The sequence below is a fragment of the Jaculus jaculus genome, chromosome 15 (genome assembly GCF_020740685.1).
Source record: "Jaculus jaculus isolate mJacJac1 chromosome 15, mJacJac1.mat.Y.cur, whole genome shotgun sequence".
Lineage (NCBI taxonomy): Eukaryota > Metazoa > Chordata > Mammalia > Rodentia > Dipodidae > Jaculus > Jaculus jaculus.
The window spans coordinates 16,636,956-16,781,134 of record NC_059116.1 but is presented as its reverse complement, the minus strand read 5'-3'; the positions used below and the strand labels follow the sequence as shown (position 1 = coordinate 16,781,134).

General features: G+C 43.0%; 2 protein-coding genes across 5 annotated transcripts; one reads left to right on the top strand and one right to left on the bottom strand.

The window, feature by feature from the left end:
• Window positions 1–46,928: 46,928 nt before the first annotated feature.
• Window positions 46,929–51,965, bottom strand: Timm21 (translocase of inner mitochondrial membrane 21). Of its 2 annotated transcripts, none has more exons than XM_045135073.1 (7): window positions 51,864–51,965; window positions 51,374–51,725; window positions 49,955–50,017; window positions 49,764–49,861; window positions 47,641–47,714; window positions 47,447–47,552; window positions 46,929–47,341 (listed from the first exon to the last, which is right to left on the bottom strand). In XM_045135073.1, exons 1-7 carry the CDS (start codon window positions 51,927–51,929, stop codon window positions 47,237–47,239), a joined length of 864 nt encoding a protein of 287 aa, XP_044991008.1. In that variant the 5' UTR covers window positions 51,930–51,965; the 3' UTR covers window positions 46,929–47,236. The 2 variants fall into 2 exon arrangements, with proteins under 2 accessions (XP_044991008.1, XP_004654873.1); XM_004654816.2 differs by having other exon boundaries at window positions 51,825–51,900.
• Window positions 51,966–52,912: 947 nt separating this feature from the next.
• Fbxo15 (F-box protein 15) lies at window positions 52,913–104,611 on the top strand. Of its 3 annotated transcripts, XM_045135172.1 has the most exons (10): window positions 52,913–52,982; window positions 58,200–58,310; window positions 62,342–62,446; window positions 64,419–64,661; window positions 65,627–65,836; window positions 69,023–69,149; window positions 70,392–70,474; window positions 71,564–71,706; window positions 97,920–98,044; window positions 104,235–104,611. In XM_045135172.1, the coding sequence occupies exons 3-10, from the start codon at window positions 62,343–62,345 to the stop codon at window positions 104,502–104,504; spliced, it is 1,305 nt and encodes a 434-aa protein (XP_044991107.1). In that variant the 5' UTR covers window positions 52,913–52,982; window positions 58,200–58,310; window position 62,342; the 3' UTR covers window positions 104,505–104,611. The 3 variants fall into 3 exon arrangements, with proteins under 3 accessions (XP_044991107.1, XP_004654697.2, XP_044991108.1); XM_004654640.2 differs by lacking the exons at window positions 52,913–52,982; window positions 58,200–58,310 and adding an exon at window positions 58,609–58,626; XM_045135173.1 differs by lacking the exons at window positions 52,913–52,982; window positions 58,200–58,310 and adding an exon at window positions 60,695–60,779.
• The last annotated feature ends 39,568 nt before the right edge of the window (window positions 104,612–144,179 follow it).

Below are 144,179 nucleotides of genomic sequence, written 5' to 3'. Positions count from 1 at the left end.
GGCTATGGAGCTGAGGCCCCAGCCTGCAGTAAGAGAGGCTCCAGACTTACCAAGTCTTCCAGGAATCTGCTTCCAACTGAGGGTTGTTTTCTCCAAGGCTCTATCTGCTGTCGTGTGGCATCTTCTCCCCTTATTCATACAGCTTGGCCCATCAACTACATTTACCATTTTAAGTGTCACTGAGGCAAATAGAAAAGGGGTAATGAGACAGAAATTGGCTGGGCAGCTGAAAATAGCAACAGCTCCCCTCTCCCAAAAGTGAGCAGTTTTCTTTTTCATCTCTTTTTAATTTTTTAAATTTATCTACTTATTTGGGAGAGAGAGAGAAAGAGAGTTGGGCACGCCAGGGCCTCCAGCTACTGCAAACAAATTCCAGATGCATGTGCCACCTTGTGCATCTGGCTTTACGTGGGCATTGGGGAATTGAACCTGGGTCCTTAGGTTTTGCAGGCAAGCACCTTAACTGCTAAGCCATTGCTCCAGCCCCAGTTTTATTTAGCTAGAAGCAGCAAATGTCCTTGAGCATGTAAGTCTGTTTCTTCCTTATCTCTCTCTCTCTGTCTCTCTCTCTCTCTCTTTTTTTTTTTCCTAAAGGTGTCCTCCTTCCCTAGATATCTGACATGAGGATGTGAGTAAGATTACTAAGTGCCTGAAAACATGGCATGGAATCTCTTTTTCTATTTCCTGATTTCTGCTTTCCTAAAGGTTTCTTTCCCTGGAAACTTGATAGGAAGATGTGAATAGATTGCCAAGAACCTGGACACCTGGCATAGAAACTGAATTGACCAGTGTGGTAACTTGAATAGATGGCCCTCAATATATTCAGTGTTATTACTTTGTAGTTTGGATCTACAGCCACTGGTTGGAGAAGGTGTCATTGGGCAGATCTTAAGGTCTGGTGGTGGGTTTGAAATTCCAATCTAAAGATATGCAATGTGTCTAGTTCCAGCTGGAGTTCCTGAATTGTGCTGTGTGGCTTTTGGCTTTTTTGGCTTGTAGCTTCTCTCTCTCTCTCTCTCTCTCTCTCTCTCTCTCTCTCTCTCTCTCTCTCTCTCTGCTTGGGCCTGTGAAAAGTGGGGCCAGCTTCTTCTGCCATTATAGAACTTTCCCTGGATCTGTAAGCTTCAATAAATGTCACTTCCTCTTTTAACTCTTCCTGGTCTGGAAGTTCATCTCAGGGAATCTGAAGCTGTCTGCTACAACCAGCCTAGTTCTCATCCAGTAAATTCCCATCAGAGACCCCAAGCAGAGTCAGATGGATGGTTTTCCTATTTCTCGGGACCCTGCTTTATGGCAGGAGCTCTGCCTTCTTTCCATATCCTAAGCTCTATATTAAAATCTTTCTAGACTTCCGGTCAAGATGGTGTCCATCTAACCACGCTGCACCTCCCGGGGGAGGAAAGATGGACACAGAATCAGAGGAGAGAATTAGCCCATCACAACTCAACAGGGCCCCAGCTGAAACCAAGAGTAACTGGGGAAATGAGCAAGAGTTTTGCTTTCTTGGTGAACCTGGTACCAGCACAAGGGTGAAGGAGATAGACACAGAGAACACTCAACTCCTACCAAACCAGAAATCCAGAGACACAGAGGCTCCCAAGACCTCATCACTGAAGCAGACCTAAAACGAACCCAACATGAATCAGGGAAATTTGTGGAAGAGGGGGCAGAAAGATTATTAGAGCCATATGCTGGATCATTATGCACAGAGACATTGCCCCTTCCCTATAACTGATGGCTACCCCCACAATGCATGACCCACATTCCCCAATAAGGAGGGTCCTTGCAGTGGAGAGGGGTGGACAGGGAGGAGGCTAACAATGGTACCAACATGACTGTATACACACTGTGTACATAACTAATAAAAAAATCTTTCTAAACTGTGCCTTCTATGTTCTGTGGATTTCATTCATCATATTCACAAGACAAGAACCTGGAGGCCACTGATGCAATGGAAGTTTTGTGTGAGTGTGGCTGTTAGGTAGCCTAACTCCTGAGTTAAATCCTTTAAAAAAAAAAAAACTTTATTTATTTATTTATTTATTTGAGGGGGGGCAGAGAGAGGGAGAGAGAGAATGGGCACACTCCAGGGCCTCCAGCCACTGCAAAGGAACTCCAGACGCATGCGCTCTCTATTGTATCTGGCTTACATGGATCCTGGGGAATCAAACAGGTCTTTTGGCTTTGCAGACAAACGCCTTAATGGCTAAGTCACTTCTCCAGCCCTCCTGGGTTAAATCTTATCCAAGAGCCAAAAAAGTCTATCACTCACAAAGACACCCCACATCCTGTCTTATCCCCTTGTGACTTTTGTATATTGAATATCTTAACCACAGACTGTCACCCATCTATCCATCCAGCGTGTTGAGAAATTTCCACATCACTTTTTATAGAGAGCCCTGGGTGTCACGACAATCAAGACGTTGGTCTTCCCGAGCACATGGGGTGTGTTCAGATATGACCAGGACCTGGCAACTCTGATTCGGTTTGAGATACAAGCTCAAAGGGACATTAGATCATGGTTCCTAAAGCTATGTGAGTGCCATAGGAGGAGAGCTTTGGGATGAGTAGGTTAGACAGCCAGGAACAAGGGCCCATTAGAGTTAAGGAAGAGAGCGTGGGAGGAGCTGAGCAGGTGACCACAGGCTGGTAGCATTAGGAGGGTACTACACAGGAGCTGCAGAGACTGACAACGGCGTCAACCCACCACATGCTGACAAGACCCTGAGTGGCATCTGGAGACTGGAAAAAAAAAAAAAAAAGTATTGTCAAGTCCTTGCAGGATACAGTGTTGATCAGAGCCCAGCACTCACAGAAGGTGTCCCATGTATGATCTCATCTACTTGAAATGCACAGAGAAAGGGAAATCTACCATTGTCTGCATTTCAAAATTACACAAGGGAGACTTGAGGGATTCTCAATGCACAAGTCCCATCAAAGCAGGCCCCAGGGATAAGGTCCGGCTGTGGAGTCTGCACATGTTCCCTGTGCACGCGGAGTGAGGTCAGGCATGTTCACATGCAACCACTCGTCATGCTCAACAGGGGCAGTCTCCAGGCACGGAAGGATTGGGAAGTGGGTTCTAGGATCCAGAAGAGCAGAAATTGCCACTTCATGGACTTTGGCTGGGCTCCAGAGAAGAGCGATGGACAGGTAGTGATGACTGCTCATTGCATTCTCATTTTAAAGTTAGGATACATGATGCAAATGCTCTTTAGTGCTAAAGACAGAGCTGACTGACAGCCAGGATTCCTCAGGAACAGAAGGGGGTAACCGGGACTTGTCCTTCAGATGAAGAATGTCATCGCTTCTGGAGGAGCCCGGGAGCAAGGTATCCCCAATGTTGGGGGTTGGAGAGAAGAGGAAAAGGGAAGTTAAAGGTGTTCTCCATTCTCTTCTGTTCCTGGAAACACCCCTAGGGAAGGTGAGGTGGCAAGAAAGGAGAGGCTTTGAGAGTGGCTGTGAAGAGTGGATAGCCACGCATGCCTTTAATCCCAGCACTCAGGAGGCAGAGGTAGGAGGGTCACCGGGAGTTCGAGGCCACCCTGAGACTACATAGTGAATTCCAGGTCAGTCTGGGCTAGAGTGAGACCCCACCTCAAACAAAACAAAACAAAGCAAAAGTGTGGAACGTAGAGGTGGCTAGATTATGGAAGGATGCAATACCACAAGGCCAAGTGACTACACCATCGTTAAGTGGGGTATGTTTATCACCGAAGCTTGGGCAGCATTTATCCAGTGTGTACTCAGATATCTGTGTGAGGGCCATGGGCCTCCTTGGCAGGGAGTTATGTCCTTTTGTGTTGCAGGGCTTCCTCCTTGGGGTCATTCCGTGCTCCCTGGGGCTTACTGAGCTAGGCTCACTGCCGCTGCGTGCCTCAGCACTAGCTGCATGCATGGGTGTCCCTGCCACTGAATCTTCGTAGCAACCTAATTGATCTTAAAGAGACTTGCTACTCTCCTTCTCAGTTGCATGACGTCTCTGGAAATAGTCCCACTCTTTACTCTTAAATAAGGTAGAATTAGCTTGTGCTAAACGAACATCTCACCTCCCTACAAGTATGGGAAGCTAAAATTGCCCGTTCTGTCAGAACCAGTGAGGCAGAAGAGATGCTTGCTGGTGTTCATGGGAAAGGGACTCTGCTTCCCTCTTCCTCCTGTGTTGTTCAAAGATTGCTGCCCCCTCCTACTGGAATGCAAGGTAAGAAAGTGTATGTTTGGACATCCATTACAGCAGCATGAGGCATAGGCCCTTCTCAGATGGAGCTCGTGGAGATTAGAGCTGAACTTGCCATGGAGGGTGGAAAATGTGAAAATCTGCATCCTTGGAGATCCTGGCAGAGTGTCAGATCATGTTTCTCTTGAAGGTTCTCTGTAGTGTGATGTTTATTATTATTATTGGTGGTGGTAGCAGCAGCAGCAGCATGCGTGAAGGCATGCATGCATGTATGTGTGTCTAGGCGTGTGCTTGCCATGGCGTAGGTATGTGGTGGTCAGAAGATAACTTTCGAGTTGGTGCTCACCTCTCCACCTCACTGAGGCAGGCCTTCTCTGCTGTTCTTTTCTGTGCTCTAGAAAGCCTTCTGGGGAATTCTCCCGTCTCCACCTCCCACCTTGCCATCAGTATTGATGTGTGTTGGGATTACAGAAGTCTGCCAAGGCTTCCAGCTTTTTACATAGGATCTGGGGCTTGAACTCAGGTATTCCAGCTTCTGTGACAAACACTTTATTTACCAACTCATATCGCCAGCCTTTAAATTTTTTTTTGTTTATTTTTTAATTTATTTATTTGAGAGTGACAGGCAGAGAGAGAAAGAGGGATAGAGAGAGGGAATGGACGCACCAGGGCCTCCAGCTGCTGCAAATGAACTCCAGACACGTGTGCCCCCTTGTGCATCTGGCTAACGTGGGTCCTGGGGAATGGAGCCTCGAACTGGGGTCCTTAGCCTTCTCAGGCAAGCGCTTAACCGCTAAGCCATCTCTCCAGCCCTCCCCAGCCTTTTTAATAGGTTGGAAGTATAAAATTTTTTTGCTGATATAGAGCAAATGCTGACCCCATGAGGCTTTCTTTCAGCTCTACCTCAGAGTCGAAGCCCATACATTCCCTTATTATCTAAGTCAGCTTTAGGCGGGGGGGGGGGGGTCTTATTCACTCACAACTGGAAGACTTCTATCTAATACCAGGTAGACCTTGGATTGTTTTTTGCTTGCAGAAAGGAGAGCCCACCACTAAACATCAGGGCCTGGTTGCTCAGAGCCTGTCCCTGCTGCTGTCTCTGTCACAGAGCTCCTTTGCTGCAGATACAAGGAGCGGTACAGAGGGGTGCAGAGGTTTGCTGCGTGCTGTCCACTGCTGGCCCCCATGCTGATGCACTGGACATGGGGTAGCAACATCCAGCTGTGCCTAATGGAGGGCATTAATGCTTTCTGTGAGAGGTGACAGGGGCTTTACTGGTGGTGTGTATCGAGGAGACCCTTCTTGTAAGCATCAGCATGTCCTGAAACAAATGCCTGTGCATATGTTTGTTAGAGAATGGGTAGAAGGCTCTTGGACTACAAGCAGACATGTGAGTTTTCTAAACTGAGTTAGTGTGTGGGGTTGGCTGGGGAGACTTGGCAGTGGTGAAACTGATCATTGCCAGTTTTGTGGGCCGCAGGACATTAGAGCACAAAAATAAGAACTTACGTGTTTTTTTTTTTTTCTGCTCATGCTATGCAACTGGGCTTTTTTTTTTTAAACTAACTGTATTGCAGGCTAATTCAAAGTCATAATTAAGTGGTTTAAACACATGCTTTATCCAGAAGAAATGTTAGTGCTGAGAGAAAGCATGCCAGGGTTTGCATAGAAATGACCACGTAATTTTTCAGTTTATTAACTGTGCTTCCTGAAAGCCACCCATGTGCCACTGCATGGTGGCCCAAGTTCCTGGACAGCTGGAACCCAGGCCCTTGGCCTGCATGGTCATCTGGAGGGGAGCTGGTTTATGATTAATAATAATGGATGAAATCCTGGCTCTTCTCCATCTGACAAAGGTCAGCAGAGGCTGCTTGAGCCTCTTGTTTTCCCAGTTACCAAAGGATTCCTTTAGCAGGATGCTGTGGTGAACATGAACTCTTTACAGCGTCTTTGAGACATAGGTCAACTAGGTTTGTTAGTTAAACATTGCCATTCTGTCTGTCCTACCAACTTAATCTCTTGGGTTCCATGCTGAGCCAAGGCAGATAAAGGACAGCTGAACCTGACCATCTGCTGTGTTAAGTAATGACTTTCACTGCAAGAGTTAAAGTTCAAGTGCCAATCAATTGTGGGATGTGGGGCTTTACTAATGAATCTGATTCCAAGCACATCTTAGTATTGGAGTTTTTTGAGGTGGAAACTGGATTCCCTGGAATTGTGACAGAGTGATATTCACACGAGGAAACTAATTCTCCTTGTAACTTCTTTGCCTTAAGGCTAAAAGCCGGTGAGCACGTTGCCTGGCACTGTGTAACAAACTTGTGATGCATGTGAGGACGTGAGAAAAGAAAGGTGATCTGCTCAGTGCTTTGTAACCTCAGTTACAGCCAAAGGATTTCATCACACACAAGATTTATAATGTCGTTTTACATATGTTTCCATTTAAATATGACTTCCTGTGACACATACCCTCAGTGTACAGAAGATGGTGGAGGAAAGTGCATTTTAATTCTTCAACACAAACTCAAGACAGGGCTTTAGGCAAACAACAGAACATTCTACCCACTACCTTACTGTAGCAGTCAGCCTCAACATTGCTGAGATGAACCTCCAGACCAGACACAGTTTATGGGAGGAAGAAGGGATTCATTGAAGTTTATAGATACAGGGGAAGTTCCATAATGGCAGAAGCAGCTGGGACCCCTTTCACAGGCCCACGTTGACAGAAAAGCCACCGCCTAAAGCAAGTGAGTGCACTCTAGCAACTCCAGGGCTAGCTTAAGCACTTTGCATATCTTTAGATTTGAACTTTGGGTTTGCCCCAATGGTACCTCTTGCAGCCAAATGGCTGGAGATCCACATTACAAGTTTTAACAAACTCTTGAATCAACTGGGGGACATAATTTAAATTACCGCATTTTGCCCCTGGCCCCCAACAGATTTATAACCATCTTGTGTTTAGTTCGAATGTAAAGGTCCCTACAGTCTTTACCAACTAAAGATAGTTTTAAAGTCCCAAATCTCATCTGAGATTTAAGACAGTCTTTTAGCTGTGAGTTTGTAAAAATCAAAACAAGTAATATATTTTTAACATATAAAGGCACAGTGTAGACATTTTTAACTGTTATAAGGCATAGCAAGGACAGACTGGAACAATGTAAACTTAATGATCATCAAGCAAACATCAAACATATATAGTTTAAGTCTAATAGCATAACCAGTGACTGACAGTCTCTGGATTTTTTAAATTGTTTTCCTTCCAGCTGGGCTGAATAGCCAGGGAAACTTTTATCCCTAGTCAACAGAGCTACGTGGTAGTTCTTGTATAGTTCTGGTACATGTAAACAGCCTTGGGTCTCTGCTGTAAACCACAGTCTTATTTTTCAAAGGCTTTACTAGCCTATCTCTTGTTTATATGTTGTATTTAAGCAGTGGCTCCTAGAACAATGTGTATTTTATAGTATACTTCATGTATTTTTTATGTGTTTGAAATCAATGTCAGGTGTGTAGGACACAATCATAGTTTTAATTTAGGGACAAAATAAATTGTGAAAAACAGGGTTTTTTTAAAGATCTTTTTATTAAAAAATTGTATTTTTTACCATTTTTTTTTCTTTCAAGGAAGGGTTTCACACTAGTCCAGATAGACCTGGAATTCACTAGTCTCAGGGTGGCCTCAAGCTCACCATGACACAGGGTGGCTTTGAACTTGTACACCTTTCAACTGGAATTCCAGGTCCAACCCCAGTGATTGTTCTTTTATCCAAGTGGCTGGAGATCCAAATTGCAAGCTTTAATAAACTCCTGAATCAACTGGGGAACATGCATTCAAAGTACCACACTTACCCTGTGAAAATTGAAAATCTAGTACCCAGGCATGGTGACACACATCTTTAATCCTGGCACTCAGGAGGCAGAGGTAGGAGGATTGCCTTGACTGTGCTGGTTTGAATAGATGGCCCCCAATATATTCAATTTTTCTTATTTGTTTGTAGTTTGCATCTGCAGCCACCTGGCTGGAGGCAATGTCACTGGGTAGATATTAAGGTGTGGTGGTAGGTTTCAGATTTCAATCTAAAGATATGCAAAGTGTGCCTAGCAGGAATTCCTGAAGTGTGCTATGCTGTGTGGCTTTAGGCTTTTGCCTCTCTCTCTGTCTGCTTGGGCCTGTGAAGGCAGGCCAGCTTCTTCTGCCATTATGGAACATTCTGTGGATCTGTAAGCTTCAATAAATATTCCTTCCTCCATCACTGTGCCTGTTCTGGAAGTTCATCTCAGTGAACCTGAAGCTGTCTGCTACAGCCACCTTGAGACTAAATAATGAATTCCAAATCAGCATGTGGTAGAGAAAAACTCTACGTCAAAAAAAAAAAAAATTGAAAATCTGAAGGCTGATGACCCCGTAGAAAGGTGGGCATGAGTGTGACAGACTCCAGGAAATCTTGTAAGTGTAACTGCTCTATTACTGTGCATGACTGTGCAACATTCCAGAGTGAAGACCTTGAGCGTTGGTTGCTAATGTTTTAAAAATCTGAGCCAGTGCGCCTGCCCGTGCCCAGCCAGAGCTTTACAGCTGAAGGAGACCCAGTGGGGCAGTGGGCTTGGACATGAATGCGAATCTGAAACTTCGGACATGGTGGCAGCTGCTTTGCTTCTGTTTTCCAATCCCTGCATAAGTTTCTTTTGTAGAAAACCTGAGTGCAGAAGTAGACCTAGACAGAAATTCTGCAGAACTGGTTCCAGCTTAGCTATGTTGAGATGACAGAAAATCCGCATGGAGAGAAGGCTGTGGAGTAACAGAACAACACAAAACAAAACGCAGATGAAGGACATATAGGGAGTTCCCTTCTAAATGCTACAGCGCTTTGCAGGAAAGTGGGACTGGGGGGAACAAGGGTGCTGCCTCAGGTCTCCTGAAATGTGAAGGGGGCTGGGAAAGGTGGAATTTGGACAGAAATGGCATAGTGTGGGCACTGGAGGCTGGCAGAGAGGATCTCACCATGGCTACGCTGGGACAGTGGGAGGACTGGCGAGACCAGAGAGCAGGGCTAGAGATAGAGCTACCAAGGCTCCAGTACGAGACCCTTGTTGCCATGGAAATTTCTGGGAAGCAGGGTGTGGTGGTTTGATACAGGTGTTCCCCATAAACTTAGGTATTCTGAATGCTAAGTTCCCAGCTGATGAAGATTTGGGAATTGAATCCTTCTGGAGGCAGTATATTGTTGGGAGTGGGCTTATGGGTATTACAGCCAGTGTCCCCTTGCCAATGTTCGGCGCACACTCCTGGAGCTGTTGTCCAACTTATGTGAGCCAGTGGGTGATGTCCACTCTATGCTCATGCCACTGTTTTCGCCTGCCATCATGAAGCTTCCCCTTGAGTCTGTAAGCCAAAATAAACCCTTTTTTCCCACAAAAAAAAAAAAAAAAATCTGAGCCAGGCGTGGTGGTGCACGCCTTTAATCCCAGTACTCGGGAGTCAGAGGTAGGAGGATCACTGTGAGTTCAAGGCCACCCTGATACTCCATAGTTAATTCCAGATCAGCCTGGGCCAGAGTGAGACCCTACCTCAGAAGAAAAAACAACTCATCTACTTCAGGGAGACTCTCCTGCCAACATCGTCAGTGAATCTCTAAGTCCAGTGGTACTGAGTGTAAGGGAGCCTTGTCAGGTCATTGTGGGAGAGGAGGCAATGTGGGGTTAAAGATATGTGAGGGCTGCCGGGCGTGGTGGCGCACGCCTTTAATCCCAGCACTCGGGAGGCAGAGGTAGGAGGATCGCCATGAGTTCAAGTCCACCCTGAGACTACATAGTGAATTCCAGCTCAGCCTGAGCTAGAGTGAGACCCTACCTCGTAAAATGAAAAAAACAACAGAAGAAAGATATGTGAGGGTTATGCAGGTCAAAGGAGAGGATTTGGTCATGACTGTTTTTCTTGCTTTCTTATCAGTGTGGTGGTTACTTATTTGCTTCTGATTCTTTCATTACCATTTAGACCTTTGATATAGAGGTCGGTCCCATATCACTGAGAACTCAAGTTCAGTCTGGTACAACTTTCTGGGCTGGAGACTAGCCTATGAAGCAGTGGCTCAGAATTCAGAATACCTGAACCACCCTGCAAGCTTTACATGTGGACAGCCAGATCAATGTACAAACGGGCAATGGTGGCATGTCTGTTCTAGGGGAAACCGACTGCTGTCTGAGTGGACTTGAGGCCCTCTCCACAGGAGGGAATTTGTGCCTGGTACTCAAAACCTAATCAAAAGCTGGGCATGGTGGCACATGGTTTTAATCCTAGCACTCAGGAGGCAGAGGTAGGAGAATGAGTTTGAGGCCACCCCGAGACTACATAGTGAATTCCAGGTCAGCCTGGACCAGAGTGAGACCCTACCTAGAAAAACCAAAAAACAAGTCTATGGCTTGACTCATGGAACATTGCAGGAGAGGGGCAGAAAGATTATAAGACCAGAGTGGGTGAGATTCGAAGGCCTGCTCCCCCTCCATGCTGCCCCACAGGAACTGACTGAGGTCTCCATGACCCCACAGTAAATACCATGACCTCACTGAGGAAGGGCCCCAGGGTCATGGGAGCAGGGACAAAGGGATAAAAGAGTACAACCTGTTATATATAAGATAAATAAAATAAAAAGTGAAAATAAAAAGTCTGTGGCTACTGTTGTCTGGATGAATGGTATTGGGCTCACCAAACTGCCCTCTAAATACTTCTGTTTATGCCTATATATTAATGCTACTCTCATTTTTGCTTAGAGAAGCTTCTCTTTTTAGATGACAATGACCACTGGAGTGACTCAAAACTCACCAAAGTATGGAGAAAAAGTGACAGTGGAGTATTCAAGACTAAGTGAGATATCTCAGTCACACCTTCCAAGGCTCAGGGACCATTGCAGAAAAGGTGGCAGAGGGGATCAAGAGATTGCTTAGTGGTTAAAGCGCTTGCCTGCAAAACCAAAGGACCCAGGTTTGACTCCCCAGGACCCATATAAGCTGGCCACACAAGGTGGCCCATGCATCTGGAGTTCATTTGCAGTGGCTAGAGGCCATGGTGTGCCCATTGCCTCTATCTTCCTCTTTATCTCTCTCTCTCAAATAAATGGATAAATACATAAAAATGTTTAAAAAAATTTTTAAAGTCAAGGTAACAGAAAGAATGTTAAGAGTCAAAGGAAGGGGAGGAACGCTTTGAAATACTGTGTTCCAGACACAAAGTGGCTGTGGCACTCATGACCTCACAGTGGCTGACGCTACAAGACCTACATAATAGGAGGAAAAGGTGACGACATCCAAATAGTAGAGAGACTATTTGGAAAGAAGGGATTCGGCGGAGGTGAGAATGGAGGATGACAGGAGAGGATTATGGTCATGTTATGTCGTCTATATGATTGGAGGCTGTCAATAAAACATTTTAAAAAATCTGTGCCACATGCTGTTCTCAGATGCATAGTCTCCTTGGTCTTCTTGCTCTTTTCTGCAGGTGTTTAGGGTAATGATTCTATGACGTAATGTGCTTGAGGCACACCGACAGCTTGAGACTGTCCCCTTGGAAACATCCACGGATGTGCACCTATGGGGCATGCACTGCCCTGGTCCCTCTTATGCACAGGAAGTATCACGCCATGGTGCCTGTACATGATTGCCATGTGACAGCAAAGACAGGCACAGGGAGATGTGGCTGCACACTGAAGAGACAACCCAAGAGCTCATGCCAATAGCTGGAATAGGAGGAGAACCACCCCTGCAGGATTCAGAGACAGCCAAGGCCTCTTGGCATCTTGATGTCAGACTACTGGTCCGAACTGAAAAGGATCTATCTGCATTGGTTTTTATTTATTTATTTATTTATTTATTTATTTATTTATTTATTCATTTATTTGAAAGTGACAGAGAGAGAAAGAGGCAGAGAGAGAGAGAGAGAGAGAGAGAGAGAGAGAATGGGCGTGCTGGGGCCTCCAGCCACTGCAAACGAACTCCAGATGCATGCGTCCCCTTGTGCATCTGGCTAATGTGGGTCCTGGGGAATTGAGCCTCGAACCAGGGTCCTTAGGCTTCATAGGCAAGCGCTTAACTGCTAAGCCATCTCTCCAGCCCTGCATTGGTTTTTTTTAACTTTTTTTGTTCATTTTTTTTATTTATTTGAGAGCAACAGACAGAGAAAGGCATTGACAGAGAGAGAGAGAGAGAGAGAGAGAATGGGCATGCCAGGGCCTCCAGCCACTTCAAGCTAACTCCCCCTTGTGCATCTTGCTAACATGGGTCCTGGGGAATCGAGATTTGAACTGGGATCTTTAGGCTTCACAAGCAAGCGCTTAACCCCTCAGCCATTTCTCCAGCCCTATTGCATTGTTTTTAAGCAGCCCAAGAAAATAACTCAAAGAAGAGTCTGGTATGTGTCCTATCTGGAACATCCAATCAGGACCTCTGAATGGCCACACCTCCTGAGTAATACTTAGGGCCTCTTTGGTATTGTTGTACCTGTGAGCCTTGACCTTATACTATATTTGGGCATTGAAAAAAAAGCACAGATTAAGGTTCGGCTGGGGAAATGGCTTGGCAGTCAAAAGTATTTGTTTGCAAAGCCTGCCAGCCATGGTTCAGTTCCCCAGTGCCCATGTAAATCCAGATGCACCAAGTAGCTCTTGTATCTGGAGTTCAATTGCAGTAGCATGAGGTCCTAGCACCCACACTCACTCACTCACTCACTCACTCACTTTCTGTCTCTACTCATAAAAAAATAAAAATAAAAATGGTTTTAAAAAATTAAGGTAAAGATGTAAATTAAACAAAAACAATCACCGAAAGACAAGTCATATTAAGGAGTATTTTTTTTCCTGAAAGACTTTAAAATGAACTGAGGATCTTTTTCCATAAGACTGAGGCATAGGTAGATTCTCTCTGGGGATGTGAACCTCCGCAGAGAGTGCAGGACATTATCCTAAGGGAATTCCGGCAGAGGCTTTTGCTGGAAGCCTGTGGAAACACTCTGCTGTCCCCTTCCACAGGTTTAGAAGAGAGGACTTGGGCCGGCCATGGTGGCACACACCTTTAATCTCAGCACTTGGGGAGTAGAGGTAAGAGGATTGCCATGAGTTCGAGGACACCCGGAGACTACCGAGTGAATTCCAGGTCAGTCTGGGCTAGATCAAGACCCTACCTCAAAAAAACAAAGGGAAAAAAGAAGGCAGAGAAGAAGAAGAAGAGAGGACTTGGGTATTCCTATGACAAATAGTGCCAGCTCCTTGATGCCCGGCCTGTGGGCTCCCTGGTGAGATAGCTTTCCTCTAGTTGACTCTGAGTCAAGACTTAAAGAGCTCTCTTCTTGGTTAGAAAGAGTCAGCATCGCCACTTTTCCTTCTGTCCTTTCCTTTGGATTTTTGTCACCTGCCAAACGGCACCTGGAACCGTGCCCTTCCTCTCACACTTTTCGCTGCCTCGCTACTAGGTTTGCCACTCACTGGGCCAGTGGGTACTTTTCCCTGAGCTAAATTCATTTGATCCAGACAGGATAAAATGAAGAGTTCGGGTAGATCCCCAAAGATCCACAAGTGGAAAGGGCATGGCACAATTTTCTACCTAGTGGCTTGCTGTCCAGACACCACAGAAAGAGGAGAACCAAGTAATCAGGGCTAAGGGTCGACTTTGAACCCTCTGTCCTGAGGGGCACCTCCGGGTCCCAGCGACTTCTTTTGTGTAGCCATGAACATGGGCCCTGTCTTGCAGTCAGACTTTGTCGCTGCGTCTGTATTGATTTCTTTCTCTTGGCCCGAACGCTAGTACTCTTTGTTCTGGAGAGAGAACATAGAATTCTGTTTAATAAAACTGGTTAAGATAAAATCGGTCCTAGGAAAGTTCATTTCTATGATAGAAATGCTCTGATGAGTTCATTCTTACCAGGAATTGTTCAAGCAAGGTCTGCTGGGAGGTCCTGCAGTCCAGCGCAGTTCAGCTTCCAGGCTTCTTTGTCTTTAGTAAGGTCCCTCCCAGAAGGAACTAGAATTCCTCAGGGAAAGGGCTGGTTTCTGAGCTAGAACAATACAGGTACAGCCTGAATGTCTACTATTATGTCCCAAAATCAGGTATGATAAAAAAACATCAAGCATATCAAAAGGACATGGGGACAGGGTACAGCCTGAGAGGCTCCCAATGCTTAGCACAATTCAAGTAACTACATAATGAAGTCCAATGAATATCAAAACAAGTCCGAACTTGACTTATGAACCACTGGAAAAATATGCTTACTTGCATCCATAATGATTATAAAAATATAAATGACCCTCCAAGACACAGGATCATTATAAAAGAGGTGGCAGAAAGCATGTAAGATCCAAAGAAAGGGGAGGAGAGCTTTGGAATACAATTACCACTGCATTCATGATCTCACAATGGCTGAGATTATCTGCACAAGACCTGTATAACGTGAGGGCAAAAAACAATAATGGCATAAAAATACAAGAGGGGCAGGGTGTGGTGGCCCACGCCTTTGATCCCGGCACTCAGAAGGCAGAGGTAGGAGGGTCACAGTGAGTTTGAGGCCAGCCTGAGACTGCATAGCACATTATAGGACAGCCTGGGCTAGAGCGAGATACTACCTCAAAAAACAAAACAACAAACAGACAGACAAATAAATAAACATAGGAAAGGGGCTAGTTGTAGAGAAGAGGCTCAGTTAAGGGGGGATAAGAAAGGGAGAATAAAGAAGGGTGTTGGGAGGAGGTTATAATCACGCTACATTGTTTATATGAATGGAGATTGTTAATAAAAATTAAGAAAACATACATGAAGAGAGATGGAGGGCTTTTGCTCATAGGGCTAGCAAATATGGAGGAATGCAGAAGTAGGAAAATTATGTACAACATAACCATGAGTACTGACACGGGGAAGAATAATTAGAGGACGCCAAGAGGAGAATTTTTTTTTCCCAGGGTAGGGTTTCACTCTAGCCCAGACCTGGAATTCACTATGTAGTCTCAGGATGGCCTTGAACTCATGGCGATTCTCCTACTTCTGCTTCCCGAGTGCTGGGATTAAAGGTGTGTGCCATCACACCCAGCAAGAGAGGAGATTTTTTAAAAAATATATTTTATTTATTTATGAGAGATAAAGAGAGAGAGAGAACAGGCACATCAGTGCCTCCAGCCACTGCAAATGAACTCCAGACACATGTGCCACCTTGTGCATCTAGCTTACATGGGTACTGGGGAATTGAACCTGGGTCCTTAGGCTTTGCAGGCAAGCACTTAACCACTAGGCAATCTCTCCAGCCCCAGGGAGGTTATTTTCTTTAATGAGAGCCACGCCTGGCCACAGTCTTCTAGGCTCTCCTGCTGGCTCACAGAAGAGGGAGCACTGCAGCTGTGCGGTTCAGAATAGCTTTGTTTGTGCTAAACTAAAACATCCCTGAGGAAGGACGCCGGGCCTTGAGTGCTTTCTAGGAACGTGCTCTGGGATGGATGTCCTGCACATGTGTCACGTACCAGCAGTATAGGTGGGCAGGAGGCACAGACGAACCCCAAACGAGGGCAGTTCTGCTTAGAACGGGAGCTGGAGAGTGATTCCTCAGAACTGCAGTCTCACTACAGATAAACCAAGGCTGTGGGGATGAATGTCACAGACTTCAGGAGACTGAAGGGAGGTGACAAGTGGATGCAGTGTCAGATCCTGGATGTGTCCTGCTCTGCAGAGGAGAAAAAGTGCTGTAAGGGACGTCAGTGGCGGGTGGTGCTGGGGAGATGGCTCAGCAGGTAGGAGCACTTGCTGTGCAAGCGCGTGAGCCCCAGTTCAATCTCGGCACCCACATAAGGAACAGGGCAGGGCCCTAACACTGGGAGGACAGGGAGGAGAGCCGGGGCTCCTCGCCTAGCCAGTCGAGCTAAAATGTAGTGAGCTTCCAGTCTGTGGAGAGACTCTCTCAGGGAACTGGGATGGAAGAGCAACAGAGGAGGACGCTCAGCATCCTCCTTCTGGCCTCTGCGCGTGTGCACGGGGAACACATTTGCATACACACTTAGTTCCCCTACACACACACACACACACAACACCGCATACAAAAATATCAGGGGGGCTGGGGAAATGGCTTAGTGGTTAAGGTGCTTGTCTGCAAAGCCTAAGGACCCTGGTTCAATTCCCCAGGACCCATGTAAGCCAGATGCACAAGGGGGGGGGGGGTTGCATGCATCTGGAGTTTGTTTGCAGTGGCTGGAGGCCTTGGTGTGCCCATTTTCTCTTTCCCTCTATCTGCCTCTTCCTTTCTCTGTCACTCACTCTCTCTGTCTCTCTCTCTCTCTCTCAAATAAATAAATAAATAAATTATTTTTTTTTAAAAAAATCAGTGGGACAAACAAAAAGACCAGAATATAGATAGAAGGTTGAGTAAATGTGCTATATTAAATAAAGTGAAGCTCATGGTTGGACTATAGTCATGTAAGAGGCTGTATGTTTTTAGGGAGCACATTTTAGTGGGGACAGTTATATGTAGCTCACTCTCAAACAGCTTAGAAGAATTACATATAAAGAAGTAGGAAAGGGCTGGGGAGATGGTTTAGTAGGTAAGGCACTTGCCTGTGAAGCCTAAGGACTCATGTTCAACTGTCCAGGTCCCATGTAAGCCAGATGCATAACGTGATCAAACACACAAGGTTGCAAACGTGCACAAGATGGTGCACACATATGGAGGTCTATTACAGTGGCTGGACACCCTGGCACACCAATTCTCTTCCCCCTCCTTGCTCTCTCTTTCTCTGATAAAATAATAATAATAACAAAATTAAAAAAGAAGAGGTCAGAAGATAGAAAGAAATGGGGTACCATGGAAGTTGCTGGTAATCTGGATAACGGGTAAAGGGGTCCTTTAGAGCAACTGAAGAGTTTTCTGTAAGTCTGAAATTATTTCCAAACAAAAAGTTTAAATGTCTCAAATAGCACCTATGTGGTATTCAGTTATTCTGGTTATTTGAGCCAGTAACCTAAATTTCATGTGCCCAAAAGGTACAGATTTGGATTGACATATTGGGTTTGTCTATTTCCGAGTTTCATGCCACCCCTATTGGAGGCCAACAAAATGACTAAATGTTTTCAATAGATTAGAAACATAGAACTTAGTTTAGAGATCATTCATGGATTTTTCTGTTGTTGTTTTTGAGGTAGGGTCTCACTTTACCCCAGGCTGACCTGGAACTCATTCTGTAGTCCCAGGCCAGCCTCTAATTTACAGCAATCCTCACACCTCTGCTTCCCGAGTGCTAGGATTAAAGGTGTGTGCCGTCATGCATGGCTTTTTCTTTTTTTACAAGTTAAAAAATTTTTTTAAATTTATTTTCAAGGAGAGAGAATGTGTGTATGTATATGCGTGTGTGTGTGTGTGTGGGGGTGCCAGTGCCCCTTGTCACTGCAAACAAATTCCAGATACTTTGTGGATTTGGCTTTACTTAGAGATTGGGGAATTAAACCTGGACTGTCAGGCTTTGCAAGTAAGTGCCTTTAACCACTGAGCCATCTCTTTAGCCTGTTGATATGTGCTTTCTAATGTGAAAATGGTGCCCTAACAAGGAGATTTCAGCTAGCTTTACCTTTTAGTCTATCAAAACCTTCCTCTATACAGTCAATAAAAGCTTATGCTGAAAAGCTTTTGTTTCTTAGTTAAACATTCCCACACATTACTGAAACTTTCCCAAGCCTTTTGCTCCCTATACAGTCTTATGTACACTTTTCCTATAAAAATAATGAGGAGGGGCTGGGGAGGTGTCTTAGCAGCTACAGTGCTTGCATGCGAAGCCTAAGGACCCCTGCAGGTTCCATTCCCTAGTTCCCAATGAGCCAGATGCACAAGGTGGCGCATGCGTCTTAGAGTTTGTTTGCAGTGGCTGGAGGCCCTGGTATGCCATTCTATCTGCCTCTCCCTCCCCTCTCCCTCTCAAATAAAATGTAAAAAATAAATAAATAAATAAAGCCGGGCGTGGTAGCGCACGCCTTTAATCCCAGCACTCGGGAGGCAGAGGTAGGAGGATCATTGTGAGTTCGAGGCACCCTGAGACTACATAGTGAATTCAAGTTCTTTTGGAGGGGGAGATGGGCATAACAGTATGGTATACACATTGGTGTATTCAGTTAAGCAGCAAAATAAGTAGCAGGCACTGGAATGTGTTGAGACTTTTGTTCATCATTGGAGATGTGGAGCTGGCAGTACCTGGGCCAGGGAGAGGGCAGAGGGCAGCTGCAGGAAGGAAAAGTGATCTGGTAGGATGCGAACTGTGGCAGACATTGCCTATAAACCAAGGAGGGCCAAGGATGAAAGCCCAATCCAAGATAAAATAATGTGCACTTGAGATGTGGTATTTAAAATACAGCATGCGGGCTGGAGAGATGGCTTAGCGGTTAAGCACTTGCCTGTGAAGCCTAAGGACCCCGGTTCAAGGCTCGGTTCCCCAGGTCCCACGTTAGCCAGATGCACAAGGGGGCGCACGCGCCTGGAGTTTGTTTGCAGAGGCTGGAAGCCCTGGCACGCCCATTCTCTCTCTCCCTCTATCTGTCTTTCTCTCTCTGTGTCTGTCGCTCTTAAATAAATAAATAAAAATAATAAAATACAGCATGTCTTTGTTGCAAAGACAAGCTAGACTTGACTAAAGGTAGACCTCTTCTCGGGCACATTTTCCATCGACGTCCCATCTGTGATAAGTTTATCTGCCATTTGAAGCCATCTTGCAACACCAGTTCGAACAGAGCAGTCATCTAACCTCAGGAGTCACTTTGGAAAGCAACGTTATGTTGCCTCACTTTAGACTCCTGGCTGTCAGCGCTAGCACGTCTCTTGTACTTGGCAGCCAGCATTTATTGAAACAGAAGGAACACTGGATTAGGAGCTAAGAGCTAGGTTTTGTATTTGGGGTTTGCCTGTGTGACCTCGGGACATGAGTCACATTCATTCTTTGGGTCTCAATTTAATCATCTGTAAACTAATGAGCCTTTTTTTTTTTTTTTTGAGCAAGTGCCAGTTTAAGAAAAATAAAGACTACAAGCTTTTCTTTAAAGAAATTGTAATTTTTTTTTTTTTTTTTGAGGTAGGGTCTCACTCTAGCTCAGGCTGACCTGGAATTCACCATGTAGTCTCAGGGTGGCCTCAAACTCACAGTGACCCTCCAACCTCTGCCTCCCGAGTGCTGGAATGAAAGGCGTGTGCCACCACGCCCTGCTGAAATTGTAACTTTTAGAGTCATGAATATTATATCTCCTTCTGAAATCTTGTGTTTTATCTGCTTCTGAACTCTGTATTTGTGATCTCTTTCTCTTCAAGTTATTGAGTTACACTTAGGTTATTGACTCATAGACAAGTTCATGTTCATAACTCCAACCTTATAAACTTGGTTTCTCCTGCTTGAACCTCAGATGGTATCTAGGGTCTAGTTTGTCATCTCATGGGACACTTGATATGTCTTGAAAATGCGTGTCCAGCGTTGAGAAAGAGGTATTTAAATCGGAGCTCTGTGTTGACCTTTCAAGAGCTCTTAGTAAAACTTTTGGTATGGAGGTGGTAGGTGAGACAGTGAAGGGGCGAGACTCCTGGGCCCCGTTTCAACTTTAAACAGAATGTCTATGCTCATGCCTGCTGTGTATGAAATGTGCTCAGCATGTGCACATCATGAGATTGGGGGTGATGAGCTCCTTACCTGGCATGAATTTTGCTTGTTTGGTTTTTCTGACGTATTTTCCTTTCATCTGGTCTAGTCACCTGTAATGGTTTATTTACGAGTCAAAGAGGTCATTTAAGCCATCAAAGTTTATTCAACATCATCAGATGCACGTCTGCCAGAGCCGATGTTTCTGAGCACCTCCTGCTTTCTGTTCGCTGCCTCTAGCCTTTTCAGCCCTGCTGCGTGGGAGGCTGCTGGCCCTTGGCAGTTCCCTCCATCAAATTTCTTTCCTTTCCCCTACTTTGCTCTGTGTCATTTGGTGGTAACTCAGGCTTCATTTCCTGAATTCATCAGGAAGATGATCTGGGGCTGGAGAGATGGCTCAGTGGTTAAGGCGCTTGTCTGCAAAGCCAAAGGACCTTGGTTCAATTCTCCAGGACTCACGTAAGCCAGATGCATGAGGGGCGCATGCGTTTGGAGTTCGTTCACAGTGGCTGGAGGGCCTGGCGCACCCATTCTCTCTCTCCCTCTCTCTGCCACTGTCTTTCAAATAAATAAATAAAAAATAAAGTCAAAATAAAAGATGACCTGGCCATCATCTGAAGAGGGAAAGCTATAGTTGTCTTTCTTCATGTTTGCTTTTGTGTCTCAGGAACAGCAACATCGTTGATCTCAGCATCTGTCTTCTAGGTTTGCTGTGGTCCCCACATCCACCAGGTGACCCTGAGCCCTAGGCAGCAGGAGCCAATCCCTCTCTTCTTTGTTTTGGGACAGCATATCTTTCTCTGCTGCTGATCTTTAGTTGTGATTTTGAATTTCATTTCTCTTCTCTTCACCTGTGTCTGATTCTTTCTGTTTTAAGTGCTGGAGTGATTTCTGTTTTTAAGTTAGCTCCTGAATAATAAAGTTCTTGGTTTTACTGGCTCTTTTGAGTTCTTGTCTTGGGACCCACAAAGAATGATGAGTACAGACATGGCAGGAAAGCAAGTTGAGCAAGATTTTAGTTTTAGAAAGCATAGCGGAAAGCTCCTAAGCTTGGATGGACCCTGAGTAGGTAACCTGCGTGGTCACTTGGATCAGGGGTTCTTATGTGCTTGGGGATGTCAACTAGGCATCAAATTGGGGTGCACTGGGTTGGTTACTTTGGATGTTTAAGGGCTGATTGATAAGTTGATGAAGTAGGAAAAGGAATGTGGGTTCCCACCAAAAGTTCCCTTTAACACAGAAAAAGAGCAAAAGTTCCAATAAGGTAGAAGGGCATTTATAAAAGGAGAATCAAGCAGTAGGAAAGGGACTGGGGAGATGGCTTAAAAGTTAAGGCCCTTGCTGGCAAAGCCAAAGGACCCAGGTTCAATTCTCTATTACCCTCGTAAAGCCACATGCACAATGTGGTGCATGCATCTGGAGTTTGCAGTGGCTGGAGGCTCTGATGTGACTACTCCCTCTCCCTCTTTCATAAATAAATAAAATATTTTTTAAAAAAAGAAGTAAAAACGGACAGAGGAGCTGGGCATGGTGGTACACACCTTTAATCTCAACACTTGGGAGGCCGAGGTAGGAGGATCGCCATGAGTTTGAGGACACTCTGAGACTACATAGTGAATTCCAGGTCAGCCTAGACTAGAGTGAGACTCTACCTCAAAAAAAAAAAAAAAAAAAAACCAAGGAAAGGAAAGAAAGAAAGGAAGAAGGAACAGAGATTGGTGGTTAGTTAACATCTTGGTAAATCAGGACTTTTTGAATTTTAGAATTTCAGTTCCTATACTCTGTTGTCGGGACATATCCTTAGTAATATACAATTTATTATAAAATCTCATGCCTGCCTCTCTCAGTGGCCAATGAAAGTATAAGGAAACCCTTCCAGAGGGAAGCACTTCCGGTTGTTCACTTTGCATGGGAAGGGAACTGCACAGAGCTTTGGGTTTCCTCTGCCTTAAGCTCTATAGTCTTCAGTGATTATGAAAGAAACAAAGCATCAAAGTGTAGATGACTAGCGGAATCAGAACATTTGCTGTAGATTACAGGCGGCTCCCAGAATGACACCAAAAAGGATATTTCTGTTCATGTGAGTGCACACCAAAGGAGGCTCTGAGCAGAGGAGCGGGCGGCACCGTAGGAAATAGGCAAATGGCCTCTTCTGTGAAGAGCAGCAATTTCTAAAAGCCACCACAGTGCCGCGGTGCTTGGTCTTTGGAATCCATGGCAACCAGGCAGGGCGGAGGAGGCTTGGACATCCTCCTTCTCAGGCCACATTTGGTGCTACCACAGCAAGGCCAGTGCTGAGTCCCTGGAAGAACGCTGATGCCCGGTGGTGGGGTTTGGAAAGTGCTGCCCGAATCCTGGTGGCAAGTACCCTGAATTGCACCCCTAAACTGATCCTGCAAAACCATTCCGAATTATTTTTTTTAATATTTTATTTATTTATTTATTTGCAAGCAGAGAGATACAGAGAAAGAGAGAAATTGAGTGTGGGTGCACCAGGGCTCTAGCCACTGCAAATGAACTCCAGATGCATGTGCCATTTTGTGCATCTGGCTTATATGGGTACTGGGGAACTGAACCCAGGTCATTAGGCTTTGCAGACAAGTGCCTTAACCACTGAGCAATCTTTCCAGCTACCATTCCAAATTATTTATGCTTCAATAAGATACCATTCATCACTGAATAGGCCCTTCAGCAGTACAGCTAACAAGAACCATCATGTCCCTTTGATGTTTAGCTGTCTTTATTTTTGTTTGTTCACTATGTGGTTAAGACACTGGAGATGAATTTAATGACCAATGAGTCAGATATTTATAATTGTGTCACCCTTTATGGAAGAGAAAAGAACTTTACTCAATGAACTTTCTGTGGTAAGTGATCAATAGAAAATCAAAAAAAGAGGTTTCTTCCATGTTGATTTATATCAACATACACATATACATATATACATATGTATACATGTGTGTGTGTGTCTATTTTAAATCTTATCTGTAGAAGCAACAAAAATGCATACATCTTGCTACACGCTGCCATCTGGAGAGGTGGATTTGTGCTCTGTCCTTGGAGTATTGTGGCATTTTGAACCTAGAGTGAGGTGAAGACTGGGAGGCTAAAAGAACAGCCCTGAACATGCCAAAGCCCCCGGAGTTTGGAAGTTCCATCTCAGCGCTCTCTAGATCTTTCATTCTATAAAGCAGTAGTGTTTCAAGGTTTGTTTACCAGTCATTTTGGCCTGTGAGGAACTCTGAGGTGGAGCATCTCCATGTTTGATCACCTGGAGGAAAAGTTGAAGTTGGACAAATTGTTAATCAATGTTCACACAAAGTATTTGAGAGGCTGGAGAGATTGCTTAGTGGCTAAGGCATTTGCCAGCAAAGGCAAAGGACCCAGGTTCAGTTCCCCAGTACCCATGTAAAGCCAGATGCACAAGGAGGCATGTGCATCAGGAGTGCGTTTGCAGTGGCTGGAGGCCCTGGAGCACCCATTCTCCCTCCACCCCTCTCTCTCTGACTCTCTTTCTCTCTTTTAAATAAATAAATAAACGAAAATATTAAAAAAAGAAGTATTTGAGCACAAGAGGAAGCAATGAACAGAGCCAGCACCAGGCCCTGGGCCCACAGTGAGGGTGGAGGTTGTCTCTGTTGACTGTTTGGACAGAGGCACAATGCTAGTTAGGATCTCTCTACCTGCTGAGCACCCTGTATCCTTGGGATCCACAGGTACACGAAATGTGGGGCTCCCAAAGTGTTCTATCTGTACTCTTCAGTAGCAGGACCACACCCAGACTACACCCACTAGGGAAAGCCGTTAAGGGAGAGGCTGTGTAGAGAATTCTGGAATCCACTCTCTGGTAGGGGAGCAAGCCTTGCTTCTTCCCTCAGGCCCCTGGGATTCTAGCCCCAGGGGTAGCACAGGGAGCTGTGCTAACTTGTCCCGACCTGGTAGAATCAGGCTAACCTATGACTCAGGAGTCAGGCCTCGCTCAAGGCTGGCTCTGGGGTCCCTGGCCCACGGCTCCTAGAGTTCCTGCTTGCGATGTAGGCATGTGTGCGTGCAGCTGTGTCCACCACAAGGAAGACATCAAGTGTCCTCTTCTCTTGTTCTTCTGCCTTCCCTGACATACAGTCTCTCACTAAACCTGGAGCTAGCTCCCCAACTTTCAGCCAGACTGCTTGATTAGGAAGCTCCAGCAATGCTCTGTCTCTGCCTCCCCCAGACATGTGTGACTATGCTTGGCTTTTAAAAAAAATACTTTATTTTTATTTATTTATTTGAGAGAGAGAGAGAGAAAGAGGCGAGAGAGAGAATGGCCACACCAGGGCCTCCAGCCATGGCAAACAAACTCCAGACACATGTGCCACCTTGTGTGCATCTGGCTTATATGGGTCCTGGAGAATCAAACCTAGGTCCTTTGGCTTTGCAGGCAAGCACCTTAACTGCTAAGCCATCTCTCCAGCCCTGTGTCTGGTTTTTTATGTGGGTGCTGGGGATTGAACTCAGATTCAAGAGTTTGTCCATGCTGAGCCATGTCCCTAGCCCTGGAATTTCGTTTCTTACTTTTACATACTAAATAAATTTTAGGATAACAACATGAAGGATGACCTAAATACAGTTGCTCTTTGAGAGAAAACAAACCACAGCCTCCCAGCAACCAACCCAAGCAAAATGCTACCCACCCCCGACACAACTTGAACCCCATTGCTATCTTTCTATAAAGGTCTGTGAGAAACTCTATTATATACTGTCTTCCACACTTGCCCACTCAAGTCATTGCTGAAGCTATTCTACTAGGTAGAGTTTTCTAGAAGAAATTTGCAATGCTCAGCCATGGCCAATGAAAGACAAAGTTCTTAGGTGTTTCCTAAGAGAGAGAGAGGGAGACATCAACTTACAGGCTACTTAAGTGTGGCAACTTTTAGTTACCTAAAAATTCAGCAGTGTTCTGAAAACCTCAAGTACATGGCTAATAATTACTTATTATTGAGATTTTATGTTCTTCTCAAGTTTTGACTAGAAGAATAAAAATATGTCAGTAAGCTCAACGTACAGCTCACTGCACTCATTTTTTTGTGTGTGAATGATATTTGTGTAAAAACTTGAAAGAATTCCAAACACCTTTCACAAACTTCCCCTCCCTTTGGCTTCACTTCCGTTCTTAATTTCTCATGTCATGTCATTATTTTATTACACCTCTAATTATTGAATGGCTAGGAATGATTATTAACTTAATTAAATGGTTTGAAAGTGTCCCAAACTGTCAATCACAATTCAAATATTAGATGCTATCCCAGATTACTCTAAATTAACTGCTGTGGGAAACTGAAGAAAAAGATTTACTGTAATTGGATTTCAAAACCTGAAATACATTGGGGTAGATGAAAACCATTACTGTTGCTGGATGTGTTCGTAAGAACTGACTATGCTCTGTATTTCATTGCCACTGGTGAGGAGGGTGCCAATTGTCTCAATTCTTTCTGGGGAAAACCCAAGGTTCTTAGAGGCTCAGTAAGTTGCCCAGTGACTCCTTCAGAGGGACACGGTCTTTCTCATCCCTAGATCGTCAGCACTTGTCCAGACACTGGGAATGGCCCAGGCATGCCAGCTATAGTCAGTCTAGGTCTTAAATGTTCCTCTAAGGCCCGTGAATTGAAAGCTTACTCTTCAGTTTCTTGAGAGGTGGTAGAAAGTGTAAGTGATTAAGTTCAGAGTTAGGCCTTGCAGTCACTGGTGGTATGCCCTCATTTTGTGTGTGTATGCATGTTCTTTTGTAGGAGATAGTGTGTGTGTGTGTGTGTGTGTGTGTGTGTGTGTGTGTGTAGGCTCAAGGACAACCCTGGGTATTGTTCCTCAGATACCATCAATATTTTTAAATATATTTTTATTTATTTGCAAGCAGAGAGAGACAGAGAGATGCACACAGAGGGAATGGGTGCGCCAGTGCCTACGGCTGCTGCAGTCAAAGTCCCAGATGCATGCGCCACTTTGTGCATCTGGCTCTACATAGATACTGAGGAATGAAACCCGGGTCATTAGGTTTTACAGGCAAGCACTTTAACCAATTGACCATCTCTCCAGCTCCACCTCATCCTTTTATTTTTTTTTTTGCTTTGTTTTGTTTCTGAGACAGTCTCTCATTGGCCTGAAACTCACCCCGTAGGCTAGACTGGCTGGCCAGCAAGCCCCGGTGATCCATCTATCCCTCCCCTTCTCAGTTGCTGGCGTTACAAATGCACACTATGTCCAGTTCCTTCTACGCGGACACTGGGGACTGAACTCAGGTCCGCAGGCAAGCGCTTCACAAGCTGAGCCATCTCCTCAACCCAAGGCAAGGGGCGGTGGGAGAGGCTTGGGCCCTTTCTTCTTCAGCTTTTGCTTTCGGGCCATGAGATGGCATGTTTTAAAAGCACGTCGGGGCTGGAGAGATGGCTTAGCGGTTAAGCGCTTGCCTGTGAAGCCTAAGGACCCCGGTTTGAGGCTCGGTTCCCCAGGTCCCACGTTAGCCAGATGCACAAGGGGGCGCACGCGTCTGGAGTTCGTTTGCAGAGGCTGGAAGCCCTGGCGCGCCCATTCTCTCTCTCTCCCTCTATCTGTCTTTCTCTCTGTGTCTGTCGCTCTCAAATAAATAAATAAAAATTTAAAAGCACGTCGTTGTGCAGATGGTACACCTTCCCTGCCGTGGTGTGCTGCTTTGCCACAGCTCAAAGCAAGAGAGCCATGGAGTGCCGCATACCATCTCTCCAGACCACCATGTGGCTGGGCCAGAGCCTCTGCTCTTCCTTTCTGGTCTCCCAAATTACTTGTCACTTACTTAGGAGAAGAATGGCGCCCCCTCCCAATGCCATGCGTGACTGTAACTGCATGGCTTTGGTGGAAGCGTTGGGTTTTCCCTTGACCCTACCGCCCAGACCACAGCTGGTTGGCATGGGCTGACATTTGCTAGGAATTAGAACGTTAGAACGGAAGAGGACCCAGACCCTGACCTCATAGGCTGTGGGGCCTTGTCTCTGGCTAACCACAAGATCTGGCTGTACTGAGAGAGGAAAGATCACGTGTAGAGAGATTTCTGGTGGTCTCAAGGTTGTTTCCAGCCATCCTTCAGTCCAGCTGCATCTGTGACCTTCCTACACTTGGCTTTCCCATCCCTTATTCGATCCGAGGGCTGTTAAGCTCAACTCAGTTGGACTTCAGACAGTTGAAGCTAAAAATGCCTGATAGATACAAGATCAATTTGTTAGGTACCGTGTCAGTCATTTGTTATTGAATTGCATCTAGACATGCACCTGCTGTGTTTGGTTGGAGAAGAACTAACGATCAGATGGCAAGAGTGCTTCCAAGGGAGGCAGCTGTGCTAGATTCCCGAGGACACAGCTTCTAGTGACTGACTATCACAACTGAGATACACAGGCGACTCTCCCTGAGCAGGTTCATACCCTGCACTGGCCAGTCTTGTCTTCTCTTGATGCTGTGCAGCTCCCCCGCACCCCTCTGCACACATTTCTTAGTGTGATAACATCCTTCTCTTCTTGGACACAGTTTAAAATATGTTAAAATATATCATTTTTACACCTATCAACAATTTAATGGCCATTAAAAAAGAACTAGCTGGGGCTGGAGAGGTGGCTTAGCAGTTAATTGCTTTCCTGTGAAGCCTAAGGACCCCAGTTCGAGGCTCGATTCCCCAGGACCCATGTTAGCCAGATGCACAAGTGGGTGCACGCGTCTGGAGGTCGTTTGCAGTGGCTGGAGGCCCTGGTGTGCCCATTCTCTCTCTGTCTTTGTCTCTCTCTCTCTCTGCCTCTTTCTCTCTCTGTCTGTCACTCTCAAATAAATAACTAAAAATAACAACAAAAAAATTGAAATGAGGGCTGGAGAGATGGCTTAGCGGTTAAGCGCTTGCCTGTGAAGCCTAAGGACTCCGGTTCGAGGCTCGGTTCCCCAGGTCCCACGTTAGCCAGATGCACAAGGGGGCGCATGCGTCTGGAGTTCGTTTGCAGAGGCTGGAGGTCCTGGCGCGCCCATTCTCTCTCTCTCCCTCTACCTGTCTTTCTCTCTGTGTCTGTCGCTCTCAAATAAAAAAAAAAAAATTGAAATGAGTTAGCTGCTTTCTATGAACATATAGGGAGATGTGGCTTACCTTTTCTTTTAGGTGGCTGACTTAGAAATATTCTCAGAATGTGTTGAATCTTCTCCCTGGTTTTTGGAACCATTCTACATTCCTCTCAGACTCTCCTATTCTAACTAGGTCATGTAAAAAAAAAAGCTCACATGGTGGTCTGGAGAGATGGTTTTAGCGGTTAAGGTGCTTGCCTGCAAAGCCAGAGGACCCAGGTTCATTCCCCAGGACACACATAAGCCAGATGCACATGGTGGCCCATGCATCTGAAGTTCGTTTGCAGTGCCTGGAGGCCCTGGTTTGCCCATTCTCTCTCCCTCTCTGCGTTTTTCTCTCTTTTAAATATATATATATATCTATCTCACATGGATCATCCATCACACACCATAACTGCCAGGATTGAATACCAGTTGTTGGGTAATAGTTTGCAGGAAAAAAAAATGAAGGATGATATGCCCATAACAAAGCACGGATTTCATAGGCTGAAAAAAAATCAGAAATTGATTCTTTCATGGTTCCGAACACTAGAAATCCAAAACAGCGATGTGTGGGCAGTTGGTTCTCTTTCAGGCGGGGAGAATCTGCCCTAGGGCTCCCCCTACCGTTCCCGGTGGTGGCTGCAGCCCTTGGTGCTCCCTTGGGAGTAGAGACCTCACTGTGCTCTCTACCTCCATCTGCCTTCACGCTGTGCGCACGCCTGTGTCTAAACATCCTCTCATAATAGCGCCAGTAATGTCAGATTAAGGCCCACGATAATGGCCTCATGGAAACCCGATTTCCTCTGTACAGACTCTTTAGAAATTAGGTTACGTTCCAAGATGCTGGGGATTAGGGTCTAACATGTGGAATTTAGGGACAGTCAGTGACACAGAGCAGCGACAGGAACAGGTTTCTTCAGATCACAGGGCTGTTCGGCTGCACCCTTGACAAAAGCACACGCTCCCATCTGTCAGCTCCACTTACAAGATTCTGAATGCATAACATCTTTTTGCTTGTAAATCAGCTTGACCAAGTTCAGTAGCCTTTTTACATTTCAGTTGACAGCAGGGTAATCAAAACCCTTGAATTGGGCTGGAGGGGTGGCTTAGTGGTTAAGATGTTTGCCTGAAAAGCCAAAGGACCCAGGTTTGATTCCCCAGGACCCATGTTAGCCAGCTGCACAAGGGGGAGCATTTTTCTGGAGTTCATTTGCAGTGGCTGGAGGCCCTGGTGTGCCCATTCTCTCCCACCCCCCTTTTCTCTGTCAAATAAATAAATAAAAGTAAACACATATTTTTAAACCCTTGAATTTATTTCTTCCAGTCCATGGGCAGAGGAAAGAAAAGGGGTGATACCTAACACTTAGTAAACACATACTTATGTAATAATTTAAGTCTTACAACCAGCTTGAGTAGGTTTCATTACTGTGTTAGTTTCCCATGGTCACATTAAAAAGGACTGCATGCTGCTTGGTTTCAACAAGAAATCAGTATTTTCTCACATTCTCGAGACCAAAAGTCTAAGGTCAAGCTATTGTAGGACTGCCTCTGCCTCTGGAAGATCTTTCTTTTAATTTTTAATTTATTTTTACTTATATATTATTAGAGACAGAGAGAGAGAGAGGGACAGAGAGAGAGAGAGAGAAAGCAGGTGCACCAGGGCCTCCAGCCACTGCAAACGAACTCCAGACGCATACACCACCACATGCAACTGGTTTACATGGGACTTAGAGAATCAAACCTGGGTCCTTAGGCTTTGCAGGCAAGTGCCTTAACCACTAAGCCATCTCTCTGCCTCTGGAAGGTCTAAAGGGGGACCCTTCCTTATCTCCTCCAGCCTCCAGGGGCAGCTAGACATTCTTTTCATTCCTTGGGTGATAGATTCATCACTCTAGTTTTTGCCTCTGTCTTCATTTAGCCAGCCATTAACCCATTTGTCTGTGTGTTCTGTTTTCTCTTAGGATATCAGCAATAGACTGAGGGCTCACGTGAATCCACTGGAGCCATCTGCACTTACTCATGCATTAAACTCATCTATGAAGATGCTATTTCCAAAGGCTATGCTCACAGACCACAAGAGTATTAGTAATTCTACTTGTTGCTATGAACCAAACACCTTCAGAAAAGCAGCTTAAGGAAGGAAGGATTTATTTTGGCTTACAGATCCAGAGGATATCCCTTTCAGGAGGATAGGGAAGGCATAGCAGCCAGAGCAGGTAGGGTCACATTGCATCTGTGGTCAGGAAGCAGAGGGCAAACAGGAAGTGGGGCCAGGCTATACAACTTCAAGGTCCATGGGCTGGAGAGATGGCTTAGCGGTTAAGGCACTTGTCTGCAAAGCCAGAGGACCCAGGTTCAAATCCCCAGGACCCACATTAGCCAGATGCACAATGGGGTGCTTGCATCTGGAGTTTGTTTGCAGTGGCTGGAGGCCCTGGTGCACCCATTCTTTCTCTCTCTCTCTGATTCTAATAAAAAAAAATGTTTAAAAATCCTTCAAGGTCCACTTCCAGTGATTCATTTCCTCCAACAAGCCTCCACCTCCTCAAAGCACCATAACCTTCCCAGACGCACTACGCATGAGCCTCTGGGGGCTGTTTCACACTCAAGCCACTACAACAGGTAACAGGCAACAATGACCAACATTTCATAGATGACCAAGCCAAAGTCCAGAGCAACACGGTCATCTGTCCGACGTTAGTTGACAAGAGGCAGAGTCAGTGTTCGAGCCTGCTCTGCACGGATCAGAACCAGTGCTGCTTCCACCCAGCTGTGCAATGCCCTGGGCTGTTGGTATCTCCAAGCCAACCCTGATCTGTGGGTCAACTTCTGCTCATGCACTTGCAATCAAAGTCCTGCTACGCCCAGTTTAGGTCCAGATCTACAGTTTTGTTCCAGGGAAAGATGTCCATGCATCTTCGGAAGGCTTGGATGGGAATGTCAGTTGGTGGGAGTAGCTTTGCTCACGGAGTGCTTCATGGGGGCTGATGTCAAGTACTCCATGACGTCAAACTGCATGGCAAAGGAGGAGGGGCATAAGACACAGAGTGCTTTCTGAAGTGGGAACAGCTGGGGGGGGCCTCACTGGCATTGCTGCTGTTACTTGACCAACTATTCCTAGTCATTGCAAAGGGACGCTATGTGTCATTGGGGCCACAGGGATAATGGTATTCTGTGTTTTCTCTGAAGCAACACTAATCCCAGCACTAGTTATTTCCCACTGAGGAAACTACCCAGAACTCCTCTGTGCACAGCTTGCCTTCCTAGTCTACACACTGCCGCACGACCTCTGTTCCTCATAGAATTAATTTATGTCCCCAACTCCAGAGGCCCATGAAATATTTTTTTTAAATTCAATTTTAATTTTCTCCCTGTTCATTAATATTTTACATCAGCACATGAAGTGATGGGTTTCGTTACGGTATTTTCACACATATGTCATCATACTTTGTTCTTCTCTGTCCCCACTCTGCCAACCTCCCTGGTCTCTTCTTTCCCCCTTATTGATCTTCTTCTTTCCTCCAGAAAGTCTTTCCTTCTTCTATGTCACATGTATTCTGTTGCCTCTACTTTACGATATCCTCCTTCCCTTTCTCCTTTCTCCTTTCTACTTTCATGACATATGCAAACAAACATATATTTAGATCTAGATTCTGCATATGAGACAACACATCCTGTATCTATCTTTTCTGAGCCTGGCTTCTTTCACTTAACATTGTGTTCTCCAGTTCAATCCATTTACCTGTAAATATCATGACTTAATTTTAATTTGTGGACAAAAAATTCTGTTGTCCCTAGGAAATTACTTCTTCACATTTTCTTCTTCTTCTTCTTCCTCTTCTCCTCCTCCTCCTCCTTCTTCTCCTCCTTCTTCTCCTTCTTCTTCTTCCTCCTCCTCTTCTTCTCTTTCTCCTTCTCCTTCTTCTTCTTTTCCCCCTCCTCTTCTCCTTCTTCTCCTCCTCCTCTTCTTCCTCCTCCTCCTCCTCCTTCTTCTTTTTCCCCCTCCTCTTCTCCTTCTTCTTTTTGAGACAGAGTCTCACTCTTGTAGCCCAGGAAGGCCTCAGACTCACATTGCTCCTCATACTTCAGCCTCCTGACTACTGGAAATAAAGACATGAGCAGCTATGCCTGGCTTATGTATCATGTTTTCCTTGTCCATTTATTTCTGTGTTGATAGACATCTAGGTTGGTATCATTTCTTAGGTATTGTGACTAGTGCGACAGTAAAGAGGTCATGTATCTCTGTCAGCCTACGTAAGAGCATTTGCTGCATGAAAATGCCTCTTTCCAGTCCCACTCACGTGGAAGCCCCAGTTGATGGATCCACTGCTCCTGCAGTTGAATCACTAAAATTAGGAGTGTGAGGTGTAATACAGATTCCTGTAATTTTAATCCTCCAAGAGACTATTTAGCCCACTTCTAACTTTGTGTCTGTGAGAATAATGACAAGCCCCACTTGTTCATGCCAAACACCTAAAATTACTTACAAGATATTCACCAGTAAGGTACATGGCACGAGTAACGATGCTACATCGAGATAAACATCACACGGTGTCAGTCACTGCCGGTGGCCTCACATCACCAATATCACCCTATCTGTCAAATGCTGAGCGAATCTGCAGCTGATGTTACTAGGTTGTGCGCTACAGGCAGCACCTCCTGTAAGTAGTAACACAATCCCACTGGCTAGCCAGTACCTCTTCCTTGCATCCAGGTATCATGGAAGCTGGCACTTTGCCTTGGTTCCTCCACCTTGGGCTCTTCCTAGTGACTGTGGACAGGGAAACTGGATAAGGGGCACCACTAACTTCCAGGCTGTTCTGCATGGCCAGGGGATTTGGCTTTGTTTTGTTTTACAATGGTGGGAAGTTCCTGGGGGGGGGGGAAGGGGGCAAGGAGGGAGGCAAGGGGCTGTGGCAAGGTCTGGGGGCTCTAGAGAATCAAGCCCCTAGCTCTCCTGTCGGTGCTGGGTTAATCTTTAGTCCAGCTCACACTCAGGGCGGGGGTTAAGTGGAACAAAGGGCATGTTCCAGCAGGAGGTTGTGGTTTACAATGCTCTTGGATCTAGGCCTGTTCCAGATGGCCATGGCTCTCAAAAGCTGGAGAGGAGGTGTCTGGAACCATCTATAAGAGGGCTTTTGGGGAGAATGCATTAAGAAACAAAACTCTCTCAAATTAAAAAAGAAAACCACAGCTTTTTAAAAGTAGTTTTAAGTTTGTTTTTTTTTTTTAACAACTTAGGTTTCTTTTTTCTTTATTTATTTGAACAGGGGGAGTATGGGCATGCCAGGGCCTCCCTCCACAGCAAATGAACTCCAGATGCATGTGCCACTTTGTGCGTCTGGCTTTCCATGGATACTGGGAACTAGAATTCAGTTCATCAGACATTATAATCAAATGCTTTTAACCACTGAGCCATCTCTCCAACCCCCAACTTAAGTTTCCGATGGGAAAAACCACCATGGTATTTCCTAGGCCCATATAAATTTCTAAAGCAGGCAGGAGAGTCCCCGCCCCCCTTCTTTCTTCTTCAGTAAGTTCAATAGTGAATGCAGTAGTCCTTTGGGAGAATATGGAAATGATTTCAGACTTCCTACATCCCAAGCAAAAAGAACCTGTTCATGAAGACAAGGTTCAGGTCTTTTTCAATTCTGTGCCTGGCACAGAGGCTTGGAAACTATAATAGTTAAATCTTTGTGGAATGGATATTTTTTTTCTATATATTTAATTGGACTCACAGTATATAAAATGAATCTTATCGAAACAAAAAGATCTTTGAAAGAATATCTAAAGAAACAGTTGTCTTCAAGAATGTTATTACATGGGTTGGAGAGATGGCTCAGCAGTTAAGGTGCTTGCTTGCAAAGCTTAAGGACCCCGGTTAGATTCCCCAGCACCCACATAAAGCCAGAATCCCAGGGTGACACATGCATCTGGAGTTCATTTACAGTGGCTGAAGGCCCTATAGACATATATGTACCACCTCACAAATAAATAAATGAATAAATAAATAAATAAAGCATTTTAAGAGGAAGAATGTCATTACAGTGTACACATATTTCAACACAATTCCATGAGTGTGATGTGTCTACACATTGTGGGGGTGCCACTGGCCCTCTAGTGGCACAGGGTGGCAGTGGCCCTCTTGTGGCGCCGAGGGTGAGAGTATCAGACTGAGAACCTGAGGGTATCCCTTTGGGGGACAAAGGGCAACAATGGCAAAAAGGAAGTGTTTAAAGCTGCAACAGGGGAGGAACTTGTCAGTTCCTTGGCCTGTCAGGCCGGATGGGGAAGCCAGTCCCTTGATTTACACAACAAACAAAACAGCCAAAGTTTGGCCTCTGGAGAAAGGAAGACAACAGCTCCCTCTTCTGATGTATCACAACCGTCTGAAGTTATTTTTATTGTCAGCTTACTTTGTGTTGAGAATTTTCATATACAAACATACTGTAATTTGATCATACCCTTCTCCCAGTGGTTTACTGTTCCATCCCTCGGGGAATCCATGGAGGTTCTAAGACACACCACCTCGCTCACACCAGGCAAATGGCCTGGCTTCAGACTGTGTGTGTGTGTGTGTGTGAGTGTGTGTGTGTGTGTGTGAGAGAGAGAGAGAGAGAGAGAGAGAGAGAGATATCTGAGCCTCCTGAGGTGATGAGAGGAGGAGGAGAGAGGCTCAAGAGGAGTGACTTGGGCTGGAGAGATGGCTTAGCGGTTAAGCGCTTGCCTGTGAAGCCTACGGACCCCAGTTCGAGGCTCGGTTCCCCAGGTCCCACGTTAGCCAGATGCACAAGGGGGCGCACGCGTCTGGAGTTCATTTGCAGAGGCTGGAAGCCCTGGCGCGCCCATTCTCTCTCCCTCCCTCTATCTGTCTTTCTCTCTGTGTCTGTCGCTCTCAAATAAATAAATAAAAATTAAAAAAAAAAATTTAAAAAAGAGGAGTGACTTGGGACGTTGAGCACTTGTCGCTACCCTACCCCACAATCTCTCCTGTCGTGCCATGGGCTTCATACACCACGGTCTAAGCTTCAGTTCTTTGGTAGTTGACTTTAATTATCTAAACAAGGAGGTTCTTACACAATGGTGCTTACTAAGGAATGTGGAATTTACTAGAAGGGCAGGAAGTAGAATTATAGTTTTGAGGACAGGTTTAAAAATGAAAACAGATTTTGGAGGAAATAAAATAAAAACACTTTCAAATTAATCTTTTAAAAGCTGGGAGATGGCTCATCCAGTGACTAAAGCCCTTGCTGAGCAAGCATGAAGACCAGAATCCCCAGCAGCCAAGGAAACTCCAGGCAGGCATGGTAGGCCACCTATGATCCCAGTGCTCGGTAGGCGTGGTGGGGAGTCCTCAGTGCAAGCTAGCTAGCTACACTAGCTAAACTGGAGCGCTGCACATGCAAATTAAAGACCCTGCCTCAGTAAATTAGGTGGAAGATAACGGACATCAACCTCTAGCCTCCATAGGTATGTATGCGCACATGTGTTCACTCCCACCTCCACACACGTGTGCCTATGTTATGCCCAGTTCTCAGCACCCCCAGTGACCACCAAGGAGAACCAAACACGAATGCAAGGACAAGGAGCTTTAATTCGGGCTTAAGCTCAGTCTCTTGACTTCACCAAGGCAGTGGATCCCTGCGAGAGCCCCCAGTAGTGGGACGGTAGGATTTTTATAGGGATTTGAACATAGAAGAAGGGGATGGGTACATGATTGGTTGATTTAAACAGGAGCTGCACTTGTATTCTTCTGATTGGCTTATGATTTTGGCGGCAAAGTTGGTGGGCGGGAGCTAGGTAACTAAGCAACAAGCAGCAATAACATTTGGATGTATTTCAATTGGCCCAGACAGGGAAGTAGGAGGGATAAATCTCTTAATTGGCCAGAGCAGGGAGGTAGGAGGGATAAGTCTTTGGCCAGTCTCAGGTGTTCCTTTGTCTAAGCTGAAATTTGTAACTTAGGCCTAACCAGGGCAGCACTCTACTGAAGCTTGACATGGCATCATTCAGTTTCTGGGTCCTTCACCTTCACCCATGTGAACACACATACACATGCACAAATACACACAAAGTTTAAATTAAATTAGTGTAAATTAATTTTTAAATATTTATTTATTTGACAGAGAAAGAGGGGGATTGAGAGAGGAAGATAGAATGGGTGCGCCAGGGCCTCCAGCCACTGCAGATGAACTCCAGACGTGTTGGGAGCCATTGCGTTTGCATTGACTCTGACGTATGTTTGCATGAGGCTTGACGGATTGAGTTGTGTGGCCATTTGTTTTTCTGGCATTGTGAATTGTGACTTTATTGCCTTAGAATGAATTATTGACTGCTCTGGGTACCTATGAGGAGCAAGTTGCTTGCAGGGTAAGACTTGTTTGTTCCATTATCTTTATTGAACCTTCTGTACCGAGAAGTGGCCAGTGTATCATCTCCGCCACCCGAGAAGTGGTCAGGCACATGATTGTAAAGGAGGAAGTTGTTTCGATGGAAACTTGTGTAAAGGGAACTGGGAATTTATGTAATTGATTAATGATGCTTGAATGTGTATAAAAGCAAGCATGGAAAATAAATCGAGGCTTCAGTCCTGAACTGGAGTCCTTGCTTATATCTTTGTCTCTTGCTTTTCTCTTTGATCCTCACTCCCTATCAGGTTCTGTTCAATTTTGCTGACAGGCTCTGGCACAGATGCATGTGCCCCCTTGTGCATCTGGCTGACGTGGGTCCTGGGGAATCGGATCTGGGTCCTTTGGCTTTGCAGGCAAATGCCTTAACCGCTAAGCCATCCCTCCAGCCCAATTGCTTTAATTTTGATAGTCATTAATTTCAATTAAATTTTAATTCATTTACCATTATGACTTTAAGAAAGAAACAATTCCTCCAGTTTCACCAGAAGAACTGGCCTCCTTGGGGCAGCCTGGGTACAGCAGTGAAGGCACAGATTAAATGTGTGACCGCACACCTTAGGTTACTCAGCCTCTGCTGACACCTGTGACAGGTACTGTGGAGGACACTTGCCCATGCTTTGCCCTCGGGGTGGAGCACACTGTCAGACAAAACTGGCCATCTTTTCTTTTCCATCTTACCCCAACAACCCACCTTGCTGGTAGTCCCTTGACCTCCCAAATAAGCTAGGGCCTGCTCCTGGAGAAAGTCTTCTTGAGGAGACGAGAAGGACCCAGCACGTCACATTCTGTTGATAGCAGACAGTGCCCAACTCTCCTCTTGTTTTGTTTGAGGCCTCGTGGGGTGGGTGGCTTTATGCCCTACCACACCATGTGTGCAATGGTGGACTCTTTTTACATAAATGTTGGGATTGCAAAATATTACCAGGTCATCAGGAGCTGAAGAAAGCAGGAAGGAGAAGGTTGCAGTGGGGCTGTGGCCATTCCTAGAACAGAGTGGGCCGGGAAAGTGGGATGTGGAGACAGAGTGAGTTAATAATGTCACACCAACACGACATTTCTGTCCAGGGGCCCCATGAGATGATAATGATGTGTGATGAGACATCCTCCTGGATACTGGGCAGGAGTAGGGAGGAGGTAGCTAAGAAATTGAGAAGAGTCATCGACAGATGCTGATGGCCTGAGACCACAGAGAGCATCAGCCTGAGTTCTCCGCTTGAAGAATAGACACTTGCTTAGCACAGGAATCGATCCTCTCTGATGGTCACCATGCCCTCACTTCCTACCTTTTAATTTCTCAGTCTTTTTATTACTGCTCATCATCTGTTCCCCACCCCCCCAAAAGCATCCATGTGCAAACAAGGATTTCCCTCCAGTGAGGCAGAGTAGATAGCAGACTGTAAATATTTTAACCTTAGTCTTACTGTGTGTGGCAAACTTTTATAATCAGTTGATCCCATTAATTTCAGATGTAGAGTTGGACATGTTAAGGAAGCAGTGTTCTGAACTATTTTCCTTGTTATATTTCTTCAGGGATAAATATATCTATTCTCTGGGTATGTATCTGTGGGAGAGGGGAGGTCTATGGTCAAATAATTGAGATAGTCTTCATTCCAACTATCCCTGACACTGAGAGTTATAAATCACTATGGAAGCATACTTAGAAATCCTGTTGTTGAAAAGCTTTTAGAACTTAGAACATCATCCAACAATTTTAATTTTATTGTTTGATCATAAGTTTCATCATTTGATTTTAAAAATCTTTAAAAAATATGTAAAGTCTAATAAAACCCATGAAGAAAACATTATAAATCTTATTGTAGTAGTTACTTTCTCATTGCTGGGATAAAACACCTGACCAAAACCTGCACATGGGAGTAAAGGGCTTATTTAGGCTTATAGCCTCGAGGGGAATTTTATCATGGCATGGAAGAGTAGAGGTTGGGCATTACATCTTGTTACATCAGCTGAGAGGCATCAGCAAGAGTAAGCTAGCTCTGGCAAGGGAGAACTGGGCTGCCACACCCCAAAGCCTGTCCCCAGCAATACCTCCTCCAGCAAGTCTTTACCCCCTCAAGGCTCCACCAGCTGGAGATTGAGTATAAGGCTTAGTAACCAGCTCATGAGACTACGGGGCACATCTCATATTCAAACCACTAAGTTATCTTTGGCTAATTGTTTTCCAACTTATGTATCTACTTAGTTTCCAATCCTCATACATTCCACTTCTTACTAGTTTTCAAGCCTGTTTCTTCCCTGGTCCACCATTTCTCTAGCACTTCCCAGGACAATTGAATCATCCCTGAGCCGGCCTCTCACTTTCACCCTTCGGTTATCTAGTCTTCATGTGGCTGGCATGTTCTTCTTCAACATGAGTCATCTGTCATGAAAATTCACTAGCTACTACAGAAGGCAATGTGACCACCTCAATAAAAGATGGACTTTTTTTTTTTTTTTTTTTTCCCAGTCAGCAGCCTCTGCCACTTTATTCAAGCTCAATCCATGGGAAGTCACATCTAAGTGGGACTCTCCCATGATGCACTTCAAGGTGAGTTAGAAGCAGAAAAATGAGGATGGTGATAGATGAAAGAGTGGGAGAGCAGAGGGACAGCAGGCTGCTTGGAGGAGAGGCAGCTAAGGTCAAATGTCCTTTTAAAATTAAAGTTGTGCCATCATGCCAAGATTGCATGCTGGAGAGAGAAACAAAAAAAGAGATGAAAAAGGAAGGGAAAGTAAGAGGAGAAGGGAAGGAAGAAGAAGAAAGGTAAGACAAGAAAAGGGAGTAAGAAAAGAAGGGGAGGTAAGAGAAGAAGAAAATGGGGAAGGTAAGAGAAAAGAAGAAGGGAAGGGAAGGGAAGGAAGAGAAAGAAAGGGAAGGGAAAGGAGGACGGGCTCTGGAACTCTGAAGTACAAATGAGGGGTTCCTGTTTATGAGTTTCTGGGAGAAAGATGTGTCTGTGCATGGACCACCTGAGAAGAATTGGGGACAGAATGGGAGATAAAGGCCTCTGTTCCTTCAACATCTCTGAGGAGGAAGGGCTGTTCTGATCCTGACAGGGTAGACAGTGGGAAGAAGGTACATAGATAAGAGAGTAAAGTTGGAATTCAAGGAAAGTTGTTCTGGTTCAGGTAGCAGGTGCGCTGGGTTTGCCAGCACGGTCTTGGGCCTGTGGACCCGCACCATCACAGTGGGGATCATGTCAGCTCTCTGCAGAGGGAAAGGCTATACAAGGCGTGGTCTGATTCATGAGGACTCGGCTTCCTATCTAACCCGGAAGTCCATTATTGGCACCACAGAGCTGGGATGAGAGGACACAGGAAAGCACCCACTGGAGACTAGAACCCAAACCGGCCGTGGAAAGAACTAGAATAGATTCATGGTGAGCCCGCTCAAGGTTTTCCAACTCCACAACAGCGCGACAACAATGCACGTTCACTGCAAACCAAGCTTCAGATTCTGAACATCAATCATCCCCCACAGCCCTGAGGAGTAAACAGATTCAACACCCATGCTCTTAGCTAGCTATATTCAGAGCTAGGATGCTTGGAGGACTGAATGTGGTAATTGCATTCTCAACCAATTATATTTTAAACCGGGGGGTTTGCGAGGACAGAGTCATATCATCAAGTGGAAATATGGGTAATGAAAGTCGCTGGAAGGATTGAGCGAGGGAGAAAGGAAGCACTGGGCAGGAAGGTGGAGTGAAGGGTGGAGAGAATGAGAATGGCTGTGAGGTTAGGGTGTGCAGAACGGTGCCAGGGTTAGCCCTGTGCACATCTTCATGCATTTGTAGGTGAGTGTGTGGTGGCCAGGCCCAAAGTTCCCTGTCCACCTTCAGTCTGTTCCTTCCAAGGATCTGTCCAGCCCTTTTGAGTTACTCCTCACCAGTCCCACTTGTCCCAGAGATAAATAGCTTCTTGTTCTGTCCTGAAGAATCTTTCCCAATTCTTGAAAAATTTTGTTTTTGTGTTTTGAGGTAGGGTCTCACTCTGGTCCAGGCTGACCTGGAATTAACTATGTAGTCTCAGGGTGGCCTCGAACTCATGGCAATCCTCCTACCTCAGCCTCCTGAGTGCTGGGATTAAAGTCGTGTGCCACCACGCCTGGCAGTAGTTAGTGTTTTTGGTTTTGCTTGTTGGAACTCCATACAGAGCCAGTAAGAACAGTGGAAACTTATCTCTTGCGATCAAGAACTCTTGTCACCCATGTCTCTCCCACTTACTAGGTACCTGGGGGTGTACAAATGCACAAGGGTGATTCACATGGAGGAATTAATATTTTTCCTGTTAAAGAGAGGATGCCTTTTCCTTTGTTTAAGTTTTCTTTGGTTTCCCTTTGTAGGATGCCAGAATGTTCTTTATGTAAGTCATGTCTGTTTCATAGTAAGTTTTCTCCTGGGTGTTTTATTGGCTAAGTACTTTATAGTGCTATTAATTCTCACCAGGAACTAGGATATAGGTACCATTACTATCACATTTTATAGATAAGTAATACGATAGGCAATTTACTTCTCTAGATTTTTGTTCATGGTGGCAGAATTGGGACTTGAACTCATTAACACCATCTATTGGTGAACCCAAAGGCTCCGCTGTAAAGATACATTGCTTAAGGAAAATTGAATGAGGGCTGGAGAGATGGTTTAGTCAAAGGCGCTTGCCTACAAAGCCTAAGGACCCGAGTTTGATTCCCCAGTACCCACATAAAGCCAGATGCACAAGATGGCACATACATCTGGAGTTTGTTTGCAGTGGTTAGTGGTCCTGGCATGCCCATTCTCTGTCTTTCTATATGCCTGTTTTTCTCCATATTGGTCTCAAATAAATAAATAAATAAATAAATAAACAAAATATTGAAAAAATTGACTGAGCCCAGGAGTTGTTCCTTGTAAATAAGAAAAAGAAAGCAGGAGAAACTGCTTTAAGAGTGAGATGAGGTCCCGTCTTCACACTGGAAAGGCCCAGTGAAGGCTCGGGTACCCTCTGCTGGCTTTACAAAATGGCAATTTTTATTTTTTTGAGAGGTGGGGGAGGGAGAGAATGGGCACCCCAGGGCCTCTAGGCACTGCAAACAAACTCCAGACGCATGCGCCACCTTGCGCATCTGGCTTACGTGGGTCCTGGGGAATTGAACCGGGGTCCTTAGGCTTCACAGGCAAGTGCCTTAATCATTAAGCCATCTCTTCAGCCCCTAAAATGGCAATTTTTATTTATTTTTTGTTTTTCATTTTTTGTTTATTTTTATTTATTTATTTGAGAGCGACAGACAGAGAGAGAAAGAGGCAGAGAGAGAGAGAGACAAAGACAGAGAGAAAATGGGCACACCAGGGCCTCCAGCCACTGCAAAGGAACTCCAGACGCGTGCGCCCCCTTGTGCATCTGGTTAACATGGGTCCTGGGGAATCAAGCCTCGAACCGGGGTACTTAGGCTTCACAGGCAAGCGCTTAACTGCTAAGCCATCTCTCCAGCCCTAGTTTTTGTTTTTCAAGGTAGGGTCTCACTCTGGTCCAGGCTGACCTGGAATTAACTATGTAGTCTCAGGGTGGCCTTGAACTCATGGCGATCCTCCTTCCTCTGCCTTCAGAGTGCTGGTGTGTGTGCCACCAAGCCCAGCTAAAATGGCAATTTTTAAACATGTACTTTTTCAAAATGGGGAAAATGTATTCTTACCTCTCCTGTTTTGGAGACACCTTAGAGATTACAAGTCTGTAGGTACCCCTGGTCATAGAAGGAATTCAAGCTGTCCACCAGCCTTTGAATAAATGTCCTCAGTCTCACAACCATGGAGCTAAGCCAAGAACCTTTCTATGCATTCAATCAAGCCAAGAGTTCCCTTGGCTGCAAGGCCCTCATATTCTGCCGTCAGAGTGCTAAAGAGCTATAGCTGTCCCGTCATCATGAAAGAGAAGCTATGCACGGGACTTAGCACACACTTTTGTGTTCCTGGACTGAATAAATCAGAACTAAAATAACCCAATATGATTAACAATAAGTGGTGCTATCATATTTGCTGAGGACAGGAAGGAATATTTTGGTTTGTTTATAAAAAATGGTAGGTTTATTGAGATCCAATTATTTGATTTGAAACTTATTAAAAGCACATAAATTTTATATTTTTGCCTAAGTTCATGTCGATAGGCTAAGTAGAACCAGACATCAATGACTGAGATATTTAATAAGTTTATGACTCTCATCCGGATTAGTCTTAAATAAATTTGGCAGCATTACTGGCATCCCATCACACACAGTAACCCATGGTTTCCAGGAAAAACATAGTTGATTTTCATCGTTTATGCCAAAGACAAGGGGTCATATTTAGTTCATCTAGAAATCAATAGAGTTCTGTAAGTTGTCCTCTATAGGCAGAAAGCAATGTGCCTTCCTCAGCACTTATTTATTGACAGCATTTACTTCTAAAGCAATGATGACAAGTTTTATTAAAGACACGAGCATTCCTGGGCTGGAGAGATGGCTTAGTGGTTAAAGTACTTGCCTGCAAATCCAGTGGACCCAGGTTTGATTCCCCAGTACCCACATAAAGCCAGATGCACAAGGTGATGCATGCATCTGGAGTTCATTTAAAAAAAAAAAAGGCTGGAGAGATGGCTTAGTGGTTAAGGCACTTGCCTGCGAAGCCAAAGGGCCCAGGTTTGATTCTCCAGGACCCACGTAAGCTAGATGCACAAGGGGGCACATGTGTCTGGAGCTTGTTTTCAGTGCCTAGAGGCCCTGGCATGCCCATTCTCTGTCTGCCTCTTTCTTTCTTTCAAAAATGAATAAAAATTTTAGAAAAAGAAATCAGTATTCCTGTTTTTGCACTCTGTGCACTATGGCACATATGTGGAGGTCAGAGGACCTTCCACTGTTTGAGATGGGGTCTCTCTTGATTTGCCCCTGTGAACACCTGACTAGTGATCTTCAGAATTCTCCACATCCCATTGCAACAAACCCTTTGGGATCACAGATGCACACAGCCCTTGTGTCCAGCTTTACATGGGCTCTAGGACTCCAAATTCTGGTCATCAGGTTTGTGCAGCAAGTGTTTTAACCACTGAACCATCTCTTCAGACCCATGTCTGCCCTCTTGTGTGATAGTAACAATTAGTGAATGGGAACAAGTTCTAATAGAGGTATCATTTAGTCTGGAGTGTAGTGATTGGTCCAATCACTGAGGTCCTTCATTTCATTCATTAAACAGTAAATACACCAGTTATAGGGAATAAAGACAGGATTCTCTCTTTGATGAATTTGGCCTTTTCAATAAAACTTTAATTTTAGCACATTAAATTTTTTTGATTATTATTATTTTTTATTTATTTGAGAGCGACAGACACAGAGAGAAAGACAGATAGAGGGAGAGAGAGAGAATGGGCGCGCCAGGGCTTCCAGCCTCTGCAAATGAACTCCAGACGCGTGCGCCCCCTTGTGCATCTGGCTAACGTGGGACCTGGGGAACCGAGCCTCGAACCGGGGTCCTTAGGCTTCACAGGCAAGAGCTTAACTGCTAAGCCATCTCTCCAGCCCTTTTTTTGATTATTTTTATTCACTTGAGAGTAACAGAGAGAGAAAGAATGGGCGTGCCAGGGCCCCCAGCCATTGCAAACGAACTCCAGACGCATGCGCCCATTTGTGCATGTGGCTAATGTGGGTCCTGGGGAATTGAGCCTCGAACCAGGGTCCTTAATCACTAAGCTATCTTTCTAGCCCTAGCACACTTTCTATTACCTAAAAAAACAACAACAACAACAAAAAAACCCTCAGGGCTGGGGTGATGCCTTAATTACTCAAGGCATGTGCTTCTTAAGCATGATGACCAGAATTCAGACCATTAGCCCCATGTGCACCTGGGAGTTACAGTGGCACAAGCATCTGTAATTCCCAGGAGCCTGAGGAAATGGGGGGCAGAGACAGAAGGACCCAAATGTGCTTGGACCAGCTACTCTGGTGCTTGCAGAGGCATCTGAAACAAGGTGGAAAGTAAGGCCACACACTTTTCATCCCAGCACCCAGGAGGCCAAGATAGCAGGATTGATGTGAGTTAAGAGGCCAGCCTGAGACTACTTAGTGAATTCCAAGTCATCCTGCCTTGAAAAAAAGAAGAGGGCTGGAAGGATGGCTCAGCAGTTAAGGCATTTGCCTGCAAAGCCAAAGGACCCAGGTTCGATTCCCCAGGACCCATGTTAGCCAGATGCACAAGAGGGCGCATGTGTCTGGAGTTCATTTGCAGTGGCTGGAAGCCCTGGTGAGCCCATTCTCTCTCCCTCCCTCTTTCTCTGTCAAATAAATACATAATACAAGATTTAAAAAAAGAAGAAAATAAGGAATAACATCCCCAAGGTAGTCCTCTGGTCTCTACATGCTACATGAGTGCCATATGTGTACACACACGTGCATGCAAACACACACGCAATGAAAAAATATATTCCCAAGTAATATATGACACTTGTCACTGTTAAACATCTTATGATGTACCTGGATTTCTGTTAACTATCTTAAACAAAAGTTCACTGCAAATTCCATGAGGAAGGGTAAGGAGAGGGCCCTAGGAGCATTTTACTTATCAGAGATATTGGTCAGGCTTACAAATCAGAGAAACCCTAGGTTGGGTGGGAAATTTGGAAATAAGATATATGTGCAAAAAGGGGGCAGGGTACCTCAGCAAACTTTCCATGTATTAGGGAAAGTTGGAGAATATCTTCCATATCAGGTCTTGTGATCTAGAATTGCAGCACTGGGCCTTTAAGATTCATTTACAGCTTGTAGCTTGAGTGAAGTTTTACCTCTTCCATTATATGCTGGGTAATTCTAGAAAGTTGAATTACCTTAGATGTATTAGCACACCCCAACCCTCTTTTAATTTTTTAAAAAATTTTTTAATTCATTTTTATTTGAGAGTGACAGAGAGAGAGAGAGAGAGAGAGAGAGAGGGAGGGAGGGAGGGAGGGAGGGAGAGAGGGAGGGAGGGAGGGAGGGAGGGAGGGAGGGAGGGAGGAAGAGAGAGAGAGACAGAGAGCGGGCGAATGGGCACACCAGGGCCTCCAGGCACTGCAAACGAACTCCAGATGTGTGTGTGTGCATCTGGCTAATGTGGGTCCTGGGGAATTGAGCCTCGAACCGGGGTCCTTAGGCTTCACAGGTAAGTGCTTAACCACTAAGCCATCTCTCCCCGAGTTTTAAGAATTCACTGAGGGAGCCAAACAAAAAACACAAAGGGGTTTCCTTGGACAGTGATGAAAATGGTAAGCAGCCAATATTAGCTAGAATACTTCTGAATAAGGGTAGGGCAGGTGGTTTAGCCTCACCAGATGAAACCATTCACTGAGAAGCTATAGAATAGCGTGCTATTGATTGCTGTACTGTTGATTTGTACTGGCATAATTGGCCACTGAAATGAAAAAGGCTAGGCTCAGTGTGAACACATAGAGGATTTTGGTACTGAGATAGATGTCACTTTAGGGGATGAAGCTGGAAACAATGTTGGTTCATTTAGAAAATGAATGAAATTGGCTTACTACTTTACCTATTAATATAAAAAATCAACTCCAGAACCTGCAGCCATGCTGGGAAGGTCCACAGCATGCCCCAAGACAGTTCTGGGCTCTCAGCCACAGAGGAAACTTCCTGGGACTCCAGTACGTATTGCCACTGGGAATGCAAATCTGAAGAGGTAACGTCCCCAGGAGAGCAAGGGCCAACACCAGGGACTTGGGAAACTGCAGAGACTTTCAGTACATAGTCTCCTCACCCCATCCTGCCCCAGTTCGCAGAAAAGGACTGATCCCAGATGGAGTAGACTCCCAGGCTCTGGAGAACCAGCTCAAAGCACAACAGGACACTCCAGTGAAGAACAGGTCTCAACTACCCATGCCCACGGCCTCTGCTCCAAAGGGAGTTTGCAGCACTTTTCAGCGGCCTGACCTCAGAACGATGAGTCTAACTGAATTGAGCTGGCCATCCCGGGTAAGACAGGAAGTCGCAGCAGAGGAGTCACCATTCCAGGAGGTGAGGAAGTCCCATGGATCACTTCAGCCAGTTTTCAAATCCTGTGTCTCCAGTCAGCTCTTTCCACACCGATCCTGCTTCAAACACCCATTGCCAGGCTTAGCCCCGTGCTGCTTTTGCCCTCTACTTCCTCCCCTCTCTGTGTGTGTTTGTGAGTTGTTTTCTGTGTGTTCTTCTTCTTTTTCTTTGTACTCTTTCCTTCTACATCTTTCTCTCCCAGAGAACATGGTCTGTTCTGGTATGCAGGAATTCTGAGTCTTAGCCTTTCAAGATACAGAATTGTTTCATAGTAGCTGTTTGCACACTTTCACCTCTTTCTTTTCAGTCTGTTTTTAGGCAAGATTCTCCCATCCTGCCATGATTTTTTTTCCTCTTTTAAAAATATTTTACTTGAGAGAGGGAGAGGAGAGAGAGAGAAAGAGAATGGGTGTACCAGAGCTTCTAGCTGCTGCAAATGAACTCCAGATACATACACCAATCCATACATCTGGGTTTTCGTGGGTACTGGGGAATCGAATCCAGGTCATTAGGCTTTGCAGACAAATGTCTTAACCACTAAGCCATCTCTCCAGACCCCCTTTGAGTTACTTTTAATTTTAATGTGGAGGCTTTATAAACATACACAATACTGAAAGAACTTAAAATACTGAAATGTATTTTATTTACATAGTGTAAAAATTTCAGTAACAAAAAATTCTCATCATGAAAGCAGAGCTGAAATACTTGTCCTAATTGACAACTTGACATAATCATGTAAAATTTGTTCCATTTCATGATTTTTCACAAGGAAAGTTTCCAATTTGGTTTGTCTAAACACACCAAATATCCTTTATGTGTGCATTATGCAAGGGTGTTCTTTCCTGCCTTGTTCTGAAGACACTGGAAGAGAGCGGAGACTGTGCCCCTCCACAGCCATCAGGAGAGAGCAGCTGCCTTGATCCTCTTAACTCTCTTGGAATCGGTTATCTTCTATGACAATAGTTCTTGTAGGATAGGAGTCTACTTCCACAAATATATACCGGAACTCGTACTTTCCACTTTCCTGGTTCTGGAAAACATGTTTGCAGACATTATGTCCAGTTCCAGAGCTTCAGCAACAGTGTGCTCAGAACCACCAGCCCAGACGGACCTCCCAGACCCACAGTTCTCCCACCTCCTTCACTTCCACGTGCACCGTTCCTTGCTTTCCAGGGTTGGAGCCCTCAATGTAGAATTTCACTCGCATGTGTTTCAGCCCATCTTTTACATACTCGATAAAACTGTCAAGAAAATACAAACATACGCATTTCAGTTCCTTTTATTTAACAATGACCCCAGAACCTGGCACCTTCAGAGAGACTGTGGTACCTGACGTGCTGCCTCCGACCTCGTCTTGTCATCTCCCCATAGCCTTTGACGGGTTCACCGAAGACACTGATCACCTGTGCCACAAAGACAATTCACTGTTACTGTGACTCTCTTCACAGCGTCTACGGAAATATGTTTCTGACAGCCAAGTGACTTATTTGCTCATTCACTTGCTTGCATACACTAAGTGATTTTAGGAAAAAAAAATAGTAAGCCCAGGGACCCTTTAAAAATGTTGATGTGAATAATGAGAAAATTGGAATAAAAGCTTATCACACAAAAATCATTCTGTAAATTCTTTAAACAAGTATTTAGCGTATAAGGATAGAAACAGGCAATTCGGTAGTGACACTTATATAGTTTCAGAATAATGTAGGTTGAATGAGGCTGTTCCCATTCCCTTCATAAAAAAAACAAAACAAAGTGTTCATATCTCTCTCTGATGAAATTCATGGTTGACATGTTTGAATATTTCTCTACTGATACATAGTGTGAGGATGAAGTGGATAAATGTGTTTAATGAAATTAAATTACTGGGATCTGACACTAAAAAGTTATGAGATCAAGAGGGCATTTTAAAATCACTAAGCAGAGTGTGTGTGTGTGTGGGGACTAGGTAATGATGAGATATTTAAAATAAACCAGGTGCAAATCTATTATTTGAATGGGAAAATTTACTTGAAGTCAAAATGTAGTCTTTATTGAATTTAAAGAGCAAATACTTGGGAGCCCCTACATTCATTAAAAAAAACCCAAAAAAACAAAGCACATTATTTGTTTACTGAGATAGGATTTTATTTAGCCCAGGTTGGCTTTGAACTTACAATGCAGCTGAAGATAACCCTGAACTCCTAACTTTCTTACCTGCACCTCCTGAGTGCAGAGTTTACAGTCAATGAGACACCATGCCTAGTTTATGTGGTGCTTGGGATGGTATCGAGGGCCTCAAGTACGTGAGACAAACACTCCACCAACTGAGCTACATCCCTAGCTCCTGGAGCACTCTCTTAAAAGCAAATTTGACATGAAACTTAAAATATGTGACCTGTGACTTTGTAAATGTTTCCTTATTTTGTCTTTGCTGAGCACCTGTACTACCATTTCCAAGCACAAATGAAAAGGAGTAATATATGACAGGGTTTAAGATCTATGGGACTGGAAAAAAGTGGAACAACTGTTCAGGAAAAAAAATGAAAATTAGGGTTTGAATGATGGCTTCACAGTTAAGGTGCTTGCCTTCAAAGCCAAAGAACCCAGGTTCAATTCCCCAGGATCCAAGTAAAGCCAGATGCAAAGGTGGCATATGCGTCTGAAGTTTGTGTGTAGTAGCCAAAGGCCCTGGCGCACCTGTTTTCTCTATCTGCCTTTCTCTCTCTCCCAAAATAAAAATAAAAATCAACTTTAATAGCTTAAGTAAATCCTTATCAGAACATTTGGGTTTTCTGTTTCAACAGGTATAGTGTCCTTCAAAAGTACTGACAAATTGTGTTGTTGAAGATGAATGACTATTAGTAGATCTCCCTTAGGGAACAAATGAAACTACAGTTTAAAAATCTCATTCTTTGCACGTATTCTATAAAATGCTGAAGACATTTAAGACTGAGCATGTCACTGGCAATGCACCCTAACACAGGCTGAGTGCCCACCATGTGGACTATAAAGAGCACTACACCCTAACACAGGAAAGGTTCCCACCATGTGGAAGTATAGATTGTGACCTTTATATAAAAGAGCACTTCTGCAAGGTATGATTGGGACTCTCAATGGCTAGAGTGCAAGGTTCCCGATTCTCTGCCGATTTTCAACTCTCCATTACGTTTTTCCTTCCTGGCCTCAGTTTCTGTTTCTCACAGACTGCCTAGGTCCTATGAGGAAAAATTAGGAAGAAAGATGCCATAGACCACAAGCTTCCGAGCTGACATGAGCTAGTAAAACAACTCACTTGCAGAATTAGAATAAAAGCATCTATACCGGTGCTGGTGGTCAAAGTGATTCTGCTCAGAACACAAGCCTGATAATAAAAATGCCCTATCCAGCACATTACTATGTGATGTTGCTGGTTTCAGAAATGGTATTTGAATTCTGCCCACTTAATATGCTCTCCCTCTCATCAGAGAACTAACCTCAGGATGTATTCTGCATTTCTCAAAGGCTTTCCCATATATAATATTAGGACTGAATGAAGAGAAAAGTTCTTTGAAAATCGTGTATAACAAGCCACCTGGAAATCAGAGAAAGAGAAGATGAAGCAGAGCCACACGACGGGAAGGTCTGTTGCAAGCAGTCGGGGCTGTTACACTTGCTGGTTTGCTACCTGTCACGCTGATTCCCAAGAGCACCACTATGAGGTAGGTGAAATCTCTTCCAGCTTCTTTCACTGCAAAGAGAAAAGACCAGTGGGTCACACGTGGGTCACTGTACCCTAAGCCACTTGAGGCTTTCGATGTTTCTAGCAGGTGCACATGAGTCAGTGTCCAGTGGAATAGTCCTTTGCATTCTCAGCAGCTGTTCTCACGTCTGTGCAATGAGCTTCAGCAGGTCTCAGAGAAGGGCCTTGGAATCTTTCACTCATGTGCTAGCTTCACTTCACCTGCTTAGCTTCCAAGATCAGACGAGCTTGGGTGTGCTTAGAATGGCATCATGGTAGTCAGGACCTTGGACTATCCATTTTTCTTCCATTTAATGCTATAATGTTAATATTGATTCTTTTCTAGCAGGAAGTACACATCCAACTCTCAGTGAAAACTGCCACATGAGGTAACATGGACACAGGTCTGCCCTGTTCAGATCAAGCACTGGCTCAGTCAGCCAAAGGACAAGGGACTTAGGGGATTAAAATAGCATCAACTCTTCAGCCAACAACTTCTGCTAATGTTATCCCCTGTGCCTCCACTGACTGGTGCATTAAAATGAAATGAGAATATAACTTGGAACTGGACTGTCGTTGGCCAGGAAGATTTATGAAGCATATAAACTTCAAAATGAAGAACCTACAGAAACTTTATTGTACTTATTTTTCTACACTAATAACATTACCTCACTGGTATTTTATTTATAGGTTAATTTATTCTACATTGAGAGACCAGACTTCTTAAAAATAAATCTCAAATATTTTTTAAGGAAAACAAAATTTTAACAGATGCTGTTATTTTTTTCTGTATTCTTTTCCACCTGTATGATAAATGATTACTTTTATAAAGCTGAAAAAGTAGTCCTGATCATAGCACAGGTTCCTAACTTAAAACATGTGATTAAAAGAACAGAAAGAGGGCTGGAGAGATGGCTTAACGGTTAAGACTCTTTCCTGCAAAGCCTAAGGACCCAGGTTCAACTCCCCAGAACCCACGTAAGCCACAGGCACATGGTGACACATGCATCTGGAGTTTGCAGAGGCTAGAGGCTCTGGCGTGCCCATTCTCTCTCTCTAATAAACAAATAAGTAAATAAATAACTGTGAACTTGGTACAAAAGAGGAATTTGATAGGGGGGGGGGCGGGGAGAAGGGTTGCGCACACCTTTAATCCCAGCACTCCGGAAGCAGAAGTAGGAGGATGGCTGTGAGTTCAAGGCCACCCCGAGACTACACAGTGAACTCCAGGTCATTCTGGGCTAGAGTAAGACCGTACCTCAAAAACAAAACAAAACAAAACAAAACAAAACAAAACAAAACAAAACAAAACAAAACAGGAATCTGACTAGAAGGCTGGTAATGACTATATAAGTATAATTTTACCTTTCTGAGATGTGGAGATGGTGGTTTCTCCACTTTGACCTCTGCGCACAGACACTTGCTTGCTGCTGTCCTCTTTTGCTTTCTGGGGATTCCGTGTCTGAGTCCCGATGGTTTTCTGGACGACTCCAAATACTGGTTTAGGTTGCACCATTTTTTTCTGCTCTCGCAGCCCGCATCTCAAACGGGACCCAGTTTTCAAACAAGCTTTGTTGAGCACTAAGTATGATAAAAATCTCTTTCCCGCGGACCCGTGCATCTTCTCCGCATAGTGCATAGCTCGCAGAAGAGTACACATCATGTTCCTAGAAAACTGTTCACGATAGGGACAAAAGCGTCGCAATCCACAACACGCCTAGGAAGACACGTAATGAAATCAAAACAGTCACGTTACACAGCGCGTTAGGCCAAGATATTAATAAGAAAAACCTCCAAGACAAAACAAGTTACGTACACCTTTCTTTCTTTACTTGAATTAAAGCGCCCTGTTTACCTTTCTGCTGACATTCACACCTTCCCCGCCGTGCCTTCGCAAAGCGGCTTGGGAAGCCCTAGGCATCCTGGGACAGGAAGTTTTCAGAGCTCACTCGCTGCCCGTCAGGGTGAGGTATAAAGGACTACATCTCCCACAATGCCCGGGGTAAGAACGCATCAGCCTTGTTTACGTTCCCAGACATCTCTGCGCGGATACGTGCGCACGCGCAGGGTGCACTCCCGGAGACAAGGAGGTGGGGGCGCTGTTTAGTGGCTGGTGCTGTGCCTCATTGCTGCGTTTCTCAAGCAGAACGTCCCTAAACCAGTTTAGTTATAAACCGTGTGTTCTCGTGACTTTTCTTTTTTTTTAAAGCGTGGACTGTGTCAAGTGGGAAGTTCTCAGACTTGTGGGTTTACCCTAATTATGGACAAATGATAATTGGGGGCATTTTCTGTTTCTTTTCAAGAAAACAAAACAGCTAGCAAATGCAGATGCCCCGGCCGATAAAGAGCAGGCAAGAGGGTCGTAAATTGTGAGCGGCGGATTCCACGCCGGGCTTCCTCAGCGGCGTCACAATGACAGAGACCTGGGAAAGAAGGCGACCCCGGAAGTGTCCAGAACGCCAAGGCGGAGGCGGAGCCCAGCCCACGCATGCGCGAGCCCGGCCGCGCTTGTGCGCACGCGCGAGGCGGGGCGCTTCTCTTCAGCGCTGTCTCTCCGCTAGGCTGTACCGCTGGGTCTCCATGGCGACCGGACGCGGTCGGATGCTAAAGCAACGGTGGTTTGGCCTTCAGGCGCTGCGCGGGTCCCTCCAGGGCGGCGGCGGCGGCGAGGCCTGGGGCAGCGCGGGGGCAGCCGCGGGGCGTGCCGCGTTCAGGTGAAGATCCGGGCTCCCGGCAGGGTCGCCCCGCTCGGTAGCCCCCCCCCCCCCACGCCTCCACCACGCCGCCTTTCCTAGAGCTCTGATTGGTCCCGCCATGGCACGTGACGTGCGCATGTATTTATTTGTTTATTTTTTTACGCGGGAAAGTTTGGAAGAGAGGCGGGGATCCCTTCACCCTTCCGAGATCTATACCCGAGTTAGGACACAAGTAGAGTCGCTTCCAAGGACGTCCCTGGCGTTCCCTGCATGAGTTGGTAGGCCCCTAAGGAAAGGCTCGGGCTCCCCCTTGCGGGGATGCTCTGTGGATGCGATGACAGCTCGCAAGGCGCTCGCGCTGTGTTTTTTTCCCCCGGAGTTTAAAACTAGGAATCACTGTGTATGTGTATATATATGGTTGTTGTTTTGTAGGTAGGGTCTCTGCAGCCCTAGGCTGTTCTTGAGCTCAGAGCAATTTTCCCACCTCAGCTTCCCTACTGTAAAGAGTTAAAGGCATGAATCACCACATAAGGCTACCTTCTGCCTGCCTGCCTGCCTGCCTGCCTGCCAGCCAGCCAGCCAGATTCCTTTCTTTTCCTTTCCCTTCCTTCCTTCAAAAATTATTGTATTTTTATTTATTAATTATTTATTATATAGAGAGGCCAATAGATAGAATAGGCGCGCTAGGGCCTCTAGCCACCTCAAACGAACTCCAGACGCTTGCACCACTTTGTATATCTGGGAATTGAACCTGGATCCTTTGGCTTTGCAGGCAAGCTCCTTAACCTCTAGGCCATCACTCCAGCTCCTTCTTTTTCCTTTCCTTTCCTTTCCTTTTTTTTTTTTTTTGACCATGTAACTTAGTCAACCAAAATTAAGCCATCCCATGAAAACCTACTAGAGTTTTCCTTCAGGCCCATGATTCCTGAAAGTAAGGTATACTTCTGAAGCAGGTTTGTCTCCAGGCATATCCTCTGAAGCAACACTATGTAGACCTTTGCTGCCCAGGCCAAGTTGCTTTTTCTAGACTGACTGACTGGTGCTTACCTCTCTTCTAATGTTCTGTCATGTGAAGTGCAAGAGCCGGTAGTATTCTTGTTCTAGAGGATTCTCTTCCATTTTTGTTGGGGTGCCTTGCAGTGAGAGAAGGCAATTTGAGAAGTGAGGTAGGAAAGGGCCTTCCAGAAGTGTCTTCATAACCCTAAGAAGCAATTTACTAAACAACTTTCATTTTATCATAAGCTCTTTCTAGCTAGCCCTGTACCCATTACCAGATAATGCTAAGAACTTAAAATCTCGAGGATAACTTTTTTAAGGCTTCTTGACCAGTAGATGTAAAAAGTCATGTGTCTTTTGTTTTCTAATGAGCCAAGTATCTTTGTGTAAGCATCTGTTACTTCAGTTACTTATCCCCAGCCTATCTCCAGGACTCTGCCCTGTGTTCTTCCATTACTTGTCAACTTAGGTCTTGATTATTTATTTATAATGACAGGCAAGCCTTCAGATTTGTGCAAAATGACATTGCTTGCTAAAATTCTGTTATGTAGAAAAGAAAACCTGATCCTTAAGTTAGAAACTTGAACTTTAAATTGATTCGCCTCCCTTTACTGAAATTAGATTATATAGTGTTCTGTTGAGGGAGAACCAAATGAGTTTTATGTAATGAATCTTTTATTTCCTTGTAAGTTGAATTTCCTGGTGTATGGTGTAATTAGCGTACCTATCATTATGCTTCATGTGGGAACCTGCTTTTTCTCCTGTGAATTGGACCTGTATAGATTCTTGTTGGTAAAGAAAAGTCAGCTTTTAAGAACAGAATGGTTGTGGTTTAGGATGGTACATATTTTTAATTTCTAATTTTGAAAGATTAGATGTCAATTAGGAATCCATGGTTCTCTCTTTTAATACAAAATATGTGTAAATATCACAAATTTTAAGACATATAGCCAAACACCTACCAAATTAGCTTAATTTATAGGTAGTCTAATTTGACTTACTACATACCAAAAAATAAGCATTTTTCAAAAAGATTGAAATAATTCAAAGATATTGGGCAAAATATATTACTTGAAAAATGTTTTAAATAGAGCTACATGAAACATGCAGCTGACTGATTTGTTGAGTGACCCATTACAATGTGAAATTGTATTTAGGAAAAAATGGGTATGTGTTTTCTGTCCTGTCAAAGGCTCATTTGGTGTGGTGTAAAGCTTACTTACATTATGGTAAAAGGAACTGAAAGAGAGTAGTCAAGAGATGAGGGTACTGGAGATTGTTCACCTCTAGCTTGAGTCTTTAAAATATTTGTGTCTATTTAGTCTTGATCTTTTATGAAGTGAGGAATTCCATGAGATCTCTTAATTGTGGTAAAACAATCCAGCAAAAAAGTTGATTTGCCATTTGAAACGGGGTAAAACATGCTTATAAAAAATGGCCTTTTCCAATTAACAGAGGATGTAGTGAGTTTTAAAGCATTTCATGCATTTCCCTGTACAGAGTATGTCCTTAAGAAGTATTGGTAGAATTAAGCCAGATAAATTAGCTTTATTAATTATTTTAGTAAAAAAACCCCAGAGGCATATCCATGTGTTACTAGATTAGGGAATAGCCTTTGTTCCAATTTTCTTTTTTTAAAAAGCTAGTCCCAAACTGGACTTACCTGTTTAATCATTATTTAAACTGTCTTTCGTAGAGTTACAGCTAAATTTTGAGGAATCCACTAGCATGATTTTATCTGTAGTTTTAACACATATAATTTCAACACAGACGACTATTTACTTCATGAGGTGTTAGCAGACTTTGTGAGTCCTGGACACATGGGTTAACCTTCTCAGTAGGAATTGCCTGGATTGAGTTAGTGTGTGTTTCTTGAAACAGCCAGGCATCCTGGCATTGTTCTCATATGAGTGGGTACCAGTGGGCAGGGGAAACAGGGCTGCTTTTTATTTGTTATTTTGTGTGTGTGTGTGTCATGTTTAACACAAAGGCTTTGGGAGGGAATATCAACTAATTTAAAGATAAATTTCTATAAGATGAAGAATGGGTGCAATATGAAGAAAAATTAGAAAATAGAGGCCTGCCTGTTTAAAAACAATCTGCGTCACTAAGCCTTGTGATCCTGCGAATCAGGCATGTTAACTGCTGATAACCTAGTGTTTCCTCCCAGACCTTTTTTTGTGTATGTGTATTTCTTTTTTCTCTTAGAGAAATACAAAAATAATTTTAGTGTTAAACTATGGCATGCTTTCTCAATTGACATTAAATTAGCAGCTGTTGGTTGAATGCTGCCTGCTTGCCAGATAAATTGTGGGTACTGGAGAACAGCATCCAGTGACACTCACACCATGACCATTCCTCTATGTAGGTTACATTCTTATAATTATAAACAAATCAGTTGAGTAGAATGCTCAGTGTTGGATGTGATGTGTGCTGAGGCCAAAAAGTAGGCAGCATATCAGGTATGTGCCTAGGATCTGTATTAGGGTGGGCTCAAATCCAATTTGAGACATAGGTGAACATGGCAGATTGGGACTAGCGTGCCACAAGCTAAGGGCACCATGGATTTTCAGTATCCATCAGAGAAAGCATTCTCTAGAGTCTTTAGAGGGCTTGGCCCTGCCCCCATGTTGAGTTTGGACTTCTGGCTATTAGATAATACACTTCTGTTGTTGTTAACTTCCCAGTACTTGTTAAGACAGCTCTAGGAAACTAATACAGTTTGTACATTATGCTTCTGACTACAGTGTGAAGATTGGGTCAATGGAGTTGAAGCTTTTCTGCTGTAGAAATCTTTTATTAAAACAAAAAATTTCAACAGATGTACAAAAATGTATGATAGTAGAACATGCTTATTAAAGAAGGAAGTGACATTCTCAAGCATTTACTTGTCCTCTCTTTCCTCTTTATGCTTTCTAGAGCACAGATTGAGAGTCACTGCTTTTGCCTAACTTAGTAAGACATTGGCCAGAAAGTCAGGTGAGACCAAATGCACACAGAACTTCTGCTAAAGGTAGGAGGCAGAGCCATATATTGCCAGCTTTTTCTATCATGGTGTGTTTGTTACACTCCAGAAACTTGTTTCTGCTGAGACACCAGGTTGCAGATGATAACTAATGATACGAGGGGCCTTCTGGTGTGCAGATATCCTGCTTGTTTCTGAAGAGGAAACCCTATCTAGGGAAGTGGAGCTCATCCTGTGGCTACTTAGCAGATTAGGGCAGAGGCGCTTGCTGAGCATGGCAGACGGGTGTACGTGGGGATTTGGGTGCTCACTGGTAGATGGATGTCATGATATATGGTCTTGGCAGTAGGCATCGAGCTGCATTGCTACCTGGTCAGTTGAGCTTTGGGCAAGGGCCTCTTTTTGCTTATGCCTTTTGAGCAGGGCATGCTTGGAGTTGAGAGTTGCTTTTAAGGCCTGTCCTGTGTGGATTTCATACTTCAGCTTCTGAAAGGTTTATTCATCTTTCTTCAAAGTTCTTGAGACATCTCATTTTTGCCCCCACCATATCTTTCTATTGAGTATTAATCCAAATACATCTTGGGAAACAGACTGGTACGAAAACAGGGTGACTAAACTTGTGCTGGTCCAAGCAGTGGTGTTTGTGGCCTGATCAAGTGGGCACAGTTCTCTAGATTTTAGTTGCATCTTAAATAGCATGCAGGATGGCAGGTGGACCAGTAATTACTATGTGCAGTTGTTTTAAGAAGCAGCTTCCAGACCTATGCAGGAGAAACATATCCATCAAGAGCTCTCTTTGGGGCTACTACTTAGGAGTAGGGACCTATGAACTGTGCTCTCCACAGTGTTTCAGATCTCCTCAGTCTACTGAGGGTCACTGTTTTTGAGAATCAGTTTTAATAAAAATTTGTTTTAGGAACTCTGAAAAGTGCATAAAATATGCCAATTTATCAAATTCAAAAAGCTGTTAATTGTAAGATACATTATTTATGCATCACTAAAATAAAAAGATGGCCAATTGAAACATACTTATTGAGTGTACAATATTAAAATGTGGAAAGGCCCTCATGGATTATTGATACTTCTTTGACTGACACAGACAAAAGTGTCCTTCAAATATAGCTCAGTTTCTGCTTGTGTTGACAGTTCTCGTTCAGAGGTCAGTGCCTTTTTAAAATTATGTTTCTGGTGTATTATCAAAACTGGCAGTCAATACATCTTTATCTTTTTCCCCTTTGTTTCCCTTGAATACATTTTGTAGCATTCCCTTGACAGGCTGACAGCCTGTGATGAGAACAGGTATTAACCAGATAGAATATCAATCAGAGTGAGCTCGGGCTTTAGTTCTACTTAGCCACCACACATGCTTTACTCCCCTTCCTTCTTCTTTCCCTCCCTTGCTTGCTTTCAGAAATAAAGTTTCACAGTGAACAATCTTCTGAGTTTTTGGGCCCTCTAGAATTTTTGAGAAAGGAACAGATAATTCACCTTATTTGGTAGTTACATAATTTGAACTTCCCACTTTGACTTTCAGAAAAGGGCCAGGTGTCAAGTCTGCTGGTGGCTCTTCTGCTCCAAGGCAGTATGCCAGGCGTGGCCAGCATTGTGCAAAGCCCTCCTTTACCTGTTCGACCTCCTTGGACAGGTAAGTAGTGGAAGTAGTCTCCTGCCCTTTGGGAGCTCTAGGCTCGAGGTTTTTAGAGGAAATCACTGTATATACCAAGTTGCTATTTTGAGCTTTCTAAGAATAGTACTGTGTAGGAAGAGTGCACAACACGAAGAGTTTGATATGAGTCATGAGCCTGTCACCATTATCCTTATTAGACTAGGTTTATGAAATTGAACTTCTAAAAGTGACAAGTAAATTGAATTTTCCTTTTTAAACTGTTCTTCAGAATTATTCACTTCTCAGTTGATAAAACCCCTGAAAAGCCAAAAGGAAATCCAAGCATCTTCTCAAGGTGTGTGAGCTCCCAGGATTTCTTAGCTCGGTAGTTTGGAACCCGTTTTGCCATTGTCCCTCAGCCCTAGACCCATAGACTCTTCAAATACTCACATGGATTGGTGCTGAGATGGCTTGTAGATGTGTCTGTAGTGGCATCTATGAGGTAGCCTCTGTATTGTATGGAGCCCTGGAAACCTGGTATTATAAAGGAGAGACATTTTGCACTAGGAAGCAAGGACCACACAGCCTATGTGCTACAAAAACTGTAATCAAACATAAGTTGTCTGCTTTTAAGTTGTGGACATTTAAATATCATAACTATCTCAGCTCACAGTGCCCATATTTTTATATTCACAGTTAAATGGATACACTTTAGTGTGTTAAACAAAAAAGCTAAACCAAGGATTTAATTAAGAACACCAACTTGAGTTTAAAACATTTCCTATGGGAATAAAATCTGTCATAGAATAGTCTGCTATGAGAAGTAGGGCGAGAGTTTGTTTACTTGAAGACTACTCTGTCAGAAGCTGCATCTAGTGCCAGGAGATCCATGGTGATCTCTGACATGTATCCTCACAGCTCTCATGACCTCATGGGAGAGACGGACTTTAAAAAAAGTGTACAATCAGTAACTTGGATACTTGGTAAGGAACAGCTGTCTTGTGGTGATACTGAAGAAGAAACTGGTAATTAAGATGAAAAGAGTTTGGAGGGAAGCACACAGGAGCAGGCACCCAGAGGTGCAGAGGCAGGAAGTGCTTAAGGGCTGTGGGACAGCCAGCTGGGAAGTGAGTGTCGTGGGAGGAGGGGTGGGCACTCATGGGCTGGGGCAGCTAGGCCCTGGGTAGGGACTTGACTTTACTTACAAGATGCTGGGCATGCCATCGACTTCTTAAGTAATGATGCATTCTCATTTACCTGTATCTTCCTCTAGAAGGTGGGAAGATGATGAGATAGGCGAATTTGGCATCTGTTTGGAGATATGATGGATGTCAGCCATGCATTTGAATTAGATGTCAGGGTGGGGGGATCAGACATCAGGTGGGAACCTCAAACTGTTGGCTGGAACAGATGTATAGCTGGAGGTGCTGCTGATTTGGAAGAGAAAGTCTTGTAGCTGGGGGCTGAAAATATTCCTGCTGGTGACAAGGAAGGGTGCCGAAGGACAGTGGCTGTGGGTCTCATTCACACAGCCAGGTCTGGCTCTCCTGGATATAATGGGGGTTGAACAGAGAGCAAAGAAAGGCAAGCAAAGTTGTTGACACACACAGAGAAACCAGAACGTTGAGAAACAAGTAGAGCCAGGGGAGACCTGTGAGGTTTGGGTCGTCTGGGGACAATGGGGAGGGGTCGTATGAGCCAGAGGGAGAGATAGATCACTGCCTAAGCAGGAGTGGTTGGGTGCCTGCTGCCTAGAGAGGGCCAGAGCTCAGAGAGCAGCCAAACGGGGGGTGGCCTCAAAGAACTGCTATGTTTTTCCTTTTGTATTTTATAGTTTCCACTGAAGTGTAAGAAATAAAAAGATAGTAGGAGGCATGGGTTTGGAGGCAGCAAGCATAGACAGGTTTTTGTTTTCTTTGTTTGTTCCCAGAAACTCTGCAGTTAGAGGGGTACGACGAGCTTGTGAGGCAGCTGAAGGGGGAACTTGGGGTGAGGGACCAAGGGAAGGCATAGTACAGTGTTAAGCTATTTTGGGCAGCGTGTTCAAAGGCTGGGGTGAAGCATGCAGAAGGAAGGTGGGAGGCCTTAAGACAAGGGTGGGGACAGAACAGGTGGCTTGATAGGAGGAAGTGAGAGTTCTTGATAGGAATGGGATGGGGTAGAAGTGGGGCTTTATGGGTGAAAGAATATTGGAGTTAGTCCACTGTGTGGATGGGACAAGGACATCTCTATTTTTGAATCCCCACAGCGCTGAAAATGCTCAAGCACAGATTAGTTCCATTCCTTAGGGAAGTCCTTTGGCCTAAAGAACAGTTTCCTTTATCCACACTTTGAACTTCTCTGTCCTGTCTCTCACTTCCTCTTTCTTTATCTTTCCCCATCATCCCTTAGACCCTTCCCAATTATTTATGAAACTGTGGATGGGAAATACTTAGACTTCAACAGATTCTAAAGGAACCAAGTATGGGCGTAAAACTTTGTTCCAGCTTGGAGGTGGCCTCCTGAATGGTAAATAAGAATGTACTACTCTTAGCCATTTTCACTGTAAAGAAGGGGCTTTCTTAATGTGCCAGAAATAGACAGAAAGGATAGGAAGATAAAAACCTGCCTGACAAATGGGACTTTGTTCAGTTAAGGTCTTAGCTATTGTACACATTTCTGAAATGTTGTGTTTAAGATCAACTTGAACTTTTGTTGACTTCCTGTAATTTGAAATAATAGATACAAATATTATGAAACAATTCAAAAGTATAAAAAATATATGTAGTGGATAATCTAAATGGCTTCAGAAACATACATTTTTGTAGCTTTGCTGTCTCTAACATCAGAGGCCACTTCTCATTAAAGGCACCTAGCTAAGTGACTCTGAATGTAAAGGCTTGCCTCTGGGAGGATGGGATTTAAGTAAGGCAAGATCGTGTGTGTCGTCTTCCCGAAAGTCTTCTAGAAGCTTTGAGCTGTGGTACACTTACTCAGTGACACATGCCAAATAGTGAGGCAGTGTTCTCTTTCTGTCTCAGTATTCTCAGAATTTTATTTCCTATGGAATGTTCTATAAACTGATTCTCGTCAAAAGTGAAATTACTTTAATCATTGAAATAAGAGGTAGAGGGCTGGAGAGATGGATTAGCAGTTAAGGTGCTTGCCTGTGGAGACTGAAGACCCAGGTTCAGTTCCTCAGTACTCATGTAAGCCAGATGCACAAGGTTGTGCATGCATCTGGAGTTCATTTGCACTGATGTAGTCCCTGCTGTGCCCATTCTACCTCTCGATCTGCCCCCTCAAATAAGTAAATTAGAATAAAATTTAAAGAAAATCACAAGTAGAGACTATGGCTCAAACATTTTAAATTGGCCAAGGACACTTACCCTGATCTTTTATCCTTGCACCTTACTGTTCCCAGCCCTTGCTACAGTCTTCTGTAGCTCCATGTTCTTTGTCTTTTACAGGTGCTCATGGAGCTGCTTGATTCTGATTCACTAGCACTAATAATGCTCCTGGGTATTTCCACATCCCTGTAGTGTTTACAGAATTCTACAGTTACGAAAATAGATGAAATATTAGGAATACTTACATCATTTATTTAGCCCTTCAGATAACATTGTCTCTCCTTGAGCCTAGGAGAAAACAATCTATGTTCCATTATGAGGATATGAGTAAGCAGGAGGGTGTAACTCACTTCTCATTCAACTCAGTATTTGTTAAAGGAGAGGCATCCTGTGTTTTTCTTATTACTAGTCAAAATGTGTCCCAAGCCCTTATTTCTCTGCATCTCAGTAGAGAATAACACACGTTATTGAGAGGTGGTGAAATCCTGCCTATTAACTTAACCTGCTGACAAAGTTAGTTGTCTGTATCCTGTGCTTTTGTTTTATTGGTCTATGTCATGAGAGTTGTAATAACCAGAAAATTGCAAGAAAAAAATTGAAAGTTAGGAAAATGTTTGCCTTTTAAACAGGAGGTGTATGTTTGTGGCCTCCTCCTATTTAGAGATGAATAGCCATTTGTTTTCTGAGTTATTTGTAAATTCAGCACTCATCTACTTGTCTGATTTTTTTCTCCTTTCCCAGGATGCCTTCAGAAATCTTGCTGAAGATATTTTCCTACTTGGATGCTGTGAGTCTCTTATGTGCTGGATGTGTTAGCAGGCGCTTTTATCATTTAGCCAGTGACAAGTAAGGAGAAACTATGTCTTTTCACATTTTGATGCCAGTTTGTATGAGTCAAAAAAGTTATTACAGATTTTTAACCATTTCTAAATACATAAGAAAATTAATTTCAATACTTTCAGACATATGTAGAAATGCCATGTCTGATATATTTATTCATATGATTTCTTCAAATATTTGCACTTTTGTGCAGAAAAAAGAATTTTTTTTTTGCATATACTACAAAAGATAAGGCTCGTTACTTTTGTAGCAGCTGAGTGTGATGCTCTGTGGCCCTGGGGACTTAGGGAAGATGATACTCTCACTACAGTGGTTAAGCAAGTCATAGAGAAAGAAGGGAGAGGGACTATGTTAAATCACCTTAGCTCTTCCTCCCAAACCTGCTGATCAATTTAACTTACTCCATGTAGAGAGTAAATGAAGGGAGGAGAGATTCCAGGAGTGGAGTGTGGAGGCCTTATCCTTGGGAGCAGGGAGCTGTTCTTCCCTGGTCTCTGAAGGATCTAGAAATAAAGAGAAGGCACTGCTTCTACTTTGTTACTGGTCTTGGTCTGTATCTCAGAATTTCACCTTGAGTAGAGAGTGATAAAATTCTCCAAACACCAGTGAGCATTTTGTGCCTACAACTGACCTTGTTGGCTCATAGGGTTCTGTCCCACTCCACGTCATGCAATAATGATCCTCCATACAACCACATAGCACTGGAAAAAACATCAAGATGAGAAGGAATGCAGGTTGTAATGGAGGTTTGGCTTGGTAGGCAAGTGCATGAAGAATGACAGAAGGTCGATACTTCTATATTATATGTAGCTATATATATAGTAATAGAACAGAAAGTCTTTAGTAATATCTATCTGTCTACACTCCTGAAACATGGTAGTGAAGGCACTAATGTATGATATGGTGGCTTTCAGATGTCAGTCTATGAAAGCCTGTCAGAATCAGCTGGGAAAGTTTAAAACCTTGGGTTCCTTGTTTGCATCTGTAAAGATTGCAATTCATTGTTTTGGAACAGATACTTTTAGGTTTTCATTGTGCATGTTTTTATGTGGACATGCATGTGTCATCATGAATGTGCAGGTGTACATGTGTGCATGTGGAGGTCAGAGTACAACCTCATACTTAGGAACATGGGTCCTCCTCTTTTTTTTTGAGGTAGGGTCTCACTCTAGCTCATGCTGACCTGCAATTCACTGTGTAGTTTCAGGGTGACCTTGAACTCACAGCAATCCTCCTACCCCTGCCTCTCCACTGCTGGGATTAAAGGCATGTGCCACCATGCCCGGCTACTGTCTTCCTTTCTGAGACCATGTCTTATTGGCTTGGAGCTCACCAATTAGGCTAGACTAGCCAGTGTTGTCTCTGCTTCCCCAGTGCTGGGGTTACAAACATGTTCCACCATGCCTGGCATTGTTAAGTAGGTACTGGGAATTGAATTTAGGTCCTTATGCTTACCATGTAAGTAGTTTACCAGCTGAGCTATCTCCCCAGCTCTTGCTGCCATTATTTATTAAACTTTCAGAAATGTATGCTTATTAAAAAATTTAAGTCAGAAATAACATGAATGTCTAATTCATTTAGTCACTGTTGATATTTCTTTCTTTGTGTTTTTAAACTGTACATGCATACACAAATATGCACAAATGAGGTAAGAGTTGTCCTTTATATATGCTTACTATATTTTAGAATGATCTTCTTGTCAATAATTGTTGCAGGAAGGTAGTATTTGAATGGTCCTGATTAGCACCGGATTGCTCACTTTAAACTTAACCCACAGAAATAGATTTTTCCTTTTCATACTTTTGGGCTTGGTGGATCTAAAACATTTAATTTAGGCTTCAGTTCACTGTAACACCAGAAGAATAATGTTCAGCTTGGCTTATTCCTGGTGTAAGACTATCTGAAATCATTATGGACCTTTAATATAACATACTGTTGCAGTGTCTCTCAGCTAATTTATTTTCTTCTTTTCTTCCAGTCTTATTTGGATCAGAATCTACTCAACTGTATTTTTATCTAAGAGACTGAATTGCAAGTTTAGTTCAGTAGATGAAACAGCGGCATCTGTAAGCTCACTGTCTGTAGAGGATAAAGAAGCTGGCTATTGGAAGAAAGAGTATATCACAAAGCAGATCTCCTCTGTGAAAGCAGCATTAGTCCAGATTCTCAAGCCTGTCAGTCCCTACACAGGTCTTCCCATAAAAACCAAAGAGGCCCTCAGGTGTGCGGCGTGCGGCGTGTTCTTCAACAGAGGCCTTGGGCCCTGGGCAGGACTCTCGACACTTGGTTTCTAACCATATTCGGGGAGGGTGATGCTGTCAGCTCAGGGTGTCATGTGCATGGTATGGATGTGCAGGTTTTTCTTTTCTTTAATTTTGCAAGCCTGGGGATTGAACCTAGGATTTGCACATGTTCAGTTCTAAGAGGGAACTGTCTCTGGTATTTCTGTATGTTTTTCTCTGTGCCAGTAAAATGCATGATGTTTTCATATTTTGTACTTAGGCCCTAAAATTATTAAGAAAAGCAGAAGTAGTCAAGTAATCTGCTGTAGTAGAGACATGGTGTCCTTCCTTTCTACCTTATGTTGGGTGTGAATTGCTAGCTCTTGGAATATCACAGATGTTCAGTGTTTGTTGAGTGAGGAGAAAAGAGTACTGTTGGTGAAAGGAAAGTTCCATCAGCTGTGTTCTGAGAATTCTCACCTTGGCTTCTGACGAAGGGGGTGCTTAAGAGATAGTGTTTTTTTTTTTTTTTTTTTTTTTTAAATATCAAGGTACGGTCTCAGTCTAGCTCAGGCTGACCTGGCATTCACTTTGTAGTCTAGGGTGGTCTTGAACTCATGGTGATCCTATTACCTCTGCCTCCTGAGTGCTGGGGTTAAAAGTGTACACCACCCAGCCCAGCAAGGAGATGGTGTCTGATGGAGAATGGTATATGATGGAGATGGTGTGTGTGACGGAGGTAGTGTGTGATGGAGGTGGTGTGTGACCAAGATGGTGTTTGACGGACATGGTATGTGATGGGAATGGCATGTGACAGAGTTGGCATGTGGTGGAGATGGTGTGTGACAAAGATGGTGTTTGACGGAGATGGTGTATGATGGAGATAGTAAGTGAAATTGTCCCCCCACCCCCGATCTGTTTCTGTAATGAGGTAAAGATTGCCTGCTTTATTTCCTTTCTGCAGAATATCTGGCTTGGGTTGGGCTATTGTATTGAAAGAAAAGAGTGGAAGAGAACACATCATACAACATGCCGATCTCTCCTTAAATGATACATCTGTTACTGTTTCATGGTATGGCAAAAATTGGCCATGTTTAGCTGCATTGTCGACCTTGGATGTGTGTGGTGTGACACCCGTCTTTATGGACCGCTATAAACCCCCTGCTAAATATGGGTAAGGAGTAATTCAGCACAACTGTTGGTTGAGTACATCTTGCACCTAAATATTAGCTGGCATTACTTTGTAATTGAAAAATACTGCCAGCTTATTTTACTTCTATCATTTTGCACTGCTGTGTAGAAGAACATAAGTAGAACACTGAGTGTGTCTTACTCAGGGGTTATATCTAAATATAGTTTCTTTGTATCTTATCTGTAGCAGTACAAATTAAGTTTCTAACTTTTTAAAAATGTATTTATTTGACGGGGGGAGGGAGGAGGGAGGGAGGGAGGGGCGGGCCAATATATAGGGAGAATGGGTGTGCCAGGACCTCTAGCCACTTTGGACAAATGCCAGATGCATATGCCACCTTGTGCATCTGGCTTACATGGGTCCTGGGGAATTGAATGTAGGTCCTTCAGCTTTGAAGGCAAACATCTTAACCCTAAGCCATCTTTCCAGCCTGAAGTTCTTAACTTATGAACATTTTAACAAGAAGATGTAGAATTAGCATATTTTTCATGTTTAGTAAGTGAATTACTACTTGTAGATTAAATATGAGATCCTAGCAGTTATTTCGTTTGCCTTTCTCTTGACCTTACTAGACAAATGACCTTGTACATCCAGCATAGCTCTTTCACATCTGTAAGATGGGATGTGCTGTTGGCTGCTAGGAAGAAAAGCAAAAGATATATGTAGGATTACTGTGCCTCACAGAACACTCGCCATTGTCCTGTTGTTAGGGAGCTCTGCACTGGTCCACATGGAGAGGCTCACGTCTGCCTTTCCCGGCAGATGTCATGCTCATCCTTGGCCAGTTTTGTATAAAGTGGGACAGAGGCAAGTGAAGATCCTCATCTCTTGAGCAGGCTAGTGCATCTTTGTAACAAGTCTTTTGCCGTGCAAGGGTGCAGCCAGCCTGCCTTATCCTCAGGTGTCTTCTGCCCACTCATACTCACTTGCTCCCTTCCTCTTCTCCTTCCTTCTTCCCTGTTCTGCTGTCCTTTGACCACAGCAGTATTTTTGGCAAGATGCCATCCCTGCTCATTGCACTTCCACCCATCTCTCTTACCTGTTCTTGTAAAGAGATAGTCTTATTTCAGCTTCCTTGCAGTGAGCCTGTGTCTGGGTTGTGCATGACATTGGTTCTTTGAGGTGCTTAGTGGCTAATGAATTCTGCCCATGCTGCACACAGGAAAGAATTCAGATCTGTCACTGCTAGTCCAGGCTTGCTGTATTTTGAAAACATCATCAGTGGTATCAGGAAAAAACATGTGGATTATTTTCCCTGATTGTATTACTGAAAATATTTGAAAACAGTTACCTTTTAAAATGGTCCTTTTATTTGGATAAATCTGTAAATTTTGTATGATGATATGACCTCAAGATTTTTCTAATACAGTTATAGGTTTTATGCTTTATGAAATTGTATTTAAGAGGAAACCTACAGTTCATTCTTTTGACCTAACAACATATTACTTGGTGTATCATACATTATTTACTGGTATTAGTACACATTTGTTAACATTAATTATAATTATGAAAGACTAAATGGGTAATGTTAAATTTTAAAGCTCACTTGAAGTTTGTACCTGGGAATTGACATCAAGATCAGGAATTCTAGATACTCACAGTGACAATTCCTAGGCCTCATTGGAGGGAAATTCACTGAATGCAATTTATTTCCACTGAAGCTCTGGAGACCTTCATTAGCCTTTGATCACCTGTGGTGAACAAAGCTGAAGGTGCTTTCAGGAGGCTGGATTGGCCTTTCACTGTGAGTCTGCAAGCCCATGCCTTCATCATGTGGAGAACAGGTCCTTGACTATGCCTTGTAGCAACCTGGATGATGCTTTGTGCCTTTTGTTTAGGTGTTTTTTTTGTTTCTTCTTTGAGAATTTTTGGGGGACAGCAAAAGTCCAGCTAATGTATGCAAATTGAATTTCCCTGTAACTTACATCTTTCTAGATGGACCTAATTTTTTTTCCTTGCATGTAATGTGTTCTCAGCTCAGTGCCTCCTCCTCAAGTTAGCGTGATTGTGTAAATGTCAGCCTCAGTGGCTGCATCAGTGGTCCCTTATGCTGAAAGGAGGGGGCTGAATGTGTCCTCAGCCAGTGTCAGTGGCTCCACTGCTAGGCTTCAGAGTTTCCCAGCTTTGGTCCATTGAAGAGTGAGAGGAAGCACTTTTTCACATCCCTACCTCGCCTTCTTTCTCTAGCTTAACTGTGACAGTTGTGGTGACTACCACCTACTGAGCACAGTTCTATGTGCTGTGCTCTCAATGGTGCTTCCTCACTGAATTGTGGGCATACCTTCTGAGCAGGCCTGTGTTCTCACACATAGTCACCCAGTCTGTGGTAAAGGTTGTGAGGCATCTGTCAACTGCAGCCCAGGTTTCCCTCAGGTTCCTTGACACCACATAGGGTCACTAATCATCCTGAGCTCATTTTTTTTTTCTGGGTATCTTGTACATGCATATACTAAGTGTAGTTGTAGTTTATGGATTATATATCTACTCAACAACCATCTCTCCTAATCACTCATAGTTCTCAGCATGAAAATTTCTTTTGAAGGGCTGAAGAATTGAGACATATTGGAGCTGCAGCTTGCTTTTGGTACCTGAGAGCCCTCTTCCTGCTTTGAATCAGTGCCACAACTGACCTCCTATTTAATGGTTTTACTTAAGACCTTAGTTTAATGCTTTGCTGTTTATTGACCTTGAGATCTCATCTCCTTTATAATTTTTCTAAACCAAGTGTAGGTTCCTAAGAATGACAGACATCAGTGTTTGCCATGTGTACTGCTTGTGGAATGTTCTCTGTAGATAGTTTACTAAGAATTTAACATTAGGCTAAGACTGGGTTCAGAATATCTCTTTCCTGGAACCACTCATAATTTTAGTTTAAATTTATTTTCTAGTGCTTCAGTTTTCACTATGTCTTAGTTTTCCCTATAAAAACTTTGAAGGGCACATCTGCTTTCAGAGGAAGAACCAAAGGGAGGGGAAGAAAAACATAGTAGGGTAAGATACCAGTTTTATCAATTGGGCTATTTATTTATACTCCATAATTGTGATACTTGATTTGAGCTCATGAGTGTATACTAATTGCTTTCCAAAAGCGTTTTTAGATACACCACTGAGGTGATAGGAAAGTTCATTTTTTTTTCTCTCCTTTTTCTTTGGCATGGATGTTCAAAGACCTCAATGGTTGTCTTTAATTGCAAAGTATGATCTGAGTCATTTAAACAACTCTACCATGATTGGCTGTGACAAACTTGTTCGTATCTTCTGTCTAAACCCTGGCCTTCTGGTGGGGCTGTGGCAGGTAAGATGGGATCTGTGTATGTCCTGTGTCATTTCCCCTTCATGGGCCATATTTATTTCCTGCTACATGAGAAGTTGAATACAGACTCCTTGAGTAATTGCACTTAGTCTCATCATCCTGGATTTGTGACCTTGTATTCTACAGAGCTGCCCAGCTGTTCTGCTGTCATAAATGGCCGGCTGCCACCTCCTGCCTTCCTGTTCTCTTAACACTGTTGTTCCTTTGATGTCCATCCATGTTTCTCCTTATGTTGCTGTCTTGCCTTTCTCTGCCAGAACCTCTGCTAGTACACACACAGCTGACACTATGACTTCTAAGAAGCCTAACATTTGTGGCATCGACACAATATGCCCTCAGGCTCAAGTGTTTCAGAAGTTACCCTTTCACTTTGCTTATGTTTCTTGCTTTACCTGGCTGGGCTGAGATCTAATGCTTTCCGGGGTTATTTCTGGACAGTGACTCCTTAAACAGTATGACACTACACACTTGGGTTTGTTTTTGTTTATGTCTGTGCTTTGGCCTTTAGCTGTTTATTTTTTGAGACAAACCCAGCAGACTGACCTTTTTAAAATGAGATAGGTAGATAGAGAATTGGTGCTCTAGGGCCTCCAGCCACTGTAATTGAACTCCAGACTCATGTGGCACCTTGTGCATGTGGCACCTTGTGCATGTGGCACCTTGTGCATGTGGCACCTTGTGTGTCTGGCTTATTTGGGATCTGTGGAGTTGAACATAGGTCCTTAGGCTTTGCAGGCAAGTGCCTTAACCGCTAAGCCATCTGTCCAGCCTGCCTTTGGCTGTTTTAAGGGAGGAGTTCATAGATGTAATTAGAGAATACAGTGCCTCTGTACACAGTGACTAGGTAAAATCAAGATCTGCTTCCTGCAGAATCAGCCTCTTGTCTGCCTTTTCAACTGACTGTGGTGGTTGTTTTCCTTTCCCTTCTTCCCTTTCTGTGTGAGAATAACTTGTGGGTGAATCAACAGTTTGCTTACTCCACATTTCATAATTTGAATTCATGGATCTATATTGACCTGAAGAATTATGAGGGCTGTCTGATTAATCTGCTTGCTATCCTTCTGGCTAGAAGCTTGTTGGAAAGGTGAAGGGATCTCATAGAGGGATGACTCAGGAAGGACAAAAGGAGGCTGGTGGAGGGTCTGTGTTCATGATATACTGTCTTATGTATGGAAACTGTCAATAAAAAGTTAAGAAAAAAATTCTTTTTCAATAACTTTTCAGAAGGAAGATGGACTGGCTTTTATTATGGCAAATCTTCATTTCCATCACCTGGTGGAGAGGAGCATTTTAGGTTCAGCCACTCTGTATGTATCTGTATGTGGGTGAATTGCATTTCTATGTGATCATTATAGAGAGTAATTACCATCTTAATAACCTGAGAACAGCTACAAATGTGTTCTGTTTTTAGCTAGTAGACCCAAGCCAACAGGTGTAACTGCTTAGCTGTTGCTAAAATAATTTTATTATTTATGACTATATATTTGCTTTATTTATTCTCAGTTAAAGGATTTATGTCCAGTAGAATATTATAGAGGAAGAAGGACTTCATTCCTACAAGATGTCACCACTACGTTATTGCACTTATGTGAACTGTCATATCTCATAAAACATGCAGACCCCTGGTCCCCTGGTTGAATCTGACCTGCAGACACATTTTGTTTGGGTGTCTTTTAATAGGTTTGACTACTGTTAGGTAGATAACATGCTTTCTGTTTCCCTGCATCTCTTCCCCTGCCCCTGTGGACTTAGCTTCTCCCTTCTTTATTGTCTGACAAGCTCATGGATGCTTTTAAGTGTGTTGCCCTATGTAGTAAAATGTTTCTTACTGAAAACACACTGTTTGCTTTGGCTGGAATCTTTCCAGGGATCCCTAATCTGTACATCAGTTGTTCATGCATCTTCCTCCTGTCTGCTCCTGGCCATTGAGGAGGACACTGAGAACAGAGTGGCCTTTGTAGAGCTGCTGTCCTGAAGATGGTCTCAACCACATTTACTCTGGTGGTCCTGTGGCCACTTGTGAGACTCCCGTGTGGGCTTTTTTTTTTTTTTTTTTCCAGGTAGGGTCTCATTGTAGCTCAGGCTGATCTGGAATTTACTAGGTAGTGTCAGGGTGGCCTCGAACTCATGTCAATCCTCCTACCTCTGCCTCCCTAGTGCTGGGATTAAAGGCTTGTGCCACCACACCTGGCTTGTGTCAGTTTTGAGATGTTGGTGAGAGGAGCATGGAACAGTTCAGAGGATGGAAGATGATTGGGATACCTGTAGCATCTTATTGGGGGTTGGTAGGAGGTAGTGTTTAGGATAGATGGTGACATCTTAGCAGTATTTTCTACCATAGTAGTAGGTTGTGGTGTTGACAAACTTGAGAATGTGTGTTTTGTTTTGCTTTTCAGCCCCTATGTGCTACCTACTCACAGTCCCTTTTTGGATGACAACCCTGAGTATGGACTGCAAGGCTATCAACTCCACATTGACATGCACGGTAGTGGAATTTTCTACCTCTGTAGTACATTTCACAATCTCCTCTCCAAGGAAGGTAAGTTTAATTGAACTTTTACTTCTTTTTCTTTTTCTTTTATTTTTTTATATTTATTTGAGAGTGACAGACAGAAAGAGAAAGAAGCAGATGGGGGGGGGGGGAGAGAATGGGCATGCTAGGGCCTCCAGCCACTGCAAACCAACTCTAGATGCATGTACCCCTTGTGCATCTGGCTAACATGGGTCCTGGGGAATCAAGTCTCGAACCAGGTTCCTTAGGCTTCACAGGCAAGAGCTTAACCCCTGACCCATCTCTCCAGCCCTGAACTTTTATTTCTAAAATTAAAACAGAAAAGAAATCACCTTCTGTGTTCAGGTTAAGAGTCACAGGGCTGCCTCAGTGGTCTAAACCCATTGCTTGCTAAGCTTGATGGCCTTAGTTCTATTCCTCAGTACCCTTGTAAAGCCAGATGTGCAGGGTGGCATATGCATCTGGAGTTTCCTTGCTGTAGAAGGAGGCCTTGGTGTGCCCATACTCACTCACACTCACTCTCACTGTCTCTCTCTTTCTCAAATAAATAAAAATAGTTACCCACCTAGATAGTCCATTTATGAACCATCAGCACAGCTCCGTCCTTGGCCTCTGTCTCCCTGCATAACTTGTGAGATACCTTGGTCACAGAGACTCTTTAGCTTCAATCTCTGTCTCCACCACCTTTAATCAATCTCTACTTTCTAGGTGGTGGCTTGGCTCATCTTTTCAGATGATAATCTCTTAGTGTTTTCTTACCCCCACTCTTTCCTTTTTGTATCAAGAATTTAATCAGGGTAAGTGTAGCACTGTCCAGGGTGAGAATAAAGAGAAACTGGCCTGTTTCCTGTCTGTACTATCTCCAAAGCTAGATCTAAGACAGAGGCTGTGGAGGCACAGACAAGGAGGGAACTTGGGCTGGAGATGGCCTAATGGTTAAGGCGCCTGCCTGTGAAGCCCAAGGACCTAGGTTTGATTCTAGGGCCCACGTAAGCCAGATGCACTAGGTGGCACATGTGTCTGGAGTTCATTTGCAATGGCTGGAGACCTTGGCATGTCCATTCTCTTTCTTTCTCCAACAAATAAATAAAATATTAAAAAGAAAGAAATAAGAAAAGGAGGGAACTTAAGCTTTGCCAAAGAAAAGGATGAATGCTCCTCTTCTGATTTGTCTGTTTCTTTCTGGTATTATTCCTCTGTGCCCTTCTGCCCCTGCATTAGTTTGTGAGCCATCTTAACCTTTTGGCACAGGAAGATTTTTATGTCTTCCTATGTGTGCTGCTACTTCCTGTTAGTCTTTGCTTGTGTGTGTTTGTGTGTGCGCACAGTTGTGTGCATGCATGCATGTGCATGTGCGTGTGTAAGGTAGTATGTGGTGTGTTGTATGCCCATGTGTGTGTTCTTGCAGTGGCCCATATTGTGTGTGTAATGTACTGTTTGTGCGCATTGTGTGTGGTATGTGCATATGGGATTTGCAGTGTCCCATCTGCTCCCCTGTGGCAAGGATCACTTGCCTGAAGTAACCAAAATAAAACATGAGGTATCTTATTCTATCACTTTTTCACCTGGTCTGTTTTACCGTTTTTTCCACAAATGTAGAATGCCTTTCAATCTTTTAAAAAAGTATTCCTTTGTTTTTAGATGTATTTCAGAATTTTCTTCATACTTGTTTTGTACATTTCTTAAGAATTTTAGTGAGAAATCGTTGCTACTTTTCTTCCATTGTGCATTCTAGTTGCTCTGTAATTTCTTTGTGCCTTTGATCTTAGTTTCACCTTCTTTAGTAGATATAGAGATAGTTAGGTTTTCCTAACTATGAGCTATGATATTTTGTGTATGCCAAGAAATGAATTCATTTTTATTTCATTTTTTAAAGATATGGACATATTTAGTATGTAAGCAGCACATGTTGGTACCATCCTTGCCCTCCTTCCTGCCTCTTTTCTGAAGAGGCTTTCCTCGTTGGGGGATGCAGGTCAACCCCATGGGAATTGTGGGTCATGCATTATTAGCTGGGAGGCAATGTCTCTGTGTAAAATGCCCCAACTTGTGGCTAATATTCTTTCCACCACCTCTTCTGCAAAATTCCCTGAGCCATGCTGGGACCATTTCAAGTATACTTCAGTGATGGGCACTTAGGAGCCTCTGGATCACTGGTTTGGTAGGTGTTAAGTGTCCTCATTGTCTGTCTCCATCACCCTTGTGCTGACATCAGATTCACTAAGAAAGAGCACTCTTGTTCATTTCCCCAGTTCCTCTGTGGTTTCAGCTGGGGCCAGGGTGGAGTGTACTGGGTCATTTATCTCCTCAGGTCCAGCTCCTGTCTGAAAAAGAGAAGCAGATTCTCCAATGGTGAATGAAGTCAGAACTGGTTAAATGGGATAATCATTATTAATTTAGAGAGAAATTAAAGGGTGTATACCCTCTTACAGCTCAAGATTAGTGGGGGCTTGACAATGGAAAGCAGAATCATTATCTGGATATGAGTCTGATTTGTTTCCCAGTTCCAGATAAGCTTCCTTTTTACTGATGGATCTGTTATCCAATCCAAGAGCAGTAGGTTACCCATCATGGCTGTGTGCCACTGTTGCACTTGTGTGAACATCATGTCAGTTTGTTTCTTTCTGAGCTGCTTAGATTTTGAGTTGCTTGGACAGATGTTGGCCACTTTTCCCCAGTAGCTCATGTAGTACCTTCCAGCACTAGATGGGTTAATTGTCTGGGGATTGGCTCTCCTCCAGATTTTAATCAGGTCTCTCCATCATCTGTGCCTACACCCTATGGTGTCTTCAGCAGTAGGGTCTTACCAGTAACTTACTGGTGGGTAATCAAGTGCTTTGACAGAAGTCTGTCTTGTTTGTTTTAGGAGATCTAGTAGGTTTCTCTGATCAACTGCTCATTATGAATGTAGACCACATCCTGGTACAGGGAATTATGGGCCAGCACCAAGGGAAAAGAGAAAAGAAAAAAATCAAAGAAAGAGAAACAGGAGAAGTTTGAGGTTAGGTTTCATCTCACCTTCTCCAGGGCCCTTGGGTTCAAATACTCCCCCTAAGATCCTCTTGAGGGTCCCATGTTTTAGTCTGACTTCCAGGATATAGGAGTCTATTATACCAGTTTAATTTTGGTTCAGTTTTGTGTCCCCTCCCCACCCTTCCCCTTCCCCCAAGCCCTACCCTCCATATTGTCCAAGTCTTGAGATGCTATTCAGGTATGGCAGCAACTCAGGCTGATCCAGGTTAGGAACTGTAGGTGAGTGAGACCATGCGACAGTTGTCCTTTCTGTGATTGTGTGAGTTCACTTAGAATAATCTGTTGTAAGTTCGACCATTTTTCTATAAATTTCAATGTGTCATTTTTTTTCTTACTGCTGAGTAGAATTCCATCTTAGATATACCACATTTTGGTTATCCATTCATCTAATGATGGGCACCTGGGTTGACTCCAGTTTTTAGCTATTAGGAATTGAACAGCTATAAACATGGTTGAACAGATATCTCTGAACTGAGATATGGAGCTTTTAGGGTAAATGCCCAGTAAGAGAATAACAGGGTCTGTTGGTAACTCTATATTCATCCTTTACAAGAGTCTCCATATTGATTTCCATAGTGATTTTACCAGTTTACATTCACAGAGAGAAAGAGGTGGAGAGAGAAGGCCTCCAGCCCCTGCACATGAACTCCAGACACGTGTACCCCCTTGTGCACCTGGCTAACGTGGGTCCTGGGGAATCAAGCCTCGAACCAGGGTCCTTAGGCTTCATAGGCAAGTGCTTAACCACTAAGCAATCTTTCCAGCCCTCATTTGATTTTTTAATGTTTGCTATCTTTACTGGGGTAAGGTAGAATCTCACAGATTTTTTTTTTTTAATTTGCATTTCTCTCATGGTTAGAGATGTTGAACATTTTCTTAAGTGTGTTTTGGCCATTTGTAATTCTTCCTCTGAGAACTCCCTACTTAGTTCTCTGCCCCACTTTTGGAGTAGGTTGTTTGACTTTATTGTTTAGGGTTTTGAGCTATTTGTAGATTCTAGATACCAGGCTTCTGTCAGTGGTATAGCTGGCAAAGATTTTCTCCCATTCAGTGGATAATCTACTGGCTTTGCTTATGGTATGTTTGTGCAGAAACCTTTTAGCTTCATGAGATCCAACAGGTTGAGTGCTTGTTTAATTTCCTGGGCACTGGAGTTTTGTTCAGGAAGTCTTTTCCCAGTCCTTTATCTTGGAGAGTGCCTCCTATTTTTTATTCCAGTATTTGAAGAGTTTCAGGTCTTATATTGAGGTTTTAATCCATTTGGTCTTGATTTTGCATTCATTTTACCTAAGCTTCCAGACTTGTTGGCATAAAGCTGTTGATAGCAGTCCATTATGAAAATGTTACTATCTGTAGCACCTGTAGTGATGCCTCTGGATTCCTGAAAGTGGTAGTTTCATGTTTTCTTTTTCTTTCTTTTTCTAATTAGTGTAGATAGAAGCACATTAATTTTACTGATGTCAGAGAATCAGCTTTTGATTTCATTAATATTTTTTCTGCTTTTCTTCAGTTTTATATTTCACTGATTTCTATGTGTATTTTAATTCTTTGTAACCTCCCAATCCAGCTTGTGTTGTACTTGGTGCTTTAGAAACTTATTAAATAGGGGGTTGAAACAATTGGTTCAAGAACTTTCCCTTTATAATTAAGCACTGTGCTATAAACTTATATATTGCAGAACATTCTATGTTCTCTCTCTTTCTTTCTTTCTTTCTTTCCTTCTTTCTTTCTTTCTTTTTTTAAGAGCGACAGACACAGAGAGAAAGACAGATAGAGGGGGAGAGAGAGAATGGGCGCGCGAGGGCTTCCAGCCTCTGCAAACGAACTCCAGACGCGTGTGCCCCCTTGTGCATCTGGCTAACGTGGGACCTGGGGAACCGAGCCTCGAACCGGGGTCCTTAGGCTTCACAGGCAAGCGCTTAACTGCTAAGCCATCTCTCCAGCCCTCTATGTTCATTTTCATTTATGTGTTAGGTTTCCATTATCTTAACCAATGCCTACCATACTCAACTTTTCAGGAGAAAAAGTTTATTTAGGCTTACTGTTCTAGAAGTTCTAGTCCATGGTCATTTGGCTTCTTTCTCATTAGTGTGTCATGAAGGGAACACATTATTAGAGCAAAATATCTTATCTCATGGCCAGAGCTTTAAAAGAAGGAGAAAGAAAGGATCTGGGTCCCACAACTCCCTTGTGACAATGACTTTGTTTAAGGTTTTGTTTTGTTTTGTTTTTTGAGGTAGGGTCTTATTCTAGTCCAGGCTGACCTGGAACTCACTATGTAATCTCAGGGTGGCCTCGAACTCATGGTGATCCACCTATCTCTGCCTCTCAAGTGCTAGGATTAAAGGCGTGTGCCACCACACCTGGCTGCTTAAGGTTTTTGTTGTGTATTCTTAGAAGTTCAGGAAGTGTTTATCCTTGTTGGGTTTTCATTTCTTTTCAAAACAGGAATGGTTGCTAAAAGTTACCAAATGTGTTGTTGGTCTACTATTGGTGATCATATAAAATTTTTCTCTTTGAATTGTTAATACAGTGAATCCATAAATCTATGTATCTAAGCTACTATTTTACTTGGTTTCTACCATTGCCATTTTTACTCACCGATGTTAGTTGAACTTTTGTTTTCTGTTATTGATCCCATCATAATAAGATCTTCAACTTTGGAATCAAATTTGGCATTAATATTATTTCATAGGAAATATTTCATTTTATAAGTTTATCTTGGTATTTTTTCTGATTTATGAGCTGACTGGTTAGGTGATTTCATTGTCAGGCTTCCTTATTTTTCTTTATAGTTCTTTCTTCTGTGCCCAGAGTCAGAACCCTCTATTAGTAAGGAGTGGCAGTGTGCTGCCAGTAAAGCTATCTGCTAGGCAGGGATCTGTCCTGAAGCCTCTGACTGTTGGCTATTGATGGCTCTGGCAGCCTCAGGTGCTCAGGTGCCTTGTCCCACAGCAGTGCCCACATTGCAAAATTGTAGAATTCTATCTTTTATTGACTCCTGGTATTTCTGTAGTTCATTTTGTCATGTGGAGCTCTATAGATAAAAATATCACCTTTGGATTCAGTGTATACACCTAAGCCACACCGGTGTACCAACCAAGAACTCTGACCTTGGTGATGCTAATGTTGGCATGGAACTTTGTCTTTGGTGTTCAAAGTACCACTAGTCAAATCCTCATGTTGTATTTGAGTGGCCTTGCTGGACCAGAGCAAGGACATGACAGTGGCTTGAGTGGTTCTCCAGAGAGAAAAGTCCTGTTCTCATCTTTCCTCTTACAAATTGAGATTGATGGAGACTGCTTCTCATATACTTCCTAAGTTCAGAATAGCCCCCTGTTTCCTCATTTCTTTTTCCATTGTAATCTGGAGGGAGGGTCAGAGCTCCTTCATAAATACTTCATACATGCCCCTCTGTGTGTAAGGAACAAGCCCCACAGGTTCATCTGTGACCAGAGTGTTTTGTGACTGTGTTTCATAATTCAGTATTTCAAAATATGTGAAATAATTTCACATTGTACAAGTACAGAGAACTCTGATACTACTTCTCTGCTGAATCTACCAATTTATCCTATTTGTGTTACCCTTATGTCTCTCTATACATGTATTTATGTATACAAACATACGTGTTTGTAGAATAAGCCTGGTTAATGTTGACTGGGAGTTTGTTCCGTTAGGTGCCAAGGCTGTCTGGGAAAATGCCTAGAATTGCAGAGAAGAGGGCTTCCAGCCAGCTTCGATGAAGTTGGAAAATGCATTCCTCAAACCTGAGTTACGCTCTAAGAATGCTGGAGGCGATAATGATTGGACACACCTGTGAGCACTCAGTGTAGGCTATTGCTACAGTTCCATGTCTACAGTAATACTTGTGAGTCCATGGATAGGTCCTCTTACCCCTCCTGTGTTCCTAATGAGGAGTCTGCAGTTGAATGCTCATCACCTCTAGTCTCATAACACTAACATGAAGCAAAATTCTCATTTGCACTTGGACCCACCTTACTCCAAAATTGAGAATTAAACACCTGGCTGTGCTACCTTCTGTATGTGCCTACATTGTAATGATATGTGCTTTTGGGTGTGTTTTTCCTAAGTTATTGGCTTGGTAGGTGTGGTCAGGATGGGGAGCTACTATGTGAAGATGTTGTATGACATTCAACCTGGCTTCACACTAAGGCAAGGAAACCAGTGAGTAGTGGTACTGTTGTTACAACATGCAGGAACAGGAAGCACATGGAGTAATTTTCCTTTTATTCCCCTACTCCTCCCATTAATAGGAAAATTATACACAGTAAGAGGACATTCTTACCTCCCCTCTTTACTGTGTCAGCCTAAATGCATTTCCTCTTCATATGATTATAACAAAGAGTCAGCAGTAGAGGGTGCTGTTGCCATCAGAGTGTATAAGATTTTCAAAAGTACAAATAAGATGTCCTTTACAGTTTCTGAAAATCGCTCAGGGTACCCTGTGGTATATTTTGCAAATTTTTGTTATATCATTGCAGGTGGATATGATAGAACTTTGCTCCTATTTTTAAAAAGTACTTTTTCCCTACAAAGATGAACTGTTTTATCATCCTGTCCCTAGAATTTGGGTTGTTCCATGCTTTGCTTGTCCGTAGTGAGACATGAAAAATCTGGCCTCACGCTAATGAGGCTGTCTCATTGGAGTGTCAGGAAGTCAAAGGGATGAGGCCAACCTGTTTGGTTCCCTCATTAACAAGCAGGTATCGAATTCAGGGGTGAACCAGGTGTCTGTAAGAGCTTTGTGAGCCAGGTGCCAGCATGTGTCATGCACTGGCAGAATGGCACCAGGAGTTCCTGGAGTGTTCTGAGCAGGGGCACTTGAGAGTTTTAGCAGAGAGAAGTTGGGGAAATAGAATGAGTAGTCACATTTTCTAAACTGGCATGAGGCAAGTTCCGGGGTCATGTAACAGTGGAGGAGAAAAATGTTAAGTAGAACATAGTTTACTGGAAGTGCCTGAATTTTGGTCATTTTGTAGAGCCACTTCCTACATTCCATCTTTGAATAACAATTCTATGGATTTAACAGTTTCACCCACAAATCCATTGCAATTCTATTTATAAAATCCCATTCAGTGCTGGAGAGGTGGCTTAGTGGTTAAGGCACTTGCCTACAAAGCCCAAGGACCCATGTTCAACTCTTCAGGTCCCACGTAAGCCAGATGCATAAGGTGACACAAGCACGCAAGGTTGTACATGCACACAAGATGGCGCACGCATCCAGAGTTGGATTGCAGTGGCTGGAGGTCCTGGCGTGCCCATTCTCTATCTCGCTCTTACTCTCACTCCCATTAACAAAAAAAAGCCAGTATGTTGGGCTTGCCTCAAAAACAAACAAACAAACAAACAAAAAAAACAAAACAAAAGCAAAACAAAAACCAGTGAGAAGTTGTGTAACTTGTAAAGTTGAGTCTGAAATCCTTGTGGAGATCTAGGGATATTGCCCAGTGATACAGTGCTTGCCCAGCATGTGTAAGACCTTAGATTTGTTTCCCAGTATCTCAGGTAGATAGCTAAAATTCATTTAGAAATATACATATGGAATGGCTGAAAATATTGTTTTAAAACCTTGATTATGGGCTGGAGAGATGGCTTAGCGGTTAAGCACTTGCCTGTGAAGCCTAAGGACTCCGGTTCGAGGCTCGGTTCCCCAGGTCCCACGTTAGCCAGATGCACAAGGGGGCGCACGCGTCTGGAGTTTGTTTGCAGAGGCTGGAAGCCCTGGCCGCGCCCATTCTCTCTCTCTCCCTCTATCTGTCTTTCTCCCTGTGTCTGTCACTCTCAAATAAATAAATAAAATATGAACAAAAAATATTTTAAAAAAACCTTGATTATGAGTTAGGACAATCTTTTCTCTGTACATAATATGGGTTTGGGCTATAGATAGGCAATAAGATAAGTCAGGGAGCCAACACACAGTTTAAGAAATAGAATATTGCCTTGACCTTTGAAGCCACTTGTATGGCTGTAGAGCAGCATCTGTGCAAACTCTGTCTGATCTTTGATTTATCTTGAAGATGAGTAGTAAGATGGGATCTGCTAGCCAGCATTAGACATTACAACCTCAGCACCAAAGAAGTGCATTTCCTTTAAGAAATAGAAATTCAGGTGAGTGAGACAAAATGCCTCTCTTAAGTCTGCAGTTCAGCATTCTTTAGTCATATTATTTTATGCAGACAGATCCTGTATGCACATTCTGATAAGCATTGTACTTACAGAAAAATAACCATTAGTTATTCTCGGAATAGCATCATTCTGTAAGAGATATGCATTATCTGACAGTGTTAGTATAGAATGCATTGTGTAAATTAAGTTTCCTGTGTGGCTGAAAGGATCTCTGGAGTTGAGTATGCAGGAAATACAAATAATACTCAAAGGATTTGTTACATCTTTGTTTTCAGAGAGAAAAATGTGAATGAAGCATTGAGTAAGTTCTAGTGATTTGATGCAGTTTGCTTCTTGGCCACAATATTTTCTCAGGATAAAATAGTGAAGTTCTGTTTTCTTAACTCTGTTCCATGTGCTCAGCTAAAATGTTCTTTGACTTTCTGTGTTTTCTGGTTCATGGTAAAAACAGGTCCCAAGTCCCTAGTTGGATCTTGGTGGCTGGGGTTAGATTCCTGAGTCACAGAGTGGGAGGATTATCGTGGAGCTGGCCCAGTGGTGACTGCACTTGGATAAGTGTCATCTTGTTGGCTGACAACCAGGAATCCATGCTCAGCCCTGTCGTCCTCCATTTTGATGCTATAGATGGTGCCTCTGGGCTCTGGATTCTTTGTGATTTGGTGTCCTAGCTCCCAGCTGTGAATGCTGGGATCTGCTTTGTTGTCTGCTTTTTACTGCCATTTGAGATAAAAGCCTGTTCTGTGTTGCATGGTAAGAGTGACCTAGGTCCTTGGATTTCATGGACATTGTATAGTGCTCACTGCCCTTTGAGATGAGTATATATCTTATGTTGCATGGTCAGGAACCTTCTAGGTCCCCAGGTTCTTGTATATTGTACATTGCTTGGGTTTCTGGATAGGACTGTCCTCAGTGAGAAACTGTGCCTGCATATATATTTTTTAAAACTGTTAAGGCAACAGCCATGGTTTATGTCCTTTTTTTTCTTCCTCTTCAGTTTGACTGCTTTTTCTTGGGATTTTGTCATGTTCCTTCCCCTAGAAATTGGAAACTTTTTTTCCTTGGGTTTTTACATGTCCTTTCCCTTTGACAAGTCATGCCATATTGAAAGCTCCTTTTTTAAAGATTCATATAATTGATTTTCAAAGAAAAGATTTAAACATATTTATTTAGGAGAGAATGGATGAATGACATTGTTACTGTATCATAATTTTGTCTTTTTGAGAATGTCATGTTATATATGTGTGCCAAGTCCTCAGCATAGGAACTCCAGATGCATGTGCTTCTTTGTACGTCTTTACATGGGTACTGGAGAATCAAATCCTGTCTGTTAGGCTTTGTAAGGATGTGCCTTTAACCAACTGAGCTATCTCTCCAGCCCTTTTTTCTTCTTTCTTTCTTTTCTTAACAAATGTTTGTTTATTTGAGAGAAAGGGAGTCAAAAAACTATGATCTATAAACCTGCACATACTTGCTACCTGCTTCTTTGTGTATTGTTGCTAAAATTAAACAAAAGGGAAGATGAAGTGAGGAAACATTTTGCTACCTGGATTAGACTCAAGAGGGAGCTGGAGGGAGAGAGGAATAAATAGCAAAGCAAACCTTGAAAGAATGATTTACAGATGAAAACAGGTGAACTTATAAAAATGCCTCCTGGGCTTTCTGGTGTGCAGTGAGCTTTCTGTTCTTTTGCAAATGTAAATGAACTGTGGTATCAGGTCATTAAGCTTACTGATTCACTAAAATGACTCACAGGACTTAGGACACACATGTGTTACTGGCTACAGCTTAGTACAGTGACAGGTTACCGAGCAAAATCAGCGGAGAGGAAACGTGGGGTGGGGGGGGGAGGGGTAAGACCAGAAGAAACTGCACATGCCTTGAGGAGTTCTGTTTGGAATCACACAGTTGCCCTAGTTCCTGCAGGAATGAATGTAACTGCACAGGTGAATTGCTGTCTACCGTTAGACAGAAAAAGACCTCACTAGGGTTTTTACTGGGACTGGTCAGGTAAACCTCTAGTAGCTAGTATAGCCACACTTACAGATTCCCAAAAGGAAGGAAAGAGAATGTTCAAGCATAAGCTTCAGTGTAGAGTGTAGGCCCAGTGACCCACCCTTACTGAGGAGGGAATACACTAGACATTCAAGGGCCAACTCTGCAGGCTGGCTTTGTGAGAATAGACAGACTCAGGCCTGCCATATTAGTTCTTCTCTGCATGGCTGCCCATTAGCATTTTGATTAGATTATGGTGCAGCCTAGTGAAGAGAGGAAATAGCCCAGTTGTATCTGTGAAGTGTAAATGGAGCATGCCAGAGGGCCTGATCAGCAATTCAAAGTATAAGGAATGTATGTGCATTTGATCTTACTATCAAGCTAATTATTTTCAATTTCCAGAAGCTGAAGGGAAAAGTTTTTGCACAGTTCAGTATATTGTAGTCCTTTGTCAGGTTTGACATGCACAGTCCCAGCAAAGAAGCAGAGGGAAGTCATTTTCATTTTCAGTTACAAAGGTTGCTGCCCCCATCATTTGACTTTTAAAAATGCATGTTTTACCTTTTAGAGCAGTTTTAGGTTCATAGCAGAGTTGGGAGGAAGGTGCAGAGCTTTTCCATGTTGAATCCTTCTGTACCCCAAATGCATAATCTCCCCCTTTAATGTGTCTTACCAGAGAAAAACATTTGTTACAATTGGCAAACATACATTGATACACATTATTATTACTCACAGACCATAATTTGCAGTAGGTTCACTTGATATATATTTTATGGGCTTAGATAAATTTTCATTGCATGTATCTATTATTATATATGATGCAGAGTAGTTTTACTACATTAAAAGTCTTCTGTGTATTCTTTAGTCCTCCCTTCAGTGCTTGGCAATCTCCAGTCTTGTTACTGTGTCTATAATTTTGCCTTTTCTAGAAGGGCATACAGTTAGAATCATAATACACAGGCTTTCAGATTGCCTTCTCTAGTGGTTTGAATATAAAATGGCCTTGCTTCTTATGTTTGAATACTTAATCCCCAGTTAGTGGTGCTGTTTGGGAAGGTTGTGGGGCCTTTGGGAGGTAGAGCTAGAGGAAGCAGGTCACTGGGGGTGGACCTTGGGGTGTTATAGTCCAGCCCGGGTTGACTCTCTCAGCTTGCCCTGCTGCTTCCTTACTGCTGATGTGAAGATGTAACACTTGCTCTCTGATCCATCCCCACTATTATGAAAATAAGCCATTTCCTTCCATAACCTGCTTCTGGTCAGATGTTTTATCCCAGCAGTGAGAAATTAGCTGCTACAACTTCTTTCTTTTAGTGAGTAATATGTGTTTAAGACTGTTCTCTCTTTTCATTGTGTGGTATTTCATGTCTCTAACACTTATTGATATTCCATTGTGTAGATGTACTATGGTTTATTGTGTTATTCATCTGCTGAAGGATATCACTGTTTTGAGTTTGAGGAATTAATTGTAAATAAAGCTCCTACATACATGTGCAGGCAGATTTTGGTATAGGCATGTTTTCAGCTACTTTGAGTAAATGTTAAGGAGCACAATTGCTAGAGCATATGTTAAGAGTGTGTTCACTGTTTTAAATAACTGTCAAACTGTCTTCCAAAATGTCTGTACCATTTTGCATTCCCATAGGCAGTGTAGTTTGGATCTGGAATGCTTGCCCAAATGACCCTTGTGTTAGTGTCTTGATCTCCAGCTTGGCTAGCTAGCACTGTGGGGAAATGTTGGAAGCTTTAAGATGAGGGCCTAATGAGACATCTTTATTAACTGGAGGTATACCCTTGAGGGGATAGTATAACCCCAAGCCTCTTCCTCTTTCAGTTCCTTGCCATAGGCCTAAAAGTAATTGGGCCAACTGATCATGGACTGAAACCTATGAACCAAAATAAACCTTTTTTCTTTATACATTAATTATCTCAGATATTTGTTATAGTAATGGAACATCAATGTTGTTTTATTCCTTATTCTTGTCTTAATGCATTGTCTAAGACTTAAGCACTGTGGCAAATAGCAGTGAGTGGGGACATTCTTATTTTAATGGCAAAAATGTGGTGTTAGTTGTAGATTTTTTTTGGCATATGTGTGTGTGTGTGTGTGTGTGTGTGTGTGTATATATTTGGTTTTTCAAGGTAGGGTCTCACTCTAGCCAAGGCTGACCTGGAATTCACTGTGGACTCTCAGGGCGGCCTTGAACTCATGGCAGTCCTCCTACTTCTGCCTCCCGAGTGTTGGGATTAAAGGCGTGTGCCACCAGCGCCTGGCAACATATATTTTTTAATAAGGTTGTTCCCTTCTATTCCAAGTTTACTGAGAGTTTTTTTTTTTAAATTTTTATTAACATTTTCCATGATTATAAAATATATCCCATGGTAATTCCCTCCCTCCCCACCCCCACACTTTCCCGTTTGAAATTCCATTCTCAATCATATTACCTCCCCATTACAATCATTTACTGAGAGTTTTTAATCATGATGAATATTGGATTTTGTCATATGTTTTTCTTTTTATTTATTTATGTATTTGTTTTTTGGAGGTAGGGCCTCACGCTAGCCCAGGCTGACTTGGAATTCACTATGTAGTCTTAGGATGGCCTTGAACTCATGGTGACCCTCCTACCTCTGCCTCCCGAGTGCTGGGATTAAAGGTGTGAGCCACACGTCCAGCTTTCTTCTTCTTCCTTTTAATTTCTTTATTTGTAATCACAGAGAGAGAGAGAGAGAGAGAGAGAGAGAGAGGGAGGGAGGGAGGGAAGGAGAGAGAGAAAGGGAGAGGGAGAGAGGGAGGGAGGGAGGGAGAGAGAAAGAGAAAAGGGGATGGGAAGAGAAAGAATGGGTAAGCTAGGGTCTCTAGCCCCTGTAAACTTAACTCCAAATGCATGTGCTACTTTGTGCATCTGGCTTTACCTGGGTACTGGAGAATTGAACTAGGGTCCTTAGGCTTTGTAGGCAAATGCCTTAACCTCTTAGCCATTTCTCCAGCCCTTGTCATGTTTTTATGATACTATTATTGTTTTTCTTCTTTGGCCTGGTGATGTGATAGCTTTTATTAATTGCTCTTTATATGTTGAACCAACTGCTGCTTATTTTGGGTTTAATTTCTCTTTTGTCATCTAGCACGTGGAAGCTTGGATTGTTTTTGGATGTTTCTTATTTTTCCAATATGTACATTAAATGCTATACATTTTCACCTATGCATTTTTTTTTATGCTACATCTCAGGAATTTTGTTAAGCTGTTGTGAGAATAATCTTTATTGTCCACTTGACTGGATTTAGAATAAAAAAAAAATTGAGGCAAACCTTTGGGTGTGTCTATTGAGGGCTTTTCCGTGGAGGATTAATTGAAAGGCAAGAACCATTCTGAATGTGGGTGGTACCATCCTGTAAACCTGGGTGAACTGAAGGAGATGAAAAGAGCAAGTTAACAGAGTGTGGGCATTTCTTCTGTTTCCTGGCCAGCCCTGATGTCAGCTGCCTTACTTTGACACAGCCCTCCCTCCACAATGAGACTGGACCCTCTGAAAACAAGCCAGAATAAGTTGTACTTGCCTTAGGTTGTTTGTGTCAGGTGTTTTATCATAGCAACGAGAAAAGTTAACACATTTGCATTCTCACTTCTATTTAGTTTACAATATTTAGAAACTTTTTTTGAGATTTTGTTTGTGTGTGTGTGTGCACGTGCGTGTGCACATGCACGCGCACGTGCATGCCTGTGTGCATGCCATAGCACAGGTATGGAGGTCAGGGCAATCTTAGGTGTCATTCTTTACCTTCCACCTTGTTTTGAGGCAGTGTCTGTCATTTTGTTGTTTACCATTGCACTCACCAGGCTAGCTGGCCCATGAGCTTTTGTGTGATTCTCCTGCCTCTACCTCCCTTCTTGCTCTAGGTACATGGAGATTACCAATGGTAGCTCTACAGCCTCTGATTCTGCATAGGTTCTAGGACTCTGAACTCAGTTACTCAAGCTTCTTTGGCAAACACTTTATCTACTGAGCCATCTTCTCAGCTGCTTTCTTCAGATTTCTAGTTTGACTTTAATGTTACTTAGTAAAAGGCAAAAGATTTATCTTATCTGAAAAGAAACCAGAGTTTTTAGTGTTATTTAGAAGTTTCTGATTTAAAAACAAGTATTTGGAAATTTTCTGTTTTCTGACATTCTGTTACTGATGTATAATTTAATTCCATTGTAATTTGATAGTAGACAGCATATGATTTTGAGTCATTTGTGTTTTGTTAAGATGTGTTTTATGGTTTCCTCATTCACAATGTGGACGTTCATGAAGAGTGTTTTATGTGAGCTCAAGAAGAATGTGCAGTCTGCTGTTGTTGGGTGAAACAGTCTATCGCTGTTCATTGTATCCAGCTGATTAATGCCATTATTGAGTTCAACTGTGTCCATATTGATTTTCTGCCAGCAGGATATGTCCATTTTTGATAGAGAGGTGTTGTAGCCTACAATTCTAATAGTGGATTCATTTATTTCTCCTTGCACTTCCATAGCTTTTGCTCACATAATTTGATGATATTTTGTTAAGCAATTACACATTGAGGATTGTTATATCTTTTAGGAAAATTGATCACTTTATTATTACCTAAAGTCCTGATAACTTTCTTTGCTCTGAAGTCTGTCTATCTGGAATTAATATAGCTCCTTCCATGTTATTTTATTAATTATTAAATTATACTTATTGATAGAAGTAGAGAGCCAAGGAAAGGCACCCACGTGGCTAGAGATCCCACATGGAGGGTTGGGAAAAACCATGGGGAAAAAAAAAAGTTCAAGGAGCTCCTGGCATGTGTGGAGCTGGAGGGGGTAAAGAACCCATATGGAGAGTAAGGGCTAGGGGGCTCTTCCCTCAGCTCAACCCGTCTGGGTCTGGGCTGGCCTGCCCATGAGGGAAAAACTTACCCACATCTGGAAGTACCCATGTGGTCAGAGAGCCTGCCCTCCCCCTGCAAAAGGTATTTATAACCTTATAGTGGTGGGCTGTCTTCTAGCTTATGTGAATCAGAGGGACACCTGGTTGGTTAGGGCTAGGGGCTGTCTCAAGAAAGAGGCTAGCCCTGACACCAAGTTCCAAGGATTGAACTTAACCAACCACAATATTTAAATCCTACAAAAGACCTTTCTCCTAAGAGTAGTGCTGGTTGTTTCTGGAAAAACAGGTTTAGGGTACTAAGCAAGAAATAAGAAGTCAGATCATCTTTGATTTCTAGCAAGTGCAGACTTTCTTGCCTCTTTTACTTTTGGGAGCCAGTCACCAATTGCCTCCTCCCTCTCATTCCCCACTCTCTTGAGAAGACACTCTTAACTGCTACTAGAGGAAAGATGACGGCGACTGGTCAGTCTTTGACTGCTTCCAGCTGAATGGAGGTATAGACATATGGCAGTTAGAGAGTCCTTCCTGGAGAGGGGAAGTATCATACTAAAGGACCCCAAAAGTGTATTGATGGAGTGTAGAAAGATAGTTTTAGAAGAAAATGTTAGAAAGAATAAAAGTAAAGAGTGCATGAGAAGTGGTCACATAGCAAACTGGTCGCCTTTAGGGTTGTCCTTCTTGTGGACGTCAAGGCCTTGGGGAGCATTTGAGGGAACTCAGGTAGATGGAGCTGGATTGTCTCAGGACCATCTGAGCATGAGCTGGCTGAGATTTTCTCCCAGAACTATTCATCGAAAAGCCCAGTAATGTCTGACATGATCTTACTCTGTTCCTGTATGGCTTGTAGAACAGATAAAATATTAGCATATTTATCAAGAATATATGCACAATATTTAATCTTGATAATGGTGACTATACCATATTTTGTATAATAACCTTCTAGAGTGTACCCTTTTTGAATTTCTCTTAGGGGTTTCCAGGGCTAAAGGTTGATACTATAGAGCCATTGGGTGCCAATAGGGGCAGTACAATATACCCTCAGAACTTATTTAATAACATCCTGTACAATTTAGAAGGGATCACTGTTGTTCCCAGTATAAGGAAGTTTTTTCAACTAAGTGACTCTTGGTTATATTTGAGAAGGCTGGGGTTGGATTCCTCTTCCCCTGGGCAGGTTAGGCTCTAGTCAAACCCCAGCAGGCTAGGCTCTGGTTGGTTTTACTAACTACCAGTCCTACTCTGAAATCCTGGATCCACTGTTCTGCCCTGACCTTCCTTCTTCATGCCCTCAAGGAAATGAACCTGTCTTTTGATGCATTGCATCCCATCTCTCCTGATGTCTGCCAGACCAACAATATGTATTCTTTCTCTCTCTCTCTGTATCATCTATCTATCTATCAATCATCTATCTATCTACCATCTGTCTATCATCTATCTATCTATCTATCTATCTATCTATCTATCTATCTATCTATCTATCATCTATCAAACAATCATCTGTCTGTCTGTCTATCTATCCATCATCCATCCATCCATCCATCCATCCATCCATCCATCCATCCTATTCTATCTCTAGTTTCTCCAGAGGCTCTCAACTTTTCCTACATTGACCAACAGTTTAGCATTTCGAAAAATCAGATCAGGGGGCTGGACACATGGATTAGTGATTAAGGCATTTGCCTGTGAAGCCTAAGGACCCAAGTTTGATTCCCCAGTCTTCACATAAAGCCAGATGCACAAGGTGACACATGCGTCTGGAGTTCATTTGCAGAGATTGGAGGCCCTGGCATGCCTATTCTTTCTTTCTCTCCCTTTCTTTCTCTCTGGCTTTCTCTCTCTCTCAAATAATAAATAAAATATTTTAAAAAATCAAATTGAGGCTAGAGAGATGCTTTAGTGGTTAAGGCATTTGCCTGCAAAGCCTAATGGCCCATGTTTGATTCCCCAGTACCCATGTAAAGCCAAAGTGGTGCAAGCACCTGGCATTCATTTGCAGTGGCTGAAGACCTTGGGGCACCCATTTTCTCTCTCTCTGTCTTTCTCTGTTTGCAATAAATCAGATCAGGAGATGGCCCAGTGGTTAAAAGGTGCTTGCTTGAAAAGTCTGCTGGCCTGGCTGTGATTCCTACATAAAGCTAGATGCACAATGTGGCATATGTGTTCATTTGCAGTGGCAAGGGACCCTGTCATGCTCTTTCCTTTTCCTTTTCCTTTTCCTTTTCCTTTTCCTTTTCCTTTTCCTTTTCCTTTCCTTTTCCTTTTCCTTTCCTTTCATTCCATCACTCCTTGCCTCTCTCTGTCTCCTTGCAAATAATTTTTGTCTCTTATTTATTTTTATTAAGAACATACTTTGTATGGATACATTATGTATTGGTACAATCTTTTCCCTTAACTCCATTCTGCTGGGGGCCTTCCTCAGCAGGGTTGCTAGTATTACCCATAGCATTATGGGTTATGTGTTATGGGAGCAGCAGTCAGTTATTGGGGGGGGGGTAGGCAATGCCTTTGGGTATGACGTCCTAACCTGTGGTTCTTACAATCTTTCGCAAAATTCTGAGCTATGGTGGGTGTGTTTTAAATCTACTTTAGTGATGAGCTCTTATGAGCCTCTGGATTTTTGCTTTGGTATGTGTTAAGTATCCACAGTGCCTATCTCCACCCTGGCACTGATTGTCAGGCTCACCATGGAAGCAACACTCTTGCTCGTAGTTTCCCCAATTCCTCCGTGGTTTCACCTGGATCTTGGCTTAAATGTGAGGGGTGGTTTACCTCCTTGAATCTTGCAACCTTCTGAAAAAGATAAATAGATTTCCATACCTGTACCCTCAGGTGCAGGAGATCTGGAAGTGGGGACCAGGGGACAGTCAATCAGGAAGGCGGAGCAAAAGGCCTGCTTCTACAGTCCTCAGCAAGCACTCAGGGTCTGTGTTGCTCCAAGACAGCAGCACAGGACATATGAATCAGGAAACGGGGTAGGGAACAATCCTGGAGCTCTGGCCTACTCATTCCGTGCATACAACCCTCTGGAGCAGGACCCAGGGACTGGTCAGTCAGGAAGGTGGAGCAAAGGCCTGCTTCCCTAGCAAGCATTGTGTGGTCCAGGCCACCTCCCTAAGCCAGCAGCAGGGTGTCAGGGTCAGTGAACTGGGAGGTGGGCATCACTTGCTTTCTTGATGATAGCCATTTGGACAGGAGTGAAATGGAATCTCAAAGTAGTTTTAATTTGCATTTCCCTGATGGCTAAGGATGTAGAATATTTTTCAGATGCTTATATGCCATCTGTATTTCTTCTTTTGAGAACTCTCTATTTAGCTTCGTAGCCCGTTTTTTTAACTGGGTTGTTTGATTTCTTACTATTTAGGTTTTTGAGTTCTTTGTATATCCTAGATATTAATCCTTTGTTAGATGTATAGCTGAAAGATTTTCTCCCATCCTGTAGGTCACCTCTTTGCTCTATCCACAATATCCTTTGCTGTACAAAAGCTTTTTGATTTCATGAGGTCCCAGTGGTATATTTCCTGAAACTGGGGTTACATTCAGAAAGTCATTGCCTATCCAATATGTTGAAGGGTTTTCCTACTTTTTCTTTTAGAAGTTTCATTTTCAGGTTTCATATTAAGGTCTTTGAGCAATTTGGACTTGATTCTTGAGCATGGATAGAGATAAATATCTATTTTCATTCTTCTACATATGTATATCCAGTTTTCCCAGCACCATTTGTTAAAGAGGTTGTCTTTTCTAAATTAATATTTTTTGGCATTTTTGTTGAAAATCAGATGGCTGTAGCTGCCTGGACTTTCCTCTGGGCCCTCTATTCTGTTCATTGACCCACGTGTCTGTTTTGGTGCCAGTACCATCTCATACTCTGTGTCACGCAGCAGAGGCCCTGTCCTCCTTCCTGCTTATGATGCTCTGCAACACTGGTCCATTTTGCTGCTGATTTTGTCGAATTTGGATGCCCAACAGTTTCTTACAGAATTACAAAACCATGCTACTAAGGACTGCTACATTTCAAGTTGTCCCTTCTTGCTACCTGGAAATCTTTTAGTCATTTCATCAGTTCTCCTTCACATTCAAACAAAGCTTTTAACATAACATCTAGTATCTCACTCCACTGCCCTTATCCTTGGCTCCCTGTGCTAAAAACATTTGTCCATTGCCATGCTTTCTGGTCCCTCTGTCATCACATCTTCACTTAGCACAAGCTCTCTTCAGTCTTGTTTTTTTTTAATTTCAAAGATGTCCCACTTCTTTCCAAAATATGAACTTTCCAATTTTTGTTCCTATATATACCTTCTCCGGCCTGCTCTGGGACCTTTATTTAGCCATTTGTATCTTGTCTCTTTCATCATCTCAAATCTGTTTCCACATCAACTCCTCTTCTAGTTAAAAATATATTCATGTGCTCTGTGTAAAAAATTAGTTTAAAAGAAAAAAAGTATCCCAACTTCTGTGTCAGGTAACTTTTTGTTATTGTTGTTAAAAGCATGAAAAATACAACCTAATTCAAACTGGCTAACAACAACCAGTTCCTATTGTTGAAAAGTTCAGAGTACATCTTAGTTGAAGTATGTCAGTTAAAGTGTCTTGATGTAGGCTCATTCATGTTTGCTGTGAGCTTGGATGTGCTGCAACATGCTGTCCCTCATCTCCTAGGCTGATTCATCATGGAGAACTTCATTCTTAGTGAGTTTTTCTCCTTTTAAGTTAGCTCCAGACAGCCCTGGCTCTCAGGTTCTGTGTCTGAGGTTCCCACTGCAGGATTCACCTTCCAAGAGTCTCAGTGCCTGTCCTTGGGATTGTTGGGCAAATGAACTCATCCTTGAGTCAGTCTTATAGCCAGTGAAGAGAATACCTGATAGTCAAGTGTAGCTTTTTTTCTGACATGAGTGTGTGTTGATGTCAGTGATACTGGACTACCCTGAACACGAGCAAAAGAACAGGAGTTAGCTCAAAACAACCCACGTACTTTTCTCCTAAGCTGAAGGAGGATTGGCCGAGAAGAATGAATTATCCTCAAGTGAACTGTGCTGACATAAAGTTGGTCTAAGTATGTGGAAAATATAACAGTATTGTGGAAAAATCAGCCAGGGCCTTTAAGTACAATACTAACAACAACAGAGCAATTTCAGATCTTTTAAGTTAAATAGTGTTCAAATACACACTTCATTCCTTTTAAACTCAAGTTAGAGGCTAGAAAGATGGTTTAGCAGTTAAGGTGCTTATTTGCAAACATGCTGGCCCAGGTTCTGTTCCAAAGCCACTCACTCAAGCTGGATGCAAAATAAAATAAAATAAAAAAATAAAATAAAATAAAATAAACAAAATAAAATAAAATATGCAAGCTTTAGTATTCATGTGCAGTGGCAAGAAGTCATGGTGCCTTCCCTTCCCCCATGTGCAAATAATAAATTAAAGAAAGAAAAAAACTTGTCAATTATCACCCATATTAGGAACAGTCCTTGTGAATGTGTATGTAGCCTGTTATGTCCCTGTTAACATGATTCAAAAGGTTTCAGCAGATTTTTTGGGGGCTCTCATGTCACCAAGGCAATCACCTAGCACATACCCATTCATTTCATTTCAGCAACCTACATGACAAAAATAACTAGAAGAGAGCATTCCCATCCTCCCAGCATTCAGAGACCTCTCCCTTTTGATAGTCTGTGTTCTGTTACTGAACTTAGCTGCTTAAATTTCTCCTGTCTCAGGGAATTGGAAAATAGAAGAGGTATCTAAAAATAATTAGCTGAAAAAAGCCCTAGAGAAACCATGTTATCTGCCTTGGGGATAGTTATATCACATACCTAACAGGAAATGGAAGAAGACTAAAGACTTTCTCTCCTTAAGAATTAGTGCTGATGTTTTGATGATTTGGGTCTAATGATTATACCATCTTGTTTAACAGTTCCTTTGTAGCTTCACTTCTCAGTGGTTAGTACTGGTGGCAAATAACTGGTGCTCTTGGGTCTCCCTTCCTCTGTACCCAAGATGTGTACATACAGATGAAAGGTTATTTCTATTGTCCATAATTTTTATTTATTTAAGGGGGAGAGAAGCGGGGAGGAAGGAAGGAAGGGAGGGAGAGAGGGAGAATGGGCATGCCAGGGCCTCTAGTTGCTGCAAATGAACTCCAGATGCATGTGCCACCTTGTGCCTCTGGCTTATGTGGGTACTGGATAATTGAATCTGGGTCCTTAGGCTTCGTAGGCAAGCACCTTAACTGCTAAGCCATCTCTTCAGCCCTATCCATAACTTTTAATCATGTGTTACTGAATTGGTCTGTAAGATGGTGGGCTAGAGTCCTACTTCTTTTTCCCCTCATTGGGCTTATTTCTTTAGGTAACCTGTTTAGTTATGCCTAAAATCTCATTTAACTCTCTTGTCTTTTCTTTTTGTTTTAGGGAAATTTGTTGATCAATCTCTCCTTTCCAAATTCATTATGTCCCACCTTGTTTATGTCCTATCTATGAAGCAGGATTGGACTTTTAATCACACCAAAATATGTTATTAGCAGAGCTGTTAATATGCTGCAGAACTCATGACATTTATTTCCAAAAGCTAGTTTTTTTTTGTTTTGTTTTTGAGGAAACAGATCTGACATGTAGAAACAATTCAGCGATCACCCTACTGAGGAAGGCCATCAGGGAAGTTGGGACAGGGGAGAGGGTATATAAGACTATAACCTATGTATTCAGTACAGTGAAATGCTCAGGTACATGTACTAGAGATTTAGGCAGAGAAAGAGACCCCTGTTTCTCTTGGCTGAAACCTGGAACTAGAATTGATGGGTCATAAGATAAATTGATGTATAAGAAATTGCTAATTTTTTTGAGTGGTTATACCATTTTGCTATTCCTACCCAGGGTGAAAGACTTTGTTCCATATCCTGGCCAACATTTGATCGTGTTGGTTTTTAATTTTAGCAATTCTGGTCTGAGCTGGTAATAGCTCATTTTGGTTATAATTTACATTTACTGATTACTGTAGATGTTGGGTACTTTTTCTTGTCTATTTTATTAAAAATGTTTATTTGTAGGGAGAGATGGGGAGAGGGAGAAAGGGAGGAGAGATTGAGGTTGTGTGTCCAGGGCCTCTTGCCACCGCAGACAAATCCCAGACACATGTGTCACTTTGTTCATCAGCTTTACACAGTTAACTGGGGAATTAAACTAGGGCTCCCAGACTTGGCAAGCAAGCATCTTCAACTGCTGAGTCATCTATCTCCCCAGGCCCTCACGTGTTTTTTCTTTTCAAAATATCAAATTTTTTGTTTCTTTTTAAAAAGAGTTATCCTGGGCTGGAGAGATTGCTTAGTGGTTAAGGCACTTGCCTGTGAAGCTTAAGAACCCCTGTTCACTTCTCCAGGTCCCACGTAAGCCAGATGCACAGGTGGCGCTTACCTCTGGAGTTCGTTTGTAGTGGCTGGAGGTCCTGGTGCACCCGTTCTGTCTCCCTCCCCCTCTCTTTTGCTCTAATAAATAAATCTTTAAAAAGTTCTGTTAGCAGTTCTTTATATACTCTGAATGTCATTCTTTTGTTATGCATACATTGTAAATTTATTCGTAGTCCTACTTTCTTCATGGCATGTAGTGTGTGTGTGTGGACTGTATGTAGTGTGTGCACATGTGCACAGATGCACACACCCCATGCAGGCCTGTGTGGAGACGAGAGGAGAACATTGGGCATCCTCCTCTGTTACTCATCTGTTTATTTCCTTGAGACGAAATCCCTCCACCTGCAGCTGCCACTTTTCAGTCACCAAGCCCCAGAGATTCTCTGGTTCTGCTCCCCACAGGAGTGGGGTTACCGAGGTGCTTGACCGTGTGTGCCATTGAGTCAAAAACTGGGGTGTTGTCAGGTCCTCCCAGGCCCTTGTGCTTAAGTGACAAGTCCTCGTATCTGCTGAGCCGCCTCCCTAGCCCCTTAGTGGTCTTGATGACTGCAAGTTTCTCTTAACTCTAACTTTTTCTTGATAGTTACTGTTTTCTTTTTCCTATTGTAAAACCCTGTGCTACCTGTGTTACTAAATGTTCTCCTGTTTCTCCTAGCTGCTTTATGATCTCAGCTCGTACTTTGGTCATTAATTCATACCTAATCAATTTTGTGTATACTGTGTTGTGATAAATAAAGGTTCATGATTTTGTCGTGGTATTTAGTTGTTTGTGTACCATCTCTAGAAAAGACGTTCTTCTGACATTGGATCATTTTGATGCCGGTGTTGTTTAAATGTGGCAGAATGAAGTCTTTTGTATTATGCAGCTGCAGTGGGTACTGAGGGCCAGCAGAAAGAACGGGAACCCTTTTAGAGGCTTCAGCTTTACGGCTGTCCTAAACCGGTGGAATACCTGTCAACAGCAACTAACAGCAGGATTTACTGTCTACAGGGACCTCATGTTTCTTAGCTCAGACATATCTTTGAAGTGTTCTTAGTGGCCATGTTTGGGATCCATTTTCTGCATGCTCTGTGGAGTGCTATGGACTCGTGGTTTTCAGAACAGTGGTGCCCACTGCTGGTGCACAAACCTGAATGTGCTGCATCAGTGGGAGTCTCTGGAATCTGCATGTGGCTGTGCAGTAGGGCACAGCAGAGCGGAGTCATATCAGGTGCACTCAGAATGGCATGACTGTGCCACTTACTATATCCTCACTTTAGCCCATGGTGCAGTGGAGCTGCTGGGAAGGGGCACGTCATTTGGTATGCACTCCTACATGGGGGGAGAAGCAGGAAGGAGCTGACTCTTCTTGTTACTACTTAGTTGGAGAAGGAAATGTGGGCTGTCTGTGCACAAGGTGCTAGAGTGGCCACTGAAGCTAAGAGTGTCCTGTAGGGCTCCAAGTGGTCACTTCTGATGGTGCCTCTCGCTTCACAGCCACTGTGTGGTAGAGGAGGCCCCTTGAAAAGCATAGGCTGTAACCTTTAGCTGCTCTTGAGTCTGAAAACATTGTGAAACCTTTTTGGGATTGAGCTTTGTTCCCAAGACAAGATGACATTGACTTTTGTATCCTGTGAAGTAAACCATGAGGTGAAGCACATGTTCTTTTCTCCATGTTCACCTTCTGCATTGTCCTGTGCCCCACACCTCACCTTAATGCAGACCTATGTCTCTGGAGCAGTCCTGAGTACAAGTAAAGATGCTCCTGTGCTGCCATGCACGGTGTGCTGAGCGTCTGTGAAGTGCATCTTTCTAGGGGCTGGCTCGAGCTTCCAGCTCCACTCTGTCGACCACAAGAGGCTTTGGGCAGCAGAGCACATGTGCTACATGGTGGTGGTGGCAGCAAGATTGCTGGTATTCATTTCTTGGATTAGAAGATGGGGTGCAGGGTTTGTCCTTGGGGTTTGTTAAGCACATGTAGAAGTTCTTACTCATTAATGAGCACATGTAGTGACACTTGTTTTATATATTGGGCCTTCCCTCATGTCCTCCTGTTCACCTGCCTTCAGTCCTTCGCTTTTTGGGATCAGCATTTACTACTGTCATTCTTTGCCATTTCTGCATCTGTTTCTTTAAGCTTAAAATTTCATTTTGACTTTTTTTTTTTTTTACTTCTATGACTGTTGGCTTGACTGAGTCAAAGAATTGGCACTGTTGGAAGGTGGTGGAACTTACATGAGGTAGGGCCTAATGGGAGGTCTTCAGGTCATTGGGGCGATGTGCCCTTGAAGGAGATTTTAGGGTCCTAGTTTCTTTATTTCTGTGTTGCCTTGACGTACTTAAAATTACCTCTAAACATTTCCATCTGTGACATAATGCTCACTACAGTCTTGAAAGCAATGGGGTCTTTCTGCTGTGGACTGAAACATTCAAAACTGTGAGCCAATGGAAGCCTTCAGTTTTACTAGTTACTTGGTAATGGGGCTGGCCAGCATAGTAGATGAACGGAGCCTTTGCTTTTCCTTTAGTGACGGGGTACAGATCCAGGCTTACTGCAGTCATCCTCCCTCCACTCACTCTTGACGTTGCATCTCAGACACATGCACATTATTCTGACTCTGAGATTCACATGTACTCTTGTGGCCTCATGATAGGGTCCAGGGTCATCTGTGCCCATGTCCTCAGGGAGGAGAACTTCACAGTAGGAGGCATACCTTGTGGAATGGCCAGTTTAAAGATGCTTGCCTTGGTGTTTCACACTGAAATGAAATGTAATAACTTCAGTAACCTTAATTCTTTCAGGGTGCATTGAGAATGGATATGTGAAGTTCATGGCGATAAATTTTAAAAATAACAAAGAACACCTACCTCTTATTGGAAAACCTGGCCTTGCTTGGAAAACTAATGTGTTTGATGGCTTCATAGAGGTAAAGAGCAATTCTTCAAGTAACCTTGCTTATGCATAATGAATAGGAGTCTGTTAGTGTACTAATGGGTATAAATGAGCACTGATTAATGAGCAGGTATATACTACTCCTTGGAAGTGCAGGATCTGTTCTGCTCTCTGTACATTTGTACACTTTCTTTTTTGCCAAATGATACCTTTGTAATTGCTCTTCATGGTGTGTGGTGGAATCGGATGGATGGGCTGACTGCAGAAAAGTTTCCAGGTCACTGTTGACTGACTGCTCCCTCCATTCTCTCACTGCCTGTCTGTCTGTCCTATCCTGTCCAGAGACAGTGTAGCTGAAAGCTGGTCCATACCAGTAGCATTTATTTAAAGCATTGTCCTCTTTCTGTACTATTGCAGTTTTGCATTCTTGTTCCAGGTATTTCATTGAGCAGTTAAATAAAAATTAGCTTCCTGCAGGGAAGAGCTGGCCTGGTTTTGGGAATTGTCAGGTGGGGAGGAAGAGCAGGTGGGAAGGTGTCCCATGGTTCTGTTCTCTGGTGTGAGTATGAGCCCACAGCTGCCCCGAATCACTTTTGTCTCCGTCTTCACTGCATGGACGAGTCAGGGTTCGAAGTCTGGAACCAGCAGGCTTATCCCTGTGACACCTGTACAGAGGGTTCTCATAGTGTTCGTTTTGCCTTTTGTGTGTGGACACCTGGGTAGAGCTGACAGTGAGGTGACTGAGACCAAGAATGTGTTGCCGAGGGGCCCCATCTCCTGAGCCACTTGGTATTTGGCATGCTAAGATATTTTCTCCATCCTGTTTATCTCTAAACAAATGTTAAGCCTTGGTAAACATTGTGTATATCACATACCAATGAATGTTGTTCATGTATTTTTGAGCCAGACCCAGCTTTGGTTTTTCTGAGATGCACTGAGATGCTGGGCTTGCAGTAAAACTACGTGCTAAAATAAGTAGTAAAATAAAAATGGACCTTGAGGACCAAGAAAGGCAGAATATAAATATGACAAACTTAAAACATCAGGGTAAACAATTAATTTGTTCTGTTTTCTGGTAATTTAGAGCAAGATTAAAGCAGTCCTTTGATCTCTGTGGAGTCAAAAAGGAAAATAGAGTAATTATACCAAGAAGCCAAGCTCTATTGCAGCTCTGCTGTTAAAACAAACAGTTTCCCATGGACTGAATAAGACAGATACATCAGGAACAGCCCTTTAGTGGCAAGAGTGCTAGGAGAGTTCTGTAGCAGTTCTAATGAAGCTGCAACCCCATCTTCAACACACAACCCTCCAGTGAGCTCTAGCAATGCTTTTGTGCTGCTGTGAGGATAGGACTCAGGGACATGGGCTATTGGCAAAACAGCTGCCCCTGAAGGCAGGATTCTGAGTCCTTAAAGTAGGAGTGGATCGCTCTTCCCTGGACAGTTTCCCCATAAATCTCTCCTCTCAGATGAGCTTTGGGTGGAAGAATAACCCCTCTCCTGAATGGGAGGTGGGTGGGTTGGTCTGTATTTGCTGCCTACATATGGGGCCAGTATTAAGACTGAGTCAGCCTTGGAGTTCTCTAAGAAAATAGACAGATGAGTGGTGAGTGATGTCATTTTCCTTGTATTTGCTGTGAGTCCAGAAATTTCCCTGTAGAAATCTGATTACCCTAAGCATGGTGGATCAGTAGAATGGATTAAAAAAAAATTGGCTTTAAAGATTTAGCCTCTCTTTTTCTTTCTTTCCTTTTAGCTAGGGCATATGATAGAAACAGATTTTAGCTAGGTATGATAACTCATGTCTGTAATCCCAGCACTGGGGAGGCTGAGGTAGGAGGATTGCCATTAGTACAAGTCTAGCTTGGGCTACAGAGTGAGAGCTTGTCTCTAAAAAAACTTTAGGGGCTGAAGAGATTGTTCAGTGGTTAAAGGCACTAACTTACAGAGCCTATGTGCTTGGTTTGAGTCCCTAGATGCACAAGGTGCGAAGATTTCAGTAGCAATTAGCCCTGGTGTGCCTGTGCACACACATACGCAAGGGAATGAATGAATAAAAATTTAGGTATGCATGACTATTAAAAACTGAAATAAAATACAAGCTGTTTTTCCTAGATATTGAAGTCTAATACTTAAAATGGGCTGATAAGAAATTATGTTATCCAAATATGATTCTTACAAGAAAAACAGAAACAGGAAGAGAACATTAATAATAATGGCAGAGGAAGCTGTCTTGTTGCATTGCTTTCTGTGAAGTGACATATGATCCTGACTGGTCTCTGCTCCTCGGGACTTCACTGTTCCCATTCAAAGTTAAATGTGGGGAGCCTCAGTACTGCCCCAGTACTGCTAGCCTGCTAAGGAAGGTATAAATGGGAAGCATCCTGAGCCTGGTCCCTGGAGCATAACTTCACAGCTCACATGTACATGGGGGGGGTAGATTGTTCATCTTTAAAATCCAGAAAAGCAAACACGAGATTAGCTTTTCCCCTTTTTAAGTCAAGTTATATTATTTAAATTCATTTTATAGATGCGTACAGTGGCTGAACATCAGGGATGGGTGCCCTGTGGATGGTTACTCGCTGTTCTGTTCATGGCTTAGGATAGCTAGACCTCCCCACCCCACCTTTGTCAATGTAGCCAGGCCGCAGTCTTCCACACAGTTCACAGTGAAGTATTCTCTTGATCTGTCTATCTCAGTTCCTACCAGAATTTCGGATGGACACATTTTCTTTTGGTAGGGTTTTCTCATGTATGTCTTTCTTTTATTCTTTCATTCCTTGGCATTTTTGGTGTTGCTTTAATGTTACTTTTACATCTACATTGAGCTTGGCATCAGTTTGAATTTAACCCAGACATATTAGTGTAACTCTTTGGTTCTCCATGTAGGATTCAGCAGAGCCTGCTGTGGGCAGATCCTAGGTTGAACAGGCTACAGTGGCTGAGTCTCATTGAAAAGTGCTTAGGCCACTTTCTGGGGTGTGCTGCCTGTGTGAGTAAGCTGCTCATGCCTTTAAACCAGCCACTTTTGGAAGCATAGGATATTCTTACCTGTAGAGGTGCTTTATCTCCCAGATATGGTTGTTTGAGCCATGAGGTATTTCATGAGGACCAGAGCTGAATGGAGCCCTGCCCAAGTGCCTCTAGTGTTTGCTTCTACTGGGCTTGCTAAGCTGACTGACTGACTCCTTGTGCTTCTGGAGGCAGGAGTGTGGGATGAATGAGCTGGTGTTTCTTTTATGTGGTGGAAGGACAAGGCAACCCTGTGAGGCCTCTTTTTATTGGGGTACTGATCCCATTTATTAGGGCTTTCCTCTAGACTTACTCCCTTAGTAAGGGCTCAACATCCCTGTATTATAACACAGGGTATTAGGTTTCAAGATAGGAGCTGTGACCCACACACGTTTGGACCTCAGCACTTGTACTCGGAGCAGTGGCAATGGAGATGGGAAAGGATGAATTCACTTGAAGGACATTCATGGTCTGAAAGTAGGCTCAAGTGGAAGGTGTGAGGGGCAAGAGGTGCCAGGATGATGCCAGGTTCAAGCTTGCACAACCATGATCTGTGATGACCTCTTCATTGACCATGGACTGACTGGGACAGCTCTTATGGAATGGTCATGGGATTGGATAGAGTCATACTGATGAACTCTGGGGCATCTGTTGAGCAAGAACTTGGATATTTGGGTCTTTAACTTTGAAAAGAAGTATGCTGTTGGGATTGCCAGGCTAATACCCGACTTGTGTTGATTGAGTCCATTGGGAGTAGGGGTGTTGTAGATGGTGAAACCAGGCTGTGCGGGTGACACTAGTGCGCCTCGCGGACTGTATTTGAGAAAAAGTTTTTGAAGGACGCCAGATGCTGCAGAGGAGGAAACAGACGTGCCCGCTGCACTTGGTGGCCCTAGGAGAGGCGTTTTATTGAGTGCGAGGAGGAAGCTAGGTCAGAGTGGTTTACGTGTGAGCTGGAGGTTAGGAATTGGGCAACCAAGGAAAGACAGAAGTCTGCCTGCAAAGAGGAAAGAGGAGAGGAAAAGGTAAAGGCTGGTGGGGCCTAGGGAGGCTGTACCTCACTCCCCGCTGCAGGAGTCATGAGGACATGTCTGAAAGTTAGCATGCGATGGGACGGGGGAAAGTACCCACTGTGTGAGAGAGGTTGCATTTTTGTGGGGGGAATGGAGAGGAGCAGAGGTATCTTAACTCCCATCTGATTAAAGCACATTTAACATGAGGTGTAGGTAAGGAGAGGGCAGGAACAGGTCAGCAGGCTTGTGTGTCTGGTGTTGGAAAGACAAGAAAGGTGCCTTTCTCACCTTTCTGGGAAAAAGTAAGTGATGTGCAGAGAAACCTTCAAGGAAGGTGCAGACGGTTGAAGGAGGGGATGAGGTTTGGCAGTTCAGAGAGGAGAGAGGGGTCTGCCTTCACGTAGCAGTAGAGAGGGGTGTGCCTTCACGTAGCAGTAGAGAGGGGTCTGCCTTCACGTAGCAGTAGAGAGGGGTCTGCCTTCACGTAGCAGTAGAGAGGGGTGTGCCTTCAAGTAGCAGTAGAGAGGGGTCTACCTTCAAGTAGCAGTAGAGAGGGGTCTGCCTTCAAGTAGCAGTAGAGAGGGGTGTGCCTTCAAGTAGCAGTAGAGAGGGGTGTGCCTTCAAGTAGCAGTAGAGAGAGTGTGCCTTCAAGTAGCAGTAGAGAGGGTGTGCCTTCAAGTAGCAGTAGAGAGGGGTCTACCTTCAAGTAGCAGTAGAGAGGGGTCTGCCTTCAAGTAGCAGTAGAGAGGGTGTGCCTTCAAGTAGCAGTAGAGAGAGTGTGCCTTCAAGTAGCAGTAGAGAGGGTGTGCCTTCAAGTAGCAGTAGAGAGGGGTCTACCTTCAAGTAGCAGTAGAGAGGGGTGTGCCTTCAAGTAGCAGTAGAGAGGGTGTGCCTTCAAGTAGCAGTAGGACCCACAGGCTGACGAGCATGGTTGTGGATGCTCAGAATCCCATCAGCTCTGTGCCAGGCTCTGCCACAGTGCTGGGCACTCAGATCTCAAAATAAAACAGCTAGGCTCATCCAGGGCCTGGCTTTGGTAGATTCAGCTGCCATGTTTAGGGAGAGAGAAAAGGGGTGCATGCATCAGTGAGAGGGCCCATTTATGAAGGAAAGTGAAATCTAAGGTGACTGAGGAGGAGGGTTGAAGGGCTGGTGATCCAGGAGTCACAATCCGTGCTTTTCAAACCTTTTCAGAGCTTTCACAATCCCCCCCCCCATCACACACACATACAGCTGTGTAGTCTAGGCAAAGGTTCAGAAACAACTTAGTTTGCTGTGTGCAGTGCATGCTGACTTTTTTGTTTAATTTTAACATACAATTTTGCCTCACTACATATATTTCAGGATGCACCATTAGCCATGGCTTGCAGTGAGAACAAGCTGGTGGATCCAAAGAACAGCAGGAGGGGAGGTGGGAGTAGCTGAGTGACTAAGTGGGAAGGTGAAGAGATGCACTTAGAAAGCAGGGCCTACAGTGTTGATGTTGGAAGCACAGTGCTTATAGGAAGTGGTATGTCTGGAGATAAATCCGTGGAAGTGAGTAACTCGAGGAGTAGACCATAGGAACCACATAGCTCAGGACTTGGTAGTCAGAGGCACTGGCAAGCTGCTTCAGGATCCCCATGGGGTGGTTGGCATCTCGGGGCTCTGGTGAGTCTGAGGAGTACGAGAGAGGGAGACACAGAGACAGGCAATGAGCCTGTGTGAGGAGCCAGGTAAGCGGCACATTGGCAAACAGCAGAGGGATGAATGGAGCAAGGGTGGAAAAGTTTGAAACTTCAATGAAGTAAGAGTCTTTAAGAGTAGGAGGTGACCATCTGTCAGTGGCACTGGTGGTACTGAGAAGCCAGGAGAACAATCCTGTTGCTCTCCAGTGGCCTTTATGCTTAGAAGCATGGCACGATCCATATCGATCCTTTGTGGAACTCCAGTTGCCTCTAGACTGTGAAACTGGGCGGCAGGGGCATTTGTCTCATCAGCACTGACTTGTCCCAGCCACACGTGAATATCAGAACGAGTGTGAGTGCTGACAGGAGACGCAGTAAGGACTAGCTACAGTCAACAGTAAGAACAGGTCACACAGTGCTGCTGGTGACAGGGCTCTGGATTTTGAGGCCACATGTGACATTTCCAGTCACTTTTACAGAGTCCCAATTCTCTGTGAGAATGAGTCTAACTGGTCGTTTCTGGTTACTTTTAGAGCTGTTCTGTAATAGACATCACCTTGTTGGATGAGTACAGGAAGCCCTTCTGGTGCGTGAGTACTCCAGTGAGCATGCAGGCTGTATCCTGCCCCCTGGATGGCCCAAACTTCGTGGGGCACACATACTGTGTGGACTACATGGATGCAGAGGGAGGGGTGCATGCAGAGCTGGTATGGATCGAAGAGACAGAGGAGTTCTTCATTGTCAGCCTGGTCCTTTACCTCAGCGTAGAAAAAATAAACTACTGGTTTGGAACAAAATACTAAGTTGTTTTAGTAGTAGGTGGCAAGTTATTGTAATTACTGAGCTGTATCTTTTTTACTGGCAGCTTTGTTCTTATTGTTCGAAGTTAAAATAAAGCATATCTGTTGAACTCTGGTGTCTTTTTATTGCCCCTTAGAAATGGTGGTTTGTGGCCAGTTTAAAGTTAATATTTAGAATACTAGGTTACATTTCAAAACAGCATATCCCAAAATGATTCATACAAGACAAAAAGAATGCTTACTTCTGCCCTTGATTAAAATACAAGGAAATTAACCTAAGGCAAGAAATGATCAAGAAAGTGATTTCAGATTGGCTTTGGATCAGATGATGCTGGAGGAACAGAGGGTGAAATTTGATGACGGAAAGGCAGGCTGTTGGGTCGTAGTGTCTTGTGTGGGCTAATTTCCCAATGCTGATTACATTTAGAGAGTCTAAATGATGGGTATACATACAGTTTGTCATCGTTTCACAACTGGTGTGTGTATTGTATGCACGTGTAGTGCTGATAGAGCGCCCAGTGTGCATCCTTTGTGCTGAGCCTAGACACCGTCAGTCCCATTCCGCTCGCACACTTGTTTTCCCTTGAGTCTTACTGATTCCAGAGTGTGCCACTTTTCATGAGCCCCAGCAATTCTCCCATCTCCTCCCTGCAGGACTGAAGCTACAGACGTGTGCCCACATCCCACTATTTACGTGGGTACTGGGAAAACCAAAATTGAGAAGCTTTAGGTCCTTTTGCTTGTGTAGAAAATGCATTTAACTGCTGAGCTATCTCTCCAAACCTTAGTTTTACAACTTTTCTTTTTTTTTTTTTTGGTTTAGGATAGTATTAATAAGCATTTGAAAGGTTTGTGGGTTTTTTTGTTTTGTTCTGTTTGTTTGTTCATTCTGTTTTTGAAGCAGGGTCTCACTCTAGCCCAGAATGACCAGGAACCCTGTAGCCCAGGCTAACCGAAACTCACAATGACTCTCCTACCTCAGCCTTCCAAGTGCTGGGATTATAGCTGTGAATCACTATGCCCAGCTAAACCTTTCTGTTTAGTATCTTTTAATTCTTTACACAGCATTTCATATCCCAAGCTAGCCTGGAGCTCATTACATAGACCAGGCCATCCTCCAGCTGAAAATCTTCCTGCTTCAACTTCTCAGGTGGTAGGATTACAAAAGTATGCCACTAGACTTGGCTACTGCAAGATTTCTTTAGGCATGGAGGAAGTCCTTAGTGTAAGACACACAAGGCTTCTGGTAATATTAGGGTTGCTGAAAGCATCTTTGCCAACTCTGTACTGGAGGAAAGTAAGAAAATGTCTAACAAAATAAGGAGCAATCAACTCTTACCTACGTCATCATAATGTTGGATACTATAAGAAGAAGTTAGTCTTTGTGTGTGTATGGCTGAGATAATCCCAGATAGTTATAAAACTCGCAGAAACATTTACACTTTGCTTCCTTTTCAACTTCTTTGCATCATTTTGGGCTACCACAATATCTAGACAATTATCTGCTTCCATCCTATAAATAAGTAAGACAGACACATTCATTATGAAATTGTAAATAAAATTTAGACATTAAACTGAGGTACTAAATGTCTAAATCTAGGTGAAACAAAAGCCTACAACTTTTAATTTTTTATGACACAGAGAGAATTGGCATACCAGGGCCTCCAGCCACCGCACTCAAACTCCAGATGCATGTGCCACCGTGTACACATGTGCATGACCTTGTGTGCTTGCACCATTGTGTGTCTGGCTTATGTGGGATCTGGAGAGTTGAACATGTGTGCTTAGGCTTTGCAGGCAAGCACCTTAACCACTAAGCCATCTCTCCAGCCCCTAAGCATATAGCTATCCTTGAACTCACAGTGCTGGGATTAAAAGTGTGTACCACCATGCCTGGCACTTAAGTTTTTTGTTTTTATTTACTAGAGAAAGAGAGAGAGAGAGAGAGAGAGAGAGAGAGAAAGAGAAAATCAGCACACCAGGACCTCCAGTCAGTACACAAACATCAGATGCATGCACTGCCTTGTGCATCTTGCTTACATGGATCCTAGGGAATCGAATCAGGGTTCTTTGGCTTTGCAGGCAAATGCCTTAACTGCTAAGCCATCTCTCCAGCCCAGCACCTAACATTTTAATAATCATGAAACTGTTCAAAGATGAACAGTTATTGTTGAAATGAAAACTGTTCCTGTTTCCTCATGGTCTGTCTTGCTTAGGATCCTTCTGTGTGTCACACATGACTGTGATTTTCCTGTTAGAGCTTTGCTTTGTTTTCATAAGTAAAGGTAATGGGGGTATAAAAAGCCAAATACACAATCCTTCTATATTCCTCCCATGCCCATGTAACCAAAGCAAGTGAGCTTGCTGGCATGCCGGCTCAGTCTTACCATGTGGTGCCCTCTTTCATGCTAGGATATAGCATGGGGCCCTTGGCAGATGCTGACCTGGCACTGGAGACTTCCTAGTCTCCAGAATCCTGAGCTAATTAATCTTTTTTTTTCTGAGGTAGGGTCTCACTCTGGCCCAGGCTGACCTGGAATTCACCATGGAATCTCAGGGTGCCCTCGAACTCACGGCAATCCTCCAACCTCTGCCTCCCAAGTGTTGGGATTAAAGGTGTGCGCCACCATGCCCAGCTAATCTTTTTTTTTTTTTTTAAATCTTGAATAATTGAAAATAATTTTACTATGTGAGCTTTCCTATTTGAACCAATTGTGCATTGGTCATATGCTCTTCATGTTATCTATTTTCTTATATTTACTCTCCTGCCCTCCTTTTCTTCTCAGTGGGGTTATTGGTATTTGCTATGGGGTCATGAATTCATCAGTCAGTCTCTGGGCTGGGGGTGGGACAGTGTAGTGCCTCAGGGTAGTCTCTTACAAGCTTTCCGCCCCCTCTTTCACAGTGTTCCTTGGCCCTTGGTAGGTGTGTTATAAGTCTGCTATGGAGTTGAGCTCTCTTCAACCCCCAGGTTTCTGCTTGGATGAGTTTTTAGTGTCCTCCATGTACTGTCACCTCTCTGGAGCCGTTTGTCATCAGCATAGCGGCTGTCAGCACTTGGTGAGTACCAGTAGCTCAGGCCAGCACTCAGCTCACTGCGCAGATGGGATGGGTGTCCCTTTGATTCCTGAAAGTGATGAGCAGAGGAGAAATGTTCAAACACTAAGGATTCACCTGGGCAAGAAGGCCAATGTCATTGCATGGTGAGGACAGGTCCTCATCTTGCACAGCTGACCTACCTTGGCTCATTCTCACTGTACCAGGGCCCGAGGGTCATCCTAAAAGGGAGCTCTCTGAATTGCCCCAAAGGCCAGTGTGTGTTTACTGGTTGACATACATAGTTGTCAGAGTGAAATGAGCAGAAAAACACTCCTATCTGTACAAACCTGATTCTGAAAAGTGCTCTTAGAAGCAAGCTAACACATGGTTATTTCTTGCCAAGTTAATATTGGTTGGAGAGAAAGTGAAGAGTTCACCACAGTAGCTTTAGTTTTTATTACAGAGAGCTTATTGTGTGCTAGGCGGTATGAAATAGCTCTCACTACACTTCCAAAACCCTGTGGGTGTATGGTGTGTATTGTAGTCAGCTCCACGTTGCTGGGATGAACTTCCAAACCAGACACAGTTTATAGGAGAAAGGAATTTATTTCAGTCTCACGGGGGAGTTCCATCAGTGGCCCATAAAAGGTGGCCCCCTTTTACAGATCCAAACAGAGAGAAAGACCACCAATCAGCTAGCACCACAAGCAAGCACAAAACTCTGGCAGCAAAGCAGCAGGAACTCAGGCAGAGCTCAGACCTCTGTGCAGACCTCTGTGCTAGAAATCAGAGCTGCCCCCAGTGACACCTCCTCCAGCCAGGCAGCCGGAGACAGGCAGTGATAAAACACCTGAGTCTATTGGGGCCGCGGTGTGCTGCATTCAAATCACCACTGTGTGCTAGTGACATCTCACCACCAGGAGCTGAGCTCAGGGAAGTCAGATAACCCGAGGGGCAGGCACATCTGGAGCCAGGGAGCACTAGGCTTGGCTTGATTCTGTAGACCTTGCAGTTGCTTGACGCCTTCCTGTGCACCGTGGGGTGTGTGTGTGTTGGGGGAGGGGATGCTGAAGATTCATCATGAACCTTTCCGACATGGAATGTACACAGACGTGCAGAGAAGCTAACTCAGGGATATACTTGTTAAAAGAATTGTGTCTGCTCAAGCAGGTTCAGGTTAGGAACCTCAGATAAGTGACAGACACCATGTGGCATCTGTCTTTCTGTGATTGTATGAGTTCGCTGAGTATGATCTGTTCTAAGTCTGTCCATTTTTCTACATGTGTCATTGTATAATTTTTCCTTACTGCTGAGTAGAATTCCATTGTGTAAATGTCCCATAGGGAATACATACAACCCCACTGAGGATCATCCTCAATGAAATGGGGCCAGGGATGAGGAAGAAGAGGTACCAACAAATGATGTATCCATGAAAAATATGTTAATAATAATAATAATAAATGAAGAAAAGAATTGCGTCTTGGGCTGGAGAGGTGGCTTAGCATTATGGTGCTTGTATGCAAAGCCTAAGGACTCAGATTTGATTCCCCAGTACCCATGTAAGCCATTTGCACAAAATGGTGTATACCTAGAGTTCGTTTGCAGTGGCTAGGGGCCCTGGTGCACCCACTCTCATTCTCGATATCTCTCCCTCTTTCTCTCATAAATAAATGAATGCATAAATAAATAAATAAATAAATAAATAAATAAAATAAATAAATAAAATATTTAAAAAGAATTGTGTCTTACCAATGAAACTGGTGTCCACTAACACTGAGAGTAGAATAATCAATTTGATGTGAAGAAACTAGGTGAAGGGATTGAGAGGATTTTGCAAGCTGCCACAGTGGATTTAATGCTGTCTTCAGGTATAAAAGGAGAACAGACCAGCAGACTAAATACAGAGCACAGAAGCAGAGGCACATAGACCAGCACCTGATTTATGGCAAAAGTGAGTCATGCAGAGAGGGGACGTTTTCATGGGTGGTGTGGGGATCTGATCTGGTGTATTGCCATCTGGAAGAAGAAAAAGGCAGTTACATCACCCCCAAACCAGGTGGACATTCCAGGTAGACTGTCTGGAGTCATCAGGACAGGGACCATAAACCATAGATAAGTTTGAATTACAGTAGTCACCTCAAGGACAACTGGCCAGCTCTCTTAGTTAAACTTTTAAATAATCATGGACAGAACTGGTTCCCCCTTTACATTGCCTTAGAAACTTGTAGCTCACTAATAAAACAAAAAGACCCAAGGTGGTATCAAACTGCATGCCAAAAAGCTTATAAAAGATACTGGCTTATCCTAATTGGGCAGAAGACATTGGAGAGCACGGAGCTCACCTCAGCCCACCAGTGTACATCAATGAATTCTCCACCTCTCTAAGTGACACTTGGGTTTCTCACTGACCTGAACACGGATTTTTCAGCAACATTTTCAGTTAAACACAATGAATAGTTTCTAGAGATTTGTTCTGTAATATCATTTTTATAGCCTACTGTCTGGGGCACTTACTAATTTACATAAAAGACAGAGCTCATGGCAAGCATGGCAGTCTTCCCATGTTCCAGGACCTCTGATGGGTACTGAGGTACCATTCTTTCACTTATAAGATATAGGACCTTCACTTTCCTAAGAAAGCATATCTTCTTTTGACAAGTCTTGCTGGAATATTCCTCTTCAAGTTAGAACCAATATCTGGCTTAAGTAACTATCTCAGATATGACTCATCACTTGAAGTTCTTCCACGGAAGAGACATAAAAAAATTAATCCCACTTGGTGCCACTTCAGGTTTTAAAAGGGCAGCAGTGTCTGGGAGATGGCTTCTTGGTTAAAGGTGCTTGCTTGCAAGGCCTGTGGTCCAGGTTCAACTCCCTGGCACCCATTAAAGCCAGATGAAAAGTAGCACATGCATCTGGAGCTTGTCTGAAGTGGAAGGGACTCTGGAATAACACACACACACACAAACACACACACACATAGACACACACAAGAAATTTAGAAAGACTGGGATGAAGCAAAAAGTAAGACAGGATTCTTACAAACAAGTAAGTAAAGGGAAGCTGAGACAGGCTCTAAAACACCAACAAAAGCAGCTGCATGTTAGAGCACTTTATTTTCTCACCATCCATTCTATGATGAAGGAAAGGCGAGATTTATCAAAGTGTACAACAATTAAAGTAGAGTTATTTGGCTACCATTTCAGGCATGCAGCTGTTTGTTGTATATCCATTACTAGTAAAATTTAGGTTTAATGGAAACAGTAATTCCGAAAGGAAACCAGCAGTAGCAAAAACTTGACACAAGAACCTTAGACTTGCAAAAATAGTGGTCACTTAAAGAATGCTCAGTGGGAACAATATTGATTGATTAAAATTGATAGAGAGCACATAAATCATTGAATTAAATCTGTATTGTAAAATTCATATAGACAAGAACTGGTCATCAGAAAACCCAGGTGTGGTGATGTATGCCTGTAATCCCAGCTCGTGGGAGGTAGAGGCAGGAGAATCAGAAGTTTGAAGTCATTATCAGTGACAAAGTGAGTTCAAAGGCTAGTCTGGGATAAATGAGACCCTGGCTCAGAAAAAAAAAAAAAAAAAAAAAGCATCACAATGAAAATGAAAAACAACCTGAAGCTATTTATTTATTATGTCTAAAAGAAACTGGTCAAAATTATGTTGTTTAATGTTATTTAATATTTTATTAATCACCTTAATATTCTCAGGAGCAAAACCATGGGATTAAAAATACTGAGCACTTTGAATTGATTTAAAATACTAAGTGCTTCTTAAGTGCAGTGTCCTTTAAGCAAAGTAAATATAACCTATTTTTCTAATAGGGAATAGAAGGAATAATGACTAGATAAATGTGGTTTCATTTGTTGAAGTCATGGGCATTATGAATACATTTTATTTGTAATTCTATTAATGTAGCTACAATGTAATAAAATATTTTAAGTCAGGCATTTAATTCATGGTTCCATTAATGCTATTACTAAGTTCTGATGTAACTGGACTAGGAAGCCTGTAGTAAAAAAAAACTACTTGATCTTTTATTTGCATATAGCATACAACCCAGTAGCCCTTCACTGCCCCTGGTTCCTGTTCTTTTGGGGGGATATGCAGATCCTTTTTCATTAGGGCAAGAATTGCAGTTGTCACAGAGCAAGATGCCTACTAGCATTGGCACATAGATTTGTCAATCCCATCTATCTGTTTCTCAGAACTAGACACTGGCTTTCTGTAATACGATTCTTTTGGCCTACATTCTGCCACTTAATTGCTAATTTGTCCTATTACTGGTCCTCATTAAGTGGAATGGATGGTCACGCACAACTTTGCTTCTGAGGAGCCTCTGAAGTGGCTGCTTTAATGTTTCTGTTGACGGCTTCCTCTGTGCACAGTGGAGACCGCCACACTGACCTGAGAGTTGGGGGGATGCTCTTTTCCTTCCCGTGTGCCTCATTCATGACTTCTTTAAAAGGATTCTCAAAGCGTTACAGTAGGAATACGTCCCTGGGATGCTACAACTTTCCATCATGCAGGAGCAAGGCGGAGATGCTTCCACACTGAGCAGGAATAGGTGAAGAACTCCATTCTGGAAGCAGACAAGTAATGCAGTCTCTGGGATTTATGTGAGCACTCAGTTATTCCTCAAGGGTGTTATTAAATTAGAGGGCATAACCATACATTTTAATCACTGTGATTTACGTGTAAACCTAATAGCAAGAGAGCTTTTCTTCTGTCAGTAGACTCTAACCACCAGTCTGTGGATTTGAGAAAAACCATTTCTTCATTTTCTATGGGGGCTTGAATATACACCTGACTATCAGTACTGCCCACCAATCCTTCAGTATTAACACCGGGCAGCACTGACTGTCAGGCAGAAATCACAGTGACTCAGACTTGGAAAAATGCTGATCTTGGCCAGAGGGGTTGGAAGTGAACATCAAGGGTGCACAACACCAAGAGTGTTCTCTATCTACCCTTTCCCCCCTCGCTGAACAATGCGCAGTGCTCTCTGAACACTCCTGAATATGGCGGTGATCCTCGTGCAGCCCAGAATGGAGCTCGTCAGAGAATGAGTGAGGAGAGTCAGGCGTCTGCTGGTCCAAGCACCAGTGCACAGGACGGAGGTCATTGCTGCAAGATGTCTGCAGGGAGGAGGTGGGAGTGTGGGTTTAGTAGCTCACAGTGACAAACGCATAATGACACTCTTAATGCACACGGATATATTTTGCTTGCACCCTCCCTGTGTGCTTCGTTCAGAAACATCAGCAAGTGAATAATCTGGGATAGCAGTCCATAACAGTCCTGAGTTGTAAATCAAGGCCACCAGGAACTCACCCTGAGGTAGATCACTGTGTTCTTACTGTCCCTTGAGCGCAGTATGAAGGATGAGCGATCACTCAGTAATGAGAGTGGAAATCCCTGGTGGACCTGGCGGATGTCCTCAAGGTGGCTGTTGGAGGACACAGTCCAATACTAAAAAGTAAAAAATTAAAAACAAAACAAAACAAAACAAAAAAAAACTAAGGCCATTGGAGAGGGAAAAGAACTGGTTTATTTTAGGCTCCTTCCCAAGTTACACAGTTCAGTTCACAAACATTTACTGAGTACTTAGTAGGTATGAATTATGACTTGTCTGTGGACAATGTTCACTTTAGCACACTCCACAAGAATGGTTTTCTGTAACTCAACAGCAATTCTCCCATTTTATATCATCCATGTGGAAAACTTGGGAGATAGGCCAAAATTTTCAGAATGCCAATTGAAGTTCTTAGACAACTTTAAACATTTTTTAATTTTAATTTTGTTTTTTTGAGGTAGGGTGTCTCTCTAGCCCAGGCTGACGTGGAATTCACTGTGGAGTCTCAGGCTGTCCTCGAACTCACAGCAATCCTCCTACCTCTGCCTCCCATGTACGTGGGATTACAGGTATGCATCACCTGGCCCTGGACAACTTTTAGGGAGAATATAGACACATCCCATAAACAAAAGCGGGGTTATTATATGTTCTTCATTTGCTCTGTTGGAGTAATGACAACAGTGTTCCAAGTGAGAGGACATTAGTTACACCCATCTGGGGATCAGAAATCTAATAACAAGCGGCTACAGATGGCACGGAAGGCTGCCACACCATTTTCCCTCCTCCTCAGTGACTAGCATGTGTGGAAGGAAGGCACAAGATGTGTGGACGAGGAAGGCAGGGTGCAGCTGAAAATGCTCAGTCTTAGAAAACTAGGAACACTGAGGCTGCGCAGAGAGGACTGTGTTGCTGTCACCGTGAGCCTCAAGAGGGGGTGTAGGATCTTATACTGTGGACATAGCTGCAGTTCACTCCAGACCACCTTTTGGGATGTCATTTCAAAGACAATCTTGCTGACCACGTTGGTGTGCTAATAAAGCCCATAAAGAGGGCATGTTAGACGGATACATCTTCATCATTAAAGTTTGCCCAGGGAGAAGAAGTTACGGTAATAGACTGCTGTTATCTGTCACGAACAGTCAACAACTGTTGAGACCGAGTGAGTTTGTTGATGTGAAAGCAATTACACATCTTTCCCCAACTCATCTCAAATAATTAACCAGATAATATCCATTAGAAAAGCCTCTGTGCATGTGTGATTAGGGAAGTTATTTTTAGAGGGAAATGAAAACTGGAACTTATGCCTTATTCTCTCCCCACAGAACATCTTACAGCTGTGTGTGTGTCTGGGAATGTTAATGCCTTCACATTGTGAGCATAGCTTTAGTAAAACTTCTCAGCCAGTTTGTATAACAGGGGGTAAAATTCACTAAGAAACATTGGGGTGGGCCCTCTCTTGTAAATCTGTGGACCTCGTAAATGATAAATCCCCATGTCTAACATTTGGAAAATTATCTTTCAATTACCTACTTGCCTATGGACCTTTTTTTCTTAAACTTTTTAAAAATACATTTTTATTTATTTATTTGAGAGTGACAGAGAGAAAGAGAGAGAGAGAATGGGTGCACCAGGGCCTCTAGCCACTGCAAACGAACTCCAGATGCGTGCGCCCCCTTGTGCATCTGGCTAATGTGGGTCCTGGGGAATCAAGCCTCGAACTGGGGTCCTTAGGCTTCACAGGCAAGTGCTTAACCACCAAGCCATCTCTCCAGCCCCCTATGGACCTTTTAGAATGGGGAAAAAGAGATTATTAGTTGGAGAAGGTATCTGCCTTGTGAGAAGTGAAAACAGAAAGTGATGGCTACATATTGACTTATGCAGATGATGTTTTTCATTCTTGCTTACTGTATAGTTTACAATGTGAGATGAAGATAAATTGAGACCATGCAGTGTCACTTTAAAAATCAAAAAACAGGGATGTAACCAAGCAGCCCGACAACAATAGAGTCATATATTGATAGATGACACCTGTTCAAAAAGCAAATGAAATCATGTTCCTGATATATTGCTTTGCTGCAGTCTTTCTCCGCATATCAGAGCATGGTGAAAATAGCTTAATCCACATTTTCTGCTGGGGGAAATTACCTTTATCAGTATGGTCAAATGTTGCCAAAAAGTTTGGTTCCAAATACTCAGATGTTCCCAAGAGCCAGTGGTGATGGAAACAATGTGGCATGGGGTCTTTAGGAAGCTGTTACCTTTGCATTGTTGGGTCAAATCACCTGACCAAAAGCAGCTGATGGGAGGAACGGGTTTATTTCAGCTTACAGGGTCCAGGGGAAACTTCACCATGGTGGAGGAAGCTTATTCACCCCATCATACATTATCAGCACCGAGAGTGCAGGAAGTAGGTGTTGGTACTGAATGCACAGGGCTGGACCCCACCCCAAGGTCTATGCCTGGTCACACACTTCCTGTGGTAGGGCTCTACTTCCCAAAGATGACTCTAGGTGTAGACTTAAGCAGAAAGCTGAATCACAAACACCTGAGGCTATGTAGACATTTACATTCAAACCACCACAGAGACCAAGAGCGTGAGTGTGAGTGCGTGGGGTCAAAACAGGGCCCACACTTCCATCCCAACTTGGAGAATACAGAGGCAAAGTTTTGTGTATGGGAAACAAGTTATAGAGAAATGACATCATCAAGCAGATGGGAAATAATAGTCCATTCCGTTAATGGTGCTGGGACAACTGGATTGCCATATGTGAAATATTAAAAATTAAACCTCCTTCACACAAAAGGACAAAAAGTACATTTCTGTTAAACTATAGACATAAGCAATATTACAAATTTGGGAGAAAATATCTCAAGTCATGTAGAGAAGGATTTTAAGGCACAGAAGCAAAATAAAACCGGTAGATCAAATTGAATATTTTAAAACAAGTCATTTTGTGAATAAATAATAAAAAATTACAAATTGAGAGATAGCTATATAATATACAATTGGCAAATGATTGGTATTCAGAATATAAGCACAAAAGTCCTTCAAAGGTACAAAGGAAGGTTATATAAGATATGAACAGATATCTTGCAGGGGAGGAACCATGAATGGGCACTAAACATGAATATAATCAAAATTACCTGAGATGGTCATGTGATCTTTTAAAAAAATACTTATTTACATGAAGAGAGAGAGAGAGACAGACAGACAAGACAGACAGACAGAAAGAGTAGGTATACCAGAGCCTCCTGCCACAGCAAACGAACTCCAGGTGCGTGTGCCATTTTGTGTATCCGTCTTTACGTGGGTACTGAAGACAAACCCAGGTTGTTAGACTTTCCAGGCAAGCTGAGCCATTTCTCCAGCCCACTCATGTGATTTTTTTTCCCCCTTAAGTTTACTCATTTGGTACATTACATTTATTGATTTACATATATTGAACCAGCCAGTATGAAGCCCACTTGGTTGTGATGGATAATTTTGATGTGTCTTCGAGTTTCAGTTTATGAGAATCTTTTCATCTAAGTTCATCAGGAGAATATGTCTGAAGTTTTGTTGTTGTGTTTTTATCCAGCTTAGCAGTCAAGATCCATATTCTACCACAGTGAAATTTGCTCATCCATGTTTATTGCTGTCCTATTTAAAAGAGATGAGTTGGGAGAGGGACAAGGAAAGGATGAAAGGGCACATGTGACGTGTAAACCAAAGCGGGAAGGATATGAGGGAAAAGAAGGGGAAAGGGGAGGAGAAAGGGACTGAGGAGACGAGAGGGGACCAGAATGTTTTTGTTTTTTTTAAATGCCAGAATGAATGATTCTAAACCTCTGTATGCGAACTAAAAGAAAATTAAAGATAATCACCATCACTCCGCAGTCCTCAGATAAGTTCAAATGATGCAATTTGTGTATCAACTGGGTGAGATAGAGTTTTTCCTTTTTAAACTGGCAAAATGATGAACTCCTGGCAATTCTTTGTGGTCAGGATGTCAACATAAGAACTCATATGTTCCACTGCTGGCAAGCTGGCATGAACACTCTGTAAAATGATATTGCATTCTGTCACAAAGTTAAAAATGTGCAAAATCTACCATTAGTGATTCCATTTCCAAGTGCATGGCAGTCAACGACTCTGAGTGTGCTCTGATATGACACTGTGGTATAGGAAGGACAAGACATCCAGTGGTGGAAATACTTGCAACAGCTCATCACTCTCTCATCAGCCTGATGCCTTTGTGTTAAAGCTCAGACCACAGACATTTCCCCAATTCAGTTTTTATCCTTGAGATGTCATTTGTGTGCCCAGTATTAATGGACAATAAATTGACCAAAAAATGTACAACATCTTCAGCTATCGAGGAAATGCAAATCAAAACTGCCATGAGATTTCACCACTTCCCGTAGTGTAGGCTTGCTGGGGTTGTTAGCCCAGGCTCCCCTCTCTGGACAGATGCACGCATAAAGAACATTGGCGTTAACGGAAGATAATCATAGCGAGACAAATCTCATATTTTTGCTCATTTCTGTTTCCTAGAGTTCCATAAAATCATGTGTGGATATATAGCATGAAAGTAGAGTGAATCTGTCTAGGGGAACAAAGGTGGGTGATGGAATGAGGAGGGAGAGTTGATAATAAAGGGGTGTAGAGAGAGGCTGGAAATAAATTATATTCTTGGAGGAAATGTCCTATGGATCCCAATACCATGGACAGTAAATATACACCAATAGGTGAAAGTAAAAATGATGAAAAATTTAAAAGATACTTAGTTATTTGCAAGAAGAGAGGGATAGCGCAGAGACAGAGAGAGTGGGTGCACCAGGGCCTCCACCCACTGCAAATGAACTCCAGATGCATGCACCACTTTGTGCATCTGGCTTTATGTGGGTACTGGGGAATAGAACTCAGGTTGTTAGGTTTTTCAGGTAAGCACCTTAACCACTGAGCAATCTCTCCAGCCCAAATATGACTTTTTTTTAAACTCTCCAAAGGAAGTTTGAGGGGCCAGGGAGATAGCTAAGTGGTTAAGAGTGCTTTCTGCACAAGCACCTTGAAAGGGCCTATGACGGCCTGAGTTTGATTTCTCAGCATTCATGTAAACAGCTGGGTATGACCACAACACTTCTGTAACTCCAGTGGTGTTGAGACCAGTGAGTTGTTGGAGCTTGCTGATCAACAAAGTGGAGAAGTGGGTTGCTGGGTTGAGTGAGGTGCTGTCTTAAAGAAACAGGAGGATGAATGGAAAATAGGGAGGGTGTCCATTGTTCTTCTTCTGGCCATTGCACACATGCAAACATGCTCTATACTATGCAGACACATACACACTGAAAAAGTAAAAATACTTGAAAATAGGACTATATTACCTTGCAGTGGAAAGATGGAAATTTGGATGAAAAGTTTGGAAAATATTCTCTAATATATCTAATGCCTTCAATTCCAACTATTGGCAAAGGGTGATGCTGGAGACTAGAGACAGCAGCTACCTGGCTTACCATCACCAGTGTCTGCTGCAGTGTAATTTTTTTCCCAAAAAAAGCACTGACTGGGTTGTAGGTGTGTCACTGTAGCCTAACTTGCTTTAGTGTGACTCGCCAATGGCTTTTGGTTTTGACCATACCACAGTCTAATTTACTGTACTTGACAAATTCTTTAACATTCTTCTGCTTTATTTAGTTCAAGGAGATAATTGTTATCTAATATTTGAAAAGCAAATAGATGTCTTGGGTTGTGATAGATGGTGGCAAGGCTCTTCATTTATAGACTTGTTATCTCACGTCTGCATTTTATTCTTTGACTTAGCCTTTTATGTCTAATCACTGTTTGCTCACTGTGAATCAGAAAGCTATAAAAAACCTAAAAGGAATAAATAAAAGGATGTCTCCAGCGGGTAAGAGCTTTAGAGGCAGTAAAAACATTTAGTAAATGAAAGGTTTGGCCTGATGGCTTCAGTCATATATTTTATTAGTAGTGATAACAGGAGAAGGGACATCACCAGTTGGTTTTGTTTTCTGGGCCCTGTGAGATGGTAGGCGTGAGAAGAAGGGGTTCTTTGTGGCTAGGCTGGGTACAGGAGAGAGACCACTGGCAGGTGGGTCTAAGGAACACTTTCCAGGCAGGAATGGCTAAATTGTCCTGAAGGAGACTGTGTTATCTATGCCTAACCTTGATACCTATCTGCTTCTGTTGGATATATTGAAATAGTCACTGAAATTGTGTGTATTGACTGAATTGTGTGTGTGTGTGTGTTGTGCCTACATGTGGGTGTGCATATTTATATATGTGTAGATGTATGTATGTGCACATGCATGTGGAGGCCAGAGGTCAACATTGAGTGTCTGCCTCAGTTGCTCTCCACATTATTACTATTTTCTTGTATTTTTTATGAGGGAGAGAGATAGAGTGAGAAAGAGAGAGAGAGGGAGAGAGAGAGAGAGATAGAGAGAGAATTGACATGCCAGGGCCTCCAACTACTGCACTTGAACCCCAGATGTGTGTGCCACCTTGTGCACACGTGCGACCCTGTGGGCTTGCGTCACCTTGTGTGTCTGGCTTATGTGGGATCTGGACAGTCGAACATGGGTCCTTAGGCTTTGCAGGCAGGTACTTTAATTGCTAAGCCATCTCACCAGCCCTCCACAGTATATTTTGAGACATGATATCTCTCTAAACTTAGAATGCACTGATTTGGCTATGCTAGCTGGCCATGAGCCCTAGTGTTCCACCCGTCTCCATTTCCCCAGTGCCTGGCGTGTAACATGGGTACTGGGGGGTCCAAATTCAGGTCCTGATTCTTTGGCAGCAAGTACTTAACCCACTTAGCCATCTTCCCAGCCTCTAAGACTGTATTTCTTCGAGACACTGCCCTTTATAGACCTGTCAAATAGGCAAGATGAGGTAGAGTACAAGCTGGTTGAGGTCAAACCGATTGAGATTGTAATCAGTGCCACACCACCTTGGGGAATGTAACCTGGGCCACGCTTTTCTCTCATCTGATTCCAAATTCTTCATCTACCGAGTGAGGGCAATACCCATCTGATCATTGTACAGCCAGCCTGGAGAAGGCACCCAGGCCTGTACCTGTACCGTGGGAGGCACCCACCCTTGACCCTACCCTCATTCTGAACCTCATCTAGATGCAATTTTATGAATCTGGATGAACGTGATGCCAAGGGGATCTAAGAGATCTTGTGACTCTGCTGCCTACCTAGTGCTGGCCGAGAGCCCTGTGTTTAGCAGTGTGTGCCTGTGACCCCGGGCTGGAACACCGAGTGAGTGCAGTTTCACATTTTTGCTGTTTTATCCAGTAGCATTAAATGATGGATAATGGTACCACTTTTATTATGTGCTCTGGAGTTAACATGATGTTCTTATTCTGCAGCTTGAAAATGACTTGTCAGTTGCTTATGCCTTGGGGTACAGAGGAGATGGGGCAGAGGTATCAGCAGGAGCCGGGAGGGGCTCGAGAATGACTCTAGAGAGTTCCAACTGCTTCAGTCACTGTGCTCTGTAGTTAGCACTGTGACAATTTAGGAGACCTATTTTCATATGACAGTTCTTAAAATATGCTTTGTGACTGCTAGCTCTGTGGCTGTGTTTAGTGTGTTCTTCCTGGCATAATTTGGTGCAAGACTTCCTGTTTCTTTAAGACTTCCTGTTTATTTTTAGGAGACAAGATAGAAAGTGAAAATATAGAATAGTAAAGATAGTTCTCTCTGTATGTCCTCTTTCTCTCTCTCTTCACTTTGAGACAGAGAGAATTAAAAGATGGCATGGCATAATAGAAAAAGTGCCATATATTTTAATCACATTTATTATTTTAATGATAGCTGTTTATTTTGAGGTTTTTTTTTAAATTTTTTTTGTTCATTTTTATTTAGTTAGTTGAGAGCGACAGAGAAAGAGGCAGGCAGAGAGAGAGAATGGGCACGCCAGGGCTTCCAGCCTCTGCAAACGAACTCCAGACGCGTGCGCCCCCTTGTGCATCTGGCTAACGTGGGACCTGGGGAACCGAGCCTCGAACCGGGGTCCTTAGGCTTCACAGGCAAGCGCTTAACCGCTAAGCCATCTCTCCAGCCCTATTTTGAGGTTTTTGGTGTACTGATATAAGTAGAATTGTATAAAGAAAAGTTGTGATAGAGATGTGATAATTTAAAAGGCTGAACAGGCTTTATCTCTCCACAGAGAAGTCACCATTTGTCAGATTTGGTCTCCATTTGTCTGTGTGGACCTTCAGCATGGGGGAGGCTAGCGCAGTGGTTAAGAGCATTGATTCTAGCATGGAATTGGCATAGTATCTACTGCATCTACCCTGTGCTCTGCCACTCATTCGCTGAGTCACCTTGTATGTGGATTTAATTTTCACAGCCTCATTTTTCTCATTTGTAAAATGTCATCTGTGTAATGATGGTAGGTTCCTCACAAGATTGCTCTATCAAATAAGACAGTGGCACCTGGCCTGTAATAAATGTCTATCAAATCTGGTTATTCCTCTGTGTTTATCTGGAGCAGTGTATTGTAATGGATCATGTCTGTGTATTATTATTTAGTAGCATGGCTGAAATGCAAAAGGCAGTGAAGACCTGGGAAAGTCATGAGCAGAGGTCTGGAAATAATTTATAGCAATGTAAGTATTGACACGTTTCTTTCTTACTCTTCCTTCTTTTTTTCCTTCTCTTTCAGTACTTTCTTCTCTCTTTTTTATTTTTTTAAAAATGTATTTATTTGAGACAGAAAAAAGAAAAAAAGTATAGATAGAGAGAAAATGGGCACACCAGGGCCTCCAGCCACTGCAAATGAAATGCAGACACATGTGCCACCTTGTGCATCTGGTTATGTCGGTCCTGGATAATCAAACATAGGTCCTTTGGCATTGCAGGCAAGTGCCTTACCTGCTAAGCCATATCCCTCCTTTAAAAAAATATTTTATTTTTATTTATTTAGAGAAAGGGAGAGGGAGGGAGAGAATGGGCATGCCAGGACCTCTAGCCACTGCAAATGAACTCCAGACTCATGTGCCACGATGTGCATTTGGATTACATGGATATTGGGGAATTGAACCTGGGTCTTCTGGCTTTGTAGGCAAGTGCCTTAACCTCTAAGTCATTTCTCCAGCCCTCTTTTTCCTTTTCTTGACAGGGACTTATGTAGCCCAGGATGGCCTCAAACTTGCTAAGCAGCTGTGGATGATCTTGAACTTCTGATCCTCCTGTCTTCACTTCCCAAGTACTGGGATTACAGGTGTATTTCACTACATTCAGTGTATGTGGTGCTGGGGACTGAACTCAGTGATTCATGCCTGCTAGGCAGGCATTCTACCTACTGAGCCACATCTCTAACCAACCCACTCTTGGCTTCTTTGTCTTTGTTCCTAGCTGGATCACGTCCTTGAGGATTGGAAAGGATGCATCATCCTAGAACCTAGAAATTCCTATTGTGACACTCAGAAAATAGCTTTTCTTTCTTCTTCTTCTTCTCCTTCTCCTCCTTCTTTTTTAAGGCAGGGTTTCACTTTATCTCAGGCTGACCTGGAATTCACTATGTAGTCTCAGGGTGGCCTTGAACTCATGGTGATCCTCCTACCTCTGCCTCCCAAGTGCTGGGATTAAAAGCGTGCGCCACCATGCCCAGCTAGCTTTTCTTATAGTCTGAATTCCTTTTGACTTAAAATAAGGTTTCTTGATTTTGTTTCTTTCAGTTCATTTGATTGGTTATTTAAATTTTATTGTTTTGCGTGCGCACGAGTGTGTGTGTGTGTGTGTGTGTGTGTGTGAGAGAGAGAGAGAGAGAGAGAGAGAGAGAGAGAGAGAGAGAGAGAGAATGTGTGGTGTATGCACGTGTGTATGTGTCCTGTGGCACTGCATATGCTTGCCTGTGGAGGACATTGCGTGAATCATGCAATCACTCTTCCACCTGATCTTGTGTGGAGCCAGAGTCTCCTTTTACTAATTCCAGAGCTTACGGAGGGCTCGGGGGTGTCTCGGGTCCCTGCTACCCCACAGGACTGGGTTTACAGGTATGTGTGGCCATGTCCAGATGTTTGATGTGAGATGTGGAGATTTGAACTGGGGCAGTCTCTGACCCCTCAGGCTCTCATGCTTGTGCAGAAAGCACACTTGACCACTGAGTCATCTCTCCAGCCCTGTTGTTCATGTTGATAAATCCTTCCTGACTGAGCACGTGTGACAGGGTGGCCAGCAAGTTAGGAAAAGAGGAAGAGAAACAAAGTGAAACAAAGCCTTGGTTTGGGAGAATTTAGTGACTCATGGGGGTCATGTCATGGAGCCAGCGTCTCGGGATGGCATGAGAAGGAGTAGACCACCGAGGGGAAGGACCACTGCCCCTCTAGCAGCCGGATGATTAACAGAGACTGTGTCTACTGTAAATACAGGTTGTACATGGTGCTTGTTAATGATGTCAAGGAAGGCTTTCTCCAAGACTTGAAACAGTTCAGAGGGAATGAATTTAGTTTCATTGAAACACAATTAGGGAGGTTGTAAGAGCTAGAAAGTCCTGGAGGACACTGGGAAGGAGGTTAACAAATAGCATTAGGTCAGCTGTGCTTGCTGCATGGTACTCGTAATCAAGGTGGCTTCCTGCCTTTTTACAGAGACCTAGAGGTAGAAAACTTCCCCTCCCTCTCTCTCTCCTTCCCTTTTGTCTTCTTCCCCCCCACCCCAGCTTTATAGAGGTGCATTTGACAAAGTCACATACCTTTAAGGCACATTATCTTGATGTTTGGCCTGTGTTCCCATTGTGACCGAGTCATCACGATGGAGGACTTCTCTTTCTTCATGACTATATTCCAGACAGGCTCTGGGGTCCTTGAAGAGAAGAGGCCTGGCTGTGAAACTCGCAAGGGACAGAAGGAATCTTCCATCTCACAGCAGAGAAAGGATTTACAATGTTGTTATCTAAAGCAAGTCCTCCAAAGTAAAGGGAGGTCAGGGGCTAGTGTTGGCTTCAGAGAAGGAAGGAAGAGTAATAACAGGGCTCAGCAGCTCAGAAAAGAGGTCACAGTGCAGGGGAGGGGACTGCTGTGCCCAAGCTTCCAGGTGCTCACTCCGACTAGGGCATCCTGTGGGAAGGATTGGGTGATGTATGCATGTGCTTGGCTGCATGCCTGGCACATTAGGAGTGACAGCATACTAAGGGTTTGCTATTTATATTGTGTGTGTGGATCCCAGGCTGCTAGCTTGGTCTTCCAAAGAGGCAAGAGTTGGAACTGGATTTCCCTGGACCTGGCCAGACAAGATTGTATGTGCCCTTCTGAGGAATTCAGTGTGTTCGTTTGTGTCACCATGCTTTCTTTGGTGGCCTGTGTGTATGCCTAAATACACACTTAGTCTGTTTTTTTTTTTTTCACAATTTTTATTAACATTTTCCATGATTATAAAAAATGTCCCATGGTAATACCCTCCCTACCCCCCTGCACTCTCCTCTTTGAAATTCCATTCTCCATCATATTACCTCCCCATCTCAATCACTGTAGTTACATATATACAATACAAACCTATTAAGTACTCTGTGTTTTTTTTTTTTTTAATTAAGTGGAATGTTTGTAGGGAAAATCATGTGTTGGCACTGTCATTTCCCTCCTCCCTGCCGCCAGTCTGCTGAGGGCCCTCCTTAATGGGATTGCTGGTATTCCTCATGGAGTTGTGGGTTATGAGCTGTGAGAGCAGCGGACAGTCATTGTGAGTGTGGGGGGGGGGCGGGGAATGCCTGTGGATATTTCCTCCCACCCGTGGCTCTTACAATCTTTCTACCACCTCTTCCTCAAAGTTTCCTGAGCCATGGTGGGTGTGTTTTAAGTCTGCTTTAGTGTTGAGCTCTCAGCAGCTTCTGGATTCTGCTTTGGTGCGTTTTGAGTCTCCTCAGTGTCTGTCTCCATCACCCTGGCGCAGGTTGTCAGGCTTGCTGCGGGAGCAGCGCTCCTGCTCATCTTGCCAGTTCCTCTTTGGTTTCACCTGGGCCCTAGCTGATGGGTGAGGCATGGTTCATCTCCTGCCGGGGAGTCAGTTATTATTTCTTCTCCTGATGGGAGAATTTCTTCTGAGTCAAGTATGCTGGTCCCCAGAGCATCGTTCTGTACACCCCTGCACCCTGCTACCAGTCAGCTCATCTGTTATGCCCTGCTGCCCAGCCCGGCACCTCAGGGCTGTGCGCCTTGCTGAAGACAATGGCTGTCCTTGTTCAGGACTCTGTAGGTTGGCTGATGGGGGGCTGAGAAGACCTTCTGCTGGCTGTGGACATCTGGTTGCTCATCTGCGGCTATCACGGCTTCATTCGTGTGTCTGTGGCCAAGTGCTGGCTGTTTTCTGGGCTTCGTCTTGTCAGCATCTAGGAAGATAGCCTTGGGTCTTCGCTAATCAGCTGCACATGGATGTTTCGGCCTTCTGTTTGTAGCATAAGTGCTAAAATGCTATTGGCAAATGCGTTTCAAGTGGTTGAGCTGAAGGTATGTGAGGGTGGGACTTCACCAGCGTGTGGCTGTTGGGGGAACCATTGCTGTGATAGCGTAGGGTTAACACCAAAATGGCCTTTTGGGTCCTGCCATCCGAGTAGGTGGGTAACTGTGGTCAGAAAGGGCTGTTTTTGTTTTTCTGGAAAATTCAGGTAGGGGTAGGACTGTAGAATCCTATATAACACACACACACACACACACCCACACGCATGCACGTATGCACATGCACACGAATGTTTTAATTCACTAAATTGATCCAGCTTACATTCAGAGTCGCAGTTCCAGTTTGTACCATACTAGACATGCATGAGAATAGCTACCTTCCTAGTTTCCACTCTGTAGTTGTCCTATCTTTTACTGGTCGTGTGCATGTGTGAGTGTGTGCTTGCCTGTGTGCAGGGTGACGGGCCCGCTTGTGCCATGCACAGGTAAGATCACAGGACAGTGCTGGGGCGGCCCTTGCCTTCCTCCTTGCTTGAAGCAGGGTCCCTTGTTGCCGCTGCTGTGTGGGCCAGGGTATCTGGCCCTTGAGGTTCTGAGGATTCTCCTGACCCGGCCTCCTGTCTCACCACGGATCTGAATTCAGCTCCCTCAGGCTTACACAGCAAACACTTTACTCATTGAGCTATTTTTTCCAGCCTTCTTGCTATTTTACTATATTTTACTATTTTTTTAAAAAATAAGTTTGATGGTTGTAAAGTAACATAGTATTTACTTTATATTTCTTTGGCTACTTGTATGAGATCAACTGGTCATATACTTGTTTAGTCATTTTGGGTATTTTCTCCGTGTATTGTGATCATACACTTTACCCATTTTTTTTTTTTTTACCAAGGTTTTTTCGTTTGTTGATTTTTCAGAGTTCTTTATATAGTCTACATGTTATGTCTTGTACTCCCTTATCTGTTAGCTTTTCTCCTGTGGTTTGATTTTGGGACGTAAAGTTTTCCTCTTCCTTCTCTAGGTCATGGAATGTTTTTTGATATTTTTACTTTTGTTAGCCTTTAATGCTTTACATACTAGATTGTTAATTTTTATGTGGTATAACATAGGTATTCAATCAATTTTTTTTCCCTGATAAGTATGCCAGGTTTTTCTATCAACAACTTTTTTTTTCAAATATTGTATTAGTTTTCCTTGTAGAGAGGCAGGTCTTTGAGCTCTTCTATCTCATGGCAATATTTGTCTGTTTCTTTGGCAATACCCTTGTTACAAGGATAGGGAGTATGTTTTAGTATTCTGCAGGGAGAATTTTCTCTACTGTTGTTGTTTTAATATTTATTGAGCCATGTGGGAATCTATTATCTTTTATATACTTTGATCTGAGTTCAAAAATCTTCTGGAATTATGTTAGGGATTATATTAAAATAAATGTACTATTTGGAGGGAAAATTAAAATCCCAGAATCACATAATCATAAAAGCAAAATGGTAGTAACAAGAAAACATAAATTGAAGCAGTAATTAAAGCCATTAAATTTCTTGACCCAGGTTTAAAGAAATTGCCAAGCACATACGTTAACCTCTTCTGCTTTATCATGTACCCATTTTGTCATTTTATATTTTATAGTGGCTCATCCATTTTTCTCAGCTGCTTCTAAGTGCGAAATGGTACATGATGTTCTTGTAATATGTTGTTATACACACACACATATAACCTTCCCTCTTTAGTATGTAACCTATTTATTTTTAGTTTTTTCTTCTTGAAATAAATTGTTCTGAAGGCTTTTCTCTGCTGTTGTACTAAAATAGGTTGTGGGTTTTTTTGGATACTTTCTATTTTTTTAATCAAAATCATTGTTTCTGTTCATATATTTTAAATTGTTTCTTCCTCTTATATAATTTTTGTTTAGTGATTTTAGTAATCATTTTAAAGTTTTCTCTTTTTTGCCTCTGCATTGTTAAAAGCTGTAGCTTCTCGCTGGGCCATGCCTTTGGTAGTATATTCAAGAATTCTTTGCCTACCTCAAGGTCAGAAGACTTCTTCCAATGTTTTCTTCTAGAATCTTTATAGTTTAAGCTATTACATTTAGGTCTGAGGACATTTTGAGTTAACTGTTGGGTGTAGTACGTAGTGAGAGTAGGCAAGATTTTTAGCTTTTCATGTTTATATCTAATTATTCCAGAACCAATTGTGGAAAGGGTTGTTTTCTTTACTCATTAATTATCTTGGCACCTTTGCCAAAATTGAGCTTATTATATAAGAGTTTATTTTTGGACTCTTAATTCTATTCCATTGATTTATGTGCCCATCTTGTGCCAATGATACACTCTTGATTAATGTAGTCTTATAGTGAGTTCTGAAATCAGAAAGTGTAAGTCCTTCAAAGTTATTTTGTGTCAAAATTGCTTTGCATACTCTAGAGCCTCCCCACATTTCCATGTGGAGTGTAGTACTAGTTCTCACATTATATCAAAAAAGCCTGTTTGGATTTCAGTAAGACTTGCTGTTTAATTATAGATAAACTGGGGAACAATGGCCATTTTGACAATACTCACTATTCAATACATGAACATGGAATGTCTCTATTTAGTTAGTTCTAAGTTCTCTCATGAATTTTTAATGCATTTTGAAAAAAAAATCTTGAAATTTATTGTGGCAAACTTATTCCTATTCATTTTTTGATTCCTTTGTGAGTGGAATTATTATTATTTATTTATTTATTTTGTTCATTCTTATTTATTTATTTGAGAGTGACAGTGAGATAGAAAGAGGGAGGGAGAGAGAATGGGTGCACCAGGGCCTCCAGCTAATGCAAATGAACTCCAGATGTGTGCGCCCCCTTATGCATCTGGCTAACGAGGGTTCTGGGGAACTGAGCCTTGAACCAGGGTCCGTAGGCTTCACAGGCAAGCGCTTAACTGCTAAGCCATCTCTCTAGCCCTGAGTCGAGTTACTTTTAAATTTTATTTTTATATTATTTGCTGGTACCACATACAAGTATAATTGATTTTCTTGTATACTGATTATGAGCTCTGTTCGTATAAACTTATTTACATGTTCTAGAAGAAGCATGGGATTGTCTATATGCAGTATCATAAATGAGCTTTATTTTGTTTCCAAAATAGATAGCTCTCATTTTTTAAAAAAAAATTTTTCATTTTTATTTATTTGAAAGAGAAAGAGGGAGAGGGGTTGAGAGAGAGGGAGAAAGAGAGAGATTGGGCACGCCAGAGCTTCCAACTACTGCAAACGAACTCCAGATGCATGTGCCCCCTTGTGCATCTGGCTAACGTGGCTCCTGGGGAATTGAACCTGAGTCCTTTGGCTTTGCAGGCAAATGCCTTAACCACTAAGCAATCCCTCCAGCCCATGACTTTCATTTTTATTTCCATTTTATTTCCACTTCTTCCTCATTTTCCTTCTTCTACAACTATTATTCTTTTTTCTCTTCCTTCTTCTTATTTTTGTGCTTCTCTTATTCTATTGCTTTTGCTAGACCCATTCAATACAATATTGAATAAAAATTTCTGATCTTCCAAAACTGAGGGGAGAAAGCATCCAATCTTTCATTGGTATGATATGTGCTATTGGTTTTTCGTGAGGTGTTTTTTTTATCAGGTTGAGGAAATTTCCTCATGGCCCTACTACTATACCTACTAGTAAAGTACTAGTAAAGTACTAGGGTACTAGTAGGTATAGTACACTGAATGATTTTAGAAGGCTTCTCTCCTCAATTTTCTGAGATTGTGAAGACTGATACTATTTTTCTTTAAATATTTATTAAAATTCACCAACGAAATCATGTGTGCCTTGGGTTTTCTTTGTGGTAAGATTTATATTAGTAATTTCAATTCTTTTACTGGTTTGTATGCTTAAATTTTTTATTTCTTTTTGAGTCAACTTTTATAGCTTATGTCTCTTAAATGTATCAATTTCACCTAAGTTATCTTATTTGTTAACATCCAGGCTATTTATTTTGAATTTCTTTAAATTCCTCAATAATATCCCTTCTCTTATTTCTAATTTGTATATTCTTTCTGCTTTCCCATATACTGCTTACAGTTGGTTAGCTTTTAGAAATATTTTTCAGTGAATTTTTGTTTTATTGATATTTTTCTGACAGTATTTTTGTTTTCTGTTTCATTTACATCTACTGTAAGTTTGCTGACTAATTTCTTCTACCTGTTTTGTTTAGTTTTCTCTTATTTTCCTTACTTCTTAAGGCAAAAGCTTAGATAATTTATTTGTGAATGTTTTCCGTTTTTAAAACAATATTTTATTTATTTTATTTGAGAGAAGGAAAAAGAGAGATTGGAAGAGAGAGTCAGAGAGAAAAGCAGATAGATAGAGGGAGAGGGAGAAAGGAAATGAGAATGGGCATGCCAGTGCTTCTAACCATTGCAAATGAATTCCAAATGCTTGTGCTACCTTGCATATCTGGCTTTACATGGGCACTAGGGAATTGAACCCAGATGCTTTGGCTTTGCTGGCAAGTACCTTAACCACTAAGCCATCTTTCCAGCACAGCATTTTCTTTCTTGATACATGGGATTAAAACATTAATTTTGTTTTTGGCTATTCTTTTTGGCTCTATCGTATAAATTTCATATTTAAAAATTATCCACTTCAGGGCTGGAGAGATGGCTTAGCGGTTAAGCGCTTGCCTGTGAAGCCTAAGGACCCCGGTTCGAGGCTCGGTTCCCCAGGTCCCACGTTAGCCAGATGCACAAGGGGGCGCACGCGTCTGGAGTTCATTTGCAGAGGCTGGAAGCCCTGGCGCGCCCATTCTCTCTCTCTCCCTCTACCTGTCTTTCTCTCTGTGTCTGTCGCTCTCAAATAAATAAAAAATTAAAAAAAAAATTATCCACTTCAAAGTGCCTTACGATTTCCTTTAAGATGTATGGATTACTTGGAAGTATGTTGTTAAATTTTCAAGTATGTAGGAATTTTAGATATTTTCTTTTTATAGTTGAAAACTAACTGGTAACCAGCTTTAATACCATTGCACTTAATATCCTCATATTTATCATTTTTATTTATTTATTTGCAAGCAGAGAGGTAGAGCGAAGAGAGACAGAGACAATGGGCACACCAGTGCCTCCAGCTGCTACAAATGCACTCCAGATGCATGCACCACTTTGTGTATTTGGCTTTATGTGGGTATTGGGGAACCAAACCAGTTTGTTAGGCTTTGCAGGCAAGTTCCTCAACTACTGGGCAATCTCTCCAGCCCAATCCAGCCTGATATCCTTATATTTTATTAAAGTATGCCTAAGTATGATTGTCTTTCATGTGTCTTTTGTCACTGTGACTCCATTTAGCCTGACATTTTTTTAAACCTGTCTCTAATTCAGAACATTTTCAGGATTCATTCCTTTTAATATTATCCTTTGATTCATCTTTTCATTTTATGTTCCTACCAGTACATAGGTATAATTTTTATCCTATATGGCTTTTGTTTTCTTTTTATTCCTAGCCAATTTTTAGTAAATTCTTATACTAAATTGTGGAAGTCCAAGTTTTTTCTTTATGCTGTATCCATTTTATCTACTTAATCTATTGAATTTATTTATCCCCAGAGAGTTTTTGATTTTCTTATTTATTGCATGTTCTTGACTTATGTTCTTGATCTCTTACATTTCTATTAGGTTTATTTAAATGTTTCGATCTGGCTGTGTTATTGTTTATGGTCCCCACAGTGCTGATCATGATGTCCTTCTGATCTTCCTCCTTGGAATAGAGTAGCTTGGGGTTCAATGTGAGTATAGGAAAGGGGTTGGGTAGCTCCAGGGCTGAACCAGCACCCAGGATTGCTCTGTCCCTCTTTCCCCAGCTAGCTCTGTGAATCACTTGCATTATGGCAGCAGCCTTTGTAGCTTGGGTGATAGCTTTATTCTCTAAGGCTCCAGCAACAGATTTCCACACATTGTGTAACATTATTTTTATGTTACTGGGACAAAATACCTGGCTAGAAGCAGCTTAAGGAAGTAAAGGGGTTATCCTCAGGTTAAAGTTCAAGGGGAAGTCTGTCACTGCGGAGAAAGCATGGCTGGAGTCACATCATCATGTGGGCACTGAGGCACTGAGGAAGTAGAAAGGCAAAACAGCAAGGGCGGCTGCACTACAACACTTCCCCCAGCAAGGCTCCGTCTCCACAAGCTTCTGGAAAACTGCCACCAGTGGGGATTAAGCGTTCAAACACATGGATCTATGGCGACATTTTACGTTCTGATTGCCACACACTGGGTAGCTTACTTAATACAACAGGATGTTTTCTTTGGCCTTTTGGAAGCTAGGAGTCAAATCAAGGAGCTTGCAGAGCTGGGTCCCCACTGTCAGCTCTCAGGGTGAGCCTCTCCCTGCCTTTTCAGTTTTTGACTTCCAGCAGTTCCTGGGCTCTTTGTGGGTGCCTCATTCCAGTCTCTCCTTTTTTCATGTTGGTTGTCCCTGAGTGTCTCTGTCCAAACTTACCTCTTCTTAAAAGTTACTGGATTCGGGCCTATATGAAAAGAATGAGACAAATCTCCTTGTAAGCATTTTCTGAATTTGTTATAAAAGGAACCTCCACGTGGTATTATTAAAATAATAAAAACTTGATTCTTGGGGCTGGAGAGATTACTTAGTGGTTAAGGCCCTTGCTTGCAAAGCCCAAGGAGCCAGGTTTGAATACCCAGTACCCCTGTAAGCCAGATGCAAGAGGTGGCATATGCGTCCAGTGTTCATTTGCAGTGGCTAGAGGCCCTGGTGTGTGCTCTCTCTCCCTCTCTGACTTTCTCTCTCTCTTAAATGAATAAATAAATAAATAAAGTTAAATTAAAATTGTTTAAAAGAAAGATTTAATGAAAAAAAAATAAAAACTTGATTCTTTAACACTTCTGAAGACCAGAGGTCCAAAATTGAGATGAGGCCAGATGATGTCCTTGTGAGGTTGTGAGGGAGAACCTGCTGTGGACCTTCCACTGCTTCCTGCTGACTGCTGGCAGTCCTCAGCATTCCTTGGAGTACAGATGCATTACCCAGTTTCCACTTTCGTCTTTAGTTGTCCATCTCTGTTTGCTTCTGCGCCCAAAGTTTTCCTTTCCATAAGTGTATGGTTCTATTGGACTAGGGTCTACCCTCTTCCAATTTTTTTTTGAATCTAAACTTGATCCCTTCTACAAACACCTTTTTTTTTCTATAGGTCTCACTCAAAGATGCTAGAATTAGGAGCTGATTTTTTTTGGGGGGGCTGGGGCAGACTGTATTAGATAGATTTGCTTTGTTACAATCACAATACAATAGAAATAAAGGAGAAAGGATTCCTTTTGGCTTCCTGTTTCAGCCCATCATAGTGGGGAGGGAATAGCTGAGCAGCTCAGTAAATGGCAGGTGCAACATGTGGAAAAGATTGTTCACATCTTGGTGGATCAGGAAGCAGAGTGAGATAAGAACCAGGATCCTGGTATATGTTTCAAAATGCTGGTTTAACTCAATTACAAAACCAAAACAACAAAAACAAAAAACTAAACAAGTAAAAATTATTTATTTAGTGAAAATTAGTTATAGTAAAGAAATAACATATCTTTTCTGGTTTTTGCAGAAATCTCATAAGGGATTATGGCTTGAAGGGAGAAAGAGGAAGAGAGATGAAGGGAAATTTAGAGAGAAAAGAAGGCAGAGAAGAGAAATGGAGACAGGGAGAGAAAAGAGGAAATAAGAGAGAGCAGGGCAGAGAGGAGAGAGAAGAGGGAGATATTGAGCAGTTTAAAACTGATTGTTATTGCCAGGGCTACAAAGCTTAAGAGTGCCACCTAAGTAGAATTACAGACATTTTAGAAATTGACAGTAATGGCTACAGAACACACCACCAATGCCTGACTGTGAATTCTACAAGATTTCTTTGCTGGAAACATCCTTTGCAAGGGCAGTTTCATAAGGTGGAATTGCACCTTTATTTCTCCAGCTATGGGGACAGAAGCAGAATTTCCAAAAATTTTAACTTTGCTAAAGTGTCTTTCATCTGCAGTTGTATTTTTCTTAGCCAGACACTAAAATTCTAACAGCTAAACCATTGGGTAGGGTATGGAGTGGAGAACATATACCCTTAAAGAGATGAAGAAGCCGAGCTAAATAGGATGAACAGCTGCAATGTGGGGGCATGTAGTCTTTTGCACCTGAATAATCTCCATTTTATTTCCACCATCTGGGTCTTGGTCTTTGCCTCCACTGGTTTTCATATCTGGCTGAGAGAGTTGCCCCTGCAGGATTTTAGATACATTTTCTTCCACTTAAAAAAATATTTTAAATATCTTATTTTAACTTTTTTTTATTTACTTATTTGGGAGAGAGGGAGAGGTAGGTACATGGAGAGAGAGAGAGAGAGAGAGAGAGATTGGGCGTGCCAAGGCCTACAGCTACTGCACACGAACTCCAGACACATGAACCACCTTGTACATCTGCTTTACATGGGTGCTGGGGAATGGAACCTGGGTCTTTAGGTTTCATAGGCAAATGCCTTAATCATTAAACCATCTCTCCAGCCCCTTCTTCAACATTTTGTCATGAAAGGATTCAAACTTACAAAAATGTTGAAGGACTTTTACACCAAACCCCAATGTACGGCGCACTAGAGTCATTTAATTATTGCCTGTGTGTCTTTAGATTTTGCTGTTGTTTCCTCTTATCCTTGACAGCTGATGGCAATACCTGATTTGACATGTTTAGCCATCCCATGGAGATGAGTTTTCCTAAGCATTTGGATTTACAGAGATAACAACTGCCTTTTTTTTTTTTTTTTTTTTTTCTTTTTTGGTTTTTCGAAGTAGGGTTTCACTCTAGCTCAGGCTGACCTGGAGTTTTATGTAGTCTCAGGGTGGCCTTGAACTCAAGGGAATCCTCTTACCTCTGCCTCCCGAGTGCTGGTGCACCACCTCACTGGGCAACAACTGCCTTTTTATATTTATGTTTGAATATCATTTTGTTTGTGTGTTGTTCCCTGCCTTTGCTGGTCTCTCCTTCCAACGCTGCTCTAACATTCCCCCACAGGCTACTTCTAGGGCAGACCATTGCCATCAAGTCATCATGGTTCTTCCCACGGATTAGAAACTGGACTTCTCATTTGTGAGCATAACATGCAAGTTTCATACCATCTGCTTTTAATTTTTAGGTCCAGCTGAATCTCTTTCGGTTTTTTCCCAATTCTACCTCCTGTGAGCACATTCCCTCCTTTTACTTTTCCTCTACCATTCTGTTTGCCTTCCTTGGCCTATCATCCCCCGGGGGCCAGTGTCACTGTGCTCTGGTTGAAGGTGATACCTCATTCTATGTTCCCAGACTGCCTCATTCCTCCAGGGCCTCACCTGTGGCCTTCCTTAGTTAATAGGGATTCTTGTGGTTAATGAACTGATTCTAATAACAGCTCCCCATGGGGAGAGGTTGTGACTATAAAATTTTTTTTTTCTTGAGAACTTTACTTGATTCCTGTACATAGTCAGTGCTCAGAACATATTTGTTATTCTGAATTATGTACCATTTATTAAGGAAGTTATCACAAAGTGCCCTTCACTATATATCTATATTATAGGAGCTTGGACATTTTTTGTGCATGTGGATGTGTGTGTATTTGTGTGTGTGTGTGTGTGTGTGTGTGTGATATGTGGTGTATGCATGTGTGTGCAGAGTGTGCCCCATACATGTGTGTGGTATATGTGGAGGCCAGAGGAGAATATGGAGTGTTCTTCTCTTATTATTCATCTGCTTATTCCTTTCCTTGAGACAGGGTCTCTCTCTGTCCCCAGAGCTGCTTCCTGTCAGCCCCAGGGATTCTTTGGTCTCTGACCTCCATGACCTAGAGGTTACAGATGTTCATGGCCTTGCCCAGTTTTGTATGTGGGTCCTGGAGGTTCCACTTGGTGGTCCTCATGCTTAAGCAATAAACACTCTTAGCTGCTGAGCCATCTCCCCAGCCATAGCTTGAGCATTTAAGGGTAGAAAAACTTGTATTTCTAGGATATTGGAAGAAATACTCTTGATCAGTAATTATGTCGGCTGGATCCAAGTATGATTATTTTTCACTGGGAAGTGAAGCTCAGTCACATAGCTCTCCACAGGTCTGGCCATGAGGATAAGTGTCTCTGCTCCACAATCTTATAACGCTGCTGGCTCCTGTGAGAGAAGGCAGTAACTAGATTTGATACAACTTAGAAGTTCCTGTATTTATTTTTGATTCTCTGTGTGTGTGTGTTATATTCGCACATTTGCCCTTGTGGTGCCCCATGCACTTGTCTGCAGTGGGGTGTGCTCACCTGTGGTGGCAGGGTGATTGGATGTCTTATCTCATCACTCTTGCACCCATTCTTATTTGAGCCAGACTCTCTTATTCATTCCGAAGCTTGCCATTTTTTTCATGAGTTCTGGTGATTCTTGGAAGTTCGTGTCCTATGAGGCTGGGTTACGGACATGTATGGCCATGCCAGCTGTTTATGTGGGTTGTCCTCAGGCCCTCATGCCTGCACAGAAAATGCTCTTAACTTCTGAGCCATCTCTCTAGCCTAGGAGCTTCTGTATCTATACACTACTTGAAACCTTTCACATTTGGTTTTACCTGAAATATATCACCCACCCTTATTATGGCATGGAAAAATACCCCAATACAATGAAGCTATAGTCATGTGAGGTGCAAAGCTGATACGTGTGACCTCTTGTTCATATCTCTGATTCAAGTTTAAAGGCAAGAGAACTTCTCCAAAGTGCCCTTTGCAAAGAATGATCAATTCCAATATTTTTTCTATACTTGTCCAGGCTCCTATGCCCAAGTTTAAACTCTGTGCCACTTAGGAACTTGGGGTCCTATTGCCAGGAAGGGTTGTCATGGTGATTATGTAGGAGAACCACCAGTCAAACATTTAGCATCTTATGTAGAAGAAAACTTCAAAATCACTAGTTTATTTTTGTTAGAAATTGCACATAAGTATACCTAGCCCACAATTTTGAACTGTTAACAAGGTCCTCACTTGTGATAGAAAAGAATGACCATCACTTCCCAAATTTTTATTGTGGTTGTTTATTAGACTCTACAGTCGTGATGAACGTATCTATGTCAGATCGATAAATGTGACATTAGTAGTGTAAGGGCAAGTACATGAGGAGGTTTGGGCAGTTTAATTTTTCACTTGCTGGGCCACTTACTTATTCATTCGGATTTATCTATCCAACATTCATGACTACCCTTTTGTACTTGACGATAGGAAAACAGAGTTGAATAAAACAGTTTGTCCTCTCAAAGAAATAATACTCCAGATGGAAAGATGTGACATGTTCCTAAGGAACAGGAATACAGGCAGAGCCAGATTAATGCCATAGGGCGTTTTGGAGACTTACAATCACAGTGTTTTTCTTCTAATTGGGAAGGAGAAACTCATATTTGTTAAGCAGACCACATGGACCAAAGACCCAGTAGCCATGTTACCTCAGTCTTAAAAGTTGGAACCTGGCCTGGAGAGATGGTTCAGTGGTTAAGGCACTTGCTTGCAAAGCCTATATAACCTGGATTCTATTCCCTAGTTCCTACATAAAACCAGATGCACTGCACAAAAGTGGCTCATGCATCTGGAGTTCTTTTGTAGTGGCTAGACAACCTGATGCACCCATTCTCTCTCTCTGCAAATAAATAAATAAAATATTTTTAAGCAGTTGGAACCTATGCTGACAGAGGATTAGGCAGAACTCAGGTTCGCTACTTGCCACTAGAAAAGGTAGAGGACTTGAGGACCATTGTTGGGGGCGAGAGGAAAGATTGATATGTAAAATAAGCAACCCAAAGGATGTGGTGCCTTTCTTTGTGTGTGTGTGTGTGTGGGGGGAGGATATATGTATGTATGTGTTTGTGTGTATGTGCATGAATGTGGAGGTCAGAGGTTGACTTCAAATGTCTTTCTTGATCACTTCCCATCTTATTTTTTAAAATTTATTTTTATTAGATATGAACATATTTCATTTACTATGTAAACAACACATGTTTGTACCATCCTTTCCATCCTCCCTGCCCCTTTACTGAAGAGGCCTTCCTCGTTGGGGATTCCCATGGGGGTTGTGGGTCATGCACTATGGGGGCAAAGTTATGGGGGAGAGGCAGTGTCTCTGTGCAAAGTGATCCAATGTGTGGCTCTAGCAATCTTTCTGCACCCTCTTCCACAAAATTTCCTGAGCCATGTTACTTTAGTGATGGGCACTTAGAAGCCTCTGGATCATAGCTTTGGTAGGTATTGAGTGTCCTCAGTGTCTGTCTCCTTCATCCTTGTGCTGATATCACAGTCACTAAGAAAGCAACACTTTTGCTAATTTCCCTAATTCCTTTGTGGTTTCAGCTGGGGCTGGAGTGGAGTGTGCTGGGTTATTTATCTCCTCAGGTCTAGGTACCATCTGAAAAAGAGAAGCAGATTCTCCAACGGAGAGTGAAGTCAGCACTGGTTAAATGGGATAACCATTATTAATTTAGAGAGAATCAAAAAGGCGTAGACCCTTTTATAGCCCAAGATTAGTGGGAGCTTGACAATGGGAAGCAGAACCGTTATCTGGATATGATTCTGACTTGTTTCCCAGTTCTAGATATAGTTTCCTTTCTACTTAGCAGATCTGTTAGCCAATCCAAAAGCAGTTGGTTACACACTATGACTGTGTCCCACTATTGCACTTGTCTGAGCATCACATCAGGTTGTTTTCTTCTGGGTTGCTTAGACTTTGAGTTGCTTGGACAGATGTTGGCCACTTTCCCCCAGTAGCTCATGTAGTGCCTGCCTTCCAGCACTAGATGGGTTAATTGTCTGGGGACTCAACCCCCTTCAGATTCCGACCAGGTCTCTCCATGGTCTGTGCTGATAGTTATGGTGTCTTCAGCAGTAGGGTCTTACCATTAACCTCTGGTGGGTAATCAATGCTCTGACAGCAGTCTGTATTACTTGTTTTGGGAGATCTAGTAGGTCTCTCTGATTATCAGTTCATTGTGGATGTAGACTGCATCCTGGAATAGGGAATTACAGGCCAGCACCAAGGGAAAAGAAAAAAAAATAGAAGAAAGAAAAAGACAGAGAAGAGAGAGAAACTGGAGAATTTTAAGGCTAGGCTTCATCTCACTCTCTCCAGGGCTCTTCTGTTCAGGTGCTCCACCTTAGGTCCTCGTGGGGGATCCACCTTTCAGTCCAACTTCCAGGATATAGGATTGTATGGTACCAGTTCAATTTGGGCTCCGTTTTGTGCCCCCCCTCTTTCCCTTCCCCCTAGCCCTACCTTCCCTGTTGTCCAAGCCTCGAGATGCCATTCAGCTATGTCAGCAACTCAGGCTGATCCAGGTTGGGAACCACAAATGAGTAAGACCATGGGATGATTGACTTTCTGTGATTGTGTGAGTTCACTTAGAATGATCTATTCCAAGTTCGACCATTTTTCTACAAGTTTCATTGTGTCGTGTTTTCTTACTACTGAGTGGAAGCCCATCATGTAGATATAACACATCTTGGTTATCCATTCATCTAATGATGGGCACCTGGGTTGATTCCAGTTTTTAGCTATTATGAATTGAGCAGCTATAAACATGGTTGAGCAAATATCTCTGAACTGAGATATGGAGCTTTTAGGGTAAATGCTCAGTAAGGGAATAACAGGGTCTGCTGGTAACCATATATTCATCCTTTTCAGGAGTCTCCACATTGATTTCCATAATGGTGGTTCCAGCTTACATTCCCACAAACAATGAATGAGTGTTCCTATTTCTCCACATCCTTGCCAACATTTGATTTCATTTGATATTTATTTATTTTTGGCTTTTCAAGGTAGAGTCTTACCTGGCTGACCTGGACTTCACTATGTACACTCAGAGTAGCCTCGAACTCAGCAATCCTCCTACTTCTGCCTGCCTCCCGAGTGCTGGAATTAAAGGCATGGGCCACCATGCCTGGTGTCATTTGAATTTTTTTGAATGTTTGCTATCCTTACTGGGGTAAGGTGGAATGTCATGGTTGTCTTAATTTGCATTTCCCTAATGGTTAGGGATGTTGAACATTTTCTTGAGTGTGTGTTAGCCATTTGCAATTCTTCCTCTGAGGATTCCCTATTTAGTTCTCTGCCCCATTTTTGGAGTGGTTTGTTTGTTTTTTTCTTTAAAGATTTTTTAAAAAATATTTATTTATTTATTAGAGACAGAGAGAGGGAGAGAGTGAGAATGGGCATGCCAGGGCCTCTAGCCACTGCAAATGAACTCCAGATTCATGTGCTACCATGTGCATCTGGCTTACATGGGACCTGGAGAATCTAACTGGGGTCCTTAGGCTTTGCAGGCATGTACCTTAACCTCTAAGCCATCTCTCCAGCCCCGGTTGTTTGATTTTTTTTTTTAATTGTTTAGTTTTCTGAGTTCTTTGTAGATTCTAGATATTAGGCTTCTGTCTGTGGTATAGCTGGTAAAGAGTTTTCTCCTACTTAGTGGGTAGTCTATTGGTTTAGATTATGATATATTTGTCTGTGCAGAAGCTTTTTAGCTTCATGAGATCCCATTGGTTGAGCACTTGTTGAATTTTCTAGGCACTGGGGTTTTGTTCAGGTAGACTTTTCCCAGTCCTATATTGTAGAAAGTGCTTCCTATTTTTTTTCTTTCAGTAATTAAAGAGCTTCAGATCTTATATCGAGGTCTTTAGTCCATTTGAACTTGATTTTTGTGTATGGCAAAATGAGTGGGTCTAATTTCATTTTTCACTGTACTTGGAGCTGGCCAATTAGGTTATACTAGCTGGCCAGCAAGCCCCAGGGATCCTCCTATCTCTGTGTCTCCAACCCAGGAATTACAGGCAAACATTAACTGTATCTGGCTATTACCTGGGTATTACATAGCCAAACTCAGGTCCTCATGCTTACATGCAAACACTTTACCACTGAGCCAGCTCCCAAGACCAAATGTTGAGGAGCCTTTCACCAGCAGGGGCTTCTTGCCTTAGAGGTTTCAGGTGCAATGCTTATATAGATGTTGTGGGGAGGCATGTGAGATCTATGGACAGCAGAATAGTTACAAATTTTTGTAGTCTTCTTTTCCTTTTTTTTTTTTAAAACATTTTTTAAAATTTATTTATTTATTTGAGAGTGACAGACACAGAGAGAAAGGCAGATAGAGGGAGAAAGAGAATGGGCGCGCCAGGGCTTCCAGCCTCTGCAAACGAACTCCAGATGCGTGCGCCCCCTTGTGCATCTGGCTAACGTGGGACCTGGGGAACCGAGCCTCGAACTGGGGTCCTTAGGCTTCACAGGCAAGCGCTTAACCGCTAAGCCATCTTTCCAGCCCTTCCTTTTTTTTAAATGTTAATTTTTATTTGAGAGATAGAGGAGAGAGAGAGCGAATGGGTGTGCCAGGACCTTTATCTCTGCTGCAAACGAACTCCAGATGCCTGTATCCTCTTGTGTGCATGTGCAACATTGTGCACTTTCGTCATTGTGCATCTGTCTAATGTGGGACCTTGAGATTTGAACAGGAGTTCATAGGCTTTGCAGTCAAGTGCTTTAACCACTAAGCAATCTCTCCAGCCTGGTAGTTTTTTTTTGATACATGGGTTGCTGGGTAGATCATTGGATGCTGTGGGCTCCGTAAATATAAAGTGAAATTGCTGATGAGAAAGTTGTATGACTGTATCTTCTTAGTTCCTTTCTCCCGTAGCAGTCAATTCCACAGTTCATTATTAGCATATCAAAGGCGTCTTTTTCTGGGGGAAGAGGAGAAGATAGCAAAAGGCAAAAATAGCCTTAGAACACGGGGGTGGGGGTGGGGAGAAGAAAAACTTTTCCCTGGAGGAAATAACTGGAAGACAAAAAGGTTCCAGGGCAAGACAGTGGAATGAGACGTTGCATAGTTGCTTCAGCCACCGAGATAGTGGGAGGCCAGCGACATAAGGCTCAGCTCCATGACCTAAAAAATTAATGACTTTCCAAATCAACTGCAAGCAAGTGGAGCTAGAGGGTGTGCTTGGGGCTTTAGTTAGCCACAGAGAAAGTAAAAGAGAAACGGAATTAGGAGAGTAGAGTGTGAAAAGGCACTGGGTGAAGGCAGGAAAAAGAGTGGGAAGTTGGACTGTAGGGATGGCTTAGTGGTTAAGGCATTTGCTTGCAAAGCCAAAGGACCCAGCTTCAGTTCCCTAGGACCCACATTAGCCAGATGCACAAGGGGGTGCAAGCATCTGGAGTTTGTTTGCAGTGTCTGGAGGCCCTGACACACCTATTCTCTCTCTCTCTCTCTCTCTTTCTCGGTCAAATAAGTAAATATTAATTTTTTTTAAGAGAGTGGGAAGTAGAGAATGAGATTGCTCCCTATTTGTAAATGTTGCTGTCTTCATGTTGCTGAGACAAAACACCCAGCCAAAAGCAACTGATGGGAGGAAAGGGTGTATTTTGGCTGATAGCATTGAGGGGAAGCTTCATGACGGCAGGGGAAGGGCAGTCCTAGGGCAGAGGCTGGTTATCACAGTTTGTCACAGCAGAGAGGAAGCTAAACTCTGACAAGGAGGAGGTGGCTGCAACACTCCAAAGACCGCCCTTGATAACACACCATCTCCAGCAAGGGCCCACTTCTCAAATTGCTACCAGCTGGGGGTAAAACATTCAAACATACAGTATATGAGGGGGCGGGCATCTGATTCAAACCATCACAGAAAGAGTCAGGCTACATTGTGCAAGGCCTTGATCAGTATAAGTTATTTGGGCATTACTGTGTAAGCATAGGAAATCATCCTAGCTTTTTAAGTTGATAACAATGTGAACAAATGAACATTTTAGGAAAATTAATTTGAATGAATTCAGGGTTTGCTTAACCCTCCTTGCTGAGAAACTACAAAACAAACTAAAAAGATGCTTGAGAATAACAAAACAGGCTGGAGATGTAGCTCAGTGGTAGCACACCTGCCTAGGGTGCTCAGGGACCTTGGCTGTATCACAGCGTGCTGCAAAAGTAATAAATAAATAAATAGCACAAAATGAAATAAAGTTCTTTCTTTCTTATGGGGAGAAATGGTGCACATTTGAAGCATCCCCTTTCCCCTGATAGCTTCTATTGCTTTCTTCCTAGTACTTACCATGAAACATGTTTGCCTGTTTGAAGTTTGCCCTACCCTATGCATGCAAATGGAAGCTCAGAGGCCTTGTCTGCATGGTTGATTTTGAGTTCTAAGAACAGCGTCCTGCATCCAAGAGAGCACCACTAATTATATTCTGAGTAAGAATTCATAGGAAAGAGGAATAGGCTATAAATTCCTGAGTCCTAGTTTTGATTTGATTTTCTCTGGTACAGAATGGGTTTGGGGACAGCTGTGGACAAATGGCACATTGCTGTATAGAGTTACACTTATTTCAAGGTATTTACACTTAGTTATTCCTCCTAGAAGCCACGAAAAGGCAATCTGAGAGGTAGTCATTCATCCCGTGACATTTATGGAGCATTTACTCCGTGCCAGATGTGCTGCGGGTTGTGCTGACAAGAGTGCATTTGAGGCAATTTCTGCAAAGGCAGTTACATTCCTGATGCTGGGACAAAACACCTGACCAGAATCAGGTTATAGAAAGAAAAGGTTTGTTTCCAGCTTACAATGCCATGATGAAGTTTCATCGTGGTAGGAAAAGCATGACACGAGCAAGCAGCTGCGTGTCACATCTTCACAGCAGCAGGGTGGAAGTGAAGAACATGAGCTAGCTAGCACTGGCAAGCTGGCGTTGACTATAAAGCTTCAGGGTCCACCCCCAGTGACACACCTCTTCCAGCAAAGCTCCACTTCCCAAAGGCTCCACCAGCTAGGGGCTAAGTACGAGGCTTAATCACAGACACATGAGGCTCTAGGGGCTACTTCACATTAACAGGATGTGCTCACAGTCTGGTGGATGAGACCAACATGCACAGAGAAGTATAATATAATGTGCTTGTCATTATTAGAACTTTCCTGAGAATCAGAATTAGCAAGAACACACACACACACATCACGTATACACACACACACACACTAATGTCATACCTTGAAGATCCTTAGGCAAGAAGAGGTATCTCAGTGATTTTATTTATTTATTTAATTAATTTTATTTTCAAAGAGGGAGAGAGAGAGAACCAGGACCTTCAGATTCATGTTCCACCTTGTGCATCTGGCTTATGTGGGTCCTAGGGAATTGAACCTGGGTCCTTTGGCTTTGTAGGGAAGTGCCTTAATTGGTAAGCCATCTCTCTAGACAATCTCAGTGGTTTTCAGAGTGCTTGATTCACTGTTATTAACTATAACTGTCATGATATATAATGAATCTTTGGAAGTTTTTTTTTTTTTGGAGAAGAAATTTTTTATTCAGAATCTTCATACATGAACATATGCATATACTGTGAGATGGCCAAGTCAAGCTAAATAGCATAATACTACTTGGGTTTAAAAAGGAAAATTGCATCAGTCCTTCTTGGATTACATGTCCATGTTGCCATGCTCCTGACCAGCCCACCTCTTCTTAACAAAGAATACTGGATCTGACTGGGAAATGACTCAGGGGAAAAAGCCCTTGTTATGCAACTCTGAGTACCTGAGTTTGGATCCTTAGGTCCCACATAAAAGCCAGAAGCTGTGGTGAGTTTTGTAATCCCAGCATGCTAAGGTGAGAAGGGAGACAGACACAGAGAATTTCCAGGAAATTTCCATAAAACAGTGAGCAGTGAGAGATTCTGCATTAAGTGAGGGGGATGGTGAGGACCACCCCTAAAATTGTCCTTTGATCCCACATGCTAATTAAGAGTGTTGCCTTAATTAGGTATGCTAATGTGTCTTCTACAAGAGTGTTACTTACCTGGTTAGTGACTGTCTGCCCAAGTATCCATTATGTGACCCCAGAAAA

Bases quoted from the DNA above. Each gene is read 5' to 3' on its own strand.
- Timm21 (XM_045135073.1), bottom strand. From the start codon at position 51,929: ATGCCTAGGGCTTCCCAAGCCGCTTTGCGAAGGCACGGCGGGGAAGGT. The intron at 49,862-49,954 runs GTAGCAAACCAG...TCTGATTTCCAG, and splicing joins CTTGGGAATCAGCGTGACAG to GTGGCTTGTTATACACGATT. The intron at 47,553-47,640 runs GTACCACAGTCT...TTTTCTTGACAG, and splicing joins GGTCGGAGGCAGCACGTCAG to TTTTATCGAGTATGTAAAAG.
- Fbxo15 (XM_045135172.1), top strand. From the start codon at position 62,343: ATGCCTTCAGAAATCTTGCTGAAGATATTTTCCTACTTGGATGCTGTG. The intron at 62,447-64,418 runs GTAAGGAGAAAC...CTTTTCTTCCAG, and splicing joins TATCATTTAGCCAGTGACAA to TCTTATTTGGATCAGAATCT. The intron at 71,707-97,919 runs GTAAGTTTAATT...TAATTCTTTCAG, and splicing joins CAATCTCCTCTCCAAGGAAG to GGTGCATTGAGAATGGATAT.